The following is a 144,179-nucleotide window of genomic DNA, read 5'->3' on the forward strand; positions in this document are numbered from 1 at the left end:
GCAATCCACTCCAATGTTCTTGCCTGGAGAATTCCATGGACAGAGGATCCTGGCGGGCTACAGTCCATGGGGTGATAAAGAGTCAGACATGACTGAAGTGACTGAGCACACACACTTCCGACTATCTGAAATCATCTTATTACTTATTTGTGTTGTCACTTAATAGTATTTGGCTTCTACATAAAGGTTCATGGCAGACAGCCCAGACTTCACCTCTGGGTTCAGCAGAGAATCAGGACAATTATGTAGCTCCAATGATTAAGTTTGGACAATAACAACACATCCCTCAGGGGCAGTAGAGTTTTATTACCTGTCATGAAAATGATGAGGGACTTGAATTTTCATTTTGATTTAATGTCAAAAGCACCGACTGCTAGGCAATTTCACATATTTCACCCATAAAGGTAAATCTGTTAGATGGTGAATGAAGAATGCAAGTCAATCTTACTGTTTTTTTAAAAAACAGAGGCATTGGACATTCCAATATACAATACGTACAGACAAATCTATTTGATTCCATTTACATGAAGTACCTCGAATAGTCAAATTCAGTCAGAAAGTATACTTTGTTAGATGTCAGGGGCCAGCGTAGGAGGTGGTAGGGAGGTTGGGTTGGGGGAATGGGGTTGGTGTTTAATGGAGACGTAGTTTCAGTTTAAGAAAGTGAAAAATTCAGGAGATAGTTGATGTTGAAAGTTGCATAACAATGTGAATGTGCTTAGTGCCACTGAACTGTACAGTTAAATATGGTGAAAATAGTATGTTTTATATTATGTGAGGTTCACCACAATAAATTATTTAAAAACAAACAAACAAAAAACCCCCAGAGGTATTGAAAGTAACGTGTTCCTAAAATTTTCTGGAGAATCAGTGACAAAATAGAGAGTTTAGAACTCTGAAATTCCTGGCCCTCATCAGAGACTATTGAAAGTTAATTTCTACAACTCTTTGGGGTTTTGATTTTCTACTAATAGAAATCTTTAAGAAAATGTTGGTGCACTTGTGATACTTCGTGGACTTTTTTATTGACAAATTGCATAGAAAACTGTGTAAATATACAAAGCGAATATACTCATGTAATCAGCTCTCTGATCAAGAAATAGATCATTACCAGCACCCTATAATCCTCCTCTTAGCGCTCATCTCAGTAACTACTCTCCCTAAATAAGAGTAACTACCATCCTGTGTTCCACCACAATAGATGAGTTTTACCTGAGCTTTAAACAAATGGAATCATATATAATGTAGTCATCTTTTTCTGTCTGGCTTATTTTACTCACATTATGTTCATAAGACTTATTCATATTGTTGCATATAGTTGTAGCTCGTTTTTGCTCACTGCTCTATAATAGCTTCTTGCATGTGAATAAGGTACATGTCTATTTGACTATTGGTGGTCATTTGGGTTGTTTCCAGTTTGGGGCTGCTATGAACAATGCTGCTGTAACCACTTTTATCCATGTCTTTTGGTGAAAATATATATGGATTTCAGTAGCACGTAAATCCAGAAGTAGAATAGATCATAGAATAGACTTACATTCATAGAGATAATTAAAGAGTTTTCCAAAATGGTTTTTACCAATTTATTGTCCCATCACTGATATCTGAGAGGTCCAAATGATTCATATTCTTCTCAGCAGTTGGTGTTATCTATTTTCTTGTTTTAACTTTGCTAGAATGTGTCCTATGATAGATTTTAATATATTTAAACAATAATTAATTTAACTTTTATGATTTTATAAATACATTTGTGAAATGGTACTAAGGAACCTGAGATTAGGTAGACATTACATCAAAAAAAATTTTTTTTAATTGTACTATAGTCAGTTTGCTACTTTAGGTCAATTTTAATGCTCAGTTATAGTCTTGTGTTGTTCTATAATTCCTTCATATAATATAGGTTCAGCATACAGAGAAAAATGGCCAGCTTCAAGTGGTCAAGGACTTTGTGCTCCTTTCATAGTTGTTATAGCCCTTTGAACAGTGCTGGGTACAGAGTAGGCATCCAGTAAATTCTGGTTGAATTGAACTGAACCAAATGAAATGAGCCAGTTATGGCTCAGACAGTAAAGAATCTGCTTGCACTGCAGGAGACCCAGGTTTGATCCCTGAGTTGGGAAGATCCCCTGGAGAAGGAAATGGCAAACCACTCCAGTATTCTTGCCCAGAGAATTCCATGGATAAAGGAGCCTGGTGGGCTGCAGTTCATGGGGTCGCAATGGAGGCAACCCACCTAGGTCTGTGCAATGTCTTTCTAGTCATAGTTCCCTGCCTAATCGGTCCACTTTCAGGTACTTCCTAAAGTAATAAGGGGACCAGGAGAGAGGAGTTCTAGAAAATGTCCAATTCCTTCATGTTCCTGTAGAGCCCACATTCTAAGCGCTGAAACTTCTTAGGTAAAATGAGCCCCACTGTTTTCAAAAGGATTTTCCTGAAGCACTTACCTAAGTCCACTAGAAAGTGGAACACACAGCAGACTGTCTTACCCGGGGTTGTCAGGATACAGCATGGTTTGTGCCCTTCCATGCTGGAAGGGGTGCTCTGGACTCAAAATGTCTGATCTTATTACACTGACCTGATTTCCTTATGGCTGCATCCAGTTTGATAGGAATTTCTCCAAAGGCCACAGTATCTCTAGGATACTTAGTTCTTTTTTTTTTCAATCTGTCCTAATTTTTAAGAACCATTTCTGTCATCTTATCAGCTAAAGGACCTGTACGCAATTGCCCATTTCAACATAGTGCATTGTGTCATGTTATGCACATTTTTGTTCATACTGAATATTGGCTATTTATGTATGGCTGCACTGGGCCTTCAACGTTGTGTGGGCTTTCTCTAGTTGCGGCGAGAAACTTTCCGTGTGTGGGCTCTTATTGTGGTGGCTTCTCCTGTTGCAGAGCATGGACTCCAGAGTGTGTGGGCTTCTGTAGTTGCAGCACGTGGGCTCAGCAGTTGCGACTCCTGGGCTCTAGGGAGCAGGCTCAGGCGGCTCAGAGACCATGGGCTAAGTTGTTCTGCGGCATGTGGAATCTTCCAAGACCAGGGATTGAACTCATGCCCCCTGCATTGGCACACAGATTCCTAATCACTGGACCACCACCAGGGAAGTCCAAATATTGACTATTTCTGGACTGAGATCCTGAGATGTTAAGTTAGTACATTTTAACTGTTCTGAGTTTGGAATTAGCCACTTTTTGAAAACAATTGGTGGAAATATCCACCCTCTACCTGACTTCTTTCAGTTTTGAAATCTTTCTTTGGGAAGGTGGATCTAGAGGGAGTGGTCATAAAGGAAGGATTAAAGAAGGAAGAAAACACAGACCTCAAGAAACGAGTATAGAGTGCTGATCAAACTAAGCCAGTCCAGACTCCATTTGGGCCCCCTGCTGTCAGGCACATCAAGGTAGAGAGTATGTGTGTTTGGGTGTGGTGACTGGTAGAAGAAATGAGAAATCCCTGAAAAGAATATTGTGATAAGATCCCTAGAGTATAACAGATTGTAACTGTGTAGAGTCACTAATGGAAACAGGCTTGTTCTGCAATCGGAAATCGTGATCAGCAGGTAATCAGATCTAGTGCTCTGGGGCCTCTGCAGCATGGTCACTGTTGTAGAGTAGATCAGAAAACAATGGGCTGTTTGACTCTCTCCTCTCCTGGCTGGGCAGCTTCCCAAGACTGGTGTGGAGAGGGAGGGGGGCTATGAATTTCAGAATGTTTTTCCTCTGGGGATGGGCTTCATGTCTCAGATCTCCTGCTAGGAGGATCACATGTCACATACATATATGTTTCTCCCTTCATGTGTGAATTTGCTTTCCAATCTCAGGTTGAACTGGCTATGACTCTAGGGTTTATCAAATTCAGGTCCATTAGGTTACTCCATGGGTATATTTGTTACATAGCCAGGTGCCATAACTTCAAATGCTGTGGTAGACAAGCAGGCAACATGAATATGAAGTGACATTGGTCGAAAGCTGGAGAAACTATTTATTTCCTTTCCAAAGGGAATATACTAGTCAGCATCAGACAATGGTTACTATATAGGTAGGCTGGCCCAGGTTACCAGATCTTCTGATTTTTTCAAGAAGAGCCAGAAATCCAGATTTTTTTTTTTTTAAGGAAAAGAGTATGTAATTTGCTGATTTTTCCAATGTTTGTAATTAATTAAAAGAAATCATTTTGCAGGCCAACTATGTAACAAACAAAACAAATCTGCAGGTCTCATTCAGTTCCCAAGCCTGAACCTCCAGGTTAAATTGATTTTCTGGTGGGAAAAGCCCAACTTATTCAAGTCACTTCAAGTTATTGAAGACTCTATAAACAGTCCCTGACTGGTGATAGTTTGACTTGATGATTTTTCAACGTTACAGTGGTGTGAAAGTGATAAGCATTCAGAAGAAACTGGATTTTGAAGTTTGAATTTTGATCTTTTCTGGGCTACTGATGTGCAATATGGTCCTCTTTCCTGAGGCTGGGCACGGGCAGTGAGCTGCAGCTCCCAGGCAGCCACACCATCATGAGGGTAAACAACTGATACACTTAAAACCATTCTGTTCCCATACAACCATTCTGTTTTTCCCTTCCAGTCTTCAATACATTATATGACTATTCAACACTTTCTTATAAAATAGGCTTTGTGTTAGGTGATTCTGCCCAACTGTAGGCTGATATAAGGGTTCTGAGTATGTTTAAGGTAGGCTAGGCTAAGTGACGGAGAAGGCAATGGCACCCCACTCCAGTACTCTTGCCTGGAAAATCCCATGGACGGAGGAGCCTGGTAGGCTGCAATCCATGGGGTCGCTAAGAGTTGGACACAACTGAGCGACTTCACTTTCACTTTTCACTTTCATGCATTGGAGAAGGAAATGGCAACCCACTCCAGTGTTCTTGCCTGGAGAATCCCAGGGATGGAGGAGCCTGGTGGGCTGCCGTCTATGGGGTCACACAGAGTCGGACATGATTGAAGCGACTTAGCAGCAGCAGCAGCAACCTTTGGCAGGGCTTCCCTGGTCGCTCAGCGGTAAAGAATCTGCCTGCCAATGCAGGAGATACGGGTTTGACCCCTGGGTTGGGAAGATCCCCCAGAGAAGGGAATGGCAACCCACTCCAGTATTCTTGCCCGGAGAATCCCATGGACAGAGGAGCCTGGCAGGCCATAGTCCATGGGGTCCAAAAGAGTTGGACAAGACTTAGTCACTGAACAACAATAACAAACCTTGGGCAAATTATTTAATTTGTCTAGGCTTTGGGCTTCCTGTGTAAAATGGAAATAGGTAGTAGTACCTTTGCTTTGGAGTTGTGAAGCTTAACTGAAAAACAAGTAATATAAATATATTACCTTATTATGGTAACATGAATTACCAGACACGTGTAAGTACCTGATAAATGTTACTTTTTTTCTTTTGCTTTGTATAAGAAATGCACTTTATTTTTTTCTTCCAGTTTTATTGAGATATAATTGACATACAGCACTGTATAAGTTTAGGGTGTACAGCGTAATGATTTGACTTACAGGCATCATGAAATGATTGTCACAATAAGTTTAGTGAACATCCATCATCTCATATAGATACAAAATTAAAGAAATAGAAAACAATTTTTTTCTTTGTGCTGTTATAAGTCTTAGTAGAGGCTTCCGGGCATCCTCTCCTGTGACTTGAAGATCTAATTCTAGTATGTTAGGTGCTGCGGTTCATGGGGTCGCAAAGAGTCAGACACGACTGAGCGACTGAACTGAACTAGTGTTCGGTTGCATTGTTTCTACTTGCTCCCATGAGGAAGATCTGACTGCTCTCCAGTTACAAAGAAAATATTGAATACGTTGATTGTAATATGCCCAAGTGGATATTGTCTTAATCTTAGAAGAGGCTAAGATGTGCATCTCCTTCTGTGAAGCATGGATTTCTCACTGACTTCGAAGGCATTCCTAAGGATGGGAGTGATGGGGGAGGGGTGCTGTGAATTGCGTCTGGATGTGCTCTCTGGGGTGGTTATCATTCAGGGCCCTGTTCTCAGAGGAATTGAAAGCATGTGGCAGTGTTTGCTCTAAGATACCAGCCTATTTTTTGTACCCTGGGGGCTACATTCACGCCTTCATCATTATTTTTGAAAAGGTGTTATTGACTATAGTATAGTTCCTAAAGAGTTCCCACCAGTGTTCTTTTGTATGCTTATCTTAATTAAAAAACCAAGTCACTACCTACTTTTCCAAATGTACTCAATCAAGTCCAGTTCACAAATTTGGATTTTTGTTTCTCCTATCACTAAACAATTTTAGTGACCACAAGATTCCATAGCATCTGTGAATTCCATAGAATTCTTCTGTAAATTCCATAGACATTGAACATTCAGGTAATGCTTCTGTTGTCATGGTGTTCCTGGGTGCCTTTTTTCTGGACTTTGAGTTGTGCTTACCTCCACTCCAGCCATCTGTAAGTTTCCTGGATATCCAGAAGCTGTTTAGTGATCAACATAAATGGTTCTTATGATTATAGCATTTCCAGCGTCTAACCCTGAGGCCAGTGTGTTATCCAGAGATTGCTGGTTAAGAACATAGACTCTGGAGGAAGACAGAGCTGCATTTAGATCTCAGCTTTTCAATTTACTAATCATGTGGCCTTGAACAATTTATGCTACCTTTTAAATTTATTTTTTTCTTTAGAATTCTATCTATTTATTTATTTTTGGCTGCACTGAATCTTTGTTGCTTTCTGTGGGCTTTTCTCTAGTTGCAGCGAACTGGGGCTACTCTTCGATGCGATTCGCAGGTTTCTCTTTGTGGTGGCCTGTCTTGTTGGGGAGCACAGGCTCTAGGGTGCACAGGCTTCAGTAGTTGCAGCGTGCATGCTCACTAGTTGTGGTGCACAGCCTGAGTTGCTCCAAGGCACGTGACAACTGAGTAACTAACACACACACACACACACACATACACTTCTTATCCACTGTACCACCATAGAAGTCCCTAGGCCAACTTTTAAAGCTCTAGTTTCTTCTTTTGTAAAAGGCTGATGGTGTCAATAATCCTTGCCTCATAGAGATATTTTATAGATTAAATAGTTATAGGTGTTATTGTTTTTAATATGCTCTTGCTCTTCAATTTCTTCTTAGACTTGATTGGAGTAATAATCATGATGGCTATCATTTATTGCCGTGTGCCAGCCACTGGGCTAAATATTTTATCTATATTGTCTGTAATCATCATGAAAAAATGACAAGAAGAGACCTTTACAGCAGAGGAAACTGAGGATCAAAGAAGTTAATTAACTTTCTGAAGATCATAAAACCAAGCGGTATAGCTGGAGTTTGAACTCCAGAGATGGTGTTCTTTTCACTAAGTGACTCTGAGGCTCACATATCCTGATTTAAATCATTACCTCTGAGGATGAATATGGATTGGAAGTGTCACTATTTCCTGTCACGTTCACGAGGGACAGCTGTCCCATGCTCCAGAAAACAATGGACGCCTAATATTAAGCAGCAAGCTGGGTGGAAATCCGTCTGCCCACAGTGTTCCATGCAGAGCAAGCGCCTTTCATGATGCCCACAATTCTCAGCATGAGACCAGCCTGGCTGTGTCAGAGAGGCATGTATGCATGTCCAGGGTCCTACTAGAAGTAGCCTCATGGAACCCTTGATGTTCTTCATTTGATTTCCTTTATAAGATATAATTCAATGACCCTGGCTTAGGTTTAGATAGAAATAATATTTCCCTGCCAATCAATAACTCAGAGTCTCTATTACTATTCACAACTGTTCTAGCAAGAATCTTGATTTCCCTCCTTGCCTGCAAAAATTTCCTCTTAGGCCCCTCCCTCAAAATGTTAATTCCAAAGAAAACCAAAGCCAATGTGGCAAATTGGTTTGTTAGCCACATTTGCTGTGCAACTTCTGAGATCAATCAGTGGCCACTGCTCCCGAGGTCAGTGAGAGGAACCTGCAGAATCCACCGAGAGATGCCAGTTGATGGGGTCAAGCTCCCTAGTGCTCCCATGCTGCTGGACCAATTTTCCATCCTTGTTCTTCATTTTGTAAACTAGGCCCTGGAGCAGTCCTGCCTGTGCCCAGATTTAGTCTCCCGTAGCCTCAGGGAAATGACTCATTCATCTTCTGCCAACCATTGTTGGACAAAAAACACGTATCTTCACATGAAGGAGCAACAATTTGCAAACGTGCTGTGTACCTTCAGTTAAATTTCTAGCAAACACATCACTGAAAGGATAAGGTCTACAGAGATGCAATTTTCCTCTATCACAAACTTCTTAATTCTCAGAGAGCAATTTATCTCATTTTAGCCACAACAATATCCAACTTTTCTATTGTGGCCATTGTTTTACATTTGTTTTCTTGTTCCCCTACTCTAGCCCTGCCCCATCCATATGCTGTCCCTCCCCGAAATCAAGGTAACAGGGTAGCCAAATCGCTGACTCTTACAGGAAGGGAAGTTCCTTCTGTCTTATACCATTTCCATGAAGGTTAAAAAGATCCTACAATCGGTTCCTGTTAGATCTCATATACAGTAACCTGTGCTTTCCTTCCCTAAAAGACTCAGAAGGCAAGTCTCCCTGAGACAAGCTCCATCATATTTTTGACTACTTCCTTCATTTCTGCCACAAAGGTGATGCTCATGGCTCACCTTGTATGCATACTACCCCAGTTCTGGAACCAGTCATTTCTCTAAGGACTCCACTTCTTTTTAGTAGGGAATAGCATTAAGAGCAAGAGTGGGCACTAGGTCATGATCATTGCTACTTGGGTGTCTGTGCTTGTAGGCCTTTTCTGTGCACAAAACTAGGAAATATATTCATGTACATACACATCTGCTGAAGCTGAAGCTCAATACTTTGGCCACCTGCTGCAAAGAGCTGGCTAATTGGAAAAGACCTTAATTGGAAAAGACCTTGATGCTGGGAAAGACTGAAGGCAAAAGGAGACGAGGGAGGCAGAGGATGAAATGGCTAGACAGCATCACCGACTCAGTGGACATGAATTTGAGCAAACTCCTAGAGATAGCGAAGGATAGGGAAGCCTGGGTCGCTGCAGTCCATGGGGTTGCAAAACATTGAACATGACTTAGCGATTGAATAACAACAACAATCATTTATTTGGTTTGCTTTCAGTTTTAGCACCCTGTTCCCTTTCTTGTTGGTTTTACTTTTTGATCATGTAACAGAAGTCAACACTAGATAAAAAGGTATTCTCTATTCTGTATTACTTATACTTTATCCCCCTTACTCCCAACTACTTGGAGGCAACTAACTTTATTTTTTCACCTCTCCAAGTTTCTTTTTGGATAGGTTAGTAGATATATGTATGTTTTCTTCTTTTTTCCTTTGGCACAACAGGTAGGCTCTACATAGGTTCTTTTGCAGTTTGGCTTTTTCTCTTAAGAATGTCTCTTGGAAATCACTCTGTATCAGTTCATAGATATCTTCCTGTTCCTTCTTTACAGTTAAGAAGTGCTCATCATGAAGAATTATCATAGCTTATTTAACCAATCATCTATGCTCAGATATTTGGCTTCCAATATTTTGCAACTGCAAATAACACTACAGTGAATAACCTTGAAAATTGTTTTTGGATTATTGGAGCTGTATCTTCAGGGGTAATGCCCAGAAGTGAGATTGCCATGTCGAAGTGTAAATGCGAATGAAATTTGTTGGATATTGCCAAGTTCTTCTCCGTAGGGGTTATACCATTTTGCATTCCCAGTGAGGATGCAATGTAGGAAAGTGCCTGAGTTCCCCCACATCCTTGCCAACAGAGTGTAATCGTCAGCTTTTGATTTTTTGCCAACCTCATGGGTGAGAAATGGTGTCTCAGTGTTGTTTCAATTTGCATTTCTCTAATTATGAGTAAAGCTGAACGTTTTTTCATATGTTTAAGGTCCATAATTTGATTATTCTTTTTGGTGAATTGTCTGTGGATGTTTTTGCCCATTTAGTAACAGGATTTTAAACATTTAAAAGTTGTTTATTTGGCAGAAATAGCTTTTAAAATAATTTATGCTAACTGAGAGAAGAATCCCAAAGTACCTAGCTGTGGATAAACTATGGATTCTGCCCTCCAGAAATTTACAGTCTGTAAGCTGAACACCATTACAGTGGATATGAGCATAAGCTGAGGACCCAGACCGCCTGCCTTCAAATGCCAGTCCTGCCACTTAGGCAAGTTTTTAATCTCTTAGTGTCTCAGTTTCTCCCTTTGTAAGATGAAAGTAACATTAGCATTTACCTCTTAAGATTATTGTTAGGATTAAATGACTTCACATATGTAAAGTACTTTGAGCAGGAAACATTCCATAAATGTTGGCTATCTTAGAGTCAAGAAAATTATTCTCAGCTATTTTTTGAGGCCCTACTAGGCACTGGCTTAGGTACTGGAGATATAGTCTGAACAAGACAGATTCTCGGGCTCCTGAATGCTCACTTTTTTGTGGTGGAAGAGGCCTGTGTAGGGTGTGGAAAGAAACCAAACCCAAGGAAACCAATTTTGTTTTTTGGCCACATTCGGCATGTGGAATCTTAGTTCCTCAACCAGGGATCATACCCGAAGCCCCTTTATTGGAAACATGGAGTCTTCTTAACCATGGGACGTCTAGGGAAGTCCCCAAGGAAACCAATTTTGTCTGTCTTGTTCGTCAGTAGTCTGTTCAGCACACACAACAGTGTCAAAATTCGTTTGTTTAAATGAAAGAATGAAGGAAGAAATGACAGAGTAGTGAAAAATGAGGCTTGATGCACAGGCAGGGCCCAGATCATGAAAAGACTTGTCAACTCTTTTGAAGAGTTTGGACTTCATCCTGAGCAGAGAAATCACATGAAATAGATTTGCATCTAAGAAAACTCAAGTCGGTCTGTGTGGAGGATCTACACAGGGGGAGAACAACAGGGAGGTTGTTATAATAAGTCCAGCGCAAGATGATGAGGTCCGAATCAAGAGGGAGGCTGAGGGGATGGAGAGGAGATGAGCTGAAGGGAGGTTTAGAAGTCCGAGTTGACATCACCCGGACTTGCTGGGTGTAGAGGGAGGAAGAAGGCTGCAGCATCACTGAGATTTCACTGTGGTGAGAAACGGAAGACAGGAACTTTCCTGGTGGTCTAGTGGTCAACAGTCTGTGTTACCAGGGCAGAGGGCATATGTTTGATCCCTGGTCGGGAAATTAAGATCTTGCATGCTGCTTGGCACAGCCAAAAAAAGAGAAAGAAATTGAAAAGGGATGACTGATGGGGAAAATGGAGAAAGGCTTTTTTAAAAAAAAATTATTTATTTATTTTTAGCTACACTGGGGTCTTCATTGTTGCCCTCAGGCTTTTCTTAGTTGTGGCGAGCAGGGGCAACTGTAGTTGTGGTGCAATGGGCTTCTCACCGTGGTGGCTTTTCTTTTTGTGGAGCATGGGCTCCTGGTGCAGGAGCTTCAATGGTTGTGGCTAATGGGCTTAGTTGCCCCACTGCATGTGGGAGCTTCCCAGACCAGGGATTGAACCAGTGTCCTCTGCATTGCAAGGCAAATTCCCAACCATTGGACCACTGGGGAGGCCCAATGATGGCCTTTTAAACTTATGGATTTGAGGTGACCATGGGACAGTGCTCAATCTCTTGACTGTACTTGCTTTTGGCTTCTTTACACTCCTTGGAGTCAGGAGACTGGGACCTGTCCAGCACACTGTAGTGGCCCACGAGATAAACTGTCTAATATTGGGAAGTACACTGGTTAGGGGCATTATTTTGCCAACAAAGGCACGTATAGTCAAAGCTATGGTTTTTCCAGTAGTCACATATGGATGTGCGAGTTGGACCATAAAGAAGGCTGAGCGCAGAAGAATTGATGCTTTTGAAATGTGGTGTTGGAGAGGTCCTTGGTGGAGAAGGAAATGGCAACCCACTTCAGTATTCTTGCCTAGAGAATCCCGTGGACAGAGGAGCCTGGTGGGCTGCTGTCCATGGGGTCGCACAGAGTCAGACAGGACTGAAGTGACTTAGCAGCAGCAGCAGCAGCAGCAGCAGCAGCAGCAGCAGAGTCCCTTGGACTGCAAGGAGATCAAACCAGGCAAACTTAAAGGAAATCAATCCTGAATATTCATTGGAAGGACTGATGATGAAGCTGAAGCTCCAATACTTTGGCTACCTGATGCAAAGAGTGGACTCATCAGAAAAGACCCTGATGCTGGGAAAGATTGAAGGCAGGAGGAGAAGGGGATGACAGGGGAGGAGATGGTTGGATGGCATCACCAACTCGATGCACATGAGTTTGAGTAAGTTCCGAGAGATGGTGATGGACAGGGAAACCTGGCATGCTGCAGTCCATAGGGTCGCAATGAACTGGACACGACTGAGCAACTGAACAACAACAGCAACACTGGTTGGGAGGTCTCTTGACTAGTAGTGCAGCCTTAACCCTCCAGGGGTCCCTGATGGGGCATGCTGGTGCTAAGTTTACTGCTAGTTGTAACTGGAAGTTTATTCTTTGATGACAAAAATAACTCATCTTTGCATCTTCTCTCACACCTTAGAGGATGCATAAGGCAGACTGTGGGCAATATTAAATAGATGTCTCATAGGAGATTAGGAAATGTAGGAAATCCATCATAGGAAATTAGGAAATCCATCATCAAGTAGGGCTCATGGCTTGGGGGGTTGCCGCAGGGTCACTGAGCCAAGATGCAGAGTTACGACGTTCAGGAGGAACTCCAAATCCCTTTCCATTGATACAGAAAACAGATGAATAAAGAGTCCAACAAACCCCCGTCTAGAATGGCACTCTGCAAGCTTTGATGACACCAGTGCTTTTCTAGAGGTCATGCTAGATGAAAGGCTGTGAAAAGACCTGGACAAGACAGCGATTTGGACACCTGGACACATGCCTTTACCATAGAGAAGGAATTTCTAATGAAGCTGGTGATAAGGGCAAAGATCCAAAAGAATAGAAACCATGTTTCACAGAAGCCTCCACAGGCAGATATTTATTTTTAAAAGTGACCCGAACTTTCTCTAGGATGTCACTGGATCCCCACAAGAAGGTGCATCAGTTAGGAAAGGACCTGCTACAATTCATTTTCTGATTAGAGCGTTTTCTAGTTTGACCCTATAACAGGCTAGGAGCAGGAGGGCAAGGATATGCAGTTAAGAAGATAGGAGGAGGGTCTCAAGTAGAGGGAAGCTATGACAAACAAAGCAGAGGATGGTCTCCAGATGGGAAACAGTACGAGAGACTTGTGCGAAGAAAGATCAAAAGGAAAAGCAGGCCAGCAGCAATAGCTCGGGAATGGAGGGAAAGCGAGGGAAGGAGGGGGAGACTAGCAGTGGGGGAGGAGGTGGGGGATGAAAAAGAAGAGAAGGAAAGGAGTATGAAACATTTGCGGTGCACGACTCAACGATTATAGAGAAGAATCGTAAAGAGAATTGGGTTACTGAATTGGGAAGGAGGGACTTGGTTCTCTGGAGAGTCCTGCGATTACACAGCGCTCAGGGGGTGTGGTCCTGAGTTTAGGGTGGTGAGAGTGCGAGAAGGTTGCGGTGGGGGCGCCGCCCAATTTCTCCCCAAAGTGGAAGCCTGGGAAAACCGAGGGGCAGGCAAGCAGGCTAGCAGGGAGGAGGCGGAGCGAGGGCGCCGAGGGGCGGGACGAGGGAGGGCGTGGGGAGGAGGAGGAGGAGGCGCACATTGAGGGCGGCGCTAGGACCTACCGGCGCCCCGCCGGCTCCCGGGAGGTTGATAAAGCGGCGGCGGCGTTTGACGTCAGTGGGGAGTTAATTTTAAATCGGTACAAGATGGCGGAGGGGGACGAGGTAACGCGAAGCCAAGAACCGCACCAAGGGCTGCGGCGCCGGCGGCGGACCAGCGACTCAAACACCGGGGTTAACCACGTCTCGTCCACGACCCTCCTAGGTACAGGCCGGCAGGGTGGAGGCCGCAAGGCCCGCGCAGAGAGAGGGCGCGGGCCGCTCGGGCTCGCGGGCACCGGCCGCAGGCGGCGGGGTCGTCGTCCGCGGCTGGCTCCGCTCTCCTCCCGCCGCCGCGTCTGGCCGCCAGGCCTAGCCCCCGCCGGCGCGCGGCCTGAAAAGGGCGGCCCTGGGGCCGCGGCTCCCGCAGCTGTCGGGTGAACGGGCGGCGCGCGCGTGTGCGTCCGACCCGGCCCCCTTGCCCACCCGCTGCCGCGTGGCTGTCGCGGTGTCCGCCCCGACCTGAGGGGGCGGCCTTGAGCAGGGGCTGCAGACCCAGGGCGAGGGGAGGTCGGCGGCGGTGCGGCTCTGTCCTCGGGAGCTCCGGACGCGCCCGGGCGACCTGTCACCCGGCCGGCACTCGCTGCCCTGTGTCTCGCGCGCGGAGAGGGAGGAAGGGTTAACCAGGTCGTGATGGGCCCGGTGGTGGAGGAGGACGCGCAGCGCGCGGAAGGAGCAGACACCTCGCTGCCAGGTCGGGAGGCTCTCCAGACACCCTTCCAGGAGGGAACCGCAGTCCGCAGGCCAGGGCTGTGTCCCGGGGCTTGGGTTCCGGGGCCCTGCAGTTCCCGAACCCATTCCTGCGGGTAGTGCATGGCTAGGATGCAAGTTCCGATTTAATTGTCAAAACTGGGCTTTTGAGCTGTTTACTAGTACTGAGATTATAGTGAGGCCCGATCGGGCTGAAAGTGTCGGTGGTGTGAAGTCATCTGATCCTTTGCTCCCCGGTTTTGCTGAATGTGAGCTCCTACTGTACGGGTAAAGGAGCGCCCCTGCCCCCTGGAAGACGCACTTGCTTTAGCAGCAGAGTGTTGTGTGTCTCTCTTACTCATAACACCCTATTTTTAGGAGTTTAGCATTTGATCTTTCACTGTGGTGTGAATTGAACGCCTGAAATCTTGATTGAGAATTTTGATGGTACTTAAAGGCATAAAGTTTTTCCAAGGCTTATAATTAGTGAAAGCTTGAGCATAGGTAAGTATGGCCATGACACAGATAAGAGTTTATTAAGTATATTAAGTATGAACTGTGTTTTTCAGATTTCTCTCTACAGTCTGCTAAAGGTTTTGTGAGTAAAATGTAAAACATTTTGATGAAAAACTCCCTTTAATAGAAAAGTTTATGTGAAATATATTTTATCATTCACGTTAGCCCTTGGACGTGTTGAACGTATGTCAGAGGTGAGGACAAACTAAGTTTTGTTAAAGGACAGGGAACAGGAAATAAAGTTTATTTTATGATTGCTTGCCAACCAAAGCACTTGACAGAGCTGTTTACACAGAAAAAAATGCCACCAGAGAAGAGAGGTATGCCTTAAGTCTATTCTGGTTGGAATTCTCATTAGTTGTTCTGGAATGCCGATGGATTGGTTAATTTAGCTCTTTTGGACCTGGGAATGTGTGTGCGGGTTTGTTTACTTATACCGTTTTAGATGTAGTTTCAAAGTGTTTTATGTGCTTGCCTTATTAGGAGAAACATTGCTTTATGACTCAGTTATGAACATCGTTTTTAGGCTATGACATATTGAGAAGAGATGCTAGTCTTAAGACTTGATATATCGGGGTCATCATTTATTAAATGCTCTGTCTTCTACTCACAGGTTTTTGTCTTTTGTGTGTGTTTGTGAAGTTAGTCCTTCACTTGAAAGCCATTTCTATCAAATGACTGCCCAAAATAGTCCCTCTCCCTGCTAATTTTCTCTGAGTCACCCATTACTACATTAAAAACTAAGTAAATTGGCTGAGATTTGTGTTTAAAGTAAGAGCAAACAGGCTATAAATGAGTAGGTACTCATCTGGTGACTTCGGCTGTAGAAACTCTTGTCTCCTGCTTTCTGGATAAAGTTGAAGAGTTGGGATGAGTCAGGTGCTGCTCTTGTAGTTTAGTCTTAGGAAGATGCTTTGTGTCTCTTTAGTGTTTATTCTTTTTAGGATTGTAAGACCTTTATAAAAGACCTAGGAACTCTTCTGTTGACTTTGTAGGATGATAAGAATCTGTGGATGTGATTAAATCTATTTAGTAAAGTGTTTTGAAATCCTTCAAATTTTTCATTTGGGGAAGAAGGAGCTGCCTTATAGTAAAGAGGCAACTTTACTGATAAGGCAATAACTGACCTTATTATAGGTCAAATAAACCAGGAGTTAAAATGAGATTCAGGCCTTAAGTGGAATGCACCAGTTTTCAAATTCATTTTTAGTTTGCCTCTCTGTTTTAACTTTAGGGGGTAGGGTTTTGGAATACTCACAAGTGAAAGTAAGTTTCTTGAAATTTTTAGACCGTTTCCAAAATTGTGCCTTTTCCATTTATCTGCTATTAAGCAGCTACTAAGAGTATACCTGGAGGACTGTCACCTAGTTTGATGCTGGAGTTCGAGACATATTTAAAATTGTGAGACCTAGTAGTAAGATGCATTTTAAAAGTGCATTTATGCATTGTTTATGTTGTTTATGCTTAATTGGAAGACCTTTTTGACACACAATTGTAAATAAAGCTGTTTGGCAGTCTGTCAAAGGGCCAGAAATGTACAGGGTGGGAATAGAAGTTAGACTTTTAATAATAGTGACTTATAGCTTTACAGAAGGAGTTTTTCTCTCGAGTGGGTGCAGGGAAGCAGCTTTTTAAATTTTTTTTAAAAAAGTGTGATGGTATTCTGATTGTCTAGCCATTTGGGGGTTGTATTTTTACTCTTTTGGGCATTATTTAACTTTAGGAAGATAGATGTGAATATAGAATAACCAAACTTGATCCTCCAATTCATTACTCATGTAAGTTTCTTGCTATCCTTTACCTTTATCACCCATAATACAGAAGACCTATTGAGGGCTTTCTCCATAGCTTTAAAAGTGGATATCCAGAAAAAAAGACCAGCCTGAGGATTAGTGTCAGTAGGATAATACTTGCTACTTTATAAAGCACTTTAAACATTGTGCTTTGATTTTATTCTTAGAACCTTCTTCTGGAAGAATTAAGTTATTGCCCCTGAAGGGAGTGATTGAGACTGGCCTACAGTCACAGAAATGACTCAGAGGTGTCCTCTTAACTGCTCCTCCTCAGACTTGGAGGAGGGTAGGGGCCTCTTTTCATTCAGATTGTCTCGTATCATAGTCATGACTGGGTAAAATTTTGTTGAATGAAGTCTGAAATCATACTAATGAGAAGATGGGCAGTTAAAAAGTAAAGGTAGGGAAATCACATAAGTGGAGTGGGAAATTATTTAAAGTAGGAAGGGAAAAGGTGGATATTGTAGAAAGAAGAATTAAAGTAGACGTTGGGGTTAGTCTTCTGGCCAATACAAGTAGAATCTAGGGGATTCCCTTGCTATAGTACCAGTTTAGTAAAGTTATTTGGACAACTTGTATTTCTATGATTGGCATCAAAATAAATAGTAACTAATAACTTGGTGAAATGTGTGTAACTGGTGAAAGATACTAATCTAGGTTCTCTAGCAGGTTTTACCTTTTTATTGTATAATACTGATTGTGGGGGCAATGTTTCTTTAACCACAGAGAATCAAGATAGTGTAGTGGAAAAAGAATGAGGAATCAAAAGCTGAGTGACTTCATTTAAACTCTGAGTTTGAAACCCCTCGCATGCAGTAGTGATAATAATCCCATAAGGGCTGTTGTGGGAAACAAATGAGGTGAGGGTACAAGTGATTCATAAATTACAGAGCTGTGTGTAAGATATAGTAATGTATAGGTAAGAATATGACAGTTGGACTACTTGTTCTGTTATATTAATATATGTGTATATTTACAGTCAGAAAGTTTCTTTTAATTTTTTTCCCCTGTAATGTGGACAGTTTAGTGTGGGTGAATTTTTAACTTTATCTATAAAATGCTGATAATGTGTTCATCATTAGGGTTATTAAATGTGATTAAAGTGCTTAACTCAGTATCAAACATTCTGTTTGGTGGTACTTACTACTATAATGTGTGGTTATTTAAGATGAGACTTTGAACTAAGCATGTAATTTTTAAAATAGGTGATTTGAAAAGTCTTTGTTCAGTTTTTATCAGATAAAAATAAACATTCATATTTCTCAGCTACCTTTATTTTAATAAACTTACATTTTAGAGAATCATTTAATCATGTGGCAAATAATCTTCTGAAGTTGTTTATTTCAGTTTCAGGATTCAATATGAATCATGGCAGTTTTCAAGTAGAAAACATTGGCTTTTCAAACAGTAAAGGTGCAAAATCTAATTTATGTCAGTATGCACAAGAATGCCTAAAACAGTGATTGACTTGAAACCACACTAATCATGGATCCCATAAAAAGCTTTTTTTCCCCCTTTCTGTAGTCGTTATTCATAGAAGAGTCTTGGGTAGTGATAAGAACATACTTATTTTAACTCATTTTAACTAATTTAACTAATTTTGAATTTTGAGTACTGTAAATTTCCATGGCCTTCAGAATGGAATAACATTTTTTCCTTCTTGAAGGAAATATTTACCCTAGCAAGCTGCTAGATTTTTTTTTTTTGATTACTAAGTAGATAATCTGTGGAGGCACTTGAGAAACTTTAAAGCCTCCTATAATGAAACTCTGTAAAGGGGTGAAATTGGCGCCCCTTGAGCTGCTCTTTTCCTATTTGAATGACTGGGTTTATGAGCTGGATTAAAAGCTGGATTAAGTTCACTTTTATCAGAATGGTGGAGGGGGTTTGAATTTTGAATGATAAGTTGGAGAGAAATTTTGATGAAATTTGAACGAAATTCACCATTGTTCTTAGTTTTTTTGATGTCAGTGGGTGATGCCATCCAACCATCTCATCCTCCGTCACCCCCCTTCTCCTGCCATCAGTCTTTCCCAGCGTGAGTCTTTTCCAATGAGTTGGCTGTTCCCATCAGGTGGCCAAAGTATTGGAGCTTCAGTTTCAGCATCAGTCCTTCCAATGAATATTCAGGACTGATTTCCTTTAGGATTGACTGGTTTTGATCTCCTTGTAGTCCAAGGGACTCTCTCAAGAGTCTTCTCCAGCACCACAGTTTGAAAGCATTAATTCCTCGGCACTCAGCCTTCTTTATGGCCCAACTCACATCCGTACTTCACTACTGGAAAACCCATAGCTTTGACTACATGGACCTGTGTTGGCAAAGTGATGCTTTAAAATACACTGTCTAGCTTTGTCATAGCTTTTCTTCCAAGGAGCAAGCGCCTTTTAATTTCCTGGCTGCAGTCACCATCCACAGTGATTTTGGAGCCCAAGAAAATAAAGTCTGTCACTGTTTCCACATCTGTTTAGTCTTCCTTTTGATTATGGAGTTATTTCTTACTGAATAATGCTGGCTTTAATATCTTTCTAGATAAATCTTGACTTACAGGGTAAGGTCTTAAAAGTAGATTTCAGGGTTCAAATGGCCTGTACAGTTTCAAAATCGAAGATCACATCAGCATATCCATTCAGAAAGATTATACCCATTTATTCTGTCTCCATTTGTTCACAAGTGAGTGTTGTTAATTAAAAATAAATACCAACACATGGGAAAAATGGGGACCCCACTGTTTGTTTCATTTGCATTTCTTTGATTACAGTTGATACTGAAATTTTAACATGGTAATTGAATGTGAATTTTTTTAGTTGCATTTTTTGTATTTGACCGGCTCTCAGTGTTTCTCTTATCTTTGTAAAAGTTCTTTTGTATACAAAAAATTCTTTTTCATGTTTGCTTTTTGACTTTGTGGGTTGTTTTGGGGAAATATTATATTTAAAATACTTAAAATGGTTCCATATGAGTTCTTTCCTTAAATTGGCATCTCTGATGGCATGTCTGAACTTATTAACTTAGTGCTAGTCTCTTGAATATTTAGATATGCACACCTGGAGGTTTTTTTCTTCTTTTTTGTTTTGAATTCTTTGTGAGATATTGATTGTTTGTTCCTATCTCTTTTTAATACCAAAGTATGGGTATCTGCTTCCCTGATAGCTCAGTTGGTAAAGAATCAGCCTGCAATGCAGGAGACCCCAGTTTGATTCCTGGGTTGGGAAGATCCTCTGGAGAAAGGGTGGGCTACCCATTCCAGTGTTCTTGGGCTTCCCTTGTGGCTCCGCTGGTAGGGAATCTGCCTGCAATGTGGGAGACCTGGGTTCAGTCCCTAGGCTGGGAAGATCCCCTGGAGAAGGAAAAAGCTACCCACTCCAGTATTCTGGCCTGGAGAATTCCCTGAACTATAATAGTCCATGGGGTTGCAAAGAGTTGGACACGACTGAGTGACTTTCACTCACATGGGCATCTGCTTCAGTGCCTAGTAGTGTGGTAGAAGCTTCCAAACTTAGGAGCTGGATCCAGATCAACATCGTTTTCAAGCTTTGGCTTCCTTAACAAAAAAAAAACAACAACCCTACTTGAGAAATTTAAGGTTCAAAGATAGTATTTTTCAAAGCACCTGACATCTATTGAATGTACAGGGTTACTCCTCAGGGTAAAGGAGAGCCTGAAGGGGCTGAGGCTAGTTTTCTTTTAGGGGTGAAGAGGTGGGGTAAGACAGTCAGGTAGAGGGCCATTCTTGGACAAAGAACTAGCTTTTTTCTGCCCTTGATGTTATGTTGCTATATTGACACCTACCTTATAAAAAGGCTTTCTGTTTCTTGTAGTGAATACCTATGTAGAAAAGTGTAGAACAGATCACTCTTTCTAAGCTTTCATGTAGTTGGGAGGTCAGGTAGACCTTATGCGTATTTGTGAGTAAAGTTTATCATTAAGTTTCTAATTTCAGAAGTAGAAATTAGTGTGTTAATATTGTTAAGGAAGACTTGGAGGAAGTTGGGCTTATTAGTCCTTGAAGTCCTTAGCAGAGTTGTAGGATATACCACTTGTTAAAAGGATGCTTGAAATATTTAAAAGCAATTAGAAGCAACTGAAAGATCAATTTGTTAGAGCATGTTTAATAAAAAAGGATATGAGTTTTTCTGTAGCCAAGTACAGCAAAGAATTGATTTAAATAACTGAATAACTGCTAGAAAAACTGTCTGAATAGCCCCCCCAGATGTACCTAAAAACTGTAAAGATGTGTGCTCCCTGCCTCTGTTTTTGATTATGTATGTATTTCTCTGCCGCAAAAAATCCTGACACTTACTCTAAAATTGTCAAACTTAGAGAAAAAACAAAGGAGAGGATAGTGAGAACCTTCGACACTCTTATCCCGTTTGTTTTTTTCAAATTAGTCACATTTTATCTAGCTGGAAAGATGGTTATTTGTCCCTTTCTGGCCCTATTTCATTTTTACCCCTGCTTTTAGTGGGATTTTGCTTGCACTGAGCCAGGGTTGGGATTTGAGTATATTCTTTACTTTCCTTTCTTTAAACTGCTGCTGTAATAAGTCATCTGAGGTTGAGAGTTGAAGCAAAGTGGAACATAGTGTCTTGTTTCCAGAGACTTGACAGATACCTGTTTGAGATTTGTCATGAAAAGCTTATTCTAAATTTAAGCTTGAGTGTATTTTTTTTTTTTAATAACTCCTTTGTTAGCTTGTTACCCCAAATTTCAATAACTCTTCTATGAGTTTAATATTTTTTGTCTTACTGCAGAGTTAGTTTGGAGGCCCTCAAAGTGAGTGATTAAACCATTTGCCTAAATTGAGGCAACGTACTCTGGTTTTGTTGGACTCCTGATTTCTGTGTTAAAAAATCTTGGAATCACTGTATCAACAGTACTTTTGGAAATGGAAATGTAGTGCTTTGTCGCTTTATAAAGGCTTATAGAGAAGAGAATGTCCCTTATAAAAAATATGGAATAATTTAGTATTATCTGTTGCCTACTCTAAAGAAGGATGTTGAAGCTAGCTAGCTCTTACATGCGGAGAAGGCAATGGCATCCCACTCCAGTACTCTTGACTGGAAAATCCCATGGACGGAGGAGCCTGGTAGGCTGCAGTCTATGGGGTCGCACAGAGTCGGACACGACTGAAGCGACTTAGCAGCAGCAGCTCTTACATGCATCAGTTTCTATTTTTACTGTCACCTCTTGACTTTGAGCTTTTCACCTTATACTCAGGCTCCTTCGTTTGCCTTATATCTGATTTCCCTGTGTTTAGACTCTCATTATTATACTTCTTACTCACTCATCACTTTCAGTTTATCTGTGCAGCACAGCTTTGATCCTATCACTCTGCTTCAGAATTTTCCATGGCTCCTCAGGATAACGCTTAGCATTTTTTAACTTTTTTTATTCTTTTTAAAAAAAATTTTATTTGGTGACTCTGGGTCTTAGTTGTGGCACATGGGATCTTCCGTTTTTGTTACAGCATGCAGGATTTTTAGTTGCTGCATGTGAGACCTAGTTCTGACCAGGGATTGAATCCAGACCCTCTACATTGGAGTGCAGAGTCTTAGCTACTGGACCACCAGAGAAGTCCTAGCTTAAATTTTTAAGGTTAGCTTAATCTGATTCTCATGACTTAGAAAAATGCAGCCTTCTCCAGGGTATCTTCATTGATAACCCTGGTTTAAATAATCCCAGAATATCTCTTTCTCGTTATACTGTCACTTTATACTTGTTTGTGTCAGAACTTTGAGAGTAAGGACTGTTAGTAGCAAATTGTACTTCTCTAGTGTCTAGCAATAGTGCCTTGCTCTCTGATGACTAGTCTGAAGTAGTTAGGTTGAGAGACTCTTCATGACACATTGCTGAGCATTGTTGGAATCAGTGAATATGAAACAGTAAGTTGCATATTTGTTTACATGTACATATATATGCATATCTTACCAAAGATGGGAAAGTATAATTTTATTGCATCTTATGTTTTTAAAGTCTTCAATTAAACCTGCCCTTCTAGAAGTTTGATGAAGAAAAAATTTTTTCCCAAATGGGAGACTGTATAAATGATTTGCTAACTATAAATGATTAAGTTTTGACAAGGAAATTTTTTGAAAAAATAAAGATAGTTGTATGCTAAGAGTTGTTATAAAAATGAGAAATAAACTTTGCTTTTAAACAAACTGTGTTTTTGGTAACTTTTTTTTAACTTTATAACTTTATAAAGATCTTGAGCACATAAGAATTCACTTCTGAGTTTGTTCAACAAACATGCTCATTTGGCATAGTTGGAGAATGACGGATCTGACAGTTACAAAGACTGGGTATACATTATGATCTGACCACTTCAAAACGTTACATTTTGTTTACATTAAGCAAACCTCAGTGTCCTCCTTCATACAGATAAGAAAACTCTTAGCTACTTTTGAGGATTATATAGTTATTAGCATAGAGTAGGCATTCTAAGTGTTTTTCTCTCTTCTAAAGTAAAAGGTACAACATCTAAAATTATTTCATATGGTAAATTATTTCAGGGAATGAGAAAATTCTTAATAATATCTCTTCTCCCAGATACCCAGTTCTTTCAGTTCTCTGTTCAAATGTTTCCTTATTAGAGGAGCCTTGCCTGTTCTTTTGTAAAATAGCAACCCCTGTTTTCATTTCCCTTAACTGGTTTTATTTTTCTCTATAGCACTGGCTTCCCAGGTGGCTCAGATGATAAAGAATCTGCCTGCAATGTGGGAGACCTGGGTTCTATTCCTGGGTCAGGAAGATCCCCTGGAGAAGGGAACGGCAACCCACTCTAGTATTCTTGCCTGGAGGATTCCATGGACAAGGGAGTCTGGTGGGCTACAGTCCTTGGAGTCTCAAAGAGTCAGACACGACTGAGTGATTAACATTTTTCACCTCACACATTTGGATCTTATTCACTAATTTTAATTCTCTTTCATAGTTAATTTATCAGTAGATATTTAGGTTCCAAATTTTTTTTGCAGTTAGAGATAATCCTCCATTCAAAAGGAACCATGTCTCTTCTGTGCATTTGGGTAAGAATTCCTCTGGCATGTAAATAACTTATCTAAAATTAAATTTAAAGTTTCAATACTGTTTACTCAAATTCTCTAAAAAATTGTACCACACAACAAAAGTGTGTCTTCCCATCCTTTTTTTTTTTTTAAAGGTACAAAAGATGCAGGCCCCTTGGAGTGACTTGGGTGAGATTTTCTGTAAGACTTTCCTTTAGAAGAAAAGGAAAGTCCTTTCCTACTGCAAACTCTTAAGTTGCAGAACCTAAATAGAATTTTTCTGAATTTCTGTCTTGTTGCTTAGAGCCTCCCAAGCCATTATTTATTCTAGCATTTTTAACTAGTCAACAAAATTGACTTTATAAACTGCCACCTTTTAAAAAATAATCTAATTTCAGTTGAAAATTTTTTTCTAATGTTAAAGTATATACACATATATTTAAATGTATGCTTTAAGAGCTGATTAATATTTGATGATAAACTTCAGGAGAAATATTTTGTGGTCTATTTTACATTTTTCTTCTATTTAGATATATGCATAAAAAGCATTTTTATTCTTCAGTATTTTTTTTTAATAGATTCAGATTTTATTGTTTGCTCAATGTGGGGAATAATCTAAATCCTCCATATTGAGGAAAATCAACTTTGTTTTATATAAACTTAAAAGCCAACCAAAGTCAAATCATGTTTGATAAAATGAACAGTTTTAAATTAGAAGCGAGTATATATAATGAACAGTTTTAAATCAGAAGCCAATACTTTGGCCATCTGATGCGAAGAGCCGACTCATTGGAAAAGACCCTGATGCTGGGAAAGATTGAAGGCAGGAGGAAACGGGAACAACAGAGAATGCGGTGGTTGGATGGCATCACCGACTCAATGGACGTGAGTTTGAGCAAGCTCTGGGAGTTGGTGATGGACAGGGAAGCCTGGCATGCTGCAGTCCATGGGGTTGCAAAGAGTCAGACATGACTGAACAACAACTTTGTCTCCCAGAGAAACCCTGGATATACAATAACTTTTACTTACTTTGTCTTTTATTAACAATGTTTGGGCATACTAATTCTATCTTTTTTAAATCCTGTTTTTAAAGCAGCAGTGGTGATAAGAAAATATCCTTCATTCTTGAAAAAATTTTTAGCATAGTCTGTTGTTTAGTTGCTAAGTTGTGTCCAACTCTTTTGCGACCCCATGGACAGGCTCCTCTGCCCATGGCATTTCCCAGGCAAGAATACTGAAGTGGGTTGTTCAGTATTCTTTAAATGGAAACAGCAAAGATTCTATGTCATCACTGCCGGTTACTGTGGAAACAGTAGATTACAAGTGGAAAATAATGTTTGAGTCTTATAGGAAAACAATTTTTTTTTATCTTCTGATTTGAGAGTAATGAAGGAAGGGAATATGAACTACTGTATATGCTTTTTAAAAGTATTTTTAAAGCTTGGTGATTTAGGATGGTCTTGTTGGTCAGATGGGCAAAGCTGATGGGGAAAAGTATCCGATGTATGACATTAGTGGAAGGTCTCCTGGAGTCTTTAAAATTTTTATTTTTACCATTTGCATCATAGTTCTGGTTTTATAGGAGAGAAATTTAACTATAAGTTATTAATAACAATATTTTATAGGAGCAAATAGTGAAGCCCATTTTTGTGGTACCTGTTTGGCTAATAGCTACTTCTCTTCTTAAAAAAGTTTGTTTTGAAGTCTACGTTTGTGTCTTTGTCAGTATTCTTATTCTGGGCTGCATCTGTTTGGGCAGGGAAAGGGAAGCCTGCTATTAAAAGCTTACCAGGTGATTGATGATGGCTCCAGACCAATACTCTTCAACCCTAGCTATATATCATATTAACAAATTAGAAAATTTTTTATATTTATATTTTGAAAGTAGGGGTGTCTATGTACACTGCCTCTTTTCAATACTTTTCAATACTTTATACAGCATCCAGAGTAGCTCAACTAGAGTGGTTAGCAGTCTCCCAGGAAAATGGAGGATTATAGTATAGCTTGAAAACCTGTTTTCCTTTAGTGAAAACTTTAGCATCACTGGAAACTACATGAAATAAAATAAAATGAATGCTCTTTACATTCTAAATACCTGTAAAATACCGTGATCATCAGTACTCTGTTGTGTTCAGAGGACCATCAATGTTGGCATCACAACATTATCATGTTGGGAATTAGAAATGCAGTTTTAGCCTCCCATCCCAGATTTCCTGAATCAGAATATTCATTTAAAGATGATCCAGGTGATTCATATTCATTTAAAAAGTTTGAGAAACACTAATGTAGAAGAAATAACACTAAATAAAACCACAGTCAGATCTCCCTCCACACAGTGGTCCAATCATGTGTTTTCCTTGTCTTTAAAATGAGTGAGTTTGGCTGCATAATCTCTAAAGCCCCTGTGAGTGATATATTAGATTTAATTTTAAATATGGAGGCTAATTTTCAGGCATCTGTACTAGAACTTGAATGCCCTAAAATTTCTTGACATTCTGGGAAGTGTATTCATATATTCCCTTTATACGTAAACACTTGTAAGGAGTTTAACAATGTCTCCGTCTCCAATTTAGAAAGCTGTTTCTTGAGTTCTTTTAAAAAATACATAACTTCATAATACCTTTTTATTGTTTAACCATAATATCTTGGTGTAATGAGAACTCATAAGAATTGATTCACAGAGGAGTGAATTTGTCACTGTTGGAAATACTCAGAATTACCTTTTTTGTTTTAATCTTTCATGGCACCATTCTGCCCCTCCCAGTCACTAAAATGCTGTGGAAGTAGCAGAAAGATTGAGAAGTAGAGTTTGAGAGACCTTTTCTCACTTCTAATGGCTCTGGTCTATATTTCTGTCTTTTGTACTTAGATCTACTTCATTTCCTAATAAAGCCTTTATTAGCCTCATCACTTAAAAAACTTACTATTATGGGAGATTTCAGATATGTACAGAAGAGAACAACGTTAGAAAACTGTGTATATACATCTCCAAGATTAAACGATTATCAATATAATGGCCACTTTCTGTTATCTATTTTCCATACCCAGCCTCCCTACCAGATTACTTTGAAGCAAATAACAGATTGTATGAATGTTCTGTGTCTTTTAAAGATTAAACGTTTTTAAAGAAACAGCCTTGGTACTATTACCATGCTAGAAAAATAATTCTTTAATACCAAATGTGCAGAGTTCATATTTCCCTGATTGCTTCAGGTTTGTTGTAGTTGATTTGCTTGAACAAGGCCCCCTCATTGCATTTGGTTGATAAGGCTCTTAAGTCTCCTTCTCTTTTTCCCCCCTTTCTTTTTTCAATTTTTTGTCCAGGTTTGCTTGTCCAGTGAAATTTCCTATATTCTCATTTTCTGACTCCATCTCTGTGGTGGTAGTGAATGTGTTTCTTTTCTTTCCCATAGTTAGATCCAGAGGCTTGATCAGTTTGATGTTTTTAAAAATTTTTCTCAAATATAGTTTTTGGTGGTGTCTTTTGGTTTCTGATGCATCATAGTTCAGTTCAGTCACTTTGTGTCCAACTCTGCAACCCCAAGGACTGCAGCACGCCAGGCTTCCCTGTCCGTCACCAATTTCTGGAGTTTACTCAGACTCATGTCCATCGAGTTGGTGATGCCATCCAACCATCTCATCCTCTGTCGTCCTCTTCTCCTCCTGCCTTCAATCTTTCCCAGCATCAGGGTCTTTTCAAATGAGTCAGTTCTTCGCATCAGGTGGCCAAAGTATTGAAGCTTCAGCTTCAGCATCAGTCCTTCCAATGAGTATTCAGGACTGATTTTCTTTGGGATTGCCTGGTTGGATCTCCTTGCAGTCCAAGGGACTCTCTCAAGAGTCTTCTCCAACACCACAGTTCAAAAGCATCAATTCTTCAGCACTCAGCTTTCTTTGTAGTCCAACTCTCACATCCATACGTGATTACTGAAAAAACCATAGCTTTGACTAGATGGACCTTTGTTGGCAAAGTAATGTCTCTGCTTTTTAATATGCTGTCTAGGTTTTTCATAGCTTTTCTTCCAAGGAGCAAGCGTCTTTTAATTTCATGGCTGCAGTCACCATGTGCAGTGGTTTTGGAGCCCCCCCAAAATAAAGTCTCACTGTTTCCACTCTTTCTCCATCTATTTGCCATGAAGTGATGGGACTGGATGCCATGATCTTAGTTTTCTGAATGTTGAGCTTGAAGCCAACTTTTTCACTCTCCTCTTTCACTTGCATCAAGAGGCTCTTTAGTTCTTCTTCGCTTTCTGCCATAAGGGTGATGTCATCTGCATATCCCGGCAGTCTTGATTTCAGCTTGTGCTTCATCCAACCCAGCATTTTGCATGATGTCCGTGAAACTTTTGATTGTCTCTTTGTGATGTTAAGGGTAGGTTAATCTATCCATTGTAATCTATCCCCTTTGCCTTACACTCAATAGTCTTGGTAGTCTTCGTGCATTGCTGCCTTTTGAAGTCCTCATTTCTAAGGAATGAAGACCACCTGGATTCTCTTTAAGACCTTACTACTTAATTGTTTCCTGGATAAACAGTCTTAAGTCAGATCATTAGTTCTTATAAGTGTGTTTTATTTCCAGTTGAGTTTTGTTTTAGGGAATCTTTCCATATCATGCTTGATCTTATAAATGAAAAGAAAATTGGACAAAATTTTTTCAGGCATTGATTAAGAATATAAACTAGACACGTAACATATAAATAAATAAATAAATATTATTACTTAGTAATGATTATATGGCTTCCCTGATGACTCAATGGTATAGAATTCACCTGCCAATACTGGAGACTTTTGTTCCATTCCTGGGCCCGGAAGATCCCCTGGAGAAGGAAATGACAACCCAGTCCAGTATTCTTGCCTGGAAAATCCCATGGACAGAGGTGCCTGGTGGGCTGCAGTCCCTGGAGTCGCAGAAGAGTCAGACAGGACTTAGCAGCTAAACAATAACAATGATTATATATTGACTGCTAATACAACCTTTTAAGGAATATTTTTTCTTAAACTAGATTGGCTGAATTATTAGATGGACCAGGGGTCAAACCCGTGTCTTCTGCACAGGTCCTAACCACCAGACTGCCAGGGAATTCCCTATAACCTCTTCTTAAGAGCAAGATAAAGTGAAAGTCAGGAGTCCCTCATTCCTTGGTAGAGTTTGCTTTAGCAAGTTAAGTCTTCATTATTCCAAAGATCTTATAATTATTTCCAAAATTAATATTAAAATAGTTTCATATTTTTCTTGGGGATTCTTTAAAACTTTGAATAGCAAATGTCTTCAGTGATTACTTGCTTTTTCCACTTTGAAAGTGCTTTGTAGCAGAACTATTTTGAGTGAGAATCTAACAATTAGGTCAAATTTGCCTTGAAACTATGCATTGCTGTATCTTTCTTGGCTTTAGTTATGCATTCACTTCCTGAAAATTTTTGGTTGTTGATGTTAGTGATTTCAGATAGTTAATTTCTTCTTAAATTCCAGCTAACATTATGGGAAAATTCTTCAGTCCATCTGTAATGGCACTTAACACTTCCATTGAATTTTCAGTGCCAGTTTTCTTCCTAAACCTCTCAAACCGTCTTTTAAGCTAAAAACTTTTTCCTTTGATAGCTCACTTATTTGGTTCAGAGTTTTGTGGATTTGCTGATACATGATATTCTATCAAGTTTTCCCACATCGATAATCAGCCTGTCCATTTTATTTTTTTTTATTTTTTTTTTTAAAGATTTTTTTTTTTGATGTGGACCATTTTTAAAGTCTTTATTGAATCTGTTACAAGATTGCTTCTGTTTTATGTTTTAGTTTTTTGGCCCGGAGGCATGTGGGATTTAACTCCCTGCCAGGGATCGAACCCTCACCCCCTGCATTGGAAGGCGAAGTCTTAACCACTGGACCGCCAGGGAAGTCCCAGCCTGTCCATTTTAACGAAAAGCCTGGTGACTATATTGACCTACAGATCTGTATGGCTTTCAGTTATATTTTCTTGTCTTTCACAGCTGTATTTTGTTGAACATTAATCCTTGAATACTCAAGGATTAATAAGGAACAGAGTGTTCATGACAGATCAAAAAACAGCACACAGGAAGCCTCCTGTTAAATGCTCCCTAACAATTCCCCCTATTTTATTATATTTGTAAAAAAGGTCCTGACCATTTGAGTTTGTTTAGTATTAACCATTCTTATAGAAAAGCAACAGTAAACAACAAATATAATTACCAAGACAATCACCGAAGTTACAGTTCCAGACCCGATGCTGTGAATAATACTTTGTAATCAACCTCGTGGGTCTAGCCCAGATAATTGATCAGCTAGTTGTTCAGCTAAAGTTTCTAAATTAGTGTATGAGGGCAGACGTTTAGAAAAGGTATCAAAGATTTCTTTTTGCAGTAATTGTACATTCAGAGAGGCATTATCATGTATGTTTTATAAATGAAATTTGATTTGTTCCCAGTTATAGGCATTATGATTAAATTGAACAAGAGCAACACAAAATTGAGTAGAATTGCAGTCACATTTTAGTATCACTTGTTTTTGTAAATCTATTAATTGATCTCCGACCCATTTAATGGCTGTTTTTAGTTCCTGTATTTTCCGTTGAATATCCTCATCTACCTGACCTGAGTAGCCCACATATAGTGAGCATCTTCAGTCCAATTTTGGATAAAATTATGTGTTTGAATTAAGGTATGTAAAGCAGCACCCGTGACGGCAGCAGTGGTGCAAATAGCTATTAACCCCAAAATGCCAAGAATCAGCCATCCAACGAATCATTTAGATCATTGGAGCAGTTTAGTAAGTAACCCAGAAGCAAGTCCAGCCATGGGACCTTCTTCCCAGGGCCATTGGAGATTTATTGGTAACCACAAATTACGTTGAGATTGAAGAATCAAAAGGGAATCATTTCTTAAGGAAATAGAGGAGTTAAGACAAGTATATAGTTTGCAATTAGTATAAGTTGCAGAACGTAAAGTCTTATTAAATTGTAAGTTTCCTATGGCTATAACGAAAGGAAGTGGGACATAGGCCTGTATAAAATAGGATTGATTATAGCAAAAGAAATAGTTAACAATGACCATGGCTGGTCACTGTGAAATGTCCCATCCAAGTCTCAAAGTTCTTCAGTGCTCACAGCAAGTTTCCAGATGTCGCATTGTTCAGGCCCAATCTGTTTATCGAGGACGATTCAAGGGCGAAGTGGGGAGATTTCTCCGTCAAGCCACCCAAGAAGTCCTTTGTCATGGTAATGCTCCATCGTATTATTGGTAACCTTGCATGTGACTTGAGTAGCATAGTCACAGTGCTGTTAATATCAACTGAGCAGTTAGATAACCACATACCATGGGGTCCCCAATCAACAATAGTATGATTAGCCACAAATACTAATTTTCCTGATTTAGCTTGACATTTGTCCCAAAGAACAGGAAACCCTTTGCATAATGTTATTTGCTCTTTCCCTAACTCTTTCCCTATAGTCTCCATAGTATAAACATGGTTCACAGACAAAGAAAGGGCTGTAAACAATCCAAGCAACATCCAAAAGTCCTTTTTGGGAGGCAGGGCGAAAGCCCAAGTTTGTTGGCTAACACTTATGCATAATTCTGCTGGGCCCATGCACAAAGGAAGGACTTCATAACCTAGAGAAATACTAATTAGTTTCCCTTTTTCTTCAGGGTGTGCGGGCCCTTTAATGCTCCAGGGAGAAGGCATATGTATAGTCACTAGTAGAAACAATTGATCCTCTCTCTGTCCGTTCTACCACCTGTAGTAAAGGGGGGTTGGGTATGATTAATTAGTTCGGCTCGGGTTGGGGGAGGCACAGGCAAGCAGACTGAGCATTGCCAGGAAAATGTTTTCAGGATTCCGTGGCATTCCCTGTTGAAAGACCAAATTTTCAGCTCGATTAGTAAGGGTTTTTATTTGTCCCCAAGTGGGGAGATCATAAGGTTGATGCCGCCGAGGGCGGTGCTTCCTGGAGATCTTTAAAGCTGCCATGACCTGTACTGGAATTTCTTCCCCCTGGAGTTTTTGTTGTTTTGTCTCTATTTTGAAGGCTAGGGGCCCCCTTGGGTTGAATCTTCTGTAGAGGAAGCCATGTGAGTTTGTTGGATCCATCTGGGGAAATACAAGTATACCCCATTCCCTGTAAGATTAGTTTCCCAGATTTCCATTGTTTCGTTAACCCGTCTTGGTATCAGATGGGCAGAGGAAGAGAAGTGTCCTTCACTTCCTCGAAATGTTTTTCTGCTCTTGTTAAGATATCTCCCTGTGGTAAGTTTAAAAAATTTAAAACAAATAAAGCTATTAACAATAGTTATAGGTTTAGAAAATATCTTATGTTGGAATCTAGTAGTCTGCTTTAGATAAGAAAGACAGTAGTGTTCCTGTGTATTCCCCCTTTTTAAATTTTTTTATTTGCAATTATAGTGTGTGATGTGCTTGTTCGACTATGCCTTGTGCCTGTGGATTACAAGGAATACCTTTAATATGTTTAATAGAAAATGATTGTAAAAATTGTTTAAAGTGTCTAGAAATACAGGCAGGGCCATTGTCTGTTTTAATAGAACTAGGAGTTCCCATTACAGCAAAACAAGCTAGTAAGTGAGTTATAACGTGTTGTGCGGCTTCACTGCAAAGAGATGTGGCCCAAATAAAAGAAGAATTGGTATCGATACAGACATGTAAGAAAGAAGAGGGAGAAAGTTCAGGGCAATGAGTCACATCCATTTGCCATAGTTCATTAGGTTGCAAACCGCAAGGATTAATACCTTGTGTGATGGGTTGAAGATGTAAGGGTCTACAAGTGGAACAATTATTAATAATTTCTTTAGCCTGGTGGTATGGGATTTTTCCATAGCTGGTGTAGGGAGCCAGCATTGTTGTGCAACAGAGCATGCTGTTCCTCCGGAGTAGCAAAAGAAGTAAGTTTATCAGCTTGTTCATTACCATGAGTCATGGGGCCGGGAAGACAAGAGTGCTCGAATATGGGTAATATAAATGGGAGAAGTGCGGTTTCTAATAATGGATTGCAGTTCGAAAAAAAAGTTGTTGAATAATAGGTTGATTGGAGTTTATGGTGGAGGTTTCCATATTTTTTAATACAAAAACTGAATATAAGGAATCAGAGACTATATTAATGGGGTAAGGATGTAGACAAATAACTTGAATAAGAGCATACAATTCATTTTGTTGAGCAGAATGAAATTTAGTATAAAAGACTTTATATTCCTTAAGAGACCAGAATGAACTTTGGCATTTTTACTCCCATCTATATAAAAGACCTCAGCTTGTGGTATAGGCTGTGAGCTGATAACGCGGGAAATAATAAATTCAGTATTTTTGAAGAAATTCCACAGCTTACCAGAAGGATAATGAAATGAAATTTCTCCAAAATATTCCAGAAAAGCTATTTGGAAATCGGTAGAAGTTTGTAACGCGTTCTCAAATTGAGATTTATTGATTGGTATTACAATTTTATGAGGATCAGAGCCAATTAGAGTTTTATTCTGATTTCTACCATTGATAATGATTTAGAGCAATTAAATCAAGGTAGGGTGTAAGTGACTTTATTCCCCTAAAATGGGTATAGATCCATTCTATTGGGTGTTCTTTTTGGGCAGGAAGTCCTGTGGGAGAATGAAGAGAGGGAGTATAAATAATTCTAGAGGTAAATCTAGTCTGGTGCGAGTAGGAAACTGTTTTTGTAATTTATTTTGCACTAAATAGAGTTCCTCTCGTGCCTCTTGAGAAAGTGAACGAGGGCTATTTAAATCAGGATCTCCTTTTAAAGTATTAAATAGGTTATTCAGTTGATAATTAGCAATGCCTAAAGAAGGTCTAATCCAATTTATATGACCTAAGAACTTTTGAAAATCATTTAAGGTTGATAATTTATCAGTATGGATTTGAGTTAATTGGGGAGTAATACTCTGTCAATTAACAACAAACCCCAAGTAATGATAAGGTGTAGAGGTTTGAATTTTTTCAGGGGCAATGATTAATCCAGAATTTTCAAGCATAATTGAGCTATGTCAAACATGTGTTGAGTTTCTAAGATAGATGGAGCTGAAAACAGTATATCATCCGTATAGTGAATAACAAGAAAGGAAATTGTGCTTTCACAGGCTCAAGGGCTTTAGCTACGTAGTACTGACACAGGGTGGGAAAATGCATCATCCCTGTGGCAGCACAGTCCACTGGTACCGTTTATGAGGTCCTGTATGATTAGGATAAGGGGGAGAGAAGGCAGATCTCTCTCAGTCTAAGGGGTGTAGAGGTATATTAAAAAAGCAGTCTTGTAAATCAGTAATAATAATGTGCCAATTTTGAGGAATGGTGGTAGGTGATGGGATTCCTGGTTGTAATGCACCCATAGGTTTCATAGATGCATTAACTTTGCTAAGGTCTGTTAGGAGACACCATTTGTTAGATTTTTTTTTTATAACAAAAATAGGAGAGTTCCAAGGAGAACAAGATTCCTCAATATGTTTTAATTCTAGTTGTGTATCTATAAGTTCTTTAGCCGCTTGTAATTTCTCTTTTGTAAGGGGCCACTGCTCTGTCCAAATAGGCTTGTCATTTTTCCAAGTTATTTTAATAATTGCATTGTTTGTTAAATGAGCAGTGGCCCCTAGGAAAAATGTGGAATGTAAATTTGAGTCTGCCATTGCATAAGTAAGTCTCTTCCTATTAAATTAAGGGGTGCATCTATCACATAAGGTTTTAATGTTGCAGGTTGGCCTTCTGGTCCCTCACATGGATATATTTGAGTACTTTGATAAACCTCTTGTACTTTGAGAAATTCCTGCAATTTGGCAAGAAATTTTTTGTATAGGCCAGGATTTGGGCCATAAATGTTTGGAAATAATAGTAATATCAGATCCAGTGTCGAGGAGACTAGAAAATCTTTTACCATTAATTTTGATATTTATATTCAGTCGGGCAAAATTAATGATGTTCACAAGGATTGTTTTTGATCCGTACTGCCGAATCCGCCTGTCCGTACACCTTTAGAGGAGTTAATAGAAATGTAAGGTAAAAGGAGTAATTGAGCAATTTTGTCCCCCTTTTTGAATTGCCATAAAATCTGAGATGATATCATAATTTGAATTTCTCCTCTATAATCTGAATCAGTTACTCCAGGGTGAACAGTAATTCCTTTAGAAGTCAAACTAGATCAGCCAAGTAAAAGACTGAAAGTTTGTGGGGGCAGGGGTCCAAAAAGTCCAGTAGGTATTCTAGACAGGACTGCTTGAGGGTAAAGGAGAAAGTCATTTAGGGCTGGTGTATCGACGGCAGCACTGCCAGATGTTGAGGGTTTGAGGGAAAAGATGGAATTTGCCCCTGGTTTTTGTTGAAGGGGACCTGGGGAGGTCCTCTGCTTGGAGTTTCCTGGAATAGGTTTTCCTTCAGTATCAAATTTAGATTTACAGTCTTTGGCCCAATGCATTCCTCTACTGCAGCGAGGGCAGATTTTGGGAGGTTTTTTATTAGCCTTCTTAGGGCAGTCCCTTTTTAAATGGTTCTTATCTCCACATGTAAAACATCCTTCATTTCCCTTTTTAAGGGCAGCAACCATTGTTTCAGCTAGCATTTGCATCTTTTGAGTTTCTGATCCTCGATTGCAACAAGCCTTCAAATAATCTATAATAGTCCCTGTCTCTCGAATAGGAGCTATAGCCTTTTGACATTTCTGATTTGCATTTTCATAAGCAAGTAGTTTCTCTAGTTGTCTTTTAGCTTCTTCTCTGATTACAGTACGGGAAATAGCAGTTTCTAATCTAGCTAAAAAATCAACATATGTTTCATTAGGTCCTTGCAATATTTTAGTGTAGCTACCTGTAGCCTCCCCTTGAGGAGTAATTTGATCCCAAGCCTCAAGGGCCACTGTTTTTAATTGTTCATGCAACAAAGGAGGGCACTGTATTTGAGCTTCTATAGTGTCAAATTGTCCTGTACCAGTTAGCATCTCAAAAGTAATTTGATTTTGGGGAGCACCAGCTTGAGCATTTCTGTTAGCATGATCTCTGGCTATGTCATGAAACCACATTATCCATTGAAGATATTCTCCTGGTTTAAGGAGAGCCTTTATTAAAGTTCGCCAATCATGGGGAATAACATTTCCAGTAGAGGATGTTATAGAATTTAGAAGTACTTTAGTAAAAGGTGAATGTGGGCCATACATAGTTATAGCCTTTTTTATTTGTTGCATGTGATAAAAGTTAATAGCCTCATAATGAGGTATTATGTGCCCTTGAGCATCAGGATTTCTTAAAACTGGAAAGGCGGAAAAACCATCGGTTTCAGAGACCTGAAATTGCAAAGCCAGCAATTCAGAAAGCCTCTGTCGTGAAGGAGAGTGGGTAGGTAGCAAATTTCTACAATTAAGAGTATGTGGTAAAAACTCATCATCGTTACTCAGAAAGGTGTTGTCGATTTTAATGTCAAAAAGTGTCTTAGGGGAGTTGTTGCCAGAATCATTAAGTTCTGGCAAAGGAGAGACTTGGATTTGCTCCTGCTGGCAGAGGAGGAGTGCTTGAAGCAACCAGGGCAGGGTTCATAGGAAAATTCTGAAATATTTTATGTTGTTCTAATTGGGCCTTTTGTAAGGTTTCATTATTTAATTCATATTCATGTAATAAGTGTTCTGCCTGTTGCTGAATATCAGGAGGGCCAGAGTTACCTTGAAATGGCAGAATCACAGTTTTAATAAGAGCCTGTAAGGGCCAGAAATCTATAGGAATATTTTTTTCCCTGTCCGGCAGCTCGTTCAACATTCTCTTCGACCCGGTGCCAAATTTCTAAATCAAAACTGCCTTCATCAGGGAACTAAGGGTTACATTCAACCACTGTTTGAAGGCAAGCCTCTTTTTGCTGGCACGAAACCGAAAATCCCTGAACTTTAAATAACTGATGAAGTAAAGTAGAAAAGTGATGGGGCTTTCCAGCTGTTAGACCCATGTCTTTAGTACTTACCAGCCTCAGTAGGCTCCCGGGTCACTCCGCTCGAAGTGCCACGTACCAGGCCCCTGTTCTGGGCGCCACTTGTTGAGGTCCTTTAATGGACCAGAACCTGGTGGTATGGAGTCAACGATAAGAAAGTGAAAGAAAGAGGCTGATATTCCCTGGTTTACGCAGAGAACCAATAAAACCCTAAGACAAAGGGTTTGCGCCGCTTACGTAGGCTCAGGGCGCCCTCTCGAGGAGGTCTTGAAAGCCCTTGAAAGCCCGGGCGAGTAAGCTCAGCGGGCCTCTGCGCTCCAAAGAATTAGCCTGAAGGGGGGCTGCGGTGGGGAGAGAGAGAGAGATGAAGAAAGACACAGGGACCCAAGCTCTGATGGAACAAGGGTGTTTTATTCAACATAGTGTGGGTATATATACTGTCTTACAAGGTAGCTTTTTCAGCAAAGATAAGGATCAAAAATCTTACAAATTATCAAGGAAACATAAGGCTAGAATCCATATCAAAGAGAGAGGGTTGTAAATAATCACTTTCCATATCAGAAAGGAAGAGGGTTAAAAATAGTTACTTTTCACCATATGGAAAAGAAGAAAATGCATGCATTCCTCAGTCCCTGGGAGTGGCTTGCCAGCTCCTCTTAATCCTTGAATATTCGAGGATTAATAAGGAACAGAGGATTCATGACAGATCAAAAAACAGCACACAGATAGCCTCCTGTTAAATGCTCCCTAACAGCCAGTGATCCTTAATTTTGAGTTGTTCACACTGTTTATAGTTATAAATTTGAATTTTGACTCATTGTGGGAATATTAATTGTAATAAAGGTCATGGAAGCAGAGTAGGGTTATTGAAAATTGAGCCATTTCTTTCTGAGGCTTTGTCTATATGTCTGAAAGAGAGGCAGCAATGGGACTTTTAACTAGTTTTGTTGTCTATTGTGTGTTTATAGCAAGTTCCAGCTTTTTAACCCCATTCAATTGAGAGAACCACAATTATTCTAATGGGAAAAACACAGTTTGCTTTATAATGTTAGATTGAAACAAAACATTCTTGACTGAGCATTCTGTAAGAAGTAAATCATTGATATATTATGCAAGCAACTGTATATCAACTAAATCTTTTTGATTAGTTTTCAGTGTTAAATTATATGTTGTATACAAGGTACCCCACTGTGTTCTAAAATATGCAAGCAGCACATAATTTTTTTTGAATTTAAAAAACTATCTGCAAAATATACTGTTTAAGCATTTAATAATTTGCTACTGTAGAATTAAAAGCCATGAAAATTAAAAGACGCTTACTCCTTGGAAGGAAGGTTATGGCCAACCTAGATACCATATTTAAAAGCAGAGACATTACTCTGCCAACAAAAGTACATCTAGTCAAGGCTATGGTTTTTCCAGTGGTCATGTATGGATGTGAGAGTTGGACGGTGAAGAATGCTGAGCGCTGCAGAATTGATGCTTTTGAAGTGTGGTGTTGGAGAAGACTCTTGAGAGTCCCTTGGACTGCAAGGAGATCCAGTCAATCCATCCTAAAGGAGATCAGTCCTGGGTGTTTATTGGAAGGGCTGATGTTGAAGCTGAAACTCCAGTACTTTGGCCACCTCATGCAAAGAGTTGACTCATTAGAAAAGACCCTAATGCTGGGTAGGATTGGGGGCAGGAGGAGAAGGGGACGACAGAGGATGAGATGGTGGGATGGCATCACTGACTCGATGGACATGGGTTTGGGTAGACTCCGGGAGTTGGTGATGGACAGGGAGGCCTGGCGTGCTGTGGTTCATGGGGTCACAAAGAGTCGGACACGACTGAGCGACTGAACTGAACTGTAGCATTAAGGGGCTTCCCTGGTAGTTCAATGGTAAAGAATCTGCCTGCCAAGCAGGAGATGTGGGTTCAATCCCTGGGTTTTGAAGATCCCCTGGAGGAGGAAATGACAACCCAGTCTGTATTCTTGCCTGGGAAATCTCGTGGACAGAGGAGCCTGGCAGGCTACAGTTCATGGGGTTGCAAAAGTCAGACATGACTTAGCGACTAAACATAGAATTAAAGTAACGTCTGGGTTACAGTTTATGACTGTGTGTTTTCTTAAAGCTGCCTAGATTATGAATAGAGAGTTCATACAAGAGGAAACAAATATGCATAGAAAAATGATCAGCCTCAGTCAAAGATATGTGTATTAAAGCAAAATGGATACTGTGACTAAAGAAATGAATTTAAAATTTTCATTTTAGTTTATGTTTTAAAAACAATTTTGTCAATATAGGTCTACATATGAATGGAAAATGATTTTTTGGTATTTGATTCAGTTATTGGGGAACTTATGTTGGGAACAGCTTGTGTATGTGAATCTTATTTAGTTGTAAATTTTATGAAATCTAAGTGATCATGTATTTTTGATAAACATTGTTTATCAAAACAATGTTTTGATAACAATCTGAATTGTAAGGTGCTATAAGTGTAAAATACACAGTAATTTTCAAAGACAGTATGAAAGAAAAATGTAAATACCTTAATTTTAAAACATTGATTTTGAGTCAAAATGAGAATATGTATGTTGGGTAGATTTGGTTAATAAAATAATATTAAAATTATTTGCTTCTTTTTTACTTTTTAATATGACTAAAGAAAACAAAAAATTACTTATGTGGCTCATCTCTCGTGTGGACAGGCCTATTCTATATTGGTAATTTTTGTCTCCGTATAGTAGTTACTGAGACAGGGTTGTTATCTCCAAATATGAATATGCATTTGTCTGTTTTTCTCTTTAATTCATGTAGTTTAAGTCTCTTATTTAGGGTTATTATGTTTTTCTGATGTTGACTCACTTTATATCTAGAAATACTTTCAGTCTCTAAGTCTACTTTGACATTCTTATAGCTGCACTGTTTTTCCTTGGTTATTTGTATATGTATCTTTTTTCTCTCAACCTATCATTGCTTTTATATTAAAAGGGCTGCTTCTTTACACAGTATACAGTTTTGCTTTTATGATCCAGTGTGACAGTCTCTTGTGTTTTCATTGGAATGTTTAGTATATTTACTTTTAATGTAATTATTTAGTTGGGTTTAAGTTTGCTATCTTGCTCTTTGTTTTCCATTTGTTCCTTTTGTCATTTGTTCTTATTTTTTCTTTGGGTTAATTGGGTATTTTTTAGTGTTTCATTTTGGTTCCTTGTTGTCTTTTTTAGCTTATACTTCTTTACTTTTTTAGTCACTGTGCTAGAGCCAATAGTATGCATCTGTAATGTATCAAAGTCCATTTAGAATCAGTGTTTTTATCACTTTCCACTTCAAAATCTTAATAACCTTAGAATGTAATTTAATTTACTTGTCTGCACATATTTGTCTTAATTTTTTAAAATCTTCTACATACTTTATAAACCCCACATTGCAGTCTATATATTGTTCTAAATGATCAATTATCTTTTAAGGACATTACTTGGGGGAAACAACCAGTCTTTTATTTTTGTATCCACTTATTTACTACTTTGGATACTATAGGAAGGAGTGAGGAGGCTTTCCATGTGGTATCATTTCTTTTCAGCTTGAAGAACATCATTTAGCATCTCACGTAGTGCATATCTTCTGGTGACAAATTTGGGTAGCTTTTTTGCTCATTATATTGCTTTCATTTTTCAATAATAGTTTCTGAATATAGAAGTCTGAATTGGCATTCTTTTTTTTCTTTAAACACTCTAAGGATATTATTTTGTTGTCTTCTGGCTTCCATTGCTTCTGATGAAAAGTAGTCATTTGAATTATTCCCTTTACCATCTGGTGGCTTAGATGCTAAAGAATCCTGCGGAAGACCTGGGTTCCATACCTGGTTTGGAAAGATCCCCTGGAGAAGGGAATGGCTACCCACTCTAGTATTCTGGCCTGGAGATTTCCATGGATTGTATAGGCCATGGGGTCTCAAAGAGTCAGACACCACTGAGTGACTTTCACTTTCTTCACCACATCACTTCTTTAAAAATTTTCCCTTTATCTTTGGTTTTTAGCAGTCTGACTCATGTGGTTTTCTTTTTGGGTTTACCCTATTTGAGGTTTGCTTTTTGGATCTGTAAGTCTCTGACACCAAATTTAGTAACATTTGACTCAGTTCAGTTCAGTCACTCAATCATGTACGACTCTTTGCGACCCCATGGACTGTAGCATGCCAGGCTTCCCTGTCAACCAACTCCCCAAGCTTGCTCAATCCCATGTCCATCCAGTTGGTGATACCATCCAACCATCTCATCCTTTGTCATCCCCTTCTCCTCCTGTCTTCAATCTTTCCTAGCATCAGGGTCTTTTCTGATGAGTCAGTTCTTTCTCATCAGGTGGCCAGAATCTGTCCAGTGAATATTTCATTTTAATTATTGTACTTTTCAGCTCTAGAATATTCATTTGTTTTCTAGTCATCTATTTATTGGCTGAAACTCCCTAACTATTCACTTATTAAGAGCTTATTGAACATATTTGTAATGTCTTCTTTAAAGCTTTTGTTGAACATCTGGGCCACTGCAGGATTGTTTTCTGTCAACTGCTTTTTTTTTTCCTTTACTATGGGCCACATTTTCTTCTCTGCATTTCTAATGATTTCTGATCATGTACTTTAATTGTACGTTGTGCATTCTGGAGATTCTGGATTCTGTTGTCTAATTTGTGTTGTGGCTCAAAGTTCACTTACTAATTGCTCTTTACCTTTTATAGGCTTGACTTTATACCTTTTTAGTGTGAATCTGTAGAAAGCTTAGAGGAAATCCTGCTAACTTGGGGATACTAAATCTCCAAAGTGTCTCCTCTCTTTTCAGGTCTTAGTATTAGGCTTTGTTTGGGTGGATCTTCAGTAGACCTTAAAATAGGTAAGCATGGGCTTTGATTCTAAGATAGGGCCTTCCTGGTGTTTTAGCCTGATGCCTGAGGTGTTCTGTCCACAATGGCTGGGCCAAAATGTCACAGTGTCCCAGTACAATTTGACTTCTGGTATCTCTGCTCCTCTTACAACCTTGTAGTTGCTGCTTTTTGTAAGCCTTGCATAGCGTGTTCTCCTGTACCTGTGAAGCTTGTCACCCTTGGCCAAGGACTTCTGGGCTCTACCTCGGGGCTGTACCTCTGCATTGTTGTTGTTCAGTCTCAGTCGTGTCTGCCTGTTTGTGACTCCAGGGACTGCAGCATGCCCGGCTTCTCTGTCCTTCACCGGACTTTGCTCTAACTCATGTCCATTGAGTTGGTGATGCCATCCAGCTATCTTGTTCTCTGTCATCCCCTTCTCCTCCTGTCTTCTACCTTTCCCAGCATCAGGGTCTTTTCTAATGGGTCTTGACATCAGGTGGCCAAAGTATTGGAGCTTCAGCTTCAGCATCAGTCCTTCCAGTGAATACCTCTGCATAGTTCCTTTTTCTCTGTCCTGCCTCACAGCGTCCCATCCCACGGCCTTTAGTAGTCCTGAACTCAGATCTTTGCTTGTGCTTTGGTTCCCCACTCTAGGTTTATGAAATTGTTCCTAGACAGACAGAGGCCGTGGATGGATGTGTGTGTGTGCGTGCGCAGAGTGGCCGTGGGTGGGGGTGTGTGTGTGTGTGATCTTTTCCCAAGGATTCTTCTCTCTGTTGTCCAGTGTTTGAAAAAAGATGCGTTGTATATTTAGTTTAGTTTTATAGTTTGTGGCAGAGGGCCAGTCTGGTCGCAGTTATTCTAATGACTGAAAGAAGAAGCCTCAAATGTTGTTTCTGTCTCCCACCACAACTCCCAAGTGAGCCTGTGTTGTTAAAAACAAAGCAAAACAGAATTGGGGAAGATTTGTACTACTTTGTGATCTGCCTTTTTCCTGGTTATTTTATACCAGTCTTAAAGATATCTTTAATTTCTTAAATGTGCATATGTGTTTTCAAGCTGCATAATATGTCAATATGTAGTTAAAATATTAGGCCAGTTTCCAGTTTTGAGACATTCAACATTAATTTTCACTACCATAAATAACACTGATAAACCAACTTGTATATCTTTTTTAGTATCTTTATTTTCTTGTAATAAAGATCTAGAAATAGATTTACCATGATATAACCTCTTTAAAGCTTTTCAAATCTGTGCTGAAATAAACTTTTGAGCACTTAATATACTATTTTTATTTTGTTATGGAGTGTAGATGTGGAACGAATAAATACCAGACACCAAAATATCACTTTGCTTTGTTGAATAGCTAATTTTTGTAAATAGACTAAGTGCACTGAATCCAGGCCATTTTCCATAAAAATTTGTTTTAAGTTTTTATTTGGAATGTGAATAATAAAATATACTTTCATCGCTTCTGAAAAGTGAAATACTTTTTACTTGGTTCTCTTTCTACAAGTTTAGTTTTGGGTTGATGTAATCTAATGCTAGTAGCATTTTATTGTAATGTAGATTTACAGCACCTTTTATTGTCATAGCTTCTAATTAAGCTTGAAGTTTTCAAATGTACTTAGGTCAGTCCTGAAGTGTCACATTCCCAGTTGGAGTATGTACTGAATGTACGAATTTGGCAAATATAAGATAAAGTATGATTCAATGGCCAAAAAAAAGAAGGAAAATGATAGGTGTCTTTGTTTTTTTATAATTGGCTTTTACATTTTAAAGCAGTTTAAAACGGTTCATAGCAAAATAGAGCACAAAGGAGAGTTTGGGGGTCCCCCCACTTCCTCACACGCCTACAGCCCTATCAACATCCCACACCAGAGTGGTGTATTTGTTACAATCAGCAAACTTTCATTGACATATTATCATCATCCAAAGTCCAGAGTTTACAGTAGGTTTCACTTTGGGAGTTGTATATTCTGTGGGTTTTGGCAAATGTATAATGACGTATTCCTAACATTAGTTTCATAGCCCTGAAATTCCTCTGTGCTCCACCTACTCATCTCTTTTTTTCTCCAACCCTCGGTAAATACTGACTTTTTTTTTTAAACAAAGGTAGTGTCTTTTTTTTTTTTGTAGGCCTTGTGGCAAATAGGTTAAGTATATTAGGAAAACTATATTGGCAGGCTGAAATCTACTTTCCCAGCAATCTCTTAGCACTGAAAAGTGGAAATGAAATCAGTATTCTCTGCATAGAATTTAACTTCAGTTTAAAATCTTAAGTAACGCTAAATTTAAAAAGACTTCCACTTGTAGGTAATCACTATTAATATTTACAGGTATTATAAATAAATTTGCATATAATTCTTATTTTTTTGTCAACGGCCTATATCACTATTTGATGAATGAAGTACTTTACATGTATTTAGTCCAAACTTAGTAGAGAAATTATGGTGGGGGAGTCAATTTAGCTGAACCATGTTATTGTGCTCTATAATACCTTTGAAACATTTGCTACACTTCCTTTTAGAAGTCTGTTGACTAGAAATAGTGACAAATATGCTGCCTGTGTATCTAGAGTCTATCTTTATCCATGATATTAAAGGAAAACAGGCTACTGTAGTCAACTAATTTAGGTGAAATTTCAAGTTAACAAAGATTTCCTGCCAAATGGTTCAGCTCAGTCGCTCAGTCGTGTCTGACTCTTTGTGACCCCATGAACCGCAGCACGTGAGGCCTCCTTGTCCATCACTACTCTTGGAGCCCACTCAGACCCATGTCCATCGAGTCGGTGATGCCATCCATCCATCTCATCCTCTGTCATCCCCTTCTCCTCCTGCCCTCAATCTTTCCCAGCATCAGGTCTTTTCAATGAGTCACTTCTTCATCAGGTGGCCAAAGTATTGGAGTTTCAGCTTCAGCATCAGTCCTTCCAATGAATATTCAGGACTGATTTCCTTTAGGATGGACTGGTTGGATCTCCTTGCAGTCCAAGGGACTCTCAAGAGTCTTCTCCAACACCACAGTTCAAAAGCATCAATTCTTCGGCGCTCAGCTTTCTTTATAGTCCAACTCTCACAATCATACATGATTACTGGGAAAACAATAGCCTTGACTAGATGGACCTTTGTTGACAAATGGTTAGCTTTTGTTTTTATTTTTAAGACACCAACTAATGCTTTCTTTACATTAAAGATAAGACTTATTGGTTTTAACAAAATCAGCAAGCTCCAGATTTGGTCATTGTGACATTTTAGCACTTACTGATTTTGAATTCCTTTTAATTGTGCACGTTAGTACGTGGTCAGTTGTGTTTGGCTTTTTGTGGTCCCATGGACTGTAGCCCACCAAGCTCCTCCGTCCATGGAATTTTCTAGGCAAGAATGCTAGAGTGGGTTGCCATTTCCTACTCCAGGGTCTTTTTAATTAAAATGTGTTATTTGTTAGATCTTTGTACTTTTATTTGTGATTTTTGTGATAAATATACTACTCTTGAGTTGCTAGAAGTATTTCCCAAACTAATTATGTGATTGTCAAATTTGCTTATAAAATGGGTGGGAAGGGGCATGTGTAAAACTCCTGAGTAAAATATGTACATTTCATTCATTCAAGAAATATTTGTTAAACACTTGCTAGGTGCCAAGCGGTTTTCTAAATGCTAAAAGCAAGAGTAGTCAACAGGGTGATTAGGATCCTGTTTTTGGTGGCCCGCACCTTCTATGCAGGAGGGGAGGATATGATGTACACATGTTAATGAATGAAAAAAGATCATTTTAAATACTGAAAAAGGCTCTGGGGGAGAAAAACCCTGTTCTGTTAAAGTGATGGGTAGGATCTGTAATTTAGACGGAGTGACTGAGGAAAGCCACATGGAGGAGATAACATTTGCAGTGACACCTAAACGATGGAGAAGCAAGCCACTTGAATTTCCAGGGACAGAGCTTTCCAGACAGGGGAGAATACAAGACAAAGATTTTAATGTGGGGAACAGGTTTGGCCTGGTCAAGGAACAGCAGGAGGGCTAGATTGCACAGAACTGTGGAGGCTGTGATCAGGAACTTAGAAGATTTTTTTCCCCCCTCTATTTTCTGGTTACAGTGGGAAACTAATTGAAGGTTTTAAGCAAAGGATTGGTAATCTAGGAGGGGAGACATATAATAAATAAGTACTTATATAAATATTCAAATAATGGGTGGATAAAGTTTGGGGGAGTGTAGGAGGACTAGGAACCTTGGGAGAAGATATTCATGAGGAAATGACATTTAAACTGAGGCTTAAAGAATTAATTAGAACAACATGGGAAAGAGTATTCCACACAGAGGAATAGCATGGTGAAATATGAGTCTAGAAAGAGCTTAGTGGCATAAGGCTCTGAAAAAGGCTAGCTTGTCTATTTGTAGTTTACAGAGGGGAAAATAACACCAAATGGGGCAGGAGAGATTTGGTAATGAGTACAGGGTTTTATGACAAAGGTCTGTCTAGTCAAACAAAGGCTATGGTTTTTCCATTAATCATGTATGGATGTGAGAGTTGGACCGTAAAGAAAGCTGAGCACCAAAGAATTGATGCTTTTGAACTATGGTGTTGGAAAAGACACTGGAGAGTTCCTTGGACAGCAAGGAGATCCAACCAGTCCATCCTAAAGGAAATCAGTCCTGAATATTCATTGGAAGGACTGATGCTGAAGCTGAAACTCCAATACTTTGGCCACCTGATGCAAAGAACTGACTCATTGGAAAAGATCGTGATGCTGGGAAAGATTGAGGGCAGGAGAAGGGGCGGACAGAGGATGAGATGGTTGGATGGCATCACCGACTCGATGGACATGAGTTTGAGCAAGCTCCAGGAGTTGGTGATGGACAGGCAAGCCTGGCATGCTGCAGTCCTTGGGGTGGCAAAGAGTCGGACATGACTGAGCGACTGAACTGCATTGAACTGAACAGGATTTTATGAGGCACATGTACGATTTTAGCTGTTAATCCTCTGTAACAGTGATTTTAATGAGAGTAACTTAATCACATGTGCAGTTAATATTATTAGTAGTTGCTACTCTGTGAGGATTAGATTGGAGGAGGGGGCAAGAAGGGAGACCAGTTTGGTTCCACTTTAAATGAGCTAGGATGGTGGTTTTGCTTTCACTTTTGTCTCAGGTTCAAAGGATTTGTTAAAAAAAAAATAAGCCACTTATTATATATAAATAAGTAATACAAATATTTATTAGAGAATTATCTAGCTAACATTAAAAGAATATTAACATACTAACATTAAAAGAAAAGAGAAATAGAGCAGAGGATGCATCACCAAATTGGGTTTGACCAACATCCAGACTTAAACAACGCTGGGAAGTCTCGTGACTCAGCACATCTGGAGCTCCAATTGGGAAAAGGTCCCAGGCATCCACTCCGTTGGTGAGACATCAAAGATTGCAGTGCAGTTCAGGGTTCCCATTTATAATCCCAGGATGCAAACTGATATCATCATCAATCTGTGACCAAATTGCAAGCCTAGTTTCATGTTAATGCTGTTTGTTTTGTCTTGTAAAACTTGGAATGTTGTTAAGCCTGAGGCTTGGTTGGCCAGCCCCCCTTCAGGGGCTCAGCAATCTCAAAATTCTTCCCCCTTCTTATCTGCAAGTCTTGCACTCACAGCAGGCAGTCATTCCCTGTCACTCACAGACAGGGAGGGCAGTGTCCAGGCAGGTTAGAAGCCAGGTCAGAGACCTGCTCTGCTTTGTCTCTGAAGCCTAAACAAGACTATTTATTTAATTTCCCTGACAGATGGTGGTGATGAGAATAAGGATGGTATCAGTAGAGATTTTGAGTGAAGACAGATTTAAGGCCTTGGTTAGATTTAGGGGTTTGAGCATTCTTTGGCATTGCCTTTCTTTGGGATTGGAATGAAAACTGACCTTTTCCAGTCCTGTGGCCACTGCTGAGTTTTCCAAATTTGCCTCCATATTGAGTGCAGCACTTTTACAGCATCATCTTTCAGGATTTGAACTAGTTCAACTGGAATTCCATCACCCCCACTAGCTTTGTTCCTAGTGATGCTTCCTAAGGCCCATTTGACTTCACATTCCAGGATGTCTGGCTCTAGGTGAGTGATCACACCATTGTCATTATCTGGGTCGTGAAGATCTTTTTTGTACAGTTCTTCTGTGTATTCTCGCCACCTCTTCTTAATATCTTCTGCTTCTGTTACATCATTTTGTCAACAAAGGTCCGTCTAGTCAAGGCTATGGTTTTTCCAGTAACCATGTATGGATGTGAGAGTTGGACTATAAAGAAAGCTGAGCGCCGAAGAATTGATGCTTTTGAACTGTGGTGTTGGAGAAGACTCTTGAGAGTCCCTTGGACTGCAAGGAGATCCAACCAGTCCATCCTAAAGGAGATCAGTCCTGAATATTCATTGGAAGGACTGATGCTGAAGCTGAAACTCCAATACTTTGGCCACCTGATGTGAAGAGCTGACTCATTTGAAAAGACCCTGATGCTGGGAAAGATTGAGGGCAGGAGGAGAAGGGGATGACAGAGGATGAGATGGATGGATGGCATCACCGACTCAATGGACACGGGTTTGGGTGGACTCCGAGAGTTGGTGATGGACAGGGAGGCCTGGCATGCTGCAGTCCATGGGGTCGCAAAGAGTCAGACACGACTGAGCGACTGAACTGAACTGAGATTTTGGGGTATGGAAAAGGAGAAATGTATCATGGACAGGCCTCAGGTTTGTACCTGCAAATGGGTAGATGGTGATGTTGTTACATAGTGACACTGGTCAATTAAAGGTCACTGTAGAGATTTAGCATTCTGAAGTTGTAAATAAAAGCTTCTCCTATGGGATTGATTATTTTAAAATTGCAGTGCAGTGCGTGCTCAGTCTTGTCTGACTCTCTGCGACCCTATGGACTGTAGCCTGTCAGGCTCCTCTGTCCATGGGATTTTTCCAGGCAAGAATACTGGAGTGAGTTGTCCTTTCTCCAGGGGATCTTCCAGACTAAAGGATCCAACTTTCATCTCTTGTGTCTCTTGCACTGGCAGGCAGATTCTTTACCCCGAGCCATTTACTGTCTCCTTATGACAGGCACATATAATGCTTACTATGTATTAAGCATATTTCAACTCATTGAATCCTGATGACAACTTAATGTGGTAGGTGCTGTCACTATCCCCGTGTTACAGATGAGAAGACAGGCACAGAGAAGTTAAAAGACATATATCTAGACAGTTTTGGTTCCTGGTTCATTTTTAACTACTAATTAGGCTTGGAAGATTTTAATCACACAGTTTGCATACTGTATGGTAATTATCTAGACTCACCTAATGGTATATTAAATTGGAATTTAACTGTGTTAGACTTTTCCTGGGAAGTTGACATCTTTGTGCATTCAGATAGCATACCTGGCTGTATCTTTATAGCATTGAAACAAGCAGTGGTAATATCCTCTTTAATTAAATATTACTTTCTTTTATTTTCTAAAATTCTTTGAAATTGCTTGGTCTTTATGTGTGTGTGTGTGCGTGCACACATGCGTGCGTGCGTGTGTGTGCGCGTGCGTGCGTGTGTGCGCATGCGCTAAGTTACTTCAGTCGTGTTTGATTTTTTGCGACCCTGTGGACTGTAGCCTGCCAGGCTCCTCTGTCTATGTGATTCTTCAGGCAAGAATACTGGAGTGGGTTGCCATGCCCTCCTCCAGGGGATCTTCTTGACCTAGGTATCGAACCTGCATCTCTTATGTCTTCTGCATTGGCAGGCAAATTCTTTACCACTAGTGCACTGGAGAAGGAAATGGCAACCCACTCCAGTATTCTTGCCTGGAGAATCCTAGGGACGGCAGAGCCTGGTGGGCTGCCGTCTATGGGGTCGCACAGAGTCGGACACTATTGAAGCGACTTAGCAGCAGTGCCACCCTAATTCTTTGAAATTGCTTGGTCTTTGTATTGTATTGTTAACTGTTTGCAGCACTTTTTGAAATAGTGTTGATTTTACTTTGTTGATTTTACTTTACTTTACTTTATGAGGTTAAATGTACCTCATAAAGTGAAGGTAAAGGCTCTAATGTGCTTGCATACTCAGTCGCTCCATCGTGTCCAACTTCTTGCGACCCCATGGACTGTAGCCCGCCAGGCTCCCCTGTCCGTGGAATATTTCAGGCAAGAATACTGGAGTGGGTTGTCATTTCCTCCTCCAGGGGATCTTCCTACCCAGGGATTGAACCTGCATTGGCAGGTGGATTCTTTACCACTTTGCCACCTGGGAAGCCTGAAGTCTCTAATAGTCTTTGGAAATCACATAAGCTAGATGTTTCTTTTTGTAAAGAGACTAAAAATTCATTAATGTAGGTATGTAATCTTTGCTCGGAGAATAGTGTCTTTTGGACTGATACTGGTACACTAGTAATGTGCCACTCCTCTGAGAGGAGAGGCTGTCATTGGGTTGAGCATAGTAGATGCTGTATGTTTCCTTAGATTGGAAACTGGCACTTGGTAGACAAGCTCAAGGGGGAGAGTCTCTTAAAGACATTGATGTGGGAAAGGATAAGATCCCCAGGGGTGTGCTAGTGGGATCCAGCAGTTGATAGGGAAGAAAGGCAGACAGGGTATTATTGCACATAGCCTTTGAAACTAGCTATTTGTTGTTTAGTTTGCTAAGTTGTGTCCAGCTCTTTTGTGACCCCATGAACTGTAGCCTGCCAGGCTCCACGGTCCATGGGATTTCCCAGGCAAGAATACTAGAGTGGGTTGCCATTTCCTTTACCAGGTGATCTTCCCAGCGCAGAGATTTAACCTGCGTCTCCTGCATTGGCAGGCAGGTTCTTTACCACTGAGCCACCAGGGAAGCCGAAACTAGCCATTAGGTGGATTTAAAAAAACAGAACAGAACAAAATAGAAACCTAAACTTTAGAAAATTCTCTCTTCTGTTACATATTCTATTGTTACTTTTTCATCACTATTCAGTAAAGTTCTTCTGCAAAGGTTAACTTCTTGTTGTGCGCTAGGTGAACAAAAGAGTTTATATAGCTGTTTCTTAGTGAAAGTCGCTCAGTTGTGTCCAGTTCTTTGTGACCCCATGGACTATATAGGACATGGAATTCTCCAGGCCAGAATACTGGAGTGGGTAGCCTTTCCCTTCTCCAGGGGACCTCCCCAACCCAGGAATTGAACTGGGGTCTCCTGCATTGCAGGTGGATTCTTTACCAACTGAGCTAGCTGTTTCTTAGGAGTTAGGTAATTTTGAAGGGGTATCTATGGTGTTTGGTGAGAAAGGGTCCTAGAGGCAGGTGAAACTCTGTCCCTCACTAATTGTCCTTCTTGTGCCTTCGTGTCTTCCACTAAAACATTAATCATGTGCTTTGTTTTAATAAGGAAGGCTATTCTTTTAGGTAACTTTTATTAAATTAGGACCCATTAGCTTTATCATGTGCCATTTTGGGAAACTTTTTAGGATATTAACAACTATATATATATATTTATATATACACACATAAATAAATATATGTATTTTAGTCTTTGTAACTTGGAATTATTTCCAAGTAAGGGGGAAGAATGGAATCTGAATTACTAGGTGAAATTGATAGTTTCTATGTGCATACAGTAGCAGAAGTTGTTTATAGAGGAATACAGTGTTCAAGAACAGTGCTGCTCACATTTAGCTGTTAAGACCTAATTGAGGCCATATTTAGTATTGCTGCTTATCTGTATATATAGTAGGAAAGTGACTGGTATTCTTGGTCCTATCTAATATTATAGAGGGAGCAAGAAATTCAGTATGTATTTGAACATCACCTTCGTAACTATTTCCAAGTGACCTATAATGGGGAAGAAGTTGTTTGAAATTATGCTTTTGTTGTGGTCCTTTAGGAAAAAGTTTAGAATGCAGGAATTAAAGTAACCTATTTCTCTCTTTTTTAACTCTAGGTGAGAATTATGAAGATGATGACCTAGTAAACTCTGATGAGGTTATGAAGAAACCATGTCCAGTACAGATTGTTCTTGCACATGAAGATGACCATAACTTTGAGCTTGATGAAGAAGCTTTGGAGCAGATATTACTACAGGAGCACATACGAGATCTAAACATAGTAGTGGTATCCGTGGCAGGAGCTTTTCGTAAAGGGAAATCATTTCTACTGGACTTCATGCTTAGATATATGTATAACAAGGTGAATAGTGTCTTTTAAATTGAACCAAATTAAAAAAAAAATTACCAATCAGTCTTGTTTAAAAATAATAGATAAAAAGCAGTAAGAGCTGTATCTTTAGGTTTAAAAAATATTAGTTCTTGATAAGACTTCTCAGTTAAGACATAATGTAAGTTTGTTTGAGCTCTTGATTCTTCTTCATCTCCCATCTCCATAATTCCTCTTTGCAGGTAGTACACATTGAGGCATATGGTTGAGCACCTGTGTTCACTGTGTTCCAAGCATTGTAACTCTTAACTCAAAATGTCTGAGTATACTTTAAATTTCCTGAGTATTGTTCAGTCTCTCCTTTTTTGTATTTCTTCATACCTTCCCCTTCTTGATCACCTTTGCATTAAAGGGTGAAGTAGGCTGATAGAGACTTCTGAAAAGGTATACTTATGCTTCTCAAATAAGTCTCCTTTAGAGAATTTTTCTTTTTGAGGTAAGATTCAGTTCCTTAAAGTGACTTCCGTGGCCTTCCATGATCTCTAAGCCTCATTCCTTGCCTCGGTAGTTTTTGCAGTTTCTTGACTATGTCATATTATCTCTCAGATGTTGCTGTATTGTTGGCTAATCTTTTCATTGAAAGCCTTCCATGATTTCTAAGACTATGTTATGACTATATGGCTCAGGTCATGTGTTGCATTGGTCCTACTTTACTTTAGTTACTTATTTTTCCTGGCTAGTGTAACCTCAGTCAGGAGTGGCCTTATCTTGATTACCATGTCTCTTGCGCCTGGCACAGTAATTGGCCCATGAAGTGAAGAACTGAAGTCGCTCAGTCGTGACCGACTCTTCGCGACCCCATGAACTGTAGCCTATCAGGCTTCTCCGTCCATGGGGTTTTCCAGGCGAGTACTGGAGTGGGTTGCCATTTCCTTCTCCAGGGGATCTTCCTGACCCAGGGATCGAACCCGGGTCTCCCGCATTGCAGGCAGACGCTTTTACCCTGTGAACCACCAGGGAAGCCCAATTGGCCCATAGTAAGCACTTATTTTCTATTTTGACTAATGAATCACCCTTTCTGTTTTCACTTTTTGACAGTTGTTATTTTCCAGACAATTGGTATTTCCTTCCCTTTCCCTGACTTTGACTTTCTCCCCTGGAAAAAAAAGCCAAAAAAATAAAAATAAAATAATCCCACCCCCCCACCCCCCACTTGAATCAGAATATTTTTCTAATAGTTGAAAGTTGGGCTGAGGAAATGAGAGTTTGATAGGAACCAAGAAGGAGGAATTGAAATTTTGGAGTGGAGCACTTAGGGGGGAATGGCTTTATAGGAAGAGGCTTTAGACATTCAGAAGGCCACATGAAGGTACTAGAAATAACACTTAGAATTATGTAATTGTCTAAACATCTGTCATGGTGTTCATCTTTACGAATTCTATGTAAATCTGTAACTGGCTGTGTATGTACCTTGAGATAAGTAGTAGGGCAGACATTCCTAGTTGATTTTCCAGGAAGCTTTTCAGTATTCTTTTTGTAGGAATCTTTTCAGGCATACTTAAATACACCTGTGTATCAAGGATATAGTTCATGTTAAAGAACACTATTTTGCAGAAGTTGGGAGATGGGAAAGATAAACAGTAAAGTTTTTCCACTTAAACTTGATTATTTTCCAGAATTTTACATCTGAAATAGAGAAATGTATAATGACTTATTCTTTAAAAAAAAGAAAAAGACTGTACATTTAAAGATGATGAATTTCTGTATTTTGAGGCTCTAACTTCTAAAGTTAGCTTGTGTATATTGTATCTATCTGTGTCTGAGCTGTTCACTGCAAGTATGTTTGATTCCAAGTAGGTGACAGATAGAACGTTAGAAGGAGAAGGAAGATTAGATCACTTGTCTAGCAAGTTTCACCTTAGGTGCAGTTTCTTATTTGACTTCAGATCAGTTAGTAGTGGCTGTTCAGAGGGGGAGTAGCAGCCCACACATGTGTCATATTTGTTAACTCTGAACTAATAGACAGTGTAGAACCTTACACATTGTTGTAGCCTTCTCAGTTAATATCTTCAAAGGTAACCACTATTCTGAACTCTCACCACAGGCTAATTTTGTCTGTTTTTGAACTTCACATGAATGAAATCATACCATATGGGTTTATGTTTGGTTTATTTGTTAAGGTATCTGTGAACTACCCATGTTTTTGCATCTGTGATAGTCCATTGTTTTTGTTACTTTGGTATTCCATTATATGATTATACCACCTTTTTTTTTATCCATTTAATTGTCAGTGGATAATCTTAATAAGTTTTAGTAAGCTGATTTTTGAATCACTTGTTTCCAAAGTAAAGTAGATTACTCTGTTGTCAGTAGGAATTGTTAGAAAAATGTTGATCAAGTGGTCATATAAAAGTGATTCCAATTTCAAGAATCAGTCTAGGAAGGTAGAAACTTAATGTAGTAGAATTAAATTAGTAAAACATAATTTTTGGGATATATTGAACACTCAGTAATGGGAATTGTTACTACTGAACTGTTCTAGATAAGGATTCTTAATCCTTTATAGAGTTGCTTCCCTTTTTAAATATTTCTTATTTTTTAAATTTATTTGTAATCTTTCCTTATTTTTTTAAAAAACTTTTGTGAACAATTTTTCATGTATAAAAGTAGACAATGAATGCCCATGTACTTAATAATTTTTAGCAAAAAAGTGATTTTAATTCTTATAAGATTTCTCTCCATTTCTTTTTCTTGGTAAATTTATTTGTTGAAAAATTTGATTGTTGGTCTTACAGAGCTTCCCAGTCTGGGTTTGCTGGTTTTACCCCATTGATGCAGTTTTCTTGTTCTTTTGTTTTGTGAATTTCCTGTAAATTGTTAGTTGAACCTAGATCAGACTCAGGTTTGACTTTCTGGCAAGAGCATTTCATAGATGATATTTTCTTCTATGAGGAGGCAGTTATCTTTTCATGTAACAGTTTTTGATTCTTTACTGATTTCTGGGTATTGTGATTACTAAGCATTTAATAGGTATTGTCTCTCAGTATTCACAGTAACACTATGGAGTTGTATTAGTATTTTAGCTTGGAGTTGAAGAATGAAACTCAGAGTAAGTGGCACAGCTGGGATTCCAAGCCAGGCAATTTGATGCCAAAGCCTTTATTCTAAAAACTATTATGTAAAATGATGTTTGGTCCATTTATATACTTACATTCAATTGTTCTTTTGTAAGTGTTTACTTTTCATTGTTTACTTGAGAAATTGAAATAGGCTGACAAGGGTACATGCCTGATAACTTTTCTTGCTGCCCACTGGTATCTGTGCTTATTAAGTAAGAGAGTTTTGACTCTGTTTATATCATAATTGCTAGTGGCACTTTAAGGGGAGTTACCTGTAGTTTTTATTTTTTTCCATTTTAAGAGCTGCTCCCAGAACTTCTTCCAGAGATCAAGAGTAGGAACTATCTTTAAGGATTATATGTGCTGCTACCTATAATTTGCCAAAAGCACACCTATATCAGGATCAGTATATGGGATGTTGAACTTGGTTTCACGTTTTTCTCTAAGGCTAATAATATCTGAGATTAAGACTTAGAAATGTTAATCCATGAAAAAACCTTGGTTTCTTGTGCTTTCTAAGAAAGAAATGTATTTAGAGGAAGAATAATGCTTTTTTAAGTTTCTTCCTAGGGTCACTTTATTATTGTTATTATTTTGTGGTGTAAGTTAAATATAACCAAGTATGTAAGCCTTAGTACAGCCAGTGAATTTTCATTGAGTTATACTTTTGTGACCACTGCCTCTCAGATAAAGAAAAGCAGCACTTTCAGCACTCCAGAAGGCTCTCTTGTTCTTTCTCCTAGTTACTACTATCTCCAGCTCTCAGGAGCCACTGCTGTTCTGACTTAAATCACCATCAATCAGTTTTTTCTACTTTTGAATTTCATATAAATGTAATCATAAAATGTGCACTCGTGTCGGTTTTTTATTAAGTCTAAGAGATTCATGTTGTTGCATGTATCAGTAATTGTTTTTTTTAATTGCCGAGTGATATTTTGTTGGATGAAGATACCATAAGCCTGGAAAAGGTCAGTTTTCATTCCAATCCCAAAGAAAGGCAATGCCAAAGAATGCTCAAACTGCTGCACAATTGCACTCATCTCACACGCTAGTAAAGTAACACTCAAAATTCTCCAAGCCAGGCTTCAACAATATATGAACTGTGAACTTCCAGAAATTCAAGCTGGTTTTAGAAAAGACAGAGGAACCAGAGATCAAATTGCCATCTGCTGGATCATCGAAAAAGCAAGAGAGTTCCAGAAGAACATCTGTTTCTGCTTTATTGACTATGCCAAAGCCTTTGACTGTGTGAATCACAATAAACTGTGGAAAATTCTGAAAGAGGTGGGAATACCAGACCACCTGACCTGCCTCTTGAGAAACTGTATGCAGATCAGGAAGCAACAGTTAGAACTGGACGTGGAACAACAGACTGGTTCTGAATCGGGAGAGGAGTACATCAAGGCTATATATTGTCACCCTGCTTATTTAACTTATATGCAGAGTACATCATGAGAAACGCTGGGCTGGAGGAAGCACAAGCTGGAATCAAGATTACCAGGAGAAGTATCAATAACTTCAGATATGCAGATAACACCACTCTTAATGGCAGAAAGAGAAGAGGAGCTAAAAAGCCTCTTGATGAAAGTGAAAGAGGAGAGTGGAAAAGTTGGCTTCAAGCTCAACATTCAGAAAACTAAGATCATGGCACCTGGTCCCATCACTTCATGGCAAATAGATGGGGAAACAGTGGAAACAGAGGCAGACTTTAATTCTGGGGGGCTCCAAAATCACTGCTGTTGGTGATTGCAGCCATGAAATTAAAAGACGCTTACTCCTTGGAAGGAAAGTTGTGACCAACCTAGATAGCATATTAAAAAGCAGAGACATTACTTGGCTAACAAAGGTCCATGGTTTTCCCAGTAATCATGTATGGATGTGAGAGTTGGACTATAAAGAAAGCTGAGTGCCGAAGAATTGATGCTTTTGAACTGTGGTGTTGGAGAAGACTCTTGAGAGTCCCTTGGACTGCAAGGAGATCCGACCAGTCCATCTTAAAGGAGGTCAGTCCTGAGTGTTCATTGGAAGGACTGATGTTGAAGCTGAAGCTCCAGTATTTTGGCCACCTGATGCGAAGAGCTGACTCAATGGAAAAAATCCTGATGCTGGGAAAGATTGGGGGTGGGAGGAGAAGGGGATGACAAAGGGTGAGATGGTTGGATGGCATCACCGACTTGATGGACAAGAGTTTGGGTAAACTCTGGGAGTTGATGATGGACAGGGAGGCCTGGCGTGCTGCAGTCTGTGGGGTTGTGGAGAGTCGGACGTGACTGAGTGACTGAACTGAACTGAATTGACAGACTTATGGGTTGTTTGTACTTTTTGTTTGTTATGATCAAGCTATAATGAATGTTCTTTTGAAAGTCTTTTTTTTTTTTTTTTGAAAGTCTTGGTGATGAAAGCACTTATTTCTGTTGAGTTTATACCCAGGAGTAGGAATGTTAGGATCAAAATTTTTTCAGTAGTGGTTTTACCAATTTTGTACTCCCATCAGCGATGTAAAGACTCACAGTTCCTTACCTTTTATAAAACAGTACTGTCATTTAGCCATTCTGATGTGCATTTTTAAAATTTTAAGGCGTCACTTTGTTCAGGTTCATAAGCTCATAAAATTGCCAGATTTGATGTAGAAGTTTAGCTTATTCATTTAATTATTGCTTTAACTGAATTTGCTTTTGAATATTTCACCTATTCCAAGTGATACACTGAATATAACTTATGTAACAAACTGCTGACATTTTAAATTTTGTATTGTTACTATTTTTGCTTATATAAGAAACAGGCAGAACTTGGTCAGAGTTTTAAGATTCAGTAAGGAAAAATAAAAATTGGTGGGCTTATTTTGTCTGCTGAAAATACGCTGAAGAGTTGGGTGTAGAGGTTATGTGGACTATTGACTACTTTCTTTCTATTAGCATGTTGGATTTTTCCCCCCTTGATTTCTGAGTTGTATATTTCTTTTCTCTCATATGCAGATTTACAATTAGTATAATTTCACTTAGAAAGTTTCACCAAATGTTGCCAAAGCCAGAGGAATTAGAAACAGATGACGTGGATACAGTACGTTGTTCAAAGTCCTTATTGCCTTGTTTTAGGAGGGCCTTTCTTGGTTGCATTTCTGAATCTATTCCTTGAAAATGTTCTGTCATCTGTAGCCTTTGAAATACCTCGCTAGCTTTAAGCCCCAAATGTATGTACTGCCTGTTTTGTGATATCAAAAGTATTATACCTGTGATATCACTTATTTCAGTTTTGTACTTGAGAGAGCATTAATTATTTTTTCCAGTAGACGTTTTCCGATTCTAAAGTATTTGTTCTTATAAGTGAAAATTTACTTTCTTTAAAATAATTGACTTTATTTATGAGGTCATTTATTGAAGAATATCTCAAGTAATATACTGTTATACATAAGCACTAATTGCTCAAACACCAGCTTTAAAACAGTTTGAGAGTTAAAATGGTTTTATAGAATTCAAGTTCCTTAATACTAACTTTTTTTGGAGGAGAAAGAAATTTTTAAATGATTAACTCCCTGCTTCATTCCCCTATTCCCCCTGGGACAATTTTGATGTTTGACTCATGAGTTCTAGTTCAAGATTTCTTTTTTCTCACTCTTTAAAACATTTTTTTCTTGCACGTTTCTTTCTTTCTTTTTATAGTTAATAGGATGTATTTTCTATAGACGCTTTAGAGAATGTTCACTGTAATCCTTTTGTCAAGAAGCAAGTTAAAATAATAGAATTTATGCCACATTGCACAAGTATATGGACATTTAACAGAACCGCCAGTGGACCATTCTTTTTCCTCTTAGACTTCTGTAGTGTTATAGAGTAGGTTTTGTGTGACTGGGAGTCTTTTTTGTTAAGTTTGTGTACTAAGTGTATTTGATACTTTGTTTTTCTTTTAACAGCCTTATTGAGGTATGATTCACATATAATATATAATTTCATCTATTTGAAACCTGTAATGTACAGTCCCATGATTTTAGTATATTCACAGTTGTATAATCATCATCACAATAAATTTTAGAACATTTTTATCACCTCAGAATGAAAAATATGAAGTCCTGTACCTTTTAAGCTGTTAACCCACCTATCCCCTATAACCTCTTCTCCCAGCCTCTCACCCTAAGGAACTATAATCTTATTTTCTGTCTCTCTGTATCTGCCTATTCTGGGCATACATATAAATGAAATCATAGAATATGTTGTCTTTTGTGACTTGTATGTTTCTAGCATAATGTTTTAAATGTTTCTTTACATTCTATAGCATTACTGGTGCTTCCTTCCTTCTTAAGAATGAATAATATTCTGTTGTATAGATAGATATACCTCATTTTCTTTATCCATTCATTGTTAGTGGGTTGTCTCCACCTTTGGCTTAGGAATAATGCTATAATTATGAATATGTTAATATAACATATTTTTACTAATTATATACATAATACATTAATATGTAATAATGAAAATGGTGTGATATAAGGGTTCAGCTTCATTCTTTTGGATGTGCTTATCCAGTTGTCCCAGCACCATTTGTTGGAAAGGCTATTTCCCCATTGAATGCTCTTAGCACCCTTGTTGACAATTAGTTGATCATAGACATGTGACTTTATTTCTTCTCAATTCTATTGCGTTGGTCTATTCTTATGCCAGTACTAGAATGTCTTGATTACTGTTGCTTTGTAGTAAGTTTCCAAAACAGGAAATGAGTTCTCTTATTTTTTTATTTTTCTTTTTTCAAGATTGTTCTAGGTCTGTTCTAGGTCTCTTGCAATTCGGTATGAATTTTGGACTTAGCCTGTCAGTTTCTATGGGAGGTTAATTGGGATTCCTTTGGTGATTGGATTGAATCGAAAAGATCAGTTTGGGTAATGTCTGAATATTAAGCATTTTGATCTTTGAACATGGCATGTTTTTTCATTTATGTGGGTTGTTTCTAATTTCTTTAAAAAATGTTTTGTAGTTTGCATTTTTTTATACTTTTGTTAAATTTACTCCTTATTTGATGATGTTATAATAGAAGTGTTTTCTTAATTTCATTTTCAGGTTGTTTGTTGCAAGTTTACAATTGATATTTTTATGTTGATCTTTTATCCTGCAATCTTGTTTAACTCATTTATTCATTCCAATAGCTTTTTAGTGGGCTTTTAAAAGGTTTTCTATATATATATATATCTATAAGACTATGTCATCTGTAAATATAGTTTTTCTTTTTCCCTTCCAATCTGAGTACCTCTTGTCTCTTTTTCTTGGCTGATTGTCCTGCCTAGAATCTCCAGTACAATGATGAACACAGGTGATAAGAGCATGTCTCCTTATCTTTTTCCTAACCTTTAGGGAGAAACACCTAGGTTTTCACCACTGTGTATGATGTTAGCTGTAGAATTTTTTTGGAGATATTAAGTTCAGGAAGTTCTCTCTTTCTGGTGTGCTAAGACAGTTTTTGTTTGCTTTTTTAATCATGAATGGACGTTGGATTTTGTCAGATGGCTTTTCTGCATCTGTTCATATGAACATATGGTTTTTCTTTAGTCTGTTGATGTGATCAGTTCAGTTCAGTTGTGTCTGACTCTTTGTGACCCCATGGACTGCAGCATGCGAGACTTCCCTATCCGTCACCGACTCCTGGAGCCCACTCAAACTCATGTCCATTGAGTTGGTGGTGCCATTAACCATCTCATCCTCTGTCGGCCCCTTCTCCTGCCTTCAATCATTCCCAACATCAGGGTCTTTTCAAATGAGTCAGTTCTTTGCATCAGGTGGCCAAAGTATTGGAGCTTCAGCTTCAACATCAGTCCTTCCAATGAATATTCAGGACTGATTTCCTTTAGGATTGACTGATTGGATCTCCTTGCAGTCCAAGGACTCTCAAGAGTCTTCTCCAGCACCACAGTTCAAAAGCATCAATTCTTTGGCACTCAGCTTTCTTCACAGTCCAACTCTCACATCCATACATGACTAATGGAAAAACCATAGCTTTGACTATACAGACATTTGTTGGCAAAGTAATGTCTCTGCTTTTTAATATGCTGTCTAGGTTGGTCATGACTTTTCTTCCAAGGAGCAAGCGTCTTTTAATTTCATGGCTGCAGTCACCATCTGCAGTGATTTCGGAGCCCCCAAAAATAAAGTCTGACACTGTTTCCACTGTTTCCCCATCTATTTCCTATGAAGTGATGGCACCAGATGCCATGATCTTAGTTTTCTGAATGTTGAGCTTTAAGCCAACTTCTTCACTCTTCTCTCTCACTTTCATCAACAGGCTCTTTAGTTCTTCACTTTCGGCCATAAGGGTGGTGTCATATGCATATCTGAGGTTACTGATATTTCTTCTGGCAATCTTGATTCCAGCTTGTGCTTCATCCAGTCCAGCATTTCTCATGATGTACTCTGCATATAAGTTAAATAAACAGGGTGACAATATACAGCCTTGATGTACTTCTTTCCTGATTTGGAACCAGTCTGTTGTTCCATGTCCAGTTCTAACTGTTGCTTTTTGACCTGCATACAGATTTCTCAGGTGGCAGGTCAGGTGGTCTGGTATTCCCATCTCTTTTAAGAATTTTCCACAGTTTGTTGTAATCCACACAATCAGAGGCTTTGGCATAGTCAGTACAGCAGAAGTAGATGTTTTTCTGGAACTCTCTCAGTTTTTCAAAGAAATGGATCATATTAATTTTTTGAATGTTGGGTTAGCCTTGCATCCCTAGAATAGTCCACTTAGTTGTGGTATATAATTCTTTTTATACATTGTTGGATTCAATTTTCTAATATTTTCTTGAATATTATTGCATCTATATTCCTGAGATATACTGGTCTTTAGTTTTCTTTTTTTGTAATGTCTTCATTTGGTTTTGATACTAAGATAGCACTGGCCTCATAGAATGAATTAGGAAGTATTCCGTCTGCTGCTATTTCTTGGAAAAGCTTAGAGAGAACTAGTATCATTTCTTCTTTAAATGTTTGGTAGAACTTAGCAGTGAAACTGTCTGAACTTGGTTCATTCTTTTTTTTTTTTTTTTTGGTTCATTCTTTTTTGAAGGTTATTAATTGTTGATTAAATTTCATTAGTAGATACAGACATATTCAGATGATGTATTTTTTTCTCATGTGAGTTTGGTAGGTTATGTCTTACAAATAATCAGTCCATTTCAAGTCAGTTATCAAAATCATGGGCATAGAATTGTTCTTAATATTCTTTTATTATCTTTTTAAAGTCCATGAAATTAGTAGTTTTGGCTCCTGATTTCTGATATTTTTAATTTTTCTTTTCTCTCTCAAATGAATTTTATTGATCTTTTAAAGGACCAGCTTTGGTTTGATTATTATTTTTTTTTTCCTGTTGTCTTGATATCCTGTTTTCTTGTGTTCAGTGTTATTAAGGTTTCTGCTGTAATTTTATTCTGGTTCTTTAGGTTAAATTATTATTTGAGTTTTGGTTTTAGATCTTTTTCCTAATATGTGCACCCAGTTCTATAAATTCTTTTCTAATCATTGCTTTCACTGCATTTCACATGTTTTCATAAGTTGTTTTTCTCATTTTCATTTAGTTCAAAATACTTAAAAATTTCTGTTGGGATTTTTTTTACCTATGTGTTATTTAGAAGTGTGTTGTGTAAACTCCTACTGTTTTGGGGTTTTCCAGCTATGTTTACATTATTGGCCTCTACTTTAATTCATTTGTGGTCTGAGAGCATGCTTTGTATGATCTGTTCTTTAAAGTTTATTTTAAGGTGTGTTTTAAAGCCCAGGGTTCTATTTTGGGGAATGTTCTGTGTGAGACTGAGAGGAATGTGTATTCCATTGTTGGATGAAGGATTCTTTAAGGTCAGTTAGATCTGCTTGAATGTTGTTGCTGTTCAGTTCAGCTGTATCCTTGAAAGTGAAAGTCGCTCAGTCGTGTCCGACTCTTCGCAACCATGGACTGTATAGTCCATGGAATTCTCCAGGCCAGAATACTGGAGTGGGTAGCCTTTCCCTTCTCCAAAGTATCTTCCCAATCCAGTCATCAAACTCAGGTCTCCCACATGGCAGGTGGATTCTTTACCAGCTGAGCCACAAGAGAAGCCCAAGAATACTGGAGTGGGTAGCCTATCCCTTCTCCAGTGGGTCTTCCCCACCCAAGAATCGAACCGGGGTCTCCTGCATTGCAGGCGGATTCTTTACCAACTGTACTATCAGTGAACTGATAGTTTGTCTTCTGGATCCGTCAGTTACTGATTGGGGGGTGTTGAAGTCTCCAGGTGTAATAGTGGATTTTCTTGTTTTTCCTTGGAATTCAGTTTTTGCCTCTGTATTTTGATGCTTTCTTATTAAGCACATACACATTGAAGATTGTCAAGTTTTTCTGGAGAAATGACTCCTTTTATCATTATGTATTACCGCTCTTTATCCTGATAATTTCCTTGTCTTAAAGTCAGCTCTGTCTGAAATTAGTATAGCTAATCTAGCTTTTATTTGATTAGTGTTAGCGTTGTATATCTTTCTCCATTCCTTTTCTTTATGTTTAAACTGGGTTTTTTTGTGGACAGCAAATAGTTGGATTTATTTTTAATCCAGTGACAGTTTCTTTCATTTAATTGGTTTATTTCAATCATGCATGTCTGAAGTGATTATTGATACTTGTTATACTTGTTGGTTCTTTTTTGTTCTCTTTTTCTGCCTTCTTTAGCTTTAATTGACTATTTTATATGATTCCACATTCTATTCTTTCTTAGTGTATCTATTATATTTAATTAAACATTAAAAAACCTAATTGCCTGGAGTTTGCAATATACATGTACAACTGATCTAAGTTTGCTTTTAGAATATTACTGTGCTGCTTTATGGGTAGTACAGGTGCCTTATGACAGAGTATTCCCAGTGCCTCCCTGCTATATCTTATGTTGTTAATTTCCTCTCTGTACCATAATCACCTAATACATTGTTGCTATTAGCACTTTGGACATGCTGTTGTCTGTTAGATGAATTAAGAGAAGAATAAAAGATTTTCTTGTCTTTCTCTGATATTCTTTTATATATATGTCCGAGTTTCCAGCCTGTATTATTTTCTTTCTTTGTGAAGAACTTTTTAACATTTCTTACAAGGCAGGTGTACTAGTGACAACCTCCTTCACTTTTTAACTAAGGAAGAATTTATTTCTCCTTCACTTTTGTAGGATAACTTTACTGGATACAGAATTTTAGGTTGGTGGCTTTTTTCTTTTAACACTTTACACATTTCATTCCATTCTCTTCCTGTTTGTATGGTTTCAGATGAGAAGTCCAAAGTGATTCTTATTGTTCCTTGTTCCTCTATAGATATAAGTGTTTTTGTCTTTGTTTTCTTTTGGGATTTCCTTTTAGTCTTTGTCATTTTGCAGTTAGGCTGTGATATGCTTGGTATAGATCTTTTGGTATTTATCCTGTTTGGTGTTATCTGATTGTCTTAGATCTGTTCTTTAGTATTTTTCATTAATTTTAGAAAATTCTCAGCCATTATTACCATGAAATTAAAGACACTTGTTCCTTGGAAGAAAAGTTATGACCAACCTAGACAGCATATTACAAGACAGAGATACTACTTTGCTGACAAAGGTCTATCTAGTTTTTGCAGTAGTCATGTATGGATGTGAGAGTTGGACTATAAAGAAAGCTGAGTGCCGAAGAATTGATGCTTTTGAACTGTGGTGTTGGAGAAGACTCTTGAGAGTCCCTTGGACTGCAAGGAGATCCAACCAGTCAATCCTAAAGGAAATCAGTTTGAATATTTATTGGAAGGACTAATGTTGAAGCTGAAACTTCAGTACTTTGGCCACCTGATGCAAAGAACTGACTCATTGGAAAAGACCCTGATGCTGGGAAAGATTGAAGGCAGGAGCAGAAGGGGCTGACAGAGGGTGAGATGGTTGGATGGCATCACCGACTCGATGGACATGAGTTTGAGCAAGCTCCAGGAGTTGGTGATAGGCAGGGAAGCCTGTTGTGCTGCAGTCTGTGGGGTGGCAGAGTTGGACACAACTGAGTGACTGAACTGAATTGATTAGTTCTGATGTTTCTTTTATGCCTTTTTCCCCTTCTCCTTCTGGTATTGCCTTTATACCTATTTACTTGTTTAGTCACTCAGTCGTGTCTGACTCTTTATGACCCCATGGACTATACAGTCCATGGAATTCTCCAGGCCAGAGTACTGGAGTGGATAGCCTTTCCCTTCTCCAGTGGATCTTCCCAACCCAGGGATTGAACCCTGGTCTCTGCATTGCAAGCGGATTCTTTACCAGCTGAGCCACAAGGGAGCCCAGGTATATTAAAGGTATCCTTTATTTCTATAATAGTATTTTTTCTATCTAGCATTTTCTTTTGATTCTTTCTTAGAGTTTCCATCTCTGCTTACACAACTTGTTTTTGCACGGTTTCCACTTTTTAAAATTAGAGCTTTTATGTTATTTACCTTAGTTACTTTAAATTTCCTGTCTCATATTTCAAAATCTGCATCATGTCTGAGTTTGATTCTTATGGTTGCTTTGTCTCATCAGTCTGTTTTTCCTCACCTTTTGGCATGGCTTGTACTTATCAGACATGAACTATCAGAAAATAGGAACTGAGAGTTAAGCTTTTACTGTGAAGTTTTATGTTAATCTAGTTCTAGCTCAGAGATTGTTTAATGTTTTCTGCTACTTTAGATCCCAGAGACTTCAATATTCTCTCCCCCCTCCATTGTCCTTGGGTTTCCCTAAGAACTCCTTAAATAGAATCTGTGTCTTGCCGCTTTGTCAGTTGTAATCCACGGATTGATGTGGTGGTAATGTGTGCATGAGGAGAGCTTTATCATTTTATGAGTAAATCTCAGTTTTGTAAGTGGACCTGAGTCCCTGGGCTTCAGAAATTTTCTTAGCCTTAACAAATTTTTTTTCTCCCTTTACTTGAAACAGGAAGGCTAGAGGGAACTGGAGTTGATTAGTTGGACTTCCCCAGGGTTAGATAAAGCTCTGAGCAGGTCGTGTGCCTTGAAGGGCTGGCCTTTGTTAATGGGGACTGCTCTCAGTGCTTCCTTGCCCCTGTGTGTGTTTGAAAATGGTTGCAGAGAATTCCTAGTGGCCCATTGGTTAGGGCTCAGCACTCTCACTGCCACGGCTTGGGTTCAGTCCCTGGTCGAGGAACTAAGATTCCGCAAACCATGTGGCAGGGCCGAAACAAACAGAGAGAACCTCAGGGAACTTGTGGTAAAAATGAACCTCCACAGGAGCTCTTAGGTCTCAAGCTAGTTCACCTTTAGCTTCCAGCAGTTTGTCCATATTAACTTAAGTGTTTCTTCAGGTTGCTCTAGCAGTTTCTGCTTCTGGTAAACTGACTTTCAGCTTGCAATTCTTTGTATCTGCCTTTCTCCAGAGTTCAGTGTGCAGTTTGCCCTGTGACCTTGATTCTCTGATCAAAGAAAGAAAGGTCATTGATTTTCATGTTGAGCTTTTTTCTTGTTGTGAGGCTGATATGCTTTTTTACATTAGCTTTATACATGGGAGCACTGAGACTAGAAGTCCAGTGGAAGGCTATAAAATCAGATCTCAACACCAAACATCAATAACTAGAAGTGTTTTCCCTTTCCTGTTTAGTAGCACTTAAGTACACTTGAAAAATTGTGGTTAAAAAATGCATAACAATTTCCCTTTTTAATCACTTTTAAGTGTACAATTTAATGGCATTAAGAACATTCATATTATTGTGCAGTCATCACCACCAATACATTTCCAGAACTTTTTCATTTTCCCAGACTGAAGCTCTGTACACTCTTTCCTCCAGCCCCTGATAACTGCTTTTCCACTGTCTGTCTCTGAGTTTAACTACTCTAGATATTTCATGTAAGTATAATCATACAATTTTGTTATTTTGTATCTGGCTTATTTTACTAAGCTTGTCTTCCAGGTCAAGGTCACCTTTTAACCAGAATCATAAGAAAAAAAGGTTATTTAAACTTATTCTTCTTTAGTGTGTAGCTAAGTTGATATAGTTGTCCTTTGTCTGAGCTTGTGACTTAGGTCAGTCATTATGTTATCTGTCTGTTCACCCCTAAAAGGGAAGAATTGGATGAGGAGATGGGTAAGATGTTAGACAGTTTTAAAATTGTTTTAAAAGTCTAATGTTTCTTAATTTGCTCTAGGACTTGCAGAGTATTCTTACATATTCAACGGAAAACTCCTTAAGTTATGCTTGGTGGTCAGAATGTTAATATTAGCTTATTGTATCATTTGAGTGTTTGGTGTTAATAACCTACCTCCTAAGTTAGGTACTAGTTTATACATATTAAGATTTTTATCTGTTATGTTTTTATGGGGAATGCTTCATAGCTTGGGAGGATCTGCTCTTTTATTGTACAGTTACTTGGATCTTTAATTTCATCCTTCTGTCCATTTTCCTTATAGCTGTGTTGAGTTGTTATGGCTTCTCAATGCACCTTTATCCTCTGGCCTGCCCATTGTTGAAGTTAGGAGACCTGGCTGGACCACCAACTCAATGTGCAAATTTACCTAGCTTTTGTTTCACTTTGTTACTAGAGAATGTTATCTTTCCTATGGTGAAATCAGAATTTGTTTCTTATTGTTTAGAGCAGGTAGGGGTTCTTTATTGTTGATAATTATATTATATTGGTGAGTCTTTTTGGCAAAGATTTCTGTTTAATTCACTATAATATTTGACTACATTCAAAGTTCAAGTCTTTCCAGCTGAGATGCCTTTTGCAACTGGGACTTATTCAGTAAGCTTTTGTTTTTTTAACTGGAAGATTAAGATAGTTTTTGAAATTTTTAGTTTTTGTCCCTGTATTTATAAATGGTATCAAGTTACTGTTTTTCAAGTTCTTAAGTTTGCTTCTACTAACTTATGACAGCAGATAGTATCTGTTATGAGTGAGGCTCCTTCTCAAATTCATTAGCATGCTCCTGAGGGTAGAGATGTTTGTTCTTTTTCACTGCTCTATCCCTTGAACCTAGAACAGTGCTGGCACACAGTAGGGATTCAATAAATATTTGTTGAATGAATATATTACATTTACCAGTGTTCAGTATGTTAGAGAAATAACAAGACTTCTTAATTTCATGTTTTGAAATGTCAAAACTGAACTGGTTTTAATTAGCTAGGTTCTCTGATTTACCTTTTCTCTCATTGTTTTATTGACTGTTCAATTTAGTACTTCTGCTTCATTGACTATGCTACAGCCTTTGACTGTGTGGATCACAACAAACTCTGGAAAATTCTTAACGAGATGGGAATACCAGACCACTTTACCTGCCTCCTGAGAAACCTGTGTACAGGTCAAGAAACAACAGTTAGAACTGGATGTGGAATAATGGACCAGTTCAAAATTAGGGAAGGAATATGTCAAGGCTGTATATTGTCACCCTGCTTATTTAACTTCTATTCAGAGTGCATCATGTGAAATGCCAGGCTAAAGGAAGCACAAGCTGGAATCAAGATTTCCAGGAGCAATATCAACAACTTCAGATATGCAGATGATATCACTATAATGGCAGAAAGCTAAGAGGAACTAAAGAGCCTCTTGATGAGGGTGAAAGAGAAGAGTAAAAAAGCTGGCTTAAAACTCAACATTCAAAAAAGTAAATCATGGCATCTAGTCCCATCACTTCATGGCAAATAGATGGGGGAAAAGTGGAAACATTGACAGACTTTATTTTCTTGGGCTCCAGAATCACTGCAGATGGTAATTGCAGCCATGAAATTAAAAGATGCTTGCTCCTTAGAAGGAAAGCTATGACAAACCTAGACAGCGTATTAAAAAACAGAGACATCACTTTGCTGACAAAGGTCCGTATAGTCAAAGCTGTGGTGGCTCAAATGTAAAGGAACTGCTGGCAGTGCGGGAGACCCAGGTTTGATCCCTGGGTCGGGAAGATACCCTAGAGGGGAAATGGTAACCCACTACAGTATTCTTGCCTGGAGAATTACATGGACAGAGGAGCCTGGCAGGCTACAGTCCATGGGATCACAAACGAGTCAGACACGACTGAGTAACACACATGACTTTTCCAGTAGTCATGTACAGTAGTCTTGTATATGTGAATTGGGCCATAAAGAAGACTGAGCACCAAAGAATTGATGCTTTTGAACTGTGGTGATGGAGAAGACTCTTGAGAGTCCCTTGAAGAGCAAAGAGTCAAACCAGTCAATCCTAAAGGAAATCAACCCTGAACGTTCATTGAAGGACTAATGGTGAAGCTGGAGCTCCTGTACTTTGGCCATCCAATGCAAAGAGCTGACTCATTGGAAAAGACTCCGATGCTGGGAAAGACTGAGGGCAGGAGGAGAAGTGGGCAACGAGGATGAGATGGTTGAATGGCATCACCAGCCCAATGACATGAGTTTGAGCAAAGTCTAGGAAATAGTGAAGGACAGGAAAACCTGATGTGCTGTAGTGGATGGGGTCACAAAGAGTTGGGCAGCTTAGTGACTGAACAATAGCAATTTAGTAAACATTTTCATTACAGGGTAAACTAAGAAGAGATAATATATAGTTAGTACATCTTTTTTTTTTTTTTTTAATAAATTTATTTTAGTTGGGGGCTAATTACTTTACAATATTGTAGTGGTTTTTGCCATACATTGACATGAATCAGCCATGGGTTTACATGTGTTCCCCATCCTGAACCCCCCTCCCACCTCCCTCCCCATCCCATCCCTCTGGGTCATCCCATTGCCCCAGCCCCGATCATTTGTCTCATGCATCAAAACTGGAATGGTGTTCTGTTTCACATATAATAATATACATGTTTCAATGCTATTCTCTCAGAACGTCCCACCCTCACCTTCTCCCTCAGAGTCCATAAGACTGTTCTATGCATCTGTGTCTCTTATCTGTCTCGCATATAGGGTTATCGTTACCATCTTTCAAATTCCATATATATGCATTAGTATACTGTATTGGTGTTTTTCTTTCTGGCTTACTTCACTCTGTATAATGGGCTCCAGTTTCATCCATCTCAGTAGAGCTGATTCAAATGTATTCTTTTTAATGGCTGAGTAATATTCCATTGTGTATATGTACCACAGCTTCCTTATCCATTCGTCTGCTGATGGACATCTAGGTTGCTTCCATGTCCTGGCTATTGTAAACAGTGCTGCGATAAACATTGGGGAGAAAATAATAGCAAACGAAACAACAGACAAACAATTAATCTCAAAAATATACAAGCAACTCCTGAAGCTGAATTCCAGAAAACTAAACGACCCAATCAAAAAATGGGCCAAAGAACTAAACAGACATTTCTCCAAACAAGACATACAGATGGCTAACAAACACATGAAAAGATGCTCAACATCACTCATTATTAGAGAAATGCAAATCAAAACCACAATGAGATACCATTTCACACCAGTCAGAATGGCTGCTATCCAAAAGTCTACAAGCAATAAATGCTGGAGAGGGTGTGGAGAAAAGGGAACCCTCCTTCACTGTTAGTGGGAATGCAAACTAGTACAGCCACTATGGAGAACAGTGTGGAGATTCCTTTAAAAACTGGGAATAGAACTGCCATACGACCCAGAAATCCCACTGCTGGGCATACACACCGAGGAAACCAGAATTGATAGTACATCTTTTTTTAATGAGACACCAATTCTTTTTAAAGTTTCTTTTGGAGATAGTAAGGTTAACAAGCATCTTACTTAGCCTATGATTTCAATCATCTATACTTTTTAAAATTTAGTTTTACTCTCTTATTCATGTATTGTTTCCAGCAGTGATTGAAAGGATTTTATTTCTTCCATCTGTCTTACCCATGTGCAAAAGGGAACATGTTGAAGCTTAATAATTTAAAAAATTTAATGTATTTATAGAGAAAATATTTTGAATGCCTACTGCAAGCCAGGCACTGTTCTATGTTCTGGGGATACTGTTCTGTGTTTTCAGAAGAAAAAAATGACAAAACTTTTTTTCTTCATGGAACTTAAATTCTCATAGAAGAGGTAGGGGAAAAAATTAAATAATTAAGTGAAATTAGGTAAGTAAAAAGTAATATATAGAATAAAAGTAGATTTCTCTAGTAGGATAAATTCTTTTAAGTTACTTGTGTAGGTTGAATCAGTTCATTAAATATCACTTTGACATTGTTGGGGAATGAGATGCTATGTGTGAGAGCTTAGAATAAGGAAGGCACTTTGACAGAAACAGTTGTGTAAATCAGATGGAGGTTATAGCCCATGCTCTCAATACTTAAACAAGAACTGCAGTGCAAAGCCATTTAAAGGGAACCACCTGAAGTGTCAGTAATATGCTTTAAGAGTTCAGAAAAGTTGGAGTTTCTTTTCTTGACCACCTGCTCAGTCTAGGCTGAGCGCAGATGGAACAAAGGTATAGAGATGCTAAGCAATCTATGTATTTGGGAATATTGACCTTTTTTGTTGTTGGACAAATTGGAAGAAGTGTGTATGTTGCGGGGAGTTTAGGAGCAGAGATAGGGAATGTAAATTAAAGGTGGATTGTATACAACGGAGAAGGCAATGGCACCCCACTCCAGTACTCTTGCCTGGAAAATCCCATGGATGGAGGAGCCTGATAGGCTACAGTCTATGGGGTCGCTAAGAGTCGGACACGACTGAGTGACTTCACTTTCACTTTTCCCTTTCATGCACTGGAGAAGGAAATGGCAACCCACTCCAGTATTCTTGCCTGGAGAATCCTAGGGACGGCGGAGCCTGGTGAGCTGCCGTCCATGGGGTTGCACAGTCGGACACGACTGAAGCGACTCAGCAGCAGTATACAACAGGTCTCCAGATGGTCCTGTAAAGAAATGGGGAGCCACAGATGGCTTTTTAGCGGGACCATGGCATGATTTTAGATTTCTTATTGAGAACATTAAGTGACAGTTGGGAAGGATGGGTTGGAGGGTACAACATGGAGGTTCAAGATGATTTGGAGCATCTAAAAAGTATAGTTAGGGCAAGACCATAATTGGGCTTACCTAGGATGTACTGTTAATATTCTGATCCCTGTGAAGGGTGCTTCTTGAAGTACAAGTCTGTAGTGTATAGTATAAATAGAGTTGTACCATGTGTCAGCCTTGTGACCAACAGAGGATGAGGGTCTTAAGTTGAAGATACTGAAAGTGAAGAAGAGTCCAAGAGACTTTTGTAAGTGATAGGATTGGTAACCTACTGGGGATGGAGTTTTGTGGAATAATAATTATAGATGGTTTGTGTTTTACCCTCTGAGCCACCAGGGAAGCCCACTGATGTTTAAGACTGATCTTCATATTAAATAGTGATAATTTGGGCAACAGTTTTTTCTCCCACCTTTTCCTCATTAAGTCTACCGTACACATCTTTCTCCACCCCTAATTGGAGCTTTGTTATCTATTTTGGACTATATAGTAAAGCTTATTAGAAGTATTTCTGAAACAAAGGAATTTTTCCTGTGAGGGGAGTTACTTTGAGAAAGGGGTATATGGGCTTTGCTGCTAAGTCACTTCAGTCGTGTCCAACTCTGCGACCCCATAGACGGCAGCCCACCAGGCTCCGCTGTCCCTGGGATTCTCCAGGCAAGAATACTGGAGTGGGTTGCCATTTCCTTCTCCAGTGGATGAAAGGGAAAAGTGAAAGTGAAGTCGCTCAGCCGTGTCCGATTCTTAGCAACCCCATGGACTGTAGCCTACCAGGCTCTTCTGTCCATGGGATTTTCCAAGCAAGAGTACTGGAGTGGGGTGCCATTGCCTTCTCCGATATGGGCTTTAAATATACTTAAAGTAGAGGGCTGTTAATATATGTCAAAGTTAACTCATTTATTATATTCCAGATTTAATTTTCTAGATAAATTAGCTTATGGTATATTAAAATTCATATAAATTTATAATATTACAACAGTTTAGTCCTGTAATGTATGTGCTAAAACATTTTATTATAGAAAAATTTAAATATACCCCAAAATAGTAGACTATAATGAACCCCAGTGTACCCACCAACATTTTCCTGGTCTTGTTTGATCTGTTTTCTTCTCTGCCCTTTTACTTACTTATTTATTTTAACTAGATAAGACTTTATTATTATTATTATAACCTCAAAGTCATTATTGCATCACACAATCATCTTTACTCCAACTTAGCACCATCTAATACAATACCCAGTCTGGATTCAGATTTCCCTTTTGGTTTTGAAAAAGACTTAACAGTTGGATTGTTTGAATCAGATTTTATACAAGTCTTGTGGTTATTTTTAAAGTTGATGTTTTTTAAAGAGAAAATTAAGGCAGTGTGAAAACATTTTAGTATAAGCTATTCTAAGAGAGCAGTGCTGTTTTGACATTCATTCTGTCTGGAACTTAGTTTTGTAGAAGGAGGTGTCAAAATAGCTAGTATCTTATTTTTATGATTTTGAACAAAGGAAGTCTTTCCAAAGTGGGAAAAGTAGGTGTGACCTCATTTATCTAGAAGTGAAGAGTGTGAAAATGCGAGCAGATTTGAGAAGGTTCAGGTTTGGAGGAAGACCACATCTCTGTGAGGGATGTGGGATTTGGAACTGTTTTTGTAACTATTTGTGTAATGTTACAGTATATTTTATCTCCCTGAATGTACCGTCCTTACCTATAAAATAAGGAGTGGATGATTTCTTTCTTTTTTTCTTAAAATTTTTATTGAAGTGTAGTTGATTTACAATGTTGTAAAGAGTGGGTGATTTCCTACATTCCTTTTGAGTTCTTATTTTTGTGTGTTTTATTTTATATTTATGCTTGATTTCAACAGGATTCTCAGAGTTGGATTGGTGGAAACAATGAACCATTGACTGGCTTTACCTGGCGAGGTGGTTGCGAAAGAGAAACAACAGGCATACAAGTCTGGAATGAAGTATTTGTGATCGAGAGACCTAATGGAACAAAAGTAAAATTCTTTTTATAGTGTGTTTTTTTTTTTACTATTTTTTTTTCTTCCATATTTCTTGAGCAAAACAACACAGAACTCTTATTATCTGATAACTTAAACGTGGATTATTATGTCAAAATGTGTGAGATATGTACTTTTCCTGATATAATTACTGATTTTTATAGTAACCGTTTTATATTTGACTTTTATCAATCACCGTTGGTGAGTTTTTACCTAGTATTTCAAACTTTTAAATTCCTAGGTGGCTGTGCTGCTAATGGATACCCAGGGTGCCTTTGATAGCCAGTCAACTATCAAGGATTGTGCCACAGTGTTTGCTCTGAGCACTATGACTAGCTCTGTTCAGGTGAGACATGGGGATGCTCATTGTAAAATGAAAAAATTGTAAAATGAAAATTCTTGCTATGCTTGACTATCTTATAATGTGGTTTTGTGTGCAGTCAGAAATGAAATCCAAATGTGATAATGCATAAGAAAGCGCTTTGTAAACTAAATAATCAAAAAGATTAATTTTTTGTTGTTTTTTAAGGCCACACTGACCGGCATATGGGATCTTAGTTCCCTAACCAGGGATCGAACCCATTCCCCCTGCCTTGGGAGCACAGAGTCTTAATCATTGAACTTGCAGGAAAGTCCCTGAAACTATTTTTTATTATTGCTTCTTTCCTGTTTCTTGAGGCCAGATCTCTGTCCTTCCTTATTACATAAGTTATATGATTGATAAGCTGATGACAGATTGATCCCTTTGTCATTTATTTTTTCAAAAAATAATTGTTGAGCATCTTGTTAAGTACAGTGTGGTATACTAAGTGCAGCATGGTATACTAAGTACTAATGGTCTATAGTAAACAAATCTTTTCTCTTTGCTGTTTATAACCTGGCCCTGACAATGAAAGGATCTGGGCCTATTTTCTAAATGCTAAGGCCCATATCAGTGTGAATAGGTTGGTCATGCTCTCAGTTTTTAAGTTTAAATAGAGTTTAATCACCTTAATCAGTAGTTCCTTTTTAAGTACCTGTTTGGAATTAGTTGAGAAAATCATTTTAAGTTTGCTGGCTTGTAGTAGCTGTTTATTTTCTTGACCTCCAAGTGATTAAGTTGGATCGTCACTTTTTTGCGGTTAGAATAGATTGTTCTATATTTGGAGTAACCTTATTTTCTTAGATATGTTATTTCTTAGCAGAGGCTGCAACTGTGGACACCTACTACTTTTCTCCTTTGGTGGCCTAGGTGATCTCTTAAAAGATCTGATTCAGAAGGACTGGACCTAGTAAATCTTCTCTCCAGTTTCTCTTTCTTACGAGAACTGGAGTTAGTGATAGTCACTCAGTCGTGTTCAACTCTTTGCGACCCCACGGACTGTAGCCTGCCAGGCTGCTCTGTCCATGGAATTCTCTAGGCAAAAATACTGGAGAAGGTTGCCATTTCCTTCTCCAAATGCCCTTCATGCCCCTCTCACAAAAAGGAGCAATCCCTAATTGTGGAATTTTGGGGCACTGGGGTGCTGCCCGCATCCACTCAGAAGCCTGCGTGGTGGGTAGGTAGTCAAGTCTGAATGTTCATTCTCCTCCCTAAGCACAGCTCCAGTCCCAAAACACATCCCTTTAATTCCCACTGGCCAGTGGCACTTTCCAGAATTTTCACAAAGCTTCTAAAATTCTGCATGGATGAGGTACTTGCTGCTCCATTCTAGGGTATAATGGTTTCAGAAGGTACCCTGAATGATGCTCCACAGATATTAGGTCTCAAACCCAGTTCTTACCTTTCCCCTGCCCCCACCCAAACCATCCCACTTCCAGAATACCGGGTCACATTGGTCCATCTCCCAGTGGACTGCTGAACGCTCCTTCCCCAGACTTGGAGACTGAGGAGAGAAAAGGGGTCAGGAGCCATGACTTCTCCATGTTTTTCAGCAAACAGGATTCTGGACCCAAACTGGACCTAAAGGGTCTCAGTTTTACCCATGGACAATACAAAGTTAGGGTCAGATGCTCCTTTAATGCTCCTTCTAGTTCTTAAATTCTGTTTTTGATAACTGTTTATTTTTCACATTCCTTCAAAAATATGTACAAAAATATCAGTAATTTTCTAATAAAGAACCTATAAAATGTATAATAGATCATAATTCTTTTGAAAAGCTACTTTTCAAATATAATCAATTATTATTTAAATTAGCAATTTTTTAGATTTTTTTCGATATAATGGGGGTTCTTTCAAACAGGCAAAAAAAAATCCAACCAAAGGCACATACTTGAGAAATTATAAGACCTTCCCTGGTGGCTCATATGGTAAAGAATCTGCCTGCAATGTAGGAGACCCAGATTTAATCCCTGGGTTAGGAAGATCCTGTGGAGAGGACTTGGCAATCCACTCCAGTATTCTTGCCTGGAGAATCCCACGGACAGAAGAGCCTGGCGGGCTAGGCTCTAGACAGAATCGGACACGACTGAAGTGACAGCATAACAAGAAATTATGTCATTGTATTCAGTTTGAAAACTTAGCCTATTTGATATTTATACTTACTTACTTAATTCAGCATTATCAGCTCTGGTCTGTGTGGCTTGAAAAGCCTCCTAAAAATTTGTGGAAAGGGCAAGAGTGCCACCTACTGTTGTGTTTTTTTTTTTTTTCTGAACAGCTACTACAGTCTGGTAAAATTTTCGTGTTATTTAGAATGAGTTTGCTTAAGTAAAAAAATAATCATATTAGAGTCAGTGGTAGTTGAGGCACCCATGAGTAACTATATACTGTATATTGTGAATGCTGCAAGGAGGAATTTGATCTTTGTAGAACTATGCCCTTCCCATTCATTGACTTAGAAAAATAGTTGGGGAAACCCTATACTTAAAAAATCATGGCGTAACATTAAAGAAACTTACTACATAAGTGTAAGTATATAAACATACAACAGAAGTATAAGTATACTACATATACTTTAAAAAAATGTCTGCTGCTTTCTTGGCCCCATATGCATGTATTCATGATTTTTACATAGTTTACCACCACTGCTCCCCCCTTAATGTTTTATCCTGTTAGGAAAAAAGAAATCCTTTTCATGGACCACCAGTTAAAATAATGACCGAGTCATTCATATGTGTTCAGGTATAAAATAGCCTTCATTTCCGCAAGTAAAGTTATATACAGCTGGGTATTCAAAGTAAAGCACTAATGAAAACCAAATTCTGTTTTAACAGGTATATAATTTGTCTCAAAATATCCAGGAAGATGATCTTCAACACTTGCAAGTATGTATGTCTCAAAGAATGTATGCCAAAGTATTAAAAATTTAATTCCTACTTTATTGTTACTTTATACCAAGAATCTATAATATTGTAAGAATATTGACTGTGATTTTAAACAGATATATGACTTCTTAACTAAAAGAAATTTTAATGTATACTTGGTCTTAAAAAATTAAATGCTTGGCTTTCAAATGATTTTAAAGGACCTAACATCTAGTGGTCTGATATAGAACAGCTTTACAGATGTCTTCTTTCACTATCTTTGGGGGCATTATTTTAAATAATTTGATTTAATAGTTATTTACAGAATACGGCAGACTTGCAATGGAAGAAATCTACCAGAAACCATTTCAGGTAAATTAAGTATTTTATCATTAAAAGAAATTTATCTGTGAAAAGCTGTCATCTTGTATTTCTGAAGACATAAGGACATTATGCCGAACTCATTTTTAGCAACAGATCCAGTGGAATTGAAACTAATTTATGGTAGAGTCATCACCAACTTAACAGTAGCAATTTATAAGATAGGAAATAGAACAAATGATTATAGATTGATTCTTAGAATTTTTACTTAAAGAAGTTAATAACATTTCTCTTAATTAGGTGTTAATTCCCAGACTTGAGATAGTCATGTAAACTTCTTGTATACATCATAAACTACTGCAACATATTATTGGTTGTGTGTATGTGGAGGGAGTATATTACAAGCTGAAATTAGACCTGTTATTGTTCATTTTTGATTCATAGAAAAGTTTCAGAATTTATTATGTCTCTCCCCCATGTTTTTTCATTACCTTTAAATGCTAGGTGCAGAATATTAAGTCAGAAATTAATCTGGGTGGGTTATTTGAGAAGCATATGCTCTGCTTGTTTCTTTGGAGTCTTAACATTACAGAGATTAAAAAAAAAAAAGCAAAGCTAATTTCAGATAGTTTCTTTTTTGAAATAAGTGGTTTATAAGTTGACATAGTATTACTTGGTTAGTTGTGTTATAGTAGGTGAGAGTGACTCCACCCTGTTTGCTCATCTGTGTGTAAAGTCTTCCCTTATATGAAAGCATCACTGGTGGTTCTTAGTGTTAGTGGGTTTACACTGATTCAGCCTCAGTCTTGTCTGGCTCAAGTGATCACTTTTATGAAATATTTGGACAGGTTATGGTGTCATTTTTTGTATATGATAAAATGTACTCTATTTGGCCTATATCTGTTTTTCTGAACTAGGGTAATTTTGCCACCCAGAAGGCATTTGCTGATATTTGGAGACATTTTAGGTTGTCACAGTTTTGGGGAGGAAGTTAATATCATTGGTATCTAGTTTTTAGAGACCAGAAATGCTGTTCAACATCCTGTAATACATAGGACAAGTGTGCACAGCTAAGAATTATCTGACCCAAAGCATCAATAATGCTGAATTGAGAAACCTAAGCATGTAAGAATAAAAAATTGTGTGAATTATTTGGTCTTTTAATTACACAATCTTGGCTTAAAATTATGATCTGTATACCCTGATACGTCTTTTGTTTCTTCTTAAAAATCCCTATGTTATTGCTTGTGGTGACCATATATATACAGTAAGTTTCTCACGTGGATGTAGATTCTTGGTATAGGAGTTGGGAGTGTTACTGGTTTATGTAGTAGGCTATTGATACAACTATGAGTAGTAGTAAACTATTTGGTTGCTCTAACTTTTGATAAGGATTGTTTCTGGGGAGTAGGGGATGCTTCATTTATTAAGGTAGTAATTTTTGGTAAAATTTTATAAGAAATGATTCTATGTTTTTTCTTTTTCCTGTAGACATTAATGTTTTTGATTCGAGACTGGAGTTATCCTTATGAACATTCATATGGTTTGGAAGGTGGCAAACAATTCCTTGAAAAGAGATTGCAGGTAAGTCCCTATTTCTGAGAGAGGAGAGCATAAGCACCAAGTCAGGTGAAGGAGTGGGCTGCCTGGACTGCTGCTTAGACCACCAGTGTCTAAGTATCATCGGGATAAATCAAGTATCCCTGGTTAACCCAGGTAACCCCATACATAATTGATGAGATGTTAATTGGTAGCAGTCCTGTGAAAGAGGACAGTAGAAATGCCCTTGAATAGAAATTAAGGAACAGATATTTCTCTCCAGAGACATACTGAAGGGACATTTCAATAAATCAATATTCACAGGATAAGAGTTTGAAGTAGACTAACCTTTTGATCTGTTCAGATTGCACGCATGTCTCTTTCTGGCCCAGCTGAGCTTCTGAACATTTGAGACAGGCTGCATAATCTAGTGTACATGCATTGAACACAAATGATGTGAGACTTTCTTTCCAAGGAATATTGTTTCATAGAGTGGCAGCATATAGAGAGCTAGAAAAGGGATCTTAAACGTTTTATCTAGTATAGCATTTATACACACACACACACCTCAAAACTGGGACCCAGAAAAGTGACTTGCCTTTGGTCATTTAACAAATTATTGGCAACTGTAATAGGACCCAAATATCCAGACTCCTGTTCTGACCATGCAAAATGTCACACCAAGGCAGCCCTGGAAAATAAACTCACCACCATGATCCTTTATTCCTAGAGGTATCCTCCCGTGGAAACCCTCAGGTCAAATGCTACCCTCCTACTGACATCCACAAAAGATATATAAAAATCCCTTTATTCATAAATAGGAGGTTTCTTTCTTTGGGTAATGAACTTTTGTTTGTTCCCTGTGGAAGGATGCATTTAGTTTTGCAACCATATTCAAAGACTGAGGGTATAATATAATTTTTCTTAATACTAAACTGAGATTAAAACCAAATCCTTATTCTTAGATTATATGAAAGGCATTTCTAGACTGTCAATGATTTTCATTCATCAGCATTTTCTTTGGTTTGTTCAGAAGAAATTAACATGAAGTACATTAGGCATACTAATTCAGAATTATGGACTTCAAAGACAAAGGGTTTTTTAAATACATTATTAAAGTGATACAGAAAAGTACACAGACCAAAAGTATGCACCTTAATGAATTTGTGCAAATTGAACATAGCCATATAATGACCCAGAAGCACCCACCTCTGTCTACTAACTCCTCCTAGTCCCCAAACCCTTCCTTGCTGTTCAGACCTTCAAGAGGCTTTGTTTTTGGACTTTTTATGAAAGGAATCACATAGTATGTATTCTTTTGTGTCCAGTTTCTTTTGCCCAGTATTAACATTTCTGAGATTATTTCGTATTGTTATGTGTAGTTTAGTTCACTTATTCTCATTGATATGCAGTATTCCATTGTAAGAATAACAGTAGTTTTCCATTCTACTCTCAATGGAGATTTGGGTAGTTTCCAGGTTTTGTTGATTACTAATAGTACATGTATTTTAGAATGGTTTTTGAGACGAGTTTAGGAGGGAATATGTGAATTATATTGGGATAAGTAGTTATTAAAAATCTAACTTTAATATATTCTTCCAGAAAATACATAGCGGTTTCTCTTCTGCAAAAAACTGATGACTAGCATATGTCATAAATAATCATTTGGAATGCGTGCTGAAATCTTAAGGTTCTTGGGAACTTTTAAAATTCTTTAGACTGCACTGGTGTTTTTCACCTTATCTGTTGTTTTGCTCAAGGGCTGACCTTTTTATTTGTAGGCGGATTAGTACTTTGTTTCAAGTACTTTAAAGACGGGTTTATAAATCACAGTCACACCTGTTCTGGTGTTAGATATTGTGATTAATTATTATTTGTATTTATTCATATCCTTGGTAGCTAATGGGCTTCCCTTGTGACTCAGCTGGTGAAGAATCTGCCTGCAATGTGGGAGACATGGGTGATTCCTGGGTTGGGAAGATCCCCTGGAGAAGGGAAAGGCTATCCACTCCAATATTCTGTCTAGAGAATTCCATGGACTGTATAATCCATGGGGTCACAAAGAGTCAGACTCAACTGAGGACTTTTACTTTCACTTTGGTAGCTAACAGGAAAAAAAAAAAACCTCTTGGTTTAGGTAGAGGAGGTAGTCTTACCAGATGGTTAGAAATGAGTCTTTAATAAAATTTTATATTGTCAAAAAACACCCATCTGGAGTAGCATTTGAATTACTGTGCATGCCCGTGAGTATGTGTGTGTACTTTTTTAAAAAAATTTGTTTTTCTCTTTACTCCTTTACCCTGTCTCCTTCTACCTCCAGGTAAAACAGAATCAACATGAAGAGCTGCAGAATGTAAGGAAGCACATTCACAATTGTTTCTCAAATCTTGGTTGCTTCCTTTTGCCACATCCTGGTCTTAAAGTTGCAACTAATCCTAGTTTTGATGGGAGATTGAAAGGTGGGAATTCCCATTCTTGCTAAAATCAGAACTCAAGTTTTAGAGACTGAAAGTTAAAAAAATTATATATACACACACACACACACACACACACACACACACATATATATACACACACACACACACACACACACATATATATATATATATATGGTTCCTTAAAATTTTTCTCTTATACTGGAGGATATTTCGATGCATTGTTAATAAAGTGATTGTAGTACTCTGTGTGGTCTTTCTAGCTTTCCACTGGTTTGTTGCAAACACCTAGCATATTGATTAACATATTTTTTAATGTCTGTTGCTCAGCACTGATGGCCTAAAAATACTGAAGGCTAAGAACATTTCAGTATTTCATCTGATTGCAGTCTGCTAAAAAGCACTACCAATATATTGTATTGATATAATTAGATTTAAGTCTGTTTCAGGGTGGTGGTATAATTTTCTGTGTATGTTTTAGGATTATTTTGAGCATGATAGCAGAAGACTTGAGGATTAACAAAACTTTAACAGTATGGCTAGAAAAGCAAAATTTAGTTTTAATATTTAATACAGTTTCATGAATTGCCTGCCATTTGGAAAGGATAGTTTACTTAAAAAACTTGATGTGGAATTTGTTTTGGAAGTTCACAATTTTTTATTGTTTGAGCTGACAGAATTATTGGAAGATGAAGAAAATGGGGTACTAAAGTTTGGGGAGGCATTATATTTTTTCCTAGGAGATATGTCAGTGTGACAGGTTTGGATGAGTTTTTTGAAATGAATCTATATTTAAATATCATACTCTTGTTTTATAAAACAGAATCTCATTAACTCCTAGCAATGGTGACTTGACTTCTTTTTTTTTTTAACTAACATGTTGACTAATTTCATGCCCACCAGATATTGATGAAGAGTTTAAACGAGAGCTTCGAAATCTGGTTCCATTGCTCCTTGCCCCAGAAAATTTGGTAGAAAAAGAGATAAGTGGATCTAAAGTCACTTGTAGAGATCTTGTAGAATACTTTAAGGTAGGAAAATGCTTACATTAAATGACTGTGTAAGTTAGAAATATAGTTGACTTAAAACTCATCTGTATGTTATAAAAATTTCTTATCTGTATTTTAAAGCAATGAAGTAAAATTTATAATTTATTTTTTTGCCTTGAATTGGATATATCAATATTTTAGCATATTTAAGATTGTAGCAGACAACATGTATCTTCTACACAGTGATTTTCTTTGTTTATACATTTATCCTACTTTTTCTCCAGCTCTGATATGCAGAGAAGAACCATTCATAATATTATAATACCACTCTATCATTTGAAAATGATAATAGATATTGGGAGCATAATTCTGCATCTTGAGTTCTCATAAAAAACCTTCTCTCAGAGTCTGAGTATTTGATGAGAGCCTTTGAAAGTTATCAAAACTGGGTTCTGAGCTCAAGTAAATTATTCATAGATTTTTTTTACCCCCTCTTCTCTCTAGTCTTTATAGCTTGCTTGCCAGAGGACCACTGTTGAGGGTTGTAATTATTTGTAGTAGTTGTAGATGGATGGGAAAACACAGTTAATGAAAGAGTGTATTTTTGTGTTATTTCATGGACACTTGATCACTTTCATACTATCTTTGTTTAGTTATGAATTAATTTAAGAGTCAGATGAAAGTTGAGATGAAAGATTCCTATATGGAACTTACTTAAAAATTTTCATCTTTCTTACTCTTAAACCACAAGTTTGGTAATTTTTTTTGCCCTTGAACTGAAATATACTTTAATGGTCAAAGTAAAATACTGAGTTAAAATGTTTTGTTACATATTTATTTGAAACATTGGCAGTTTGGCAGTAGGAGAGAATTGTGGATTTCTTTTCATAGAGTAGATGGCATTTTATATATAACTTTAAATATGAAACAACTTTTCTGCCAAATTGGAGTTATATTTAGAGACATTTCTCTAGGATATTATTTAGCAACACACATTTTTAATAATGTTGAGAATAGGGATAACTTTCTGGAATGAGAGTATATGATTTTTAAAGCTTAGACTTTTCTTTTAATAGTGTGAATCATTTTTCTATCTAATGATTTTTCTTTCTTTGGGGATATGGAGCCAAATTGCATAACCTATCAATTTAATGAGTCTTCTGTATTTTTAGGCTTACATTAAAATTTATCAAGGAGAGGAACTTCCACATCCAAAGTCCATGCTTCAGGTAGTGTGTGCGTTGTACATACATTTATTTATGAGGGAGAAAAAAAATCTGCTTTAGAGAGAAATGCTGGAAATGGGGTGGTGCTTCTTTGCATGCAAATAAATATGTTTTAGATACTTAAAGCATGGGTCCTGAAGTTTTTGAGTTTTTGTGACTACAGATTGCAGACCTTGTACACACACACAATACCTTCATAGAAATTAAGGTCCTTGGTGCTTTCTCTTCAGTTGCTCAAGAAGTGTAGGAAAATTTCTGTTTCAGAAGATAGCTTGATGTGGGCCTTGCTGAACCAAGCTGCTTCTGTTCTCTGAGTCTTTGACAATAAATGTTGTTTGAAATAGGTTTATTTTCTCTTTATTTTAAAGAGAGACAGCTACTTCTAGTGACTATAGTTTTTTTTTCTTTCTTTTTTTTTAAAAAAAGGTATTCTTTGGGGACAATGTTATTTTAACCTGTTTCATTTTTTAAAAATCTGCTACTTTGGGCAGTTTCCCAGTTTTATAGTGGGCTAAACTGTTTTTTCATAAAAATCCATGTAGTAAACAGTTTGTGGATTTAAAAATGTATCCTGTGTCATATTGATTATGAGAGAGAGGACCATATGAGTAATTCTTGATTCTTTGCACCGAAGACGAGACACATTTTAGGGGTGTATTTATTTAATTCTCTTATAATTTCCTGGGCGTATGTGTTCTATTCTACAAACCCACTTTAACAAATCTAAGCAAAACAATGTTAATCAGGTAGTCCTGTTAGAAGCAGTTATTATATTCTTTATACGAGTGTTTCCTCTGTTAGAAAGGAAAACTGGAAGTTAATACTATTTTTCTGTTTCATTTTCAGACTTGGTCACTGTACATAATTGATTGTCTTAATCAGCATTTATAGTCATCAGATATTTCACATAAAGTTGGCACATTTTATTTTATTTTTTAGGCAACAGCTGAAGCTAATAATCTTGCTGCAGTAGCAGGAGCAAGAGAGATCTATTGCAAAAGTATGGAGCAGGTTTGTGACTAACACTTATATTAGACACTAGAGTGAGGAGATTTTTATATTTAAAATCATTGAACCAATTCATACTCCTTATACATGGTCATGTTACATTGTTCCCAAATTTTCTTTTATCATCTCTACTGAAAATAAACTAAAGATTGTAATTTCCGTCATTAGAGTGCAGGATGAGAGTAGTAAGTTATCACATAGACCACACTAAAATATTTTTTGACACATGATTCAGAGTGTTATTATCAGTAGCTTCTGATGTTAGTAACATTGTCCTAAGACCAATAGCAATTTCTGTGCTAAGCTTGCTAATTCAAATATTCAAGTACCTTTTTTTTTTTTTTTTACTGAGAAAAAGTGAATTTTTAATCATCTTGTGAATCTACTTAGAAAAACACACAAGCAATGTTCACAACTATAAATTTAAACCTTTTGCACTAAAAAAAAAAAAACAAAACCACAAAACATCAAACACAAAACCACAGGCATGAACTGTAAACCTGTATTAATTATCAACTAGTCTTAAAGTTAATTCTTAGTAGTAATTGAATATTTTCCTCCTTGGCAATTTTAATGTTTTAGCACCAAATAATCTCCCACAGAGGTACTCATAAAAACTCTGGTTGCCAGTGTAAGGAGATGCTTCTGTAGCACTACACACACGCACACCGTCCACTCTCACACCCGCACAGACAGGAGGCCCATGGAGACGGGCGTCACACGCTGACTTCAGGGCAGCGGAAAGAAGACAGAGGGCTCACGTGTCACACGTCTTTAATGTAGTGCATACTCTACCTAATCAAGTACCTTTTTATGTGTTACACCTCTTAACCCACTTTCTTGCCAGCAGTCTTTTTTGGTGTATTGCTGGGTCAGCTGACATCAGTACAGATTATAGTGTAATTTTTTTTTGTCTTTATTGGTATATAGTTACCTGGGAAAATTTATTTTGCTTGAGTCAGTTAAATATACAAGAAATGCATAGGTTATGATGATGTGTGGAGTATTACAAATAAATTTAAAACTAAATCATGTAGGTGGTTTAATTAACTGATCGGGGAATTTCTTTCAAGTGTGACTTATTTCTAGCATGTAATCTGTCCTACTCTCTGTACAGGTATGTGGTGGGGACAAGCCTTACATTGCACCTTCAGATCTGGAGCGAAAACACCTGGATCTTAAAGAAGTGGCAATTAAACAGTTTCGTTCAGTGAAAAAAATGGGTGGAGATGAATTCTGCCGTCGTTATCAGGACCAGCTTGAGGCTGAAATTGAAGAAACCTATGCAAATTTTATAAAGCACAATGATGGCAAAAATATCTTCTATGCTGCTCGTACCCCTGCCACACTGTTTGCGGTCATGTTTGCTATGTATATAATCTCAGGACTGACTGGCTTCGTTGGCCTAAACTCTATAGCCGTCTTGTGTAACCTTGTCATGGGGTTAGCACTGACGTCTCTTTGTACTTGGGCATATGTTAAATACTCTGGGGAGTTCAGAGAAATTGGAACAATGATTGATCAGATTGCTGAAACACTGTGGGAACAGGTTGGTATCTATCTTTTGGTTTTTCAGTGACTAGTCTTATCCTTGTGGCTCCCCACCCCTCCTCGAGTCCCCCATTCCCCACCCTAACCCCCATATTTCCACACCTACTTTTTCTTTATATGGAGAGTGGCAAAAGGACATTTTCTGTTTTGTTTAGATGCATAATCTGAATATAAAGTATAAACTGAAGAGTTTTTTTTTCCTTTAAAGTTATAGTGTGGTTGACTTATATCTGTAATACTCTTTGGATAGTTTCTTAGTTATAGGCCTGATTATACCAGACAAGTGAGCAGGACCAGAGTCTTTAAGGATTTTTCCCTTTTTTCTTTTTTTTTTGAGAAAAGAAAATATGAGTGCCAGAGTTATGAAGGTAAGGAAATAAGTTTGGAAGTGCAGTTCTTTTGAAGTTTCTTACTAGGATTGACAAGAAGCAATGCATGCTTATAATTCCAGGAAAAATGGGTGATATTCCGGTCTTCATTGGCTTCCATGAAGATAGTAGTGGTTTACTGATGTGCTTACTACAAAGAACAATCTTATAGGGAATTCTTACAGCAAATAATCTTAGACTTCTGTACTATGGAAATGCTAATGAGCAAAGCAAAGTACCACAGACAGTGAGCCAGCTTTTCTTAATCATAATCTGTTGCCTCAACCAGAATTCAAATCATGATTTTTTACCTCAAACCAGAATTCAAAGTTGGGCCTGACAAGTATTTACTAAGGAAAGCCTTGTTGTGTATCAGCCAACTGTTGTCTGGAATTGCCTGTGTTCAGAAAATTCCACTTAAGGATATTGTCATTAAAATGGTCATCGTGAAATACCTGAGCATCATATCAAGAATGAAAGCTACAGTTATTACTGATGGACAATATAAAAGGCGTTTTCAGATACCGTTTCAGGGCCAATGAAGTATTGGGCTTATTTGAAGATTTAAGATAATGTGGGTCCATGCTGGTTTTGGTTTTAAAGTCAAAGACTGAAGAAGTTGGTTGATGCTGATTTTTCTACTAATAATGTCATCATTATTTTATACAGTGACCCACTATATTAATTTGCATTTTATATTTCTTTAGAGAAATGCTCTATTCAGATCTGATTTGGAAGCTTGTGTCTGGATATTTATTAAATTTTTATATCTTAAAAGTTAATTCTTTATATTCTTCTGATATTTTCTGACAGAAGATGGATTAAAAGCTATCACAACCTAAAAAAAAAGCTATCACAGCATCACTTAAAATATTATCTACTTTAAAAGTTGAATCATTATTAATTTTCTGCCACATGGAATTTCGATAATTGTACAGTGTCTTCTGAAAATCAGTTATCTCCAGTACAGCACTGGTTCTAGGATTTTAGAGGTGCCACTATCACAAAACAAGTCAATGGAAGAATATAAAGTGTGTACAATTATTTTTAGTATAGTTGAGGTAAGAGGATCACTAGGCAGAAGGTCTGTGCAGTGTCAACAAACCTTGTCTAAATTTTTTTGCATTTCTCTTTTCTTTTGCTTCAGAGGAGTCCCAGGAAGGTGAGAAACTATGAAGTCTCAGATTTTTATAGTCTTAATTAAACTCTTTAAATTCAAGGCCCTGTGAGTCATTCTCCTAACGAATCACTCCATGTTTTAGGTGTTTTCCAAACTGTTCGAAGTTACTAGACGTCGAATGGTTCATCGTGTTCTTTCGTCAGCACAGCGACAGAGACTGTCATCCAACAATAACAAGAAGAAAAATTAGACAGTATTTTTAACTTTTTTCCCTATCTGAAGTGTTCACACTTATACATGTAGGACAATAAGCAGGACCGTCTGGGCCGGTCTGCATAAATGCTGTATACATACCAGATTTGATGCTGCATATAGGGTATGGAATTGCACATCCATCTCATAGGAATTGTAATGGTTTGAATAGGAGGAAAGTAATTTTTGTTACATTATAAAATGTCTAACTGCATTATTTGTAGCATCATAACTTTTTTTGGGAGAAGCATCTTTTTATTTCCCACATTCCTGGTTATTTTCTTCATTGCTTTGAATTGAATTTTTATATCTATTTTTATATGTAACTCTTTTTTTACCTCATGTTTTTATTTGTTTTGCACATTTCTCATACCACAGGTATTGAAGCCCCTGGGTGATAATTTGATGGAGGAAAACATAAGGCAGTCTGTAACAAACTCTATCAAAGCAGGCCTGACTGACCAGGTGTCTCATCATGCCAGATTAAAGACAGACTGACACTTCATCTCCTCATGGACTCCACTCTCCCTTTTTTTCATGCTTGCTGTACAATGAGAACTCAAATAAAAATAAACCAAAGTTTACAATCAACTGTAGAAGTAGTTTAGTACAACTGGCTTCACAGATGGCTGCCACAGAGTGTGAAATTGTTTGTTGGTTTTAAGCATTCTGTTCATGGCTCCTGAGACAAGATGATTGGCTGAGGAGCATTAGTTTATCATGCACACTGGTGCCATGTTTAATTCTTTTTTTTTTCTTCTTTGATGTTAGTGAAATTTGTCTAATGTAAAAGGATATTTCAGGGAAATATTTTAAGAAATCTATTTAGAGTCTTTTTAACACAGTGTCCCATTGAAATTTTAATTTTTAGAGAAGTTATGAATCACTGTAGCAAGATTCAGATTGGAATGACAATGAAGCCTTTATTGAGCCACGACATAAAAAGTATATATTGCTTTACTGCCTTCAATACCAGTATTACATAAATGCATGTATCAGAAATTTCACAGAAATTACACGACAACCCTTGTAGCTAAGAAAGTGATTCTGAAGTGTACATTTGTCTTGCCTTTTTAAATTTATAAACCTGCCCTAAAACGAGATGCATATCTGGGAAACTAAACTGTCTTTATGCAGTTTAGCCTTCATGTACATAAAATATGCCATTAATTTTATTGGGGGAGAAATTCCATCCAAAAATGTTGCCTACAGCTATGAGTTAAGAGTGTCTGTACAGTGTGTAGCTTTTATTTTCTAAAATCACAGATAGGGCATGTATATGAATTATAAATATATAAATAAAATTTTGTATTAAAAGTTTTGTAGTTTATGGCAAAATCTGGTTCTGTGGTAGGCTAATGAGTACAGTCCCTGTGAAGGAATGTTTGTGGCTCATGTCAGTGTATGAATGCATAGACAATTTGAAGTTTTTGATATATTTGTGATATTTATCTTCTTGAGCACTGCAATCTCACTCCCCACCCCACCCCCCACCCTCGAGGGAATTCAATGGGAATGTTTATCGTGACTTTGTCCTCTGTTGCATTTTGAAGTTATTTTCTGTAATTTATTTTCAGTACATAATTAAAAATTTGTTGCATATATAAAATGGAACTTGTGATTCTTTTTTAAGGAATTCTTCAAATATGTATTCCATTACATAAACCTATTTGTTTATACTGAAAAGAGCATGAGTGAGGAACACCCATGTGAGAGCTGTAAGCTATTGTACCTCAAAGCTAAGCTTGTAAACAGTTATTTTTCTTTGTCTCTGTCAGGGAAAACTTGTGATTAGCTAGGGGATTTATTAATTTTTGTTCTCTCTCTTTTTTCTGGTATATGTAAGGCTAACATTTTGCAGTACTTTTGTAGCCTTCTCTGTGAACACCTGTTTAAAGCTCCTAGTTTGGTTTTTAAGGGAAGAGAACTCAGATGTTGAGTTGCATGGCCGAAAGCTCAAAATTTACTTTGGTATATATCTCCTCCCTCCTCCTTTAGATCCTGTTTTTATATGGATTGTGTTTGTTTCCATCTATTATTAAACTGCTACCAACTCATCTGTTCTTAATGAGAATCCACCTGAAAAGTGTCTCATTTCTTTTACTATATTTTATGAATGTTGTGGACTGTTTTTATGAATGGAAAAAATAAGTTTGTTGTATAATAGCAATTCTTCTGAAATTAAAGAGACACAGGTAACTTTTGTTTTTTTTGTTTTTCTTTTAACAAAAGAGTTGTGAAATCTAGACCATTGGATTTCTTAATATTTCTTGTTGGAAAGAGTGTCTTCCCCAAAGAAAACACTATTAGGGATTCCAGGAAAGTACTTTGGTTTCAGCTGGAAGACTGAATATTGTTAAGTAAGAAGCAGTAAAAGGGATTAAAGACAAACTCAAACTGTTTACTGAAATAATTTTGGTGTTAGTATATTTTCTGTGGTATAACTTTTTAGTAATTTATATTACAAGGTTTTTTTTTTTTTAAACAAACTGTCTTCCTCATTAAGATACAAATAATTTACTTTTGTGGAAGAGATAGTAATTTGTGACCCTACTATTGAGTATGCCTTACATATTTCTCATGAAAATAGTCATCCTTGCTTCACTAAGTATATTCTGCTTGTGAAATGGAATAGCAGTAATTTTTGAGAGTTTATATTATTTGGTGAATTTTGAGCAGGGCTCCCATTAGTCATTTTACTTCCAGAACTGGGCGGCTTGAGCAGTTACTCTTGCTGTAGGTGTGACTGCTGCTGGTGTTGGTTACATTGTTTCATTATTGCAGGGTTAAACATTTTTTGGGTGGACTTAACTTGGGTAAGAACCTATTGAGAATATATCATAAAATTCCAGAAAGCACTATAACATTACTGTTAATGGTTCACTAAGGTCAAAATGGGCTTATAGAAAATTTTTAAGCAGTTGCTTAGTCTTTTGGCTTTCTGATTAGCTGTTTCTCTGCCATTGTGGGTTGCCTGGGTCTGTTGCACACATTTTTAGATTTCAGCAGTTTCATTCTTGGCATGAGGTTTTTTTTCCTGCTTTGAACAGGATTGCTCTGTGCACCTAAATGTTTTTCCATTTGTGTCCTAGTTGTGAGGTGATGGTGAACGTCAGCTTGGAGAGCTGGCAGCTGTTCCTGGCAGCCGTGTACTTAACTTGGCCAGCATTTACTCGTCAAATGACTGTCTTGGATTCAGTCTGGAGCCTCTGTTAGAAAGGGAACTTAACTTTGGGGAATACTTGGCTTTTGGGCATACAAGCTACATGAGGGCTTTCTCACATAAGACAGAGAAATGCCACCTTCTCTACCTAAGTCTTTTATCAGATTTTAGGAATTTTTCCTCTCCAGATTTGCAGTTAGCTGAAATTTAGGATGAGGAATTGATCTTCCGTTGACATACTTGAGGGCAATACAGTTCCTGTTAACATTCTTCAGTGAAAGCTAGAAGCTGACCGGGTCAAAAGTGCCTGAAGAGGAGTGTAAAAAAAAAAGCTTAGGAGAAAGGGGGGAATCACAGCCTTCGTACAGTCAGTCAAGCACTCGCACATACATTAGTACTTTCTGTTCAACCGTCGTGTGGTAGGAAACCACTTTAAAAAAGCTGTCTCGGGTGTCTCAGGCTTGCAAACCAGGATTCTGCCACTCCACACTGGGGGTTTGAGTCAGTGGAAAGTTTTAAGAGACGAGTGATATTCATAACTCAAAACTATCTTAGCTACATTTTAAAGTTACTAAAGGTGGAGAAGAAAGATTTTGTTAATACTGAAGCAAGGTGAAAATGACCCATAATACTGCGTTTAAAAAGTGGTATTAAGCAGGTAGTGGAAATCTCCTTGTCCTTTTGATTGTATGTGCCAGAGGTAACCATATATTTGGTGTGTGTGCTATGGAAAACTTCCCCTGTGCTTATTGACACATCTTTATGTATGAATAAAACATGGTTTTTATTTTACACGAAAGTAGAATTACCCTGTACATGATACATTTTTTCCATACAACACTGACATTTTCTTGAGCTGTTAAGTAATTCTTTAATGCTCATGCAGTTGCCTTGACCCTCCTGAGGATAGATGGGGTTTTGAGGAGAGAGCCCAAACCTTGGATCTTACTTTTTGTGCCCTTCTCCCCTCTACCACAGGATTGGTGAGAGAATCAGATACGTGGAGTGTGCTTGGGAAGCAGGTACTGTAGAAGATTTGTACTCAGTTTTGTTTGTCCTACAACTCCATCTGCTGGCTCTATTTGGCCAGTTGACTAATAACTACTTCCTGAAGCTTGTCTGTGCTTTGATGGGGTGTGGGGGTCATCTGGACTGTGATTTGTGTGTGTGCTCAGTGTCTGACTCACTGCAACCCCATGGACTGTAGGCCACCAGGCTCCTTCGTCCATGGGATTTCCAGGCAAGAATACTGGAGTGGGTTGCCATTTACTTCTCTAGAGGATCTTCCTGACCCATTGATTGAACCTAAATTTTCCTGCATTGGCAGGCAGATTTTTTTACACTGTACCACCTGGGCTGTTATTTAAGTAACAATTGTAAACTTTCTGAAAGTTTGGAGTAAAATGGTTCTGTAGCTACTGACAGCAAGAAAGATCATCTAAAATATCATAGTTTAGACTTTGCGATCACAAAATGTGAAGACTCTGTAAATGCTTGGGTGACCTGGAGCTGGAAGAATACTTGAGTTTAAACTTGGGGAAAAGGAGATGAACCTTGGGTTTGTAACAGCTTTGTTCCTAGCACCACCACTTCCAAGCTTTGTGAACTTGGGCCAGTACTTGGGTAACAGTTGAGCCTCTCCTTCATCTATTAAATGGAGATACTACCTACCTCTCAGGGTTGTTAGGAGAATAGGATGAGAACATAAAATCCTCATAGATATTCTTTTGAATCCCTTTTATGGGGGATGATATTTGTGAAACGTGCATCTGTCTTACAAATCATACCTACTCTTAATTTTATACCCTCTGCTTTCTGAAAAGAATAACCATGATGACTCTTGGAGGGTGATAGTCATTGTGGAGAAAAACAGTATCAGGAGTTGCTTTCTTCAACAGGACTAAGTTCCTTGGAAAGAAGAAACTATACTTCATGCATCTTTTAGCCTTTCATATTGTCTAGTATTTTTTTATACATGATAAATGCTCAGAATATTTGAATATGGGCTGGACTGGTCAACTGCATCCCTTCATCCACCTTCTGTACTTAAACATCCATTATAGATGAGCTATACCATCTGCTGTAGATGGGCAAGGTGGTTATGTGGCAACTATGGACCCCTAAATATCAGTGGTTGTATTATTCCACCTTGGCCTCAAAATAAGGAACATGATTATTAACTAAAAAAATATCTCATAACTGAGGAAGTGAGGGTAGGCTACCCTTAGGGATTTGGATTATCTTTAGAACTTATACTGATCTAATGCAGCTTCTTAAGTATCTGCTCTGTGTGTGTGTGTGTGTGTGTGTGTGTGTGTGTGTGTGAATGTGTAAATTTATAAAGTATTTCTGGAAGAATGAGTGGGTGATTACTTAAACTGACACACAAATTTTATTTCTAAAACTCTAGCTATAAAAAATCATTTCAAATTGTCTACTCTTAAGTTTTTACAGAACTGGATTTATAGACCTGCACAGTAAGGAGATAAGAGTTCTTATATTCATTGTGTCTCTAGAAATGCTAACACTGCTTAAAACAGAGGGGAGAGCTGTTCTGTTAGTGTTGAAGGTTTTACAGGAGGTAAGAAAACCAAATTAATACATTTAGCCTCTAAATGAAATACTGCTGGTGCTGATGTACTAATAACCTTGAGGTGGCTATTTTAACCTCAGTCCTTGATAGAGGAGTTATCTGAGACTCACAGAGGTTGGCCACTTTTACCAAACGTTTCTGGGATTGGAAGCCAGGTGTACCAGCTTTAGAGTCTAGATAGCCAGAAACTACCCACCCTATCGCACTGTTGTGAAGAATAAACAGTCCTGCACATGTAGGGCAAGGGAGAATGAAAGAGGTCAACAGTAAGGAGGAGTGCAGCAGTGGGCCTGTTGGGTTCCAGTGTAGGAGGTGGTTGTAGGGTAGAGAAGGATGGAGTGGTGGGAGAGAAAGTTGTGAAGACCCTGGTCAGATTGTGAAGTCCCTTTACAGACCATGTAGAGGGACTTTGCATGTAGATGTTAAGAATACATGGGTGATTCTTAGAAAAACGGAGGCAGTCAGTTAAGCAGCGGTTTTAATTGTCTTAGTTTCTCAAAGTATGGTTTTATTTTTAAATCAGTCACCTGGAAGTGCTTGTTTTAAATGCCCTGCCCCACACTGTAATGAGCTCGAATCTGTATTTCTGACAGGCCTCTCAGATCATACTGATGTATACTGGAGCTTAATATCCAGTATTTTGAGAAGTGTTTCCTAATGGGTAGTAGGGTAATAAACTTCTGGGGTTTTTTTCCCTTTGGCAATTAAAAAAATTTTTTTCCTTTGAAGTAGAATGTACAACCAAAAGAGCACAGGGCTTGAGGCAGTAGGGACGATGGGGGGACACCAGAGCCCATTCTGGGATAGGAATTTGTGCCTCTGATCCCTCTACCTGACACCTTTGCTGAGGAGGAAGAGTCTATAAGCCAGAGATTTTAGAAGGAGCAGGTCCTGCTTTAGGTACAGAACACCACCTCCACAGCAAGAAGCACAGACTAGCAGACAGCCAGTCTTGGAAGTCAGACAGCTCCCCCACTCCCCTTCATCCACACAGACACACAGAAGCTCAGAGAGGGAAGTGTGTGCTAAGTCCCTTTAGTTGTGCCTGACTCTTTACAACCCTATTGACTGTACCCACCAGGCTCCTCTGTCCGTGGGATTCTCCAGGCAAGAATACTGCAGTGGTTTGCCATTTTCTTCTCCACTGGATCTTCCTGACCCATCCAGGGATTGAACTCGCGTCTCGTATGTCTCCTGCATAGGAAGCCTCTTGGCAGGAGGCTTCTTTACCACTAGTGCCACCTGGGAAACCCCCAGATAGGGAAGAGCACACAACAAAGCAGAGGTGAAGTCAGGACTAGGACACCTGGACAACCTTAGCAGAGAACTTTGGTCACAGGCCTGCATGTGCAGAGCAGATCATCAGACACACAAGTCAAATGAATGACCCTGTGGCGAGAAATGGGTGTGGTTTCCTGGTAGCAGTGTGGTCCCTGACCTCAGCGAGAGGTTGCTGTATAAAGGCCAAGAAGGGGATCATGGTTATTAGCCTCAGGACTCTTTTAGCACCAGAGGGTGGAGTGCTCTGGCCAGCTCAGCTTCTTGGGGTTTCTCAGGAACTGGTGGTGCTGCTTGAAGGCCCTGTGCCTTCAACTGGGGTGGGAGAAAGGAGAAGCCATCAGGGCTGGGTGAAGCCTTGTCCTGGTCCCAGCGAGGACACAGATGGTGAGAGCAGGTCAGAGTGGTATTTGTTCTTAGTTTCTGGGCGGTGGGCCTCGTCTCCAGCAGGAGAGAGGGCTTAGAACCGTTTTTCCTCAGGCTGGCTGGGAGGTAACCAGCAGCTCTTTGTTCTCGAAGTCCCACCAGGCTGCCATGTTGGGTACCCTAGGATGGCAAAAATGGGGGGTACTCCAGCCTCACAATACATATTGTACCGAAAGTAGACAGCTGGCGGCCTGAAGAGGATGAAGTCGATGAAGAGCCTCTGTTTCCGGCTGTTGGACTTGCGAGCCTCTTGGCTTCCTGTGTGCTTCCTGGTCCGCCATCAGAGTGCAGGTGAGGAGCCTGTTACTGAGGGAGGAGGCCGTGAACACAATGAAAGCGTTTTCAGGCATGCTGACGTCCTCGGAAGAGGAGACGTAGGTGAACACTAGCAGCGTGAGGTTCTCCCAAGACGTTGAGGCTGGAGCTGAGGTGGTAAAGCGGGCACTAGCCCAGACACGGGAGGCGTAGCTGAAGTAGAGGTTCCAGTAGGCGAAGGCCACCAAGAAGTGGGGCGCTGAGTGCAGGCCGATGTAGAAGCACCACCCATAGGGCTGGGGCACCTCTCTGCCGATGGCTGAGCTCACTGATGTAAGATAACTGGGCACCCCACAGTATGTGACCCTAATCTCCTTGAAGTGGAAGAGCAGAGACCAGAGGGCACAGAAGAGGAAGGCAACAGTGGACTGCAGACCGTGACCGGGCCAGCAGGGTGAAGTGGAGCCGCACCAAGGTCCCATGCCGGTCCAGCCACAGTGGGACCTGGTACATCTTGTCAGACCCAGGCTGGGGGTGGCGAGGAGGCAGGCTGGGAGCCAGGAGTGCCCGGGGGATACTCAGACCCGGCCCAACTCTGCTGTTTTTGTACTAACTAGGAAAGCTTTCTGCAGAGAGCTGAAATTGTGTCCTTATGTCATCTACCTGAGAGGGAGGTGGAGCCTGTGTTGGAAAGGATAGCAATTGACAGTAGATTAAAAGTACATTCTTCCATATGGAAGTGAATATTGTCTCTCCCAAATTACAGACCTATTTTTAACCTTAGACGTTCTTTTTTTGTTTTTGTGTTTTCGTTTTTATTTTTTTGTTCAAGACATGAAAGGGATTAAGTCATGACTGTACAGTAAATCCTCAAGTAATGTCAAGAGTTGAGGAAAGTACATTGGTTTAACTACCTCCATTTAGTTTTCATGCCAAAGGGAATAATTTTTCCTTCTCTTTTTTCTTTTTAAATTATGAAAGAATGATAACACATTTACAGGCGACTTGGAAAATACAGAACAAAGTTACATATAGTTCCACTATATATTACAATTACTTTTTTAAGTAGATGAATGAAGATTTTTAGATGGAATTTCATTATCAACCTTAGGCATTCTTTTAAACTGTCACTCTGTTTCCCTAGCTTTGGACTGATTCTCCCTTAAAATACTTCCCTCAAGGACCAAAGTAGTTTTAGCCACAGCTGATCATCACAATTGTCTTATTTCATTTCATTAGGGAAATATTTAAGAATGATAAGAGACTTTTCATAGTGTTCTTTGTTTCAACTTTGAAGGCAAAAAAAAGAACCCCAGGGCTAAATCATAAAATTGTCTCTATTAATCAGCAGAGATTATACCTCTTATCAAAGTATAATCTTCAAAAAAATCAAACTTGACTGTGCATGTTTGTCAAATTTATTCACCTCCTTAATGAGGAAACTGATAAGGTGGCAAAGCTGGTTTGAAGCAGAACTGGAGGAACAGGAGTTATGTAGTCTACCAGAGAGGTTGTTTTGAAATGAGTGTGCTGAGTGATCTAAGCCGTCCAAAGTGAATAGCAAAGTCAAACTTCTAGGTTAGCGAGTTTCAAGGACTTTTGTTCTTAGGACCTCTTTATACTCTTAAAAACTGAGGATCATCAATATTAACCTTATTAGACACTAAAACAAAAATGTTTAAAGATTAGTTATAGTGGGCTCTTGAACAAGGTGGGGGTTAGGTTTACCCACCCTCCCCACAGTCAAAACTCCAGGAATCACTTTACAGTCCACCCTTCATCCTGGGTTCTGCTTCTCTGCCATAGATTATGTAGCACAGCAGTTCGTGTCTATGGAAAAATTTGTTGTTGTTAGCCATTTCCTTCTCCAGGGGATCTTCCCAACCCAGGGATTGAACCCGCAGCTCCTGCTTGGCAGATGGATTCTTTACCATTCAGATACCAGGGAAGACCCTACAGAAAAATATCTGTATAATAGACCTGCGAAGTCCAAATCTATGTTTTTCAAGGGTCAACTGTATTTTCTTAAAAGATTTTTTCTTTTATGTGGACCATTATTTTTAAAAAGTCTTTATTGAATTTGTTGCAATATTGTTTCTGTTTTATGTTTTGTTTTGTTTTGGCCGTGAGGCATGTAGGATTTCAGCTCCCTGACAAAGGATCCCATTGCATTGGAAGGCGAAGTCTTAACTGCTAGACTGCCGGAGAAGTCTCAAAGGTCAACCATATTTTAAAAATAAAAAGAACAAGCCTATTAACATTTTTAAATGAAAAATAACTTTAGATATGTTTTCAGAAAAAAGGCATTTTTACACTTTTGCAAAAAGAACACTTAACTGGCTTATCAGAAGACAGCTGAATTCTCATATCAATTTCTGCATTCACATGTTGCAATATGTTTTTTTGGTTGAAGTATATGAAGAAAATCTGACCTCATCTTATGTAGTTGGAAAGGGAGGACCTTACAGAGTCCCAAAGTGTCTTGGGAACTCTCAGGGGTCCTTAGATTACACTTTGAGAACCACTACCCTTTATTAAAAAATACCCTTGGCAGGCATGTTAAACAATGCCCCAGTAGAACTTTCAAAGCACATGCTATACTGTCTTTTGCTTATTTCCAAGTTTTGGATGATTTTTCTTAATATTTCAAAGCCTATGTCATTCTCCTATCACCAGAAACAGATTGGGTCAGACAGACAAAATTCCATTTGTGAACAATGAGAATTGAGACTACATTGTAAACTCATTTCTTTAAACAATCCCCCCAAACAAAAATGTCTTTTTTCCTCTCAATGTAAAATGCACAAAATTTAGAAAATATAAAAAACAATTATCTTTAGTACTTTGAACTTATTGGAGGTAAATACTGATACCTTCTTTTTTAAAATTTTCTTCAGTCTGTCATTTGTGTTGGTATATAGAATAAAAGTGAAAGTTGCTCAGTCATGTCTGACTCTTTTCAACCCCATGGTGGAATTCTCCAGGCCAGAATACTGGAGTAGGTAGCCTTTCCCTTCTCCAGGGAATCTTCCCAATCCAGGGATCGAACCCAGGTCTCCTGCATTGCAGGAGGATTCTTTACCAGCTGAGACACCAGGGAAGCCCAAGAATACTGAAGTGGGTAGTCTATCCCTTCTCCAGGGGATGTTCCCGACCCAGGAATCAAACCAGGATCTCCTGCATCGCAGGCAGTGTTGGTGTATAAAAGTAAGCATATGTTTGAATTTGAGACCATGTTTTTTTTAAAAAATATATTTTAAAACTTAACATATCACAAGGCTTTTTCATGACAGTAAATCATGTTCTAAGTTTTTTAACAGCTATTTTATTTTGTTATAATTTATTTACTTACTTTATTGACATATTGACTTATTTTATTTATTGACATCTTCATTTTTGGTGTGTTCATAACAGAGCAGTGAATAACTCTGTACCTATGTCTTTGTGGACATCTCTTCTAATAACTTGGAGACTGGGACAAATCCTAGAAATAGAATTACTGATCTATAGAAGTCTTGTACCAGTTTACACCTCCTTTAGCAGTGTTTGAGAATACTGTCCCATCACCAGTGCATTTAGGACCAACCCCATCATGTTCCTGTCATCCATCTACCATCAGAAAATGAAGTCATTTATCTTCTTACTGCTTGATTTATCACTGAATCCAGTAGTTCTCATTCTTGTCTGTATATCAGGATCACCGCACCCAGCCAACCCTGGAGATTGTGTTTCAGGTGGTCTGCGGCACAGGCTTCATTTTCTAAAAGTTCCCCAGTTGATTCTGTTGTACACTTAGGACTGAAGACCCTCCTCTAACCTCCTACCCCTTCCTCTGTGCTGTCTACAGTCCAGTCCCTCTGTGTTCTCTCTTCATGTCTTGCCTTAACTGAAACTGGGTTTCCTCTTGCAATCCCTCAGTAGAATGTCTCCCTACAGCCTTTTCGAGGCTGGTTTTCTCCACACCTATGTTCTTCAGGTCCTGAAGGAGAGTCAGATTAATTGTGCTCTATTGCTGATTCAAATATTTTTATTTTTCCCATTAACTGACCACAAACAAACTAGCTACTTCAGAGCTGTCAGACTTCCACTCCTCACCCCAACTTGCTACTGGCATTTGCCACACCTCTCTTCTTCACTGATAACTACAGCACTTGGCTTGCAGTGCTTCTTTTATGCTCCTTCTGTGGTCGTTCCTGGCAACTGTGACACCACATAAATGACCCATCACATACCTTAACTTTTTTTCAGCTCCCATGATATCTTTTTCCACTCCAGTTCCACCTGGTCCTAAGTAGGACTAGTCCTAAGTCACACTATCCTACTGTATCCATACTGCCTCCCAAATCTAAATTTTTGACAGTTATCACTCCTAACCTTTCAACTCATTTACTCCGGTATTTCCTTCAAGCAATCCTCTGATCTCATCAAAACCTTATTCTCTGTCCTTATCGCTTATTCATACATGTCACACTCATCTCACTTCCTTTCTTACTCAGCTTAGATGCAGTCGTCCAGCACAACAACCATTCTTCTCTTTTTTTAAAAATTTGTCTGTGACATGTGGGATCTTAGTTTCTCCACCAGGGATGGAACCCGTGGCCCTGGCATTGGAAGTGCAGAGTCTTAACCACTGGACATCCAGGGAAGTCCCAGTTATTCTTGTACATATATGCTTAGTCTCTTTGTGGTATGTATGCGTGTTAGTCGCTCAGTCGTGTCTGACTCTTCATAACCCCATGGACTGTAGCCTACCAGGCTCCTCTGTCCATGGGGTTTCCCAGGCAAGAATACTGGAGTGGGTTCCCACTTCTTTCTCCAGGGGATCTTCCTGACCCAGGGGTCAAACCTGCATCTCTTGTGTCTCCTACATTTGCCACTTAAGTCACCTGAGAAGCCCCAAGAATGTGGTAAGTGCTACAGAAAAAAAAAAAAGGATCAGGATGAGGAGTGCTGGAATGAAAACTGACCTTTTCCAGTCCCGTGGCTTTTAGAAAAGGCAGAGGAACAAGAGATCAAATTGCTAACATCTGATGGATCATCGAAAAAGCAAGAGAGTTCCAAAAATATATATACTTCTGCTTTATTGACTATGCCACAGCCTTTGACTGTGTGGATCACAATAAACTGTGGAAAATTCTTCAAGAGATAGGAATACCAGCCCACCAGACCTACCTCTTGGGAAACCTGTATGCAGGTCAGGAAGCAACAGTTAGAACTAGACATGGAACAACAGACTGGTCCTAAATAGGAAAAGGAGTATGTCAAGGCTGTATATTGTCACCCTGCTTATTTAACATATGCAGAGTACATCATGAGAAACGCTGGGCTGGAGGAAGCACAAGCTGGAATCAAGATTGCCAGGAGAAATATCAATAACCTCAGATATGTAGATGACACCACCCTTATGGCAGAAAGGGAAGGAGAACTAAAGAGCCTCTTGATGAAAGTGAAAGAGGAGAGTGAAAAAGTTGGCTTCAAGCTCAACATTCAGAAAACTAAGATCATGGCTTCTGGTCCCATCACGTCATGGCAAATAGATGGGGAAACAGTGGAAACAGTGGCTGACTTTATTTTGGGGGGCTCCAAAATCACTGTAGATGGTGATTGCAGCCATGAAATTAAAAGATGCTTACTCCTTGGAAGGAAAGTTATGACCAACATAGATAGTGTATTGAAAAGCAGAGACATTACTTTGCCAACAAAGGTCTGTTTAGCCAAGGCTATGGTTTTTCCAGTAGTCATGAATGGATGTGAGAGTTGGACTATAAAGCTGAGCACTGAAGAATTGATGCTTTTGAACTGTGGTGTTGGAGAAGACTCTTGAGAGTCCCTTGGACTGCAAGGAGATCCAACCAGTCCATCCTAAAGGAAATCAGTCCTGAATATTCATTGGAAGGACTGATGTTGAAACTGGAACTCCAATACTTTGGTCACCTGATGCGAAGAGCTGACTCATTTGAGAAGACCCTGATGCTGGGAAAGATTGAGGGCAGGAGGAGAAGGGGACGACAGAGGATGAGATGGTTGGATGGCATCACCGACTCAATGGACATGAGTTTGGGTGGACTCCGGGAGTTGGTGATGGACAGGAAGGCCTGGCGTGCTCTGGTTTGTGGGGTTGCAAAGAGTCGGACACGACTGAACAACTGAACTAAACTGATAATTTGATGAAATAATAAGCCATAATATAACTTAAAAAAAAATAAGACATTTTGTATTATCTCTAGTCTTTACAACAGTGCTTGAAAGTTTTCAAGGATGATACAACTGAGGCTGAGAGAGGCAAAGCAAATTGCCTTGGGCACATAGCTACTAAATTTTTCTATACTAATCAGATGTCTTATTTCTCACAACAGAATCCTCTCTAGCTAGTTTACATGGGAAGGGATTCACAAAGGCTCTTCAAAATTTGCAGAATTTTTGGAGAAGCTTGGCTGAGCTGCTAGGGACAACTTCCAGAACCGCAGATCAGCTTCGACCATGTAATGGAGCTGAAGGCAAAACACATGGACTCTGCTGTGGACAGAGGAGACAGTTCCATCACCACTGACTTCAGAACCAGCTACCTTTGCTTCCCTGGATGTTCTTTGTTTGTTTTTTTTTCAGAAAACTTGCTTTCAAAACAAAGTCTTGCATGTGTATTTCTGATTGGTAGACTTTAATACACTTATATTAATTTCAAAATTTCAAATGTATCTTTGAAATGAATTCAAAATGTATTTTGAAATGGATTCAAAATTTCAATGCATTTTAAAAATCTATTTCAAATGAGGGAGGTAGGATTTATATCGGAGGAATTATCCAAGTGAGAAGAAGCTGTTTGAGAGATTCGAGGAAGGGATAAATGTTCACTGCAGTCACTCTGTGGATGCCCTACATCAATGTACACCCTTCTTCCATCCTTAAACCTCCAGCCTGCAGAACACAATGCAGCTATCTGTTACATGAAATATGCTACTCACTCCTCAAAAGGGGAGGCCCCTAGTTTCAGTGGATTGCATTCAGCTCTATATTCAGGATTTTGGTTTGCTGTTCATTCTTCTAATTTAAACACACTCTTTTCTTAATGCCTTGGAAAGTGAAAGTGAAGTCTCTCAGTTGTGTCTGACTCTTTGTGACCCCGGGACTATAGCCTGCCAGGCTCCTCCATCCATGGGATTTTCCAGGTAAGAATACTGGAGTGGGTTGACATTTCCTTCTCCAGGGGATCTTCCTGACCCAGGGAACGAATCCAGGTCTCCCACACTGCAGGCAGACTCTTTACGTCTGAGCCACCAGGGAGTCCCTACCCTGGATAAATTATAAAATTTATCAACAGAGACTATATACGATATATATTGGGGAAGGGAGAGGAGAAAGATTTAGCATATATATTTATAAAACATAACTCACCAGCAAAGGGAAATATAAGAATACAGTTAATATTTATTCACTCCATGTTGCCTTGCCCTCAGCCATAACTTGGTTTGCCTTTACCTGGTTCAGTTCAGTTCAGTTCAGTCGCTAGTCATATCTTACTCTTTGCAACCCCATGGACTGTAGCATGTCAGGCTTCCCCGTCTATCACCAACTCCTGGAGCTTGCTCAAACTCATGTCCATTGAGTCGCTGATGCTATCTGGCCATCTCATCCTCTGTCATCCCCTTCTCCTCCTGCCCTCAATCTTTCCCAGCATCAGGGTCTTTTCCAATGAGTCAGTTTTTCGCATCACATGGCCAAAGTACTGGAGTTTCAGCTTCAGCATCAGTCCTTCCAATGAATATTCAGAACTGATTTCCTTTAGGACTGACTGGTTGGATCTCTTTGAAGTCAAAGGGACTCTCAAGAGTCTTCTCCGATGCCACAGTTCAAAAGCATCAATTCTCCGGCGCTCAGTTTTCTTTATGGGCCAACTCTCATATCCATACATGACTACTAGAAAAACCATAGCTTTGACTAGATGGACCTTTGTCAGTAAAGTAATATCTCTGCTTTCTAATATGCTGTCTATGTTGATCATAACTTTTCTTCCAAGGAGCAAAGGTCTTTTAAATTTCATGGCTGCAGTCACCATCTGCAGTGATTTTGGGCCCAGGAAAATAAAGTCTCTCACCATTTCCATTGTTTCTTGATCTATTTGCTAAGAAGTGATGGGACCAAATGCCACAATCTTAGTTTTTTGAATGTTGAGTTTTAAGCCAACTTTCTCACTCTCCTCTTTCACTTTCATCAAGAGACTCTTTAGTTCTTCTTCACTTTCTGCCATAAGGGTGGTGTCATCTGCATATCTGAGGTTATTGATATTTCTCCTGGCAATCTTGATTCCAGCTTGTGCTTCACTCAGATCGGCATTTCACATGATGTACTCTGCATATAAATTAAGAAAGCAGGGTGACAATATACAGCCTTGATGTACTCCTTCCCCAATTTGGAACCAGTCTGTTGTTCCATGTCCCATTCTAACTGCTGATTCTTGACCTGCATACAGATTTCTCAGGAGGCAGGTAAGGTGGTTTGGTATTCCCATTTCTCCAAGAATCTTCCACAGTTTGTTGTGATCCACACAGTAAAAGGCTTTACTGTAGTCAATGAAGCAGAAGTAGATGTTTTTCTGGAATTCTCTTGCTTTTTCTATGATCCAACGGATGTTGGCAACTTGATCTCTGGTTCCTCTGCCTTTTCTAAATCCAACTTGAGCACCTGAAAGTTCTTGGTTCACATACTGTTGAAGCCTAGCTTGAGAATTTTGAGCACTACTTTGCTAGCATCCTTTACCTGGTGGAGGATCTTTATTCCTGAGTATCTGAGTCCTGGGAGACCTTCTGTTTCTCTGGGGTTGCTTTAGTCGTGTTGACTTTCACCATTTGATGGGGAAGTACAAGGAGGACACTTTCGTGTTAACTTTCACCATTTGATGGGGAAGTACAAGGAGGACACTTTAGTTTTGAACATTCTTCCAGCCTGTCTCAGGAAGCAGTCCTATTTCCCTAACACCCAGGATCAATGACCTCAGCTGAAATGGTCAACCCTCCCCCTTTCACCCCGTTTTATTTGCTTGTTTAGTGGTGTGGTGTAAGGAACCTGAAATGACTGACTGCCAGTCTCCACTGGTAGATACCCCTGGTGGAAACATTTCTCTTTTGGGCATTTTCTATATCACATGCACTGGTACATATTTATATTCCCTTCAGAATTATTCTGCATACACTGATTGTTTTGACTCATCAGAGAAACCTAAGCTTCCAGGTGGGTACAGAGGTGTGCTGCTGCTGCTGCTAAGTCGCTTAAGTCGTGTCCGACTCTGTGCAACCCCACAGATGGCAGCCCACCAGGCTCCGCCGTCCCTGGGATTCTCCAGGCAAGAACAGTGGAGTGGGTTGCCATTTCCTTCTCCAATGCATGAAAGTGAAAAGTGAAAGTGAAGTCACTCAGTCGTGTCTGACTGTTCGCGACCCCATAGACTGCAGCCTACCAGGCTCCTCCGTCCATGGGATTTTCCAGGCAAGAGTACTGGAGTGGGTTGCCATTGCCTTCTCCAACAGAGGTGTATCAAATGTCAAAATCTTTTTCCTAACGTGATCCTCTTCATATTCAATAAAGCCACCTGCAACTAAAGATGATGCCTAGAGGAAAAAGAAAGAAAGAAGAAGGGAGAATAGCTGTTTAGTAATGGAAGAGCTGCCTCAAGATTTGATGAGTGTTTCGGAAGAATACAGTGACTTCCCTTTGGGGACATTGTAGAATTCTTTTATTTTAAACTTTAAAAAATATTTATTATTTTATTATTTTTCGGTTTTACTGGGTCTCAGTTGCAGCATGTGGGATCTAGTTCCCTGACCAGGAATTGAACCTGGCTTCCCCGCATTGGGAGTAAAGAGTCACTGGACCACCAGGGAATCCCAGGACACTGTAGAATTCTTGAGTCGGATGGGTGGGTCAGGGTAAAGCCCTTCTAACTCAAAGGACCTATTTCCGTCCTCCTTCATTGGTGCTTGAGAGATGAATGGATTGTGACTGTGACCTTAGGACTAGCAGCAGGGATCTCTGAGAATGGATGAAAGATAACACTGAGAACTTTATATCTTAACCAGCTCTGCCATCTTGAAAACCATCATATGGTTTTTTTTAAACCTTGTAGCTTTTAAATCGTAAGCTCTCAAAGGTTTATTTTTTGGCAGCAAGCAACATTCAGAAAAGCTGTCTTTATTGTTAAGTCTGAATATTCCAATTTATTAATTTGTTTAACCCAGTGGAATTATTAGAGGACATCAGGCATGTCTAATAGCCACCAATTTATTTCAAATAGTTATGAACAGAGAATTGCAAAACATTTCTTTCCTTGGGCCTATATACTCTCTGTATTATGCCTCTGTAAACAGTGTATGTAAGACTATTTTCTTTTCTGTGTGTGTATGCATTCGGCACATTAACTGAGTGCCTGCTACATTCCAGCTAATTTCATGCTGGGGACACACTGGTAAACTGCAGGCATAGTCTTTTTGCCATAGCCTTTCCATTCTAGCAAGGGATGCTAGTACACACCAAAATTGGCTCTATCTCCTGCTGCGAAGTTAGGATGTCCTGTCATTTACCTGGAATACAGCAGGGGGCAGATAAAGTCCATTTTTCAAAGTCATTTGTGGCAACCCAGCATTTTAGATGACAGCAAATTAGAATTGTTACTTCAGTTTTTGAAGGAAACTGGAATCTGGTTTTGCATTTTGCTCAGGGCTTACCTGACTTTAGGTATCTTTGGTATCAAATCTGGGAAAAAGTCAAACTACAGGAACATTTTCTCTTCATATTCAATGAACATCTGAATTCATACTTCAGAGTAAGTATATTTGGGGAATAGTTGTGAGGGACACTTGCTAAGTAAAGGGATTTTATTCTCAATGCTTTAAAAAATAACAACTATTAAGTAGATTTAATATTAACTTATATAATATTGTCTACAAATCTTATTTTTTATTTAGATGTTTGCTTAAACTGAGTTGTAGCTGTGCTTTGATTTTTGATGAGAGGGTGAGTAAAGAGGCCATCGTTTTCTTTAGCTCATCTTATTCCTATTTCAGAAATAGTAGCCACTCCCACATCCCTTCAGAGTGAATAAGAGGAAATGTTAGAAATGTAGAGAAAGAAACTGCACATGCATGTATGTGTATGTTTGTGTGTGTGTGTGTGACATATTGTTATGGCCATGAGAATGCATCAGAGGAGCAGAAAAGAGGAAAGGACCAGGGATGTGGGGTGTTGCATTTTGGCCAAAGACCTTGAGAGACTGGTCTAATTTTGGGCTTTTTAATGGTACCTTAGGTTTGCTGGGTACTCTAAAGCAGTAATGTTCAATTGAGCTATGAAGCTAGGCATTGGGCTTTTCTACGCAAAGGAAAATCTGAGCTAGAGAGGAGAATTACCTGAGCAGATGTCTTTTATCAACCAGCACCTTGCTGGGCTCGTTCTTTAATGTACGGCTTCCCCGGCCCTCCTGTTCTGTTACTCTCCATTGGTCAAATACAGGAAAATTGCACCAACTCTCTTTGGCAATGACTTCCTAGACAGCAAGTGGGTGAGTGGAAAAGGGAGGGAGCTAAATCAATCTCTAGTGAATCTTAGAGTCAATCACATCTTCTTATTCTGTTGAATTATTTCTCTTCCCCAATAGATAGTAAGTTCTGTGGACCAGGGTCATGTTTATCTTGTTCACCACTGACTTTCCTGTGCCTATGACATTTTTCACACACCAGTGTTTAGGAGCATAAATAACAGCCCTCCCACTGACCTCATTAAGAAAAGCCTAAAGAGATTAAAAAATGTGGATAATCCCAGCCATGAGTTATTTGGAATTGTATGTGTGCATGTATGTGACTGGTTTCCAATCACCTGTCACTGGTTCACCTATGAGTATGATGAAATAGAGAGGTAATGAGCAGGAATAGCTAAGAAATTCTGAATAGGCTCAATGGTAAAGAATCCATCTGTAAGGAAGGAGATGAGGGAGACCTGGGTTCAATCCCTGGGTTGGGAAGATCCCTTGGAGAAGGAAATGACAACCCAGTCCCATATTCTTGCCTGGAGAATCCCATGGACAGAGGGGCCTGGTGGGCTACAGTCCATGAGGTCACAGAGAGTCAGACATGACTTAGAGACTAAACACACACACACACAATACAAGGAGTCCTGAAATGTCTTCAAAGTTGACCGTCTAGGAGAATTCCCTGGAGGTCTAGTGGTTAAGAATCCACCTTGCAATGCAAGTTTGACCCCTGGTCAGGGAACTAAGATCACACATGTCACAGAGCAACTAAGCTCACGTGCCGCAACTGGAGAGTCCATGCACCACAAGGAAAGATCCTGCATGAAGCAACGAAGATCCAGCAAGCCGCAACTAAGACCCGACGCAGCCAAATAAATTTTTGTTGACCATCCAATATTGTGAAATGAAGTGAAGTGAGAGTCACTCAGTCGTGTCTGACTCTTGGTGACCCCATGAACTATACAATCCATGGAATTCTCCCGGCCAGAATACTGGAGTAGGTAGCCTTTCCCTTTTCCAGGGGATCCTCCCAACCCAGGGATTGAACCCAGGTCTCCTGCATTGCAGGTGGATTCTTTACCAACTGAACTATCAGGGAAGCCCTAACCAATATTGTAGACTCTTTGAATTAGAAGGGCCTTACCCTGCCACTCATCCAAGGCAGGAATTCTACACTGTCTCCAAAGGAAGTCACCATAATCTGCTGAAACACTCACCAAATCTTGAGGCAGTTATTCCAGTACTACAAAGCTTTCCTTCCTTCTTCTTTCTTTCTTTTTGGCATGAGGATGTTAAAAAATATAGAAAAAGACATTCATATGCCCACTGCCTAGAATGAACAAGTACTAATGTTTTGTTGTTTGACCTTGGTCATCCATCATTGGGAAATAATTCTCCATGGATCTCTCAACTTTTTGCACATATAGGAGTGAACTACTGGACCATCTTTTCAAGGATGTTTGGATGGTAAACAGTGTGGAAGGTAGAGATAGTGATTGCCTTCAGAATAAAGGGCAGGTTTCTTAAAATCTTGGAAGACACAGTGTGTCTTGCACTGGAGCAACAAAATGCTGATTTCTCACTACTATTGCTGTGAGTAACAATCTGCCTTTTGTCTCTGGCCTAAGAGTTTTGTGCCAGCATCTGGGAAACTGTGGCACATTACTATTTAAACTGTCCTAGGCCAGAGAAAACAGGTGGAAATAGCTCCCAAGTAATATTAATATTAAAACTTGATAAGGATAGAAAAAGAAGAAAACTAGACAATTTCACGTATGAATGTAGAAGCTAAACTACTAAACAAAAATTAGTAAGCACAATCCAGTAGAAAGTTATACAAAGAATGAAGGAAATTAAGCCCACATTTATTTCAGGTTTGTAAAGATAGTCTAAAAGTTGAAAATTCATCAAAAAAATTACTGTGTTCAGATGAAAAGAGAAGAAATCTGTATTATTACAGCAGTAGAAAGTAAAGGCATTGATAAAATCTAGCAACAATTACTAATAGAAATTCCATGTAAATTAAAGATAAAATAAAGCTTTTTAAACATGCTGATGACTGTATTGAATTATGAAATAGAGAAGCCATTTTAAAATCAGGAACAAATAGCACTGACTGCTTTTATTGTTACTAACTGTTGTTCTGGAAGTTTCAAATAATTCAACAGGACAATAAAATATGTAAAATGTTAGAGAAAAACCAGTCACAGAGAGTCAGGATGAGCCACAGAAAGATTAGGATCTTGAAATGCACAGACATGGATCGAAATCTCACTTTGTCTCCATTTTATCTGTGGAACTTTGGGCAAGCTATTTGATTTTTTTACAGTTCAGTTTCTCTTCAGTGAAATAGATATAATAATCATTTTTGGAGATTCTGCACATGTTAAATTCCCTCCACTCTTGTCAAAGGGCCCAGCTCAGTGGCCTGACACATACTCAGTTCCACAACTGTTCATTCCTTCCAACACTTTCAACCTCTGAGAATTTGAAAAACAGTAAGATTCTGGATGTTTGTGAAGCCTACATATCACTATATGTGAAGCCTATGATGTCACTGTAACATTTTCTGTGATTAAGAATGACACTAATATAGAGATGCCTAATTCTTTTTGTTCAAGCTTCTTCCAGAAACCTGAGAACTTTCAATACTTGCAACCCAAATTGATGATTCTGCCTCTTCCAGAAGAAAATCAATAAACATTAGTGCCTCCTTGGCAGACAAATTATAGGAACCACAAGTTCCACAATGTTTCATAATCTTACGAAATATCATAATCTTATGACAAACCCCATCTGAGTTCCTGGAGAAGGAATCTTTTCTTACCAGGAGCCCACTGGCCAGGCCCAGAGTCGGCTGTGCCTCCCTCCCTTGGTTTTGCCACTTTGCTCATATGATTTGTCTGCATTTCCACTTCTGTGAGCTTGGCCACTTCCTGGCCAAGGGTGGGTTCCCAGCCCTGCAGAGCCAGCCCTTCTCCACAGAGAGTCCTGGGAGGGCTTCTGCTTTGGCCGCGGACTCCTGGGCCTCAGCTCCAGCAATAACATGCCAGGCGGAAGGTTTACGTCTCTGGAACTTTCAAAAATAAGATTTACTTCTTTATTTTTGGCTGTTCTGAGTCTTTGTGGCTGTGTGGGCTCTCTTTAATTGTGGCGAGTGGGGCTGCTCTTGTTGTGGAGCACAGGCTCTAGAGCGTGTGAGCTTCCGTAGTTGCAGCTCATGGGCTCAGCTGCTCCAGGGCCTGTGGGAATCTTCCTGGACCAAGGATTGAAACCAGGTCCCCTGCATTGGCAGGCGGGTTCTTATCTACTGGATCACCAGGGAAGCGGTCTCTGGAACATTTTTTACAGCTTATGGCTCAGCCTTCTCTGCTCATCTGTGTGAAGTAATCTTTGACTTACTTCACTTCTGGATCTTCTTCCTCAAAACCCATAATTTTAGTCAATTTGAAGAAAACATCAGACAACTCGGAGGGAGGGACAGTGTATGATCAGGAATCTTCACAATTGTCAAAGTCATGATAAACAAGGAAAGACAGAAAAATGGTCACAGATTGGAGGAGACAAAGGAGACAGGATGACTAAACACAACGTAGGATCCTGGAATGTTAATGGAGAAATGGGTGAAATCCAAATAATATCTGGAGTGTAGCTTCTGGCATGATACCAATGTTAATTTCTTATTAATAATTTTGACAAAAGCAGCATAGTCAGAAAAGATGTTACCATTAGCAGACACTGGGCACAGGATATATGGGAACCCTCAGAACTACATTTGTAACTTTTCTGTAAATATAAATTTATTTCAAAATCAAAAGTTTGTTAAAAAGAAAAAGTCCCTTCTAAGCCTGAGATAACCTCTGGTTGTTATGGTTCAGAAACTGAAGCCAGGTTTCCAATGTCACAACAAATGCTGTCCCACTGGTGGCGTTCTCTCTTCCACTCAGTGATGTGTGCATAGTACAGTGTCAAGTTCAACTTTCATTTTCTTTTAGCTCAAACGGGACCAGGAACCCCTAAGATGTGCCTGTGAGTGAGCCCAGAAACATGCAGGGGGTCAGGCACATTTACAAAATGGTGCCTCTCTTTCTACTAGAAAGAGAAGCTCTGTTTAATGACCACACACACAGCCGTGTCCCTACTCCAACTGCTCTACAGTGACTGGAGTCAGAGTTTGAAACTCATCGCTAGAGTTTCAGATGAGCTCCCAGGACTGACATTTGCCTAAGGATACTGTGGTTGGACCTGCCAGCCAGGTTGTGTGGCTGGGTCATTTTCTAAATGGCTTCTGGCATTGTGTAGCAGGATCCAAGAAGGACCCCCTTCTCTCTAAAGAAAACAAAACCAGCATCAGGAACATGGGGGAGGCAGAGGGGGCTGAAGTGAGCCGTCAGAGTGAGGAAGGGGCCAGCAGGAGAGTTAGAAACCTTGACAAGAATTTGCATCTTTCCAAAGGAGTCAAGCTTCTCCAAATTTGTGGTTCCTCCGATTCCACAGGAATTGTATCACTCTGCAGTGTTCCCAGGCAATTATTTCTCCTTACAAAGCTGAGCCTCCCCTTTCAGGATCCAATCAAGCGACCACAAATCAAAGATAGCTTGGACTCATTCCACTAATAGCATGGAAAGCCATTAGCTGAAGTTGTTTGAAAAGGGAAGTGGCTCAGATATCTCTGGTCTCACCAGAAAAGCTTCTGTAATGTCAGATTATGGTTACCAAATGGCTTAGGGGCTGAGGCATCATGTTTCTCATAAGGAGAGGTTATTTATTGCACCACTGAACCAACACACTCTCCCTTACTCATTTGCACAAGATAAGATGAAGAGTCCTTTCAAGTTGAATTAAGTTAAAAGGAAAAGCAACACATATGCTCCCAGCCAATGCTTGGGTTTAGCTTTGGTTGTGAAGGAAGAAAGAGTAGATGGCGCCCTCTGTGGGTGGTCGGGGGGGCTCTGCAAGGGCCTCTTGGCCCCAGTGAACTTGTGGGGATCATTCCTTTTGGTTAGGGCACTCTTTCCAAGTGTGTCTTTGTCAAAGTGTTAAAAGTCGGGGCTGTTCATCACCATTAACTTACCAGGGACCCATGTTTCTTTGGGAAATTGTTTCTCCCAGTCTCCCTTCCCTGTGTTTCTGAGGGCCTGCTGAGCCCAGAACTCCATGCCCTTGTCCAGGCTTAGATGGGTATCGTTCCCTCAGACCACAGTGATTGCTTCAGGGATGGGCACATGGCAGATTCTGGGGTGATCAGAGGCCTTTCCTCAGACTGAACTAAGAAGAGCTAGTGGTGAAGTCATCTTAACTAGGGGAGGTTGGAGGGATGGATGGGAATCTAGATTCCAGAGGCTTTGTTTTCAGTCACACAGAATGGAGGGAATAAAGCCAAGTAGCGGTAAAGCAGAAGGAGTTTTCATGGCATCGAGATCCAGTTCTAGGCATTGAGAGCACAGACATGTGTTTGGATGCTCCGGGTTCTTTCCAATGAATCCCCATTTTAATTGAGCATGTTTGTACTGGCTTCCATCACTCTCAAGAAAGAATATTCTGACTAACACTCTTATCAATGTGCCTAACTTCTAGGGTTTTCCATAAATACCAATCCTGCATGGACAAGAAAAGGCTGCTTGCTGGCCTGACTTTGTTGTTAGAGTCCCTGGGTGCACACCCTACGTGGGCTCCCAACTATCAGGGGCCTCTTCTGGTCAGGATATCACCCTCCTCTATCAAGGGTGAGAAAAATAAAAACATTTTGACTGGACAGCTGTGAAAGTGGAGGGCCCAAGTGCGGCCTGTTCTTCCTGGGGTTTTCTCTCTTTTGCTCACTGGATTTTCTGGAAGTTTCTTTTGAAGAAAGGGCTCTGTAGCTAGAATTGTTTTATGTTTACCAGCTGAAAAGATCTTTACCAGTCTCTCCAAGGCTAACGTTCTTTATGGTTTCCCTTTCTTAATCATCTGGCCTGGGCATGATTAGAGACCTACGAGATTGCTGTGTTCACAGGCCGGGCAGCCCAGGGGATGGGGCGGGAGGTGGTCACCTGGGTGGAGACAGGGCTGAGCTCCCATCCAGGCCTTCCCCCGGCCTCCATTTCTGCCAGCCTCTGTAGGCCCCCGCTGAGATAATGGAGTATGTCAGTCACGTGGAGTTTCCGCCTCAGCTGGCCATTCCCCTCCTTGGATGCTCCCTCCCAGGCAGAAGGGTGTGTGTGGGCGTGCAGGGTGGTCTGTGATTCCTGACTCCTGGGAAGGCGGCCGCCCGACCAGCCCAGGTGCTCTGAGGCCCGCGCGAGCCAGAGAGCCTGCTGTGAGTGAGGCCGGATGTGAGGCCGGAGGGGGAGGCGGAGCACGTGGGGTAGAGAATAATAAACTCCTTCATGGCTCTGAAGGCTCGCCGAGCCTGATTTTCAATTATAAATAATCCCCGGATTTGTTCAAAGCTCAACAACAGCCCCGACTGCCCTACAGCTGGGCAGAGCAGCCCACGTGACTTTTCAGATCTCAGGGGTGTCCCACCTCCCTTCTGGCCTTTGCAGTGATGGGGCGGGGGCCTGAGAACACAGCTGAGACACATTTATCGAACTGAAATCGAAGTTTTCACCGCTGTGCAACAGAACAGGAAACAACCTTGTGCTTGCAGTGGAGAACTGTTCATTTGTACAGCTAATCTTTACCGAACACCTACTGTGTGCCTATACACCCATCCTGTGCTAGGGACTGGGGTGGACAGGGTTGAGGGGGCGCAGAGAAAAACATGTCCTTGTTCCTGAGTGGAGGAAGCAAAGACGAGGGGGAGATAACATGCTGGGATCCTGGTCTTGTTCGGATGTGCTAGGACCGGCCTTGGAGCCATGAGGAAGGCCTGGAGGGGCTGTTATCTTTGACCTGGTTCTGGCCAGAGCAGGAGGGAAACTGGTCAGGAGGACTGAGCTCTGAGTCCTGTTGAGGAAGCTCTATGAAGCACCTGAGAATCCCGAAGTCCAGCGCACAGGAGCTGGTGCACAGAAAGAACTCGACCAAAGGGAAGGGGCTGATGGGAGGGCTGGGAGTGAGGGGTGCGTGGAGCCTGAAGCTGCCAGCTCAACACAGAGGCTGTGGGCTTGTTTGTAAACCCTGTGGCTGGTGGTGGCTGGATAAGATGTTATGCAAAAAAGCGTGAGCAGCCTGAAAGCTGGGGGAGGGTGTGGTGGTCCCTGGACGGGTGGCATCAGGGGAGTGGGGTGGGGTGGGAGACAGGTCCTTCTTCCTCCTTTTCTGCAACCCCAGCCCCAGTCTGCTTTGTCCCTCCACGTAGCCATGGCCTAGGCCAAAATGTTTTGATTCAATAAATACTTTTCAGGGAAAACCGAGAAATCCCAGAAAACATCACTTGAAGAAAATGTCCTTCTAGGGTTTTAATGAAGGTGGAGGGAAGGGAGAGTGGAGTTCAAAATCACATTTTCGCCCAAAGGAATGAAATGGTGCATGGTATCCTTTCAAAAGGTGCTGTGTTTCAGGAATGGCTTGGGCTCTAGGGATGTAGGGGAGGGTAAAATTATCTCACTGTAATTTGAGAAAAAGTGTCCATTTTTTTTCTTATTTCGTGTAGAATTGAAAGCAGAGTGTGTGTGTGTGTGTGTGTGTGTGTGTGTGGTGCTGGCTGGAATATCATATGGCATGACATCTGATAAACGACTCATGTTATATATGTTATTGAATCAGTTGCCTCCAAAAGAAATTGCTAAATTTTTCAAAATCAACATTGTCAAGCCTCCCAGCAAGGATTTTATGAGAACAACAGGAAAAGACGTCACGTCTTTCCTAATTCAGTCCTCCTGGTACTCTCTTCTTTTTCCTACTGCTTTTTCTTCAAAGAACACATTTGTCCAAGGGAGGAAGATTCAGGACACTGCATCAGGACTCCCCGTTGTCCCCTAAACTGCACCTTGAACAATTCATTTCCTGAACTTCTTTTAAAGTATCTACTTTATTTATCAAAAGTTTTTATAGTATGTAAAGCAATTATCCTTCAATAAATAAATTAATTAAAAAATAGCATTAGCATTATAGCTCCTTAGTAAGTATAAGAAAATCTGAACAGTATCAAAAATGATGTCTGTAATGTATTTGTTTGATTCTATTTATGATTACATAATTTTTATTCATACCAATATAATTGTGTTTTAAATAAAATGTAGTATTTAAAGCTTAAAAAAAGTTTTTATTGTAGTATAATTGATTTACAATGTTGTTTTAGTTTCTGTTGTACAGCAAAGTGTATCAGTTATACATGTACATATATCCACTCTTTTTAAAGATTCTTTTCCTATATAGGTCACTACAGAGTTTGAGAAGAGTTCCCTGAGCTATACAGCATTTCCCAAACTTTTGCAGACCTTATGGCCTTACTAGAAACCGAGCATTCCCGAGAACAGAACACATGTTTGTTGAAAGTCCCCAGGTGCCCAGGGCTGGCGGGACTCGTTGTTGGTTAAGATCTTGTCTGGCTGTTGAATGTGTGGGAGTGATCCCTAGCGGGGGGAATCCAGGATGGTGGGAATGTGGCCAAGATATGCAGAGTTGCAAAGAAACTAACAGCTTGGTTCCACTGCCCTTGAACCTTGGGGATGAGCCTGGCTCTAGGAACCCTGGGATCATCATGGGAAGGGGTGGGCGTGAGAGAACCTGGACAAAGGCAAATCTGAGAGTTGTGGGTCCCTCTGGATTTAGCAAGTTTCAGTAAACCCCTAGCTCACTCCTCAAGGTCTGAAGATGGATGAAGGTCCTCCCCTCCCACACTTCTCTTTTCATTTCCTGAGCAAGACGTCACATCACCTCTCTGGACCTCATCTTCCCTGTCTGATGAAGGGACTGAGGTAGATAATCTCCAGGGTCTTTTCAGCACTAACCTCCTGTGCAGGGCTGAATCAAAGTGGAAATGCAAGATCCTTGTTTAAAAATCAGGGGGAAATTGCCCTTAAATTTTCTAAAATATAAAGCTCTTTTCTTTCTCCTGTGTTATCTCACTTTCAACTTACGATTTTTTAAAAATCTAAATTGACAGTCTTTAAAAAGTTTTTAATTTATTTTTGGTTGTGCTGGGTCTTCATTGCTGCACTGGGTTTTTGCTACTTGCAGTGAGTGGTAATTGCTCTCTAGTTGTGGTGCACGGGCTGCTCATTGCAGTGGCTTCTCTTGTCGTGGAGCACCGGCTCTAGGGTGCGTGGGCTTCAGTAGTTGCAGCAGGTGGTCAGTAGTTGAGCTCACGGGCTCCAGAGCACAGGCTCAGTAGTTGTGGTGTACAGGCCTAGCTGCTCGGCTGCATGTGGAATCTTCCTGGACCAGGAATCGAACCCGTATCCCTTGCATTGGGACACGCTTCTTCATCACTTAGCCACTAGGGAAGTCCCAACTTAGGATGCTTTTAATTTACTAGTTAATGTTTTTCTAAGAAAAGAAAAATTAAAATTTAGTATTAGCATGAATGTTAACCGTTCATCCTTAAATAATGCACTGAAATTACACAGTCCACCTTTTGTAGCTTGCACATGCAGATGTATTTTGTCTTTAAATATAAAGAACAGCAGAAACACCGCACACAATGAACTTAGTTCTTTTCACTTGTTGATCTGTGCACATTCTGCCTACATTCTCAACTTCCTGATGGATAAGGAAGGACTGAAAGGAAAAGAATTATGAAAGTGCCTTATCTCTCCCCTTCCTTCCGCGTCATAATTTTCAGCATAAGTGGTGGACTAATACAGGCAAATAACATGAGTAAGAAAGCAAACAGCTGCTACAGGAAAATATCACCTGCTTCTATAAAAAGAAATAAAAAATGAACCACCATAGGGTCTTGTACAAAGATATTAGAAGAAGAAAGAAGGAAAATAACAGGAAAAACACATGTTAAATGAAGTACACGCTCCAGAAAAACACCGCAGTCCTGCTGATAAAATTATGACATCAAAACAACATTACACTAGAGTGGCCAAAATTCAGAACACTGACAGCACAGGATGCTGACCAGGATATGGAGCCGCAGAAACCGTCGTTCATTGGTGGTGAGGATGCAAAATGGTACAGCCACTTTTTCTTTCTTAATTGAGGTATAGTTGATTTACAACATTGTGCTAATTCCTGCTGTATGGCAGTGACTCAGGTCCAGCCGCTTTGGAAGACAGTTGGACAGTTTCACACAATTCAGCAATTGTGCTCCTTAGCCTTTGCCCAAATGCATTGAAAATTTATGTGCACACAAAAACCTGCACACTGATGTTTATAGAAGAGTTTTCACAATTGCCGAAACTATTGAGCAACCAAGACATCCTTTGATAGGTGAAAGGACAAATAAACTGTGGTACATTCTGACAATGGAATGTTATTCAGTGCTACAAGGAAATGGACTTAAGCTATAAAAAGATTCGGAGGAAAAATTAAATGCATATTATTACTAATGAAAGAAGCCAGTCTGAAAAGGCTACATACCATTTGATTCCAACTCTGTGATGAATTGTGGTGCTGGAGGACTCTTGAGAATCCCCTGGACTACAAGGACAACCAACCAGTCTATCCTAAAGGAAATCAATCCTGAATATTCATTGGAAGGGCTGATGCTGAAGCTGAAGCTCCAATATTTTGGCCACCTGATGCGAACAGCTGACTCATTCCAAAAGACCCTGATGCTGGGAAAGATTGAGGGCAGGAGGAGAAGGGGGTGATAGAGGAGGAGATGGTTGGGTAGCATCACTGACTGAATGGACATGAGTCTGAGCAAACTCCAGAGATAGTGAAGGACAGGGAAGCCTGGTGTGCTGCAGTCCATGGGGTCACAAAGAGTTGGACGCGACTTAGAGACTGAACAACAACAGCAACAAGTATGACATTCTGGAAAAGGCAGAACTGTGATGACAGTAAAAAAAGATCTGTGGTTTCCAGGGACTTGTGTGGATGTAGGGATGGATAGATGGAGCACAGAGGATTTCAAGGGTTATGGAACTATTCTGTATGATACTATTATGGTGGCTACAAGCCATCATTCATTTGTCAAAACACATAGAATGTACAACACCATCAGGGAACCTTAATGTAACCTAAGGACTTTGAGTAATAATGGTATGTCAGTGTAGATTAATGAACTGTAACCAATGTGCCACACTGTGGGGGATATTGATAGTGGAGGAGGCTAAGCATGTGTCGAGGCAAGGGGTGTATGGGAACTCTATTCTTTTCGCTCAATTTTGCTATGGACCTAAAAATTCTCTAAAAAGTAAAGTCTATTGGAAAAAATTATGACAAAATGTTTTGGAATTAATTTCAAAAGTAATCAAATCAAGAGCCCAAGGTAGAGACACAAAGATCAGGGGAGATATGTTGCAATGACAAAAGCTGCTGAAATGTAAACAGGTATAATATGAATGACCAAGTAAGATTCACGGGAAGTTAGAGTTAGAGAAGGAGGCTGGCTGCCCAGGTCATCACAGACAAGGTCCCTGCTTCAACCTTCTTGTGATAGGGAAGGTCTTGAAAAACTAGGGGAGGAAGAATAATGATACTTGACTTGGGCTGATTTGCTTTTCAATTCTGACATCCACAGTGAGAACAAGGCCAAGTTAGTGTATAGAAGATGGGAGACTTCACGGAGGAGATCTGAGGGGCTCCAGTCACCAGCCAGTCAATCATTTGAGTTCTTGCCTAATCAACCCAGAGCTGACCACCATGTATGACATAACTTGGCCCAGACTGCGAAACCGTCCTAAATTGTTTATTTTTTATTTTATTGAAATATAATTGCTTTACAATGTTGTGGTAGTTCCTGCTATACAATGAAGTGAATCAGTTATGTATATACCTATATCCTCTCCCTCTTGGACCTCCCTTCCACCCCACCCTCACCCTGCCCCTCTGGGTCATCACAGAGCACTGAGCTGAGCTCCCTGTGCTATATAGCAGCTTCCCACTAGCTATCTGTTTTACACATGGTAGTGTGTATATGTGACTCCTAATCTCACACTTCGTCCCACGTTCCGCTTTCCCTGCTGTGTCCACAGGTCTGTTCTTTATGTCTGTGTCTCTGTTGTTGCTATGCAGATAGATTCTAAATTGTTGCTGCACAGAATTTTAAGCTTAATGTGTTATGATAGTCTATGTTTCGGGGTGGTTTATTCCATAGCCATAATAACTGATTCAACTCTGCCACCATGGACTTATCAAAACTCACATGGCTTCACTCTTTTCATCTGTAATTTGAGGATAAGATCAACTTGAAGTTGTCATCACATTAACAAATGAACATTTAAAACATATAGAACATAATAGGGTTCCAACAAAATATTTTAATTGAATGAATAAATGGTTAGTATTCAATAAATCTCCCTCACAGAGCAACTACTGTAATGATGATACCTAAGAGGCCTTTCACCACACAGACTTTGGGGACTGGGGAAACCTGAGGTTCAGGGAAGCCATCAGCGAAGTAAGATGGAAACTGCTCGCCTTGCCAGAAACTTACTCACACGACTGGGATCAGCCAGGCTGTTATTGCACATGTAATGGAAGAAAAAGTGCTTCCACTGCTCATTCCACAGCCAAACCACAGATCCTGGCAACTCCTCGCCTCGGAGGCAACAAAGGCACATTCACAGGGCTTGGCTCCTTTCTTCTGAGTCTTACACCTCAAGCTAAAGAAGTCTGTCACGCAAGGCTGGCCTGCTGGGAGCAGCTGGGAAGTCCATCCATGGTTGCCCGGGCCACCCTTCCCTCAGGCGCCTTCTCTTGTGTGCCCTCACATGTGAGTGCTGGGAATGCCCGGGAATGGCAGAACTGGTAGCTTCTTTTGTTTTGCTTCCAGAAATCTTGTGGGGTTTTTTTTTTGAAGCTCTTGAACCAGGAGAGAGGGTTCCCTTTTATCACTTGAGAGACACCTCATGGACAGACCATCGAGAATTTCCTAATAACCAGTTAACAGATATTTTGAGAGCCAGCATATTGTCAGGCTTTGTGCCAGGTCTTGGAGAGGCAGAGATAGAGAAGATTAGAGTTGCCTTTTCTTTTCATTATCCATCAGACAAGAGGGCATGGCCTGGAGACAGGGCACAGGGCAGGAAGTGTCAGGAGACTGGGCTTTGGCTCCTGGCTCAGCCAGGTGATCACGGGACAGTCACCTGGGCTTTCTGAGCCTCAGGTTCCTCATCTGTAAAGTTAGCGCTGGGCCTGCTGCTCCATCCACCTCTAACGTTAGGTGCTGGTGAGGCTGTGGGCACCAGCAAAATCATGGAAGAATCTTGTTGCCATGTACTCAGAGAAGCCTGGCCACCTAGTTTTTCCTTTTATTATTATTATGTCATATTTGATATTGGCAACAGAAAGTGACTATCGCACAGGTAATGATGAAGCAGAGGAACAGCAGGAGGATCTGTGTGCCTTAGAGGTCATGTCAATACCATTGCATCAGCTGGTGGGCTTCTTTCCTATACCACACCCTGCCTACCCCAAGAAGTAACCACCGTTCTGAATTTTATTGCTATAAACTCTTGGTTTTGAAAAATAAGTTAGCACATATGTATACAACGTTAAGTAATATATTTAATTTTGCTTTATAAAAATGTTTTAATACTATACTATACCCAGTCTTTTCACTTGCTTTCTTCACCCAGTATTATGTTTCTAAGATTTATCCATGTGGCAAGAAGTTCATTATTTTCGCTATGATATGTAACATTTTATTGCAGGAGTATGAATATATAGTTGTTCTCATTCTCCAGCTACTTTGGGACAAGAGTTGTCCAGTTATTACAGTGTTACTGTGAACATTTCTATATATAAATGCTGTGCAAAACTCTATAAACTTCTGGAGTTTATACTGAGAAAGAAATAGAATCACTTGAATCTTAGGCATGTGTGCAAGAGTTTCTTCAAGGTAGAGTAACGAGGCTATAAAATACTTGAGCATTCAACTAATTTTTTCCAAAGAAATTGTACTAATTTAGACTTCTACCAGCAGAATATAAAAATTCCTGTTGACTGACACCCTCTCTAAGACTATGACAGTGTCTGATTTCTTAATTTTTGCCAATCCAGTGGGCGAAAAATGCTACCTCGCTGCTGTCTTAATTAGTCTCAGAGGTTGAGTGTCCTTTGATGGGTTTTTAGATGACTCAAGTTTACTACTCTGTCAACTGACTGTTCCTGTCCTTTGCATATTTTTCTACTGGACTATTGGCTTTGTATTTATTCATCTAATCACTGGACTTTGAAGATGAAAAGAAATCCTCTTTATATATGTTTTATTGGTTATATATATTGCACTTATCTTCTCCTGGTTTGTGGCTTTCTGATCACTTTCATCATGGGATCTATTGTGAAACAGAAGTTCTTAATTTGAAAGTAGTCAAATTCATTAATTTTTTCTTTCATAATTTGTACTTTCATGTTTTGTTTTAAGAAGTCTTTACCACCCTGAGGTCCTAAAGATGTTCTCCAACATTTTCTTCAAAAATTTAATTTTTGCCTTTTGTATCTTCAACTCTCCAGGATTTGATATTTCTGAGTAGTGTGATCTGATTATAGTTTTTTTTCCTCCATATAGGTAACCAATTGACCTGTACTATTTATTGAAGAATTTTGTTGTTTCCTTAGTGATCTACAGTGTCTTCTCCATCATATCTCAGGGTCCTACCCCCTTCTCCTTCTCTTTCTGTTTCTACAGAATTCTCTAGTTTATTCCATCGGGCAGTTTATCTGTATCTGTGCCAGTAAATACTGTGTTCATTATATCAGCTTTGTAATAAGTCTTGATATTCCTCTTTAGGAGTGCCTTGTTTATTCTGAGATCTTGGCTTCTCCACATAAATTTGAGAATTACTGGTTAAGTTCCTCAGCAATTCTGTTTGACTTTTTGTTGGAGTTGTATCCAATCTTTAGATCAGTTTGGAGAGAAACACCTATGTGTGATTTTCCAAAAGATTATATTATGGTCTTTGAGTAGCTGATGGTGTAGTGGGGAAGACAGACCCAGATGCATTGGGACAATACCATGTGGTAAATATTATATGAAAATGAAACCCAGAGGAGGAGTTAGGGAAAGAGTTGTAGAGAAGATAACATGTGTGAAGAGTCTTCATGAACAAAGATTCTGTATTCTGGTTTCAGATGTAAAAAGTCTGTCTATCCCATTTTGTCAGACCCCTCCTCAGGAGATAACCACCAAGATTACCCTCACTGAAGCCCTAGAATTATTGTGATGGTCGCACAGCGGGATCAGTTTGTCCAGGACCTAAACTTAAATCAGTGTGCCCCGTGCACTCTTTTCTCTGCATCCAAACATGGCATCTCTTTCATATTATGTTCACCTCACACCCTACACATTTTGGTTACCTTTGTAGGTCTGACTCATCTTTCCCAGAGAGACCTACTTAGGGTCTCTGCTGTCTTTTTATGAAGCCAATTCATTTGACGACTCAGTTTTACAAGTTCAACTTTCGATAGCTTTGCCTCCACGTTTTATTCAATTCTGGACCAAGTTTTCCTAGTTGTACTTCAATAATCAATTAGTACAGGACACTGAATATCTATTCTGGGGCTAGGCACTTTCAGAGGATGCAGAGTCCCGGGATATAGAGTCAGGTAGACCTGGGTTCGAATCTTGGCTTTTTCCTTATTAGCTGGGCAGCATTGGACCAACTACTTAATTTTTCAATTATATGGTTCTTCATGAATAGTTCTTTGCTTAGTCACTCAGTCATGTCCGATTCTTTGTGCCCCGTGGACTGTAGTGCTCCAGGCTTCTCTGTACATGGGGATTCTCCAGGCAAGAATACTGGAGTGGGTGGCTGTGCCCTTCTCCAGGGGATCTTTCCAACCTAGGGATTGAACCCAGGTCTCCCACATTGCAGGCAGATTTTTACCATCTGAGCTACCAGGGAAGCCCTCATGAATAACAAGCTATGATAATTCCGGGTTCAGATAATATATATAAAGGTATCTTGCACATATAATATTTTAATCAAAAAAAGAACAAAAAATGTTAATTTCAAAAACTAGAACAGAAGATGGTAACTTGCTTCTGAAATATTTTTTCCTTTGAGAAGCATATGAGGTAGTGGGAGGTAAGACCCTCAGAGAGGATGTGTACTAAAGGAAAAGCACAGTCCATAAAGGTTCATAAATCTGTATACAGGTCAAGAAGCAACAGTTAGATCTGGACATGGAACAACACACTGGTTCCAAATCAGGAAAGGAGTACATCAAGGCTGCATATTGTCACCCTGCTTATTTAACTTATATGCAGAGTACATCATGCAAAATGCTGGGCTGAATGAAGCATAAGCTGGAATCAAGATTGCCAGGAGAAATATCAATAACCTCAGATATGAGGATGACACCACCCTTATGGCAGAAAGCAAAGAAAAACTGAAGATCCTCTTGATGAAAGTGAAAGAGGAGAGTGAAAAAGTTGGCTTAAAGCTCAACATTCAGAAAACTAAGATCATGGCATCCAGTCCCATCACTTCATGGCAAATAGATGGAGAAACAGTGGCTGACTTTATTTTTTGGGCTCCAAAATCACTGCAGATGGTGACTGCAGCCATGAAGTTAAAAGACACTTGCTCCTTGGAAGGAAAGCTATGATCAACCTAGACAGCATATTAAAAAGCAGAGACATTACTTTGCTAACAAAGGTCTGTCTAGTTGAAGATATGGTTTTTCCAGTAGTTATGTATGGATGTGAGAGTTGGACTATAAAGAAAGCTGAGCACCGAAGAATTGATGCTTTTGAATTGTGGTGTTAGAGAGAAGACTCTTGAGAGTCCCTTGGACTGCAAGGAGATCCAACCAGTACATCCTAAAGGAGATCGGTCCTGAATATTCATTGGAAAGACTGATGTTGAAGCTGAAACTCCAATACTTGGGCCACCTGATGCAAAGAACTGACTCATTGGAAAAGACCCTGATGCTAGGAAAGATTGAAGGCAGGAGGAGAAGGGGCCGACAGAAGATGAGGTGGTTGGATGGCATCACTGACTCGATGGACATGAGTTTCGGTAAATTCCGGAAGTTGGTGATGGACAGGGAAGCCTGGTGTGCTGCAGTCCATGGGGTCGCCAAAAGTCAGACATGGCTGAGTGACTGAACTGAACTGAACTGAATAAGGCCTAAAAAATCATATTGACACCCTGCTTTGATCCAGAAAAGATTTAAGATATCACATAAAATAGTACTCTTGAGAGTCCCTTGGACTGCAAGGAGGTCCAATCAATCCATCCTAAAGGAGATCAGTCCTGGGTGTTCATTGGAAGGACTGATGTTGAACCTGAAACTGCAATACTTTGGCCACCTCATGCGAAGAGTTGACTCATTGGAAAAGACCCTAATGCTGGGAAGGATTGGTGGCAGGAGAAGGGGACGACAGAGGATGAGATGGCTGGATAGCATCACCAACTCAGTGGACATGAGTTTGGGTAAACTCTGGGAGTTGGTAATGGACAGTGAGGCCTGGCGTGCTGCGATTCATGGGGTTGCAGAGATTCGGACACAACTGAGCAGCTGAACTGAACAACTTAGAATTGATGAAAAGCAAAGCAAAAATCAAGGGTGACCCTCACAATGAAGGTAGGAAGAAGGAAGTGCAGAAAATGCACACCAAGGAGCCTTTTCCACACACGTGTTTTATGGGGTACTCATATTCAATGCTAAGCTTTCCTGCGGTCCCACCGATAGAAACAGTGACAACTTACAGACAACTACAGGGAATGCCAAATATAGGAGAAGGGTCAGCATGGAGGGAGCAGGGCTGGATAGGGAAGGTGACTTGACAATAATGAGTTTTGAGCCAGATTTTGATGGACATTGGAGCTATGGATTCCAGAGGGAGGCACTCAGGCAAAGTATAGAGGAAGAGAATAAAGAGGTTGTCCTGGGGTGTAGGGATCCTTTTGGCTTGTCTCAAGGTAGGACAGGCAGACGACTGAGGTCCTTAACACTGGTCTTTAGATTTCACACAACAGAGCCCTAGCTCTCCCTGACAGAAAATAACCTGATAAAAGGGGTATTTGGAAGAAATTACCCTGGCACCACACAGCTGCAATTTTCTCCTCTGCAGGTTGTAATTCATCATAGGCATTTAGGAAGACGCTGTCACGCATGTCTCTGCTGATATAGTTCACATCTGGTTCTGCCGTTGGCAGTCCAGAGTATTTAGAAAATCTGCAGAGCATTGGTGTCTAATAACCTTTGCTTTAAACACAGTGAAGCCAACCACAAACTTAGAAATGGCACACATCCCTCTGGACTAATTTAGTCCAGGTTCTCTATGTGACTGAGCAAATCCCTTGAGTAGTCTGGACACTGGCATGTGTGTTGAAAACTAGGGAGGTTGCAACTAATCTTAGAAATAAGAGGAAAGGGAGCGACTTTCGCTTTCAGTTTGTTTGCCTTGCATGTATAAAGTTTTGAGAGTTTGAAATAGCTCTAGACCGAACAGCCTTCTGCACAAAATTGTACAATCACCAGAAATTTTTTGTTTTTAAAGAAAGTTATATTTTTGTAACGTGGACATCATGACCCATTTGGGCTTAAATTCTGGCTGACCGGTTTTTTTCCTTTGTTGTATTTTGAGGGGCTCATGAACTCCTTCAGCCCTTAGAGGAAATGAAATTAATAGCTTCTTAGTTGTTCAATGACACAGGTCCATAGAGGGTAGGGACAGGTTCCATAGGGGGCAGGAAAACATCTGCGGGAACACACACTTTCTCAGCCCAAGAAGAGCTCTTGGCAAAACTATAGGCGATCTCTTCTTGACCCCAATTAGTTGTAATCCGTGTGCAATCTGTCCTCTGGGACAGCTGTTATCAGACTATGTGGGGAAAGCATGTCCTTGCTAAACTTTTGATGGAGTAGGGCAAAGGGCAAGGCTTTATTGCTCTGACAGTCACGCATTCACTTCCTATCATCCAACTGGTTGTTTTCTTTGGAGGCCATTCTCAACTGACTCTTGGGAAGCAAGTTGAATTTGCTAGAGGGGAAGTGGTAAGATTAACCACCAGCACATCTTCCTTGATTTGTTCTGACTCTCAGCTGGGAAGAGAATTTTATTTGCAAGTGTCAGAAACCCTTGGGAGAGCGAGTCCTGTTGAAAGGATCTAGATTTTTAATTCTTCCACACCTACATGGATTGGTCAAGTTGGGATGGTCTCTGTAAGGAAGTGTAGATAAACTTTGGAAGAGATACACAAGACGTAGAGCTTTGCTAGATCAATTTTTCTTAATGAAGTTCATTCACTCAGTTAGCAAATATTTGAGAGCCTTTTTTATACTAGCTGTTGTGCGTGGTGCTGGAGATACTAGGGGATAAATGAAAAAGATAAATCATCGCCCATGAATCACTGATGTGACATATGGCAAAGTAACACTTCTCAAACTGTGTATCAAACGATGACACCAATTCCATACAACTCTTTTGTTCCCACCCAAAGTGGAGATGGTGATTTTTTTTTTCTCAAATAAATTTGGGAAATATTGTATACTCTGTTTTGGGGTCATTTATTATATCATAGAATAAAAAAGGTTTTGATAGGTTCTGCTATCAATAATTGTGGTATTCTGTCTTTGTTCAATATAGCATTTATCAAAAACATCAGTAGGAAATCCACCAATACTAAGTTTTCTGTGAAATACATTTGGAACACATTGGTGGAGGAAACTCAGTGGAAATGAACAAGTATTAAAAACTCTCAGGGTCACAAAGCTGGCTGTGGTTAGCTGTGGTCAAGAGTTGTTGTCACTGAGTGAAATACACCATGGAAGCCCCATTCCTGCCTTCTGGGGCCACCAAACATACTCCTGTGCAGTATCCAGGGCTCTCACTATACCTTCCCTGCCAAAAATGACCTTACTCCACTCACTCTCCCACTCCTGTCCAGTTCCTATGCTTTCACAATCCTGGCTCCAAATTCACCTTTGCCTTGGTGTATTCTGTAAAGTAATGTCTTTAGAATAAAAGAAAAAGTACTTTATTATTTTATTTTCTTATTACAACAAAGCATGTGTATCACAGAAATACTGTGAAATGATATGAACCAATAAAAGGAAACAAAGCCCATCCAGAGATAACTACTGTTAATGTTTTAGTGACCATCCTCTCAAAGTTTTCCTCCATCCCCGAAACATATATACACACATGTATCAAAAGTGGGAACTTTTGACTTTGTTCACGTAGTACTGTATTGTGAGGGGACCATCTTGTTTTCATTGTACTTGCCTTGTCTCACACAGAGAGTGACACTCTGTAAGTACCCAATGATTATGTAATGAATGAATGACCAATCCTGAGGTCTTTTCTAGCTCTAAACCCGTTTGATCTTTATCATGTTTTTATTCCGTGAATCTTCCATGTGTCTCCACTTTACACTGATTGTTTTTTTTTTTTTTTTAATTAGGAGACTTCATTTTTTAGAGCAGTTTTATATTTACACAAAAATTGAGACGATCATACAGGGAGTCTCCATATGCAGTCCCTCTCCACCAGCACAGTTTCCCTATTATTAACATCTTGCATTAATGTGGAACATGTGGTACTGAGAGATTTTTTGTTTTGTTTTTTTAACCATTTTAGTAGGTGTGTAGTAGTAGCTCACTGTTTGTTTTAATTTGCAATTCCCTAAGGATATATGATGTCATCTTTTCATGTACTTATTTGAAGTCTGTATTTTTTATTTAGTGAGAGGTGTGTTCAGATATTTTGCCTATTTTTTAATTGGGTTGTTTGTTTCTTATTGTTGAGTTTTAAGCATTCTTTGTATCCAGTCATTATTTCACCAGATACAAAAGTCTAGGTTGATGGCTTTTCCTTTAGTACTTTAAACATTTCACTCCATCCTCTTCTGGCTTGCGTGGATTCTGAAGAGAAGTCCAATGGTAATTTTTATCTTTGATCTTCTACAAATCGGATTTCTTATTCTCTTAACTTTTTAATCTTTATCTTTGGCTTTCTATAGCTTGGTATGTCTGGGTATAGATTGTTTGGGTATTGATCCTACTTGGTGTTCTCTGAATTTCTCTGGATCTGTGGTTTGGTGTCTGTCATTAATTTTGAGAATGTCTCAGCCATTATTACCTCAAATATGTCTTCTTTTCCTTCCTCTCTTTCTTTCCCTTCTTCTTTGCCTCCTCCTTCTAGGGTTTCCGCTTCACATTTGTTTTGCCTTTTGCAGTTGTTCCACAGTTCCTTGATATTCTGTTTCATTAAAAAAAATCATTCTTTCTCTTTGCATTTCTGTTTGAAGACGGCCTATCTTCAAACTCACTCTTTTTAGAGTTTCCATTGCTCTGTTTACATCACCCATCTGTTCTTGCATGTTTTCTCATTTTCCTTGAGAGCCCTTAATATATTAATCACAGTTATTTTAAACTCTCTATCTGGTAATTCTGAAAGCTATGTTATGCCCGAGTCTATCTCTTATGCCGGAGAAGGCAATGGCAGCCCACTCCAGTATTCTTGCCTGGAGAATCCTAGGGACGGCGGAGCCTGGTGAGCTGCCGTCTATGGGGTCGCACAGAGTCAGACACGACTGAAGCGACTTAGCATAGCATAGCATATCTCTTATGCTTTCTTTGTCTCTTCAGACTGTGTTTTTCCTTGCTTTCTAGAGTATCATTTACTTTTTTGTTGAAATCCAGACATGATACATTGGGTAAAGAAACTGAGATAATTAGGCTCTCAGTGTGAGCTGGGTGATGTCTAATGTCTTTTGCAGCTGTAGTGCCAGAGGCTTCATTTTCTTCTAGTTTCCTTACTTGTTTTCCTTCTCAGGTTGTTTTCATGTCTCCCTAAACTCTTCTTAAGTAGAATCTGTGTCTTATAGCTCTCGGTTGTATGCCACTGTAATTGTGGTGGAACTCTGCTGATGTAGAGGTTGGCTATGGGTGAGGGGAGGTGATTTATAATCGTATGATTAGACCTTCGTTTTTTAGTGAGCCTGAGTCCCTGGGCTGTGACCTTCAGAAAGGTTCCTTAGCCTTTTCCCTTACCTTATATAATACAAGAAGACTAGAGAGCATTAGAGTTGACTAATTTCCCTTCTGCTAGATCAAATGAGGCTCTGGTCAACTTCCCTTAGAGTACAGGCCTTTCTTATGGAAAATGCTCTGGACACATGTCACAAAGGTACTTTTCCCCTGGCATATTTAAAAATGGTTACTTCCCTCCTCCCTCTGCTGGAAACAGGAGGGGATTCTTCTCCAACCTTCACTGTGAGAACCTGGTAGGGATTTTTGAGGTAAAATCCATGAAAATGTAGCCTCTTCCTCCTACCCCCAAACCTGCCTTCCCCCACTGAAGTTTGTAAATCTCAAGGTGTCCACACTCATCCTCTATTAATTCTTCAAAATTACCATTAAAGTGTTCCAACTAGCCACTGCCTCTAGTGGCTTCTGCTTCAGGTTAGCTGATTGAAGCTTTGATTTTCCACATGCACCTGTCTCTCCAGATTTCAAGATGGTGAGTTGCCCTGTGATTTGAATTCTCTGATGTTTTCAAGAAAAGTTGTTGGTTTTCAATTTACTTAGTTTTTTTTTTTTTTCTTGTGAGTGCAATGCTTATGACTTCCAAGCTCTTTAAATGTCAACATTTGAACTAGAAGGTCCTCTGTTGATTTTCACCTGATCCATTTAATGGTCATTTATTGAGCATGATCTGTTGCTAGGACATTATACTTAATCTAGTTGGGACACAGGCATAGCCAGTCCAAGCCTCTGTCCTTAGGGACCATCTGAGGTCATTTTCATGGTGTATACTTTGTCTCTCAAACTGAGCCAAGGTTCCCCATTCCTGGTCTGTGTGTTTATATTCTGACTTTCTCAGGCAACTTTTTCTCAAACAAGTCCATCGATCCACATTCTCAAGAGTTCAAGAGTTCTCCAAGAACACTTTAAAATTTTATGTTTGCATTTTAATTATAACATAAAATTAACATAGCTTAAGGATATTATAGAACAGGAGTTGGCAAATTATGGCCCATGGACTAAATATAGCCCACTACCTGTTTATTTGTATAACAAGTTTTATTGAAACACAGCTATGCTCATGTGTTTATGTAGTGTTTATGACTGTTTTCATGCTACACTGGTGGAGCTGAAAATGGTGGAGGAAGTGTATGGCCCACAATGCCTAAAATACTTACCATCTGGCACATCCCAGAAAGAGTCACTATCTTTGCTCTAGAAGATCTTTAGATGATTATAATCCCATGATTTCAGCATCAGTGTTTGTGTTTATGATCATGAGGCCAAATGAAGATTACAAATTAGGTTTCTCGGGAATTTAAAATTAAGAACATGGAGAGTGAATTGAGTAAGTACATGAGAAATTTGAGAACAAATCATGCAACATGCAGAAGAACTTGCCCTGAAGTAGACAGAACCAGATTCATGTTGGGGGGCCATACCATGTGGAGGTATCTTATCTGTATATGTGCTGACTTGTTGCAACTCAATAATAACTGTAGTGACCATGGCAATGACCACATTCAAAACCCTTTTTAATTTCATTTCTAATTTCTGTCCCAGAAATAATAAAGTTAGATACCCATTTCATGCTGCTTCCAGTAAATATCACAATGCTAATCTGTCTTCAGTGGAAGGTAATCATCTTTACTTAATTAGCAGGTAACATCTTACTAAAATCGGCATTGGAGAATTGCCTGCTGGCAGAATTTTCCTTAAGGAAGAAATTTCAATATCCTAAACCAGCAAACAAAGCTCTGCTTTAGTCATGCCATTCTGTATGATATACTTATGTGTATTCTGGGCAGGAATTCCAGACTCTCCCTCTCAAGAAATAGTCCCTCTACCTTATAGGCCCAAGACCCTGGATGTTCTTTTTTTTTTTTTTGACTTTTTATTTTATACTGAATAAAAAATAACCAGCTACTATATAGCTGGTTAACAATGTTGTGATAGTTTCGGTGCACAGCAAAGTGACTCAGCCATACATATACACATATCCATTCTTATCCAAACTCCCCTCCCAGATTGGATGGTCAATATTCTTTATCATTCTGCCTGTTCCTGTCTTGGGACATGAGGGACACCTGGGTGGGCTCTGCTCCACCCCTACCCCCACCCCAACCAAGAGCCTGCTCTTGAGGCAATCTCTCTTCTAGATCAGTCTCTGTTTTAGTCTCCTTCCTTCCTGTTTAGATTCTTTTTGGTGTCCTTTCTTTCCTGAGAACCTCTGGAAGAACTCACTATATTACACAGGATCTAATAACATTGATCTTGAGGGAAAAGGTATGTCTTGGTCAATTTCCTCCTCAGAAGTATTTTGAGCCCCATTAACATTTCCCATCTCCTTCCCCGCAGAGTTCTGTACCAAGTGGTAGGTGCTGGGAATAGCAGGCTTTTTATGCCACAAAAATACACTGTTATATTTTTCACCCAGAGCAACAGGGACTCCCAGGAATCTACTGCCTATGATGGATAAACCCTGAGTAGGAGTCTGGGTATTGAAGTCAGAGCAAACATTCTGCTCTCCCCTTTTATGGGTACAGGAACCTGGAGAAGTCAGTTGTGCACTTCCATCCTGTGGAATGAAGGGTGTCTAATGTATGATTTAGCTAAATGCGATTTGAGGCCATATTTTAAAAAGAGCATAAAGTGCTCTAAGGCAACGTTCATGTCTTGATTTTTTTTGTTACGGCTTTATTGAGATATAATTCACAGACTCAAAGTATACAATTCAATGGTTTTAATATATTCAGACATGTGCAACTATCACCATAATCAATTTTAGAACTTTTCATCAACTCAAAAGGAAATTCCATACTCACTAGCTATCATCCTTCACTGTACCCATTTCTCTTGACACTAAGTTCATCTACTTTTGTTTCTCTATGGGCGTGCATGCTAAGTTGCCTCAGTTGTGTCCTACTCTTTTGTGACCCTGTGGACTGTAGCCCACCAGGCTCCTCTCTCCATGGGGTTCACCAGGCAAGAATACTGGAGTGGGTTGCCATTTCCTTCTCCATTTGTCTCTCTGTATATACTTATTCTGGAAAATTCATATAAATGGAATCATGTGTATATTGTTTTATGTGACTACTCTTTTTTACTTAACATACTGTTTTCAAGGTTCATCTATGTTATAGTATGTATCAGTACTCCATTCTTCTGCATGGCCAAACAAAATTCCATTCTATGGATATAACACATTTTGCTTATCCATTCATCGACTGGACATTTGGATTGCTTGCATCTTTTGGCTATTATAAGTAATGCCACTGTAAACATTCATGTACAAGTTTTTGTGTAGATACATGGGTTTAGATCTGGATTCTTGATTTTATTTCATTGTTGCATTTAGCTAGCCTTCTGCCAGTAACACATTGTATTGATTATTGTTGATCATGAATTTTAAAATCAGGATGTGCAAGTCCTCCAAATTTGTTTTTCACTTTTAAGGTTTTCTTCGGCTATCTTGGTTTTCTTGGGTTTCCATGTGAATTTAGTATTCAGCTGGGATTCTGATAGAGATTGCACTGAATCTGTAGATCATTTGGGGAGTTTTGCTGTCTTAACCATATTAAATCTTCCAGCCCATCAACACGGATATTTTCTCATTGATTTAGATTTTATAAATTCTTTCAACAATGTTTTGTTATTTTCATAATATAAGTTCCCCTGCTGAGTACTTAGCATGCATGAGACACATCAATGGTGTAATTCGTCAACCACATCACCTTTCCCCCGACATGTTGTCTAGAGAACACAGACCATAACTTAATTTCAGTTTTCTTCTCTATTTTGCACGGAGGAGGTGTTCAACCTGAATTTGTTGAAAAAAATAACCAAGGAACAAATAAATTCCTCACTTTGCTTCCTGTGCCCGGAAATCAGAGTGGCAGGATCCTTTTCAGTTCATTAACAATCATGTTACACGAGCAGATGCTGGCTCATAGCAGCTGTGCTGCCAATGCATGTGCTGCTTCTGGAGTCCTTCATTTTGCCAAAAAAATTCAAAAGAGTCCTTATTCACACAACAGTCTTTCCCTGGGAAGAGCCACCCCTACGAGAATCTCCAGGTAAGGAAGGGAGTTTGTCCCCTGAGCCCCAGGCTTGTACAATTTCATGCAATTTTGCATGCACAGTCCTGCCTGCTGAGTAGGGCTGGGACAACGCAGAGAAGGTTCTAGGATGCTATGTCATGCAGAGGCAAAGGTGTGCAGTTGTCTCAGACCACAAAGCCTCTCAGGAAATGGGTATGGGGTTTGCAGGGTCAGTTTCCTGCCAAACCTTTGCCTCCCTCTAGCCAGTTTACCCCATCTTTCACCCCCAGGCACCCATCCCTGACCCCAGCCCCTTTCTAACCCTACCTGAACTGTCTTACCTGAGAAAGGGCCCCAGAGAGGATTTGCTCCATCTCCTTCTAAACATTCAAAATCAGTTAGACGAATGGAACAGATTTTAGTAAGTAACTGAGTGTTTTTGTAATAAAGGGTAAGGGGGAAAATGTGTTCTTTGATCCCAAAACATGGTTCCTGTTTCCAGTAGTAACTGAAGTGAGCTCTGCAGATCACTGGGAATTAGATCTTAAAGAAGACAGGGAGAATCTTTGTGGGGATAGTGCAGGGAGCACTATCTGGATGCCAGTCCCAACCTGGTACCTGTGGGACCTTAGGCAAGTTAAGGGGAGTTAATTATGTTAATTAACCTCCCATGCCAACAGTTCCTCATCCTTAGAGCAAGGAATACCTGCCCCACCTAGTCCTCTGTTGGGCATTATATGAACTAACATATGGACAGTACTGGCCCAGGGTGAACTCAATCAATATTGGCTTCTTTTCCTTTCATGGAGATATTGAGGATGGCAAAGAGACCATAACTCAGATTCAGATGCAGGCAGAAATTGAACAAATGTTTATGAAGTTCCCACCAGGTGCAGGAGCCCAGGATCTGGTGGAGGATGCAGACAAGCACACAGGCAATTAGAGGCAGGGTAACAGTGACCATAATAAGAGTAAGATTGGGTGCTTGTGAGGTCCTGGGAGGGGCACCCACTCTTGGGGGTACAGCGAAGGGAATGTTCCTGGAGGCAACTTCCTATAAACCTAGGTCAGAGGATTAATAAGAATTACTTGGACAAAGCATATGGGGCAGTATATTGGACAGAGGAAATAGTAAGTACCTGGAAGTGAAATTCCTTATGCATTAATGGACTGTTGGTGATAAAAACAGCAATAATAGTGACATTGTTATGGACCTACTATGTCCTAAGCATGCTGCAAAATGCTGTAAATACATTGTTTTATTGATTCTCACAGCTCTTTGAGCAATGTATTATTAGTTGTACAGATAAGGAAACTGAGACTTGGAGTGATGAAGCAATCTGTAAGATCACAGAGCTGGTAGGTGGTGGGAGATACTTTCATCAGGACTTGGGTACCAGAGCCAGCACTGGCTCCTAACCCCTGGACAGGGCTGCCTTTAGTAACAGACTGTGACTGAGGAGGACTTCTCAGGTGGCACTAGTGGTAAAGAATCCACCTGCCAATGCAGCAGACCCAAGAGATGTGGGTTTGATCCCTAGGACAGGAAGATCCCCTGGAGGAGGGCATGGCAGCCCACTCCAGTATTCCTGCCTGCAGAATCCCATGGACAGAGGAGCCTAGCAGGTTACAGTCCATGGGGTCGCAAAGAGTTGGACATGACTGAAGCAACTTAGCATGCACGCATGTGGCTAAGAAAGAGCTTTCTGAGGATGCTGGGGATGGGGGGCATTGCTTCAGGCAAGGCTGTTAAATCAACAGTTAGAGAACAGAAGAGATCTTCATGGCCACGCTCACTCTGCTCTTCCCCCAACTTGGCCATAGTAGATGCAGAGCCTTGAGGTCAGTGCAAATCACTCCAGGCTGATTAAACAGCAACTCTCCGGGATGCTTCCTGTTAGAAGTGTGCTGGGAAAGACTGCCTCACAAAGTGAGCATTGCCCAGCTTCTGGGGGCTCCAGATACGTAGCTGACATTGTGAAGAGCACCTCTAGGGCTCTGCAGAGCGGCAACCTTGTCAAATTCAGATGCTCTGGCATGCTAGGATTTATTGAGAAAGTGAATTATTGGCATGGTTTTGGAGCTCATATGTTTTTCAGAGTTTTGTAGACATAATCTGTCTCGCAGTAGAGTTTGGCTCAATTCAGGGTATAGTAATGGAGTTAGGTGAATTGGCAGAGGAGGAGATCCTGGGGGAGACAGAGAATTCTCATAACTTAAGTAAGAATATTTTCAAGTCTTTAAATGAGAAGCACACTTAGACATAGAAAACAATGGATGCTTACAGAGTTTCGTCTATCTTGACATCTTTCACTGTTAAATGTCCTGCCATATCTTACAAATAAAGACCCATTGAGAGCATGTGAAAAGTTACTCAACAGCACTAGCCATCAGGAAAATGCAAATCACAATCACAATGAGGTAGTAGTTTGTATCCACTAGGACTGCTGTGATCAGAAAGACAAACAATAGCAAGTGTCGGCAAAGGTGTGGAGAGGTTGGCACCCTCACACACTACTGGTGGGAATGTGAAATGGTATAACTGTTTTGGAAGTCTGGCAGCTCCTCAAAAGTTTAAATATAGAGTTACCCTAGGTTAAACATAGAACTAATCCCAGGTATATATCCAGGAGAAATGGAAATACATGTCCATAAAAAAAATTGTATGTTTTTAACGTTCAGTTATGTTCATAGCAGCATTATTCAAAATAGCTGAAACATGGAAACAGTCCAAGTGTCCTTCAACTGATAAATGGATAAACAAAACAGATACATCTATCTATGCAACAGAGTATTATTCTGAAGTGTGATGAACCTTGAAAACGTGCTGAGTGGAAAAACTAGTCGCAAAGAATTCTATATTATATGATTCCGTTTTTATGAAATGTCCAGAATGGGTAAATCTATGCAGGCAGAAAGTAGATTTGTGGTTGCCTAAGACTGCATGGCAGAAAGTGAAGAAGAACTAAAAAGCCTCTTGATAAAAATGAGAGAGGAGAGTGAAAAAGTTGGCTTAAAGCTCAACATTCAGAAAACTAAGATTATGGCATCCGGTCCCATCACTTCATGGGAAATAGATGGAGAAACAGTGGAAACAGTGTCAGACTTTATTTTTTTGGGCTCCAAAATCACTGCAGATGGTGATTGCAGCCATGAAATTAAAAGACGCTTACTCCTTGGAAGGAAAGTTATGACCAACCTAGATAGCATATTAAAAGGCAGAGACATTACTTTGCCAACAAAGGTCGGTCTAGTCAAGGCTATGGTTTTTCCAGTGGTCATGTATGGATGTGAGAGTTGGACTGTGAAGAAAGCTGAGTGCCGAAGAATTGATGCTTTTGAACTGTGGTGTTGGAAAAGACTCTTGAGAGTCCCTTGGACTGCAAGGAGATCCAACCAGTCCATCCTAAAGGAGATCAGCCCTGGGTGTTCATTGGAAGGATTGATGTTGAAGCTGAAGCTCCAATACTTTGGCCACTTCATGCGAAGAGTTGACTCATTGGAAAAGACCCCGATGCTGGGAAGGATTGGGGGCAGGAGGAGAAGGGGACGACAGAGGATGAGATGGCTGGATGGCATCACTGACTCGATGGAAATGAGTTTGGGTAAACTCTGGGAGTTGGTAATGGACAGCGAGGCCTGGCGTGCTGTGATTCATGGGGTCGCAAAGAGTCAAACACGACTGAACGACTGAACTGAACTGAATTGAAGGCTGCATGTGGGGTGGGGAGAGACAGGGTTTGACTGCTAATGAGAACAGGGTGTCTTTTGGGGGTGATGAAAATGTTCTAATATTGACTCTATGAACATATTAAAGTCACTGGGTTGTATTCTTTCAGTGGGTGACATCTATGGTATGTAAATTACATCTCAATAAAGTTATTTTTAAGAAGCAACAATTAAGGGAATTCTCCTTTGGTCTGGTAGTTAGAATGCTATGCTTCCACTGCAGGGGCACATGTTTGATCCCAGTGGCAAAAAGAAAGAAACAACCATTATGGGCAGTGGGGGGGTGTGTGTGTGTGCCATGGGCTTATGGGCAGATTTTCCTCTCTGTTCCAAATTGATTCCAGGCCCATTGGGCCCATGGAATAAGGGGTTGATATTTACCTGATGAGAAAGCCAGACTCAGTGAGACCATGGGGCTTCCCTGGCTCATTCAGGTTTACAGGTCTATTCGGCAGCAAGTTCTCCTAGCAACCAGTCCAGGCACATTTGACAGACCTGTGGTTTTCAAGCTCTGCTGTACTGTCTCTTTGGGGACACCCATGGGTATGGGCGGTGGGTCGGGATACACATGACAAGTAAGGTTGCTGATCAGGCAAGCTTTAGTTTCCTACTTCAGTTCAGTTCAGTTGCTCAGTTGTGTCTTGACTCTTTGTGACCCCATGGACTGCACCATGCCAGGCCTCCCTGTCCATCACCAACTTCTGCAGTTTACTCAAACTCATGTCCGTTGAGTTGGTGATGCCATCCAACCATCTCATCCTCTATCCGCCCCTTCTCCCACCTTCAATCTTTCCCAGCATCAGGGTCTTTTCCAACGAGTTGGTTCTTCGCATCGGTGACCAAAGTATTGGGAGCTTCAGCATCAGTCCTTCCAATGAATATTCAGGACTGATTTCCTTAAAGTATTGACTGGTTGGATCCCCTAGTAGTCCAAGGGACTCTCAAGAGTCTTTTCCAGTACCACAGTTCAAAAGCGTCAATTCTTTGGTGCTCAGCTTTCTTTATAGTTCAATTCTCACATCCATACATGACTACTGGAAAAACCATAGTTTTGACAAGACAGACTTTTGTTGGTAAAGTAATGTCTCTGCTTTTTAATGTGCTGTCTAAGTTGGTCATAGCTTTCCTTCCAAAGAGCAAGTGTATTTTAATTTCATGGCTGCAATCACCATCTACAGTGATTTTGGAGCCTCCCCAAATAAAGTCTCTCACCATTTCCATTATTTCCCCATCTATTTGCCATGAAACGATGGGACCAGATGCCATGATCTTAGTTTTCTGAAGGTTGAGTTTTAAGCCGACTTTTTCACTCTCTTCTTTCACTTTCATCAAGAGGCTCTTTAGTTCCTCTTCACTTTCTGCCATAAGGGTGGTGTCATCTGCATATCTGAGGTTATTGATATTTCTCCTAGCAATCTTGATTCCAGCTTGTGCCTCATCCAGCTTGGCATTTTGCATGATGTACTCTGCATATAAATTAAATAAGCAGGGTGACAATATACAGCCTTGACGGACTCCTTTTCCTATTTGGAACCAGTCTTTTGTTCCATGTCCAGTTCTAACTTGCTTCTTGACCTGCATACAGATTTCTCAGGAGGCATGTCAGGTGGTCTGGTATTCCCATCTCTTTAGGAATTTTCCACAGTTTGTTGTGACCCACACTGTCGAAGACTTTGGCATCGTCAATAAAGCAAAAGTAGATGTTTTTCTGGAACTCTCTTGCTTTTTCGATGATCAGCGGATGTTGGCAATCTGATCTCTGCATTTTCTAAATCCAGCTTGGACATCTGGAAGTTCACAGTTCACATACTATTGAAGCCTGGCTTGGAGACTTTTTAGCATTACTTTGCTAGCGTGTGAGAAGAGTGCAACAGTGCAGTAGTTTGAACATTCTTTGGCGTTGCCTTTCTTTGGGATTGGAATGAAAACTGACCTTTTCCAGTCCTGTGGCCACTGCTGAGTTTTCCAGATTTGCTGGCATATTGAGTGCAGCACTTACACAGCATCATCTTTTAGGATCTGAAATAGCTCAGCTGGGATTCCATCACCTCCACTAGCTTTGTTCGTAGTGATGTTTCCTAAGGCCCACTTGACTTCACATTCTAGGATGTCGGGCTTTAGGTGAATGATCACACCATCGTGGTTTTCTGGGTCATTAAGATCTTTTTTGTATAGTTCTTCTGTTTATTCTTGCCACCTCTTCTTAATATCTTCTGCTTCTGTCAGGTCCATACCATTTCTATCCTTTATTGAGCTTATCTTTGCATGAAATGTTCCCTTGGTATCTCTAATTTTCTTGATGAGTTCTCTAGTCTTTCTCATTCTATAGTTTTCCTCTATTTCTTTGCATTGATCACTGAGGAAGGCTTTCTTATCTCTCCTTGCTATTCTTTGGAACCCTGCATTCAAATGGGTCTATCTTTCCTTTTCTCCTTTGCCTTTAGCCTCTCTTCTTTTCTCAGCTATTTGTAAGGCCTCCTCAAACCTTTATGCCTTTTTCAACCATTTTGCCTTTTTCCATTTCTTTTTCTTGGGGATGGTCTTGATCACTGCCTCCTGTACAATGTCATGAACCTCCGTCCATAGTTCTTCAGGCACTCTGTCTATCAGATCTCCTATTTTGTTTGAATCAAAGCACTTAAATTGATATATTAGGCTCACAATAATGCCTTCTTTAAAAAATTTTTTTTTCTCTGCTAAAATCCATTGCCCTTGACTCCAGGTTTCTCCGATTGCAAAGACAGTGAACCAAACACTTCCCTCAATCTCAGCACCCAACATGCTGATATATCTATAGAAAGATGCTCACAATTCAAACAAAAAGCGGTAACTCAGGCTGCCAAGCTCTTGCTGCTCTGATGTTGGCCCTCTGCTGAGGAATGCACCCGCAAGGTATCTGTTTACAATACGAATTGCCAATGAATGAGGGAGAAATATTGTCGTTGGCCAAAAATATAGCCTGTTGCTAGAAAACAATACAGCTAAACCGTTTATGAAATTATCAGAAAACACTGTCACTTAATAATAATATTGCACAAGATGTCCTTGTCCCCAGAAATCCTCCCATCCTCATCCAAGACTGTCTTTAGAGGCAAAAGCTGCTTCCCAACAAAATCTAGGTTTGTTCTCAATTTGTCTTAACGAGAAATGACATAAGTTTACGAGACAAAAGAGTCCCATTTTTTGTTGCCTGTGTTTAATCTGTACGGACAGAAAGCTGTAAATATCTTAAGTGGTTGTTGCCGGCTGGCCTTGGCCGTTCGTTAAAGACCATGGTTCGCTGGTTTCTTGTGTGGCTTCCAAGGACCCAGGGGTTCCTTGCTCATCATCACCATGAGGTCCGGCAAACAAAAGCCGGAGGCCCAGGAGCCCGTGTGGAAGGATAATGTGACCTTTGACCTCCACTAGCAAAGCCCGGAGGGAAAGAGGCAAAGTCAGGCTCCAGTAACGTTTAATGACAGATCTTGTTAAGGTTAAAAAAACAGCTCTGGCATCCAGCTGGGACTTCATCTGGGGAGGCGCTCAGAGGGCCTTTAGCAACAGCTGTGGGGCCCCTTGCGCAGCTGCCCCGGGGCCGCCAAGCCGTCTTTCTGAGCCCGCCACTGCCTGGAACCCCCGCCCCTGAGGAGGACCCCCGCCGCTGTCGAGGACCCTTGACCCGAGTCAGTCTGAATCAGGAGGGAGAGTCATTCATTTTTTCCCTATTGCCACCGGCAAGCCTCACCTCTCCGAGGCTCTGATGAGCTTCTGACAGCTGCTGGGCACCGATCCTGGTTTTTCTCTTAGAAAAAAATAATCATCAAGAAAAGCATTGAGATTAGTGCCCTTATAAAAGAGATCCCACATAGTGTCTAGCCCCTTCTACACGTGCCGGTATGGTGAGGAGACAGCTGTTTATAACCCAAAACTCTCAACGGAACCAAACCATGCTCACACAGAGATCTGCGAATTGCAGTCTCTAGGACTGTAGAAGGAAATTTCTCCTGTGGCTAAGGTGCCTAGTCTATGTATTTTTGTTCTAGCAGCCAGAGGTGACTAAGGCAACATCTTTCCTGAATGAAAGGTGCTTTCAGCCGGGTGTGATTGGTATTTAACTTGCAGGTTGAATGGAGTGAGATGAAGATCTAGGATGTAGCTTTGCTCTGAAATAGTTAAACTTCAGATTGCAAGAGTCAGGCCACAAGCAGAAGACCTCCATCATCTTCAATTCTGAATAATTCCTTTATTTATTTTTAGAAAACTTTTCTTCCTTTTAAAAATTTAATTTCATTTTAAAAATTTTAAATTGGAATATAATTGTTTTACGTTGTTGTTTTAGTTTCTGCTGTACAACAATGTGAATCAGTGCTAAGTGTACAGAGATCCCCTCCCTCCTCAGCCTCCCTTCCCCTCCCCCATCCCATCCCTCTGAGTCATCAAAGAGTATGGAGCTGAACTCCCTGTATTATATAGCAGGTTCTCACTGGCTATCTATTACATATGGTAAGGTAAATAATTCCTACCTGGCAACATATGTATTTGTGGCACATCTGAATGAATATTTAATGCCTTTCCCTTAAAAAAATTTTTTTAATTGTAGTTGATTTAGAATGTTGTGTTAGTTTCAGGTATATAACAAAGTGAATCAGTTATACATAAATCCTCTTTTTTTAAAATTCTTTTCCCATGTAGGCCATCGTAGAGTATTGAGTAGAGTTCCCTGTGCTATACAATATGTTCTTATTAGTTTATCTATATATCTATCTATAGTAGTATGTATATGAATGACCCCTTTTTTTCATGCTTAAAGACAGAAAGAAAGAAAAAAGTGATGTGGCATGCCCTAGACATCTCCAGATTTGACACTATGGTTCTCACCAGTGCTTGCAGCCATTTGGCATTTTATTGCCAATATCTGAGCAGCCCAGGACCCAGCATCTGCTGCCCTGTGAAGCAGCTCCACAGCTCTTGATTCATCCCTGCATACAGTGATTCTGGGGAAATAAGGATGGTTCTGTGGAAATGAACATAAAGGGAAGACTAGAACTCCAGCAAAAGCTGAAAATGTGGTGAGGTGAACTGAGGACTGTTGCAGGGGACCTGTGATTCTAGAGGAAGTGTGATGTGGGAGCAAGCCTGTTGGAGTAAGCCTTTTGGAGCATGTCCACTTTCTGAAATTTGGGGATTCCTGAAGATTTGGATGGGCTTCCCAGGTGCCACTAGTGTTAAAGAAGCCACCTGCCAATGTAGGAGATGTAACAGATGTGGGTTCAATCTCTGGGTCAGAAAGATCCCTTAGAGGAGGGCATGGCAACTCACTCCAGTATTGTTGCCTGGAGAATTCCATGGACAGGCCAGACTGTAGCCTGGCCAGCTACAGTCCTTGAGGTGGCAAAGAGTAGGCACAACTGAAGCGACTTAGCACAAAGCACAAAGATTTGGACACATTATTCTCAATGTCAAGGGGTTTGTAACAAAAAAAAGAGTGTGACATAGGAAACATTATTTTATTTGAAGAAAATTATTGATTCATATGCACTTGTAAGAAATAATACTGGAACTTTGCTGGTAGTTCAGTGGTTAACAATCCCCCTTCTAATGCAGGGGACACAGGTTTGATCCCCAGTTGGGGAACTAAGATCTCACAGGCTGCAGGGGCAACTAAGCCCCCACACTTCGACTACTGAGCCTGTGTGCCACAACTAGAGAGGAGCCCACGCTCCACAACAAACACACTGAGAGCTGAAGCTAAGACCAGACACAGCCAAATAAATAAATATTAAAAAGGAAAGAAAATAAACTTGAGATGGAACTGCTGAATTAGCCTTTGTGCGGATAGTTGTCTAGGATTCCTTTTTCTGGATAGGTTTTGTTTGAGAGGCTTCTTAATTTTAGTTATGGCTGCTTTCAGACTTCTCAGACAACTGAGAAAACCAGTGGTTCTTTCAGAGCCACATGCCTGGAGGTCTTTGCCTACTGGAGACTGACCAACCTGTGGCCTCCACCCTCCTGGCTGGAGTGTGAGTGAATAAACACTTAGAAACTGAAGAAGTTGACAGTGTGTCACGCTAGAAAGCTGGAGGATCCACTTGTAGCATTTTGGACACTGTTTGCTCAACATTGATTCACTATTTTTTAAATCTATTTTCTCACCATACATTGCAGTCTGGCTTTTGCCTCTCTTTCAATTACTCTCCTAACTACTAAATCCAACAGTCTTCCTCACACTTTTCTCACCCTCCTAGAGCTGTTGAGATCACCAGCTGTTAGCCACTGTTCAGATAAATTAACATAATAAGGTGATGTCTATTTGTCACCCCAATTTACAGACAAGGAAATGGAGGATTTGAACCCAGAAACTCTGACTCCAAAGCCATGCTTTTATCCACTGCACTGCATTTGTAGTTGCTAATCACCTGCTCTTCTCCTCTCTGTGAAGCATTCTCCTGGGTTGGCTTATGTGCATGCATTTTTTGATCATTTTCTCCTCTATTTTTCTTCCTCCAACATCTATGGGTAAATGTTCCCCAAGATTCTTTCTATAGCTTTCTCTCTTCTTTCTCTTTATCACTATCTTTGACTGTTGTAGTGAATGACAAATGTATTTATCTCTAGTAACATCCCGTCATCTCCTAAAATAGACTCACATTTCTTGCTTGTTTAGCATCTGTATTTCTGTAAAAATCATCATTTCTAATTCTTTTTTTTTTTTTATAAATTTATTTTAGTTGGGGGCTAATTACTTTACAATATTGTAATAGTTTTTGCCATACATTGACATGAATCAGCCATGGGTTTACATGTGTTCCCCTTCCTGGACCCCCCACCCACCTCCCTCCCCATCCCATTCCTCTGGGTCATCCCATTGCCCCGGCCCTGAGCCCTTGTCTCATGCATCGAACATGGAATGGTGTTCTGTTTCACATATGATAATATACATGTTTCAATGCTATTCTCCCAGAACGTCCCACCCTCACCTTCTCCCTCAGAGTCCATAAAATTGTTCCATGCATCTGTGTCTCTTATTCTGTCTCGCATATAGGGTTATCGTTACCATCTTTCAAATTCCATATATATGCATTAGTATACTGTAATGTTGTTTTTCTTTCTGGCTTACTTCACTCTGTATAATGGGCTCCAGTTTCATCCATCTCAGTAGAACCGATTCAAATGTATTTTTTTTAATGGCTGAGTAATATTCCATTGTGTATATGTACCACAGCTTCCTTATCCATTCGTCTGCTGATGGACATCTAGGTTGCTTCCATGTCCTGGCTATTGTAAACAGTGCTGCGATGAACATTGGGGTACACGCGTCTCTTTCAATTCTGGTTTCCTCGGTGTATATGCCCAGCAGTGGGATTGCTGGGTCATATGGCAGTTCTATTCCCAGTTTTTTAAGGAATCTCCACACTGTTCTCCATAGTGGCTGTACTACTTTGCATTCCCACCAACAGTGTAAGAGGGTTCCCTTTTCTCCACACCCTCTCCAGCATTTATTGCTTGTAGACTTTTGGATAGCAGCCATTCTGACTGGTGTGAAATGATACCTCATTGTGGTTTTGATTTGCATTTCTCTAATAATGAGTGATGTTGAGCATCTTTTC

The 144,179-nt window shown here is 39.6% G+C and overlaps 1 protein-coding gene and 1 pseudogene across 26 annotated transcripts; one reads left to right on the top strand and one right to left on the bottom strand.

Moving 5' to 3' along the window:
- Nucleotides 1–6,370: 6,370 nt before the first annotated feature.
- Nucleotides 6,371–89,234, top strand: ATL2 (atlastin GTPase 2). Of its 26 annotated transcripts, none has more exons than XM_081596168.1 (14): nt 6,371–6,428; nt 10,064–10,160; nt 51,405–51,658; nt 73,454–73,588; nt 73,833–73,937; nt 76,787–76,837; nt 77,132–77,188; nt 78,629–78,721; nt 80,997–81,135; nt 82,015–82,142; nt 83,273–83,329; nt 84,266–84,337; nt 85,452–85,883; nt 88,004–89,234. In XM_081596168.1, the coding sequence occupies exons 3-14, from the start codon at nt 51,449–51,451 to the stop codon at nt 88,121–88,123; spliced, it is 1,599 nt and encodes a 532-aa protein (XP_081452294.1). In that variant the 5' UTR covers nt 6,371–6,428; nt 10,064–10,160; nt 51,405–51,448; the 3' UTR covers nt 88,124–89,234. The 26 variants fall into 26 exon arrangements, with proteins under 26 accessions (XP_081452294.1, XP_081452306.1, XP_081452298.1 ...); XM_081596180.1 differs by having other exon boundaries at nt 51,405–51,649; nt 85,452–85,887; XM_081596172.1 differs by having other exon boundaries at nt 51,405–51,649.
- A 5,885-nt stretch (nt 89,235–95,119) lies between these two features.
- LOC145547209 (acyltransferase PGAP2 pseudogene) lies at nt 95,120–95,853 on the bottom strand (annotated as a pseudogene).
- Between the last annotated feature and the right edge of the window lie 48,326 nt (nt 95,854–144,179).

This window comes from Giraffa tippelskirchi, chromosome 4, assembly GCF_054371585.1.
Source record: "Giraffa tippelskirchi isolate mGirTip1 chromosome 4, T2T-mGirTip1v1.2.pri, whole genome shotgun sequence".
NCBI classification, from domain to species: domain Eukaryota; kingdom Metazoa; phylum Chordata; class Mammalia; order Artiodactyla; family Giraffidae; genus Giraffa; species Giraffa tippelskirchi.

What these genes read in the sequence shown, in the direction of transcription:
- ATL2 (XM_081596155.1), top strand. Translation starts at nt 13,762, where the DNA reads ATGGCGGAGGGGGACGAGGTAACGCGAAGCCAAGAACCGCACCAAGGG. An exon ending in CTATGACTAGCTCTGTTCAG is followed by an intron (nt 73,938 to 76,786) that starts GTGAGACATGGG and finishes CTGTTTTAACAG; the next exon opens with GTATATAATTTGTCTCAAAA. An exon ending in ATGATCTTCAACACTTGCAA is followed by an intron (nt 76,838 to 77,131) that starts GTATGTATGTCT and finishes TTGATTTAATAG; the next exon opens with TTATTTACAGAATACGGCAG.